At 40.2% G+C, this 112,607-nt stretch overlaps 4 protein-coding genes across 4 annotated transcripts; 2 read left to right on the forward strand and 2 right to left on the reverse strand.

Moving 5' to 3' along the window:
* Positions 1-15,081: 15,081 nt before the first annotated feature.
* On the forward strand, positions 15,082-31,044 carry spopla (speckle type BTB/POZ protein like a). The gene is made up of 12 exons (XM_046845131.1): positions 15,082-15,248; positions 16,704-16,788; positions 17,547-17,703; positions 17,885-18,006; positions 19,227-19,378; positions 19,874-20,001; positions 24,928-25,105; positions 26,106-26,161; positions 26,236-26,358; positions 27,055-27,197; positions 27,367-27,420; positions 29,094-31,044. Exons 3-12 carry the CDS (start codon positions 17,605-17,607, stop codon positions 29,236-29,238), a joined length of 1,200 nt encoding a protein of 399 aa, XP_046701087.1. The 5' UTR covers positions 15,082-15,248; positions 16,704-16,788; positions 17,547-17,604; the 3' UTR covers positions 29,239-31,044.
* An 8,265-nt stretch (positions 31,045-39,309) lies between these two features.
* On the reverse strand, positions 39,310-70,021 carry nxph2a (neurexophilin 2a). The gene is made up of 3 exons (XM_046845927.1): positions 69,657-70,021; positions 67,617-67,756; positions 39,310-41,907 (listed from the first exon to the last, which is right to left on the reverse strand). Exons 2-3 carry the CDS (start codon positions 67,659-67,661, stop codon positions 41,161-41,163), a joined length of 792 nt encoding a protein of 263 aa, XP_046701883.1. The 5' UTR covers positions 67,662-67,756; positions 69,657-70,021; the 3' UTR covers positions 39,310-41,160.
* Positions 70,022-74,071: 4,050 nt separating this feature from the next.
* LOC124383304 (UDP-glucuronosyltransferase-like) lies at positions 74,072-84,239 on the forward strand. The gene is given in 6 exon segments (XM_046845838.1): positions 74,072-74,307; positions 74,310-75,085; positions 79,375-79,506; positions 79,647-79,734; positions 82,268-82,487; positions 82,829-84,239. Coding segments are annotated over 6 exon segments (1,737 nt in total). The 5' UTR covers positions 74,072-74,228; the 3' UTR covers positions 83,271-84,239.
* Positions 84,240-97,282: 13,043 nt separating this feature from the next.
* On the reverse strand, positions 97,283-99,962 carry LOC124383318 (CD209 antigen-like protein E). Its single transcript, XM_046845858.1, has 5 exons — positions 99,780-99,962; positions 99,422-99,673; positions 99,013-99,152; positions 97,605-97,711; positions 97,283-97,473 (listed from the first exon to the last, which is right to left on the reverse strand). The coding sequence occupies exons 1-5, from the start codon at positions 99,925-99,927 to the stop codon at positions 97,344-97,346; spliced, it is 777 nt and encodes a 258-aa protein (XP_046701814.1). The 5' UTR covers positions 99,928-99,962; the 3' UTR covers positions 97,283-97,343.
* Positions 99,963-112,607: the final 12,645 nt, after the last annotated feature.

Here is a 112,607-nt window from a genome sequence, read left to right on the forward strand (position 1 = left end):
CTGCTCCACTCATCCCTCCATCCTCTACCACTGCTCCACTCATCCCTCCATCCTCTACCACTGCTCCTCATCCCTCCATCCTCACCACTGCTCCATCATCCCTCCATCCTCCACCACTCATCCTCCATCCTCCACCACTTCTCCACTCATCCCTCCATCCTCCACCACTGATCCATTCATCCTCCATCCTCCACCACAGCTCCATTCATCCCTTCATCCACCACTACAGTTCCATTCATCCTCCATCCTTTACCACTGCTCCACTCATCCCTTTATCCTCTACCACTGCTCATTCATCCCTCCATCCTCTATCACTGCTCCACTTATCTCTCCATCCTCTACCACTGCTCCACTCATCCCTCCATCCTCTACCACTGCTCCATTCATCCCTCCATCCTCTATCACTGCTCCACTTAATTTTCCATCCTCTACCACTGCTCAATTCATCCCTTCATCCTCCACCACTTCTCCACTCATCCTCCATCCTCTACCACTGCTCCACTCACCCCTCCATCCTGTACCACAGCTCCATTCATCCCTCCTCCTTCACCACTGATCCCTCCATCCTCTAACACTGCTCCACTTATCTCTCCATCCTCTACCACTGATCCATTCATCCTCCATCCTCTATCACTGCTCCACTTATTTTTCCATCCTCTACCACTGCTCAATTCATCCCTCCATCGTCTAAAACTGCTCCACTCATCCCTCCATCCTCTACCACTGCTCCATTCATCCTTCATCCTCCACCACAGCTCCATTCATCCCTCCATCCTCCACCACAGTTCCATTCATCCGTCTGTCCTTTACCACTGCTCCACTCATCCCTCTATCCTCTACCACTGCATCACTCATCCCTCCATCCTCTATCACTGCTCCACTTATCCTCTATCTACTACCCCACTCCACTCATCCTCCATCCTCCACCACAGCTCCATTCATCCCTTCATCCTTCACCACAGCTCCATTCTCCTCCATTCCCCACCACTCATTCCTCCATCCTCTACCACAGCTCCATTCTCCTCCATTCTCCACCACTCATCCTCCATCCTCTACCACTGCTCCACTCATCCCTCCATCCTCTACCACTGCTCCATTTATCCTCCATCCTCCACCACTGCTCCACTCATCCCTCCATCCTCCACCACAGCTCCATTTATCCCTCCATCCTCCACCACTGCTCCTCATCCCTCCATCCTCTACCACTGCTCCACTCATCCTCCATCCTCTACCACTGCTCCACTTATCCCTCCATCCTCTAACACTGCTCCATTTATCCTCTATCCTCCATCACTGCTCCACTGCTCCACTCATCCCTTCATCCTCTACCACTGCTCCATTTATCTTTCAATCCTCCACCACTGCTCCACTCATCCCTTCATCCTTCACCACAACTCCATTTATCCCTCCATCCTCCACCACTGCTCCACTTATCCCTCCATCCTCTACCACTGCTCTACTTATCCCTCCATCCTCTACCACTGCTCCATTTATCCCTCTATCCTCCACCACTGCTCCACTCATCCCTCCATCCTCTACCACAGCTCCATTCTCCCTCCATTCTCCACCACTCATCTCTCCATCCTCCATCCCTCCATCATATCAGGATGTATGTATTGCTTGAGTATTTTGCCTGACAAATGCACTGTATGTAAATATAAATGTACATTAACTCTCTAGTTCACTATTCAAGGCACTGATCAGGGAGTCGGTAATTTAAAGCGTTCTGTTCTCATTCACGTTCTTATCTTGCCCTGTTCACGTTGTTCGCCCAGCCTGTACCGCTTTTACGTTTACTCCCTCGGATTATGTTTGGAATTGTTTGCCTTGGATATTTATATTCTAATAAACCATTGTCTACTCAGCACTTATTTTCACCTCTGCTACCGTGCAGTAGGCACTAACGCCCTTCCTTACAGTAGAAGAAGAAAACAAGATGGAAGGTATTACGAAACAAATAAGGAGCAAAGTACATAAAAAAATGAGAATCACTGTGAGAGAAAAAAAAGCTGAATGTCCAGAAGAAAAAGAAAGAAAGTCGGTTTAAATAGAGTTAGAACTCATCAAATTCTTGTTGTTTTGATCAAATTGTGAACGCTTTTGTACATCATTTAACTGATTGTATTCGAGTGTCTGCTGTTTCCTACAGTATCAGATGTTTATGTTCATGTTGATCAAAATATATTCTACTGGTTTCACCTGAATAGTTTTAACCCCCAAAACATCTCAGCATCAGTTCATTGCAAAATTTCTATTAAACTTTTAGTAAATGTGTTGAAGTGATGAAATGTGCAGATGAATGTTGAAGGTCACTAATGAAGGCGAGTGAACGACATCAGATCAACCAATCATCAACCAGTTCTCTAAAACAGGTGGAAGGTGAATGTGGTGAAGCTTCAGTTGGAGACTGAATACAGACGGAGTAAAACACAGAATTCTACATTCTGAAAATGGATGAAGTAAGAAACAAACGAACACTAATACAGTACAGTAAAAGTCTGAATCCTGTTCATCTCCTACAATCAGTATAAATCACATATCCAATCAAATCAATACATTTGTGCTGCTGAAACTCATAAATAACAAACAGAAGGAAGTCAAATGTTGTGCATTTTCAGTCTCTGTGATCCAAAAACACTGTTTCTATCAGGAAACACTGAACCTGTGCATCATACTGAGAAGATGAATGAACATTATGACCATCGTGTTTGTGAACGATGATGAAGAGACTTTTCATTCTGATGGGAATGAGATGTTCATTCACACAAATACTCACTTTTGAGAGATGAACTGAGGATTTTGGAGAAAAGTTGAGACTTTTGAAGGAAATCCAGTGTGTTGTGCTGTTTGTACACGTTGTTTTGAGAAATGCACTTTTACTGATTTGCGAATATTAAGGATGATTCGAGAAACGCTGCAAAGCAACTGAGAAAAACTGTAAAGACTCGTGCACTGAACTGCTGCTGAGATGTCTATTCAGGTGAGAACTACAGTGGTGTTGTATATTTTGATCTACAACAGATAACATTTGAAAAAGCAGACACTTGTACACGATCGATTGAATGAACGTACCAAAGTGCTCGTAATTTGAAAGTGACAAGAAATTAGCTTTTTTTTGATACGCAGAAGTGACGCCATGACGTGGAGGTTGAACAAGTGTGTTTATTTCTTATCTGAAAAACGTTCGAAAGCAACCGAGAAAAACCAGAACACACCCTATATGAGTCTTACATTTCATGACGGTTGTCTTCTCAGGGTCTTGTTCACTATAAATTCCGCCCTCGTGTTCGCTTCCCTTGTTTACATGACGACTAGCCGTCTAGCCGAACTAGCCGACGTTAGCTAGAAGCTCGGTCGGCGTGGAAACACAAGTTCAGAGTGCAGTGCACGCCGTGTGTAAAGTCAAGTTTACACTTAAAACTTCGAAAGAATGAAATCAAAGCCGAGCCCTGAGGATTCCCATGTAAGCGTATAATCACATGATACAGAACGACAGCACGAGCTTCATCACACTCTGCCTCCAACCCGACACTTGCACGGGATTGTGGGTAAACAGCTTGCGAGTCGGAACATACCATTCTTGTGATACACATTAAATAAAGGACAAGTGTGTGTGTGTGTGTGTGTGTGTGTGTGTGTGTGTGTGTGTGTGTGTGAGGCTTCTGATCCTCATGCAGTGGATTAAGTGAGGACACACACTTGGCACAGCAGTTAAAGCGATTAGACGTGTGTGTGTGTGTGTGTGTGTGTGTGTGTGTGTGTGTGTGTGTGTGTGTGTGTGTGTGAGAGAGAGAAATCTGCAGTGATGAGCTTAGCCAATTCAAACTCATTATACATGCAACTACTTACACAGCTGTCAGCCCTGTGTGTGTGTGTGTGTGTGTGTGTGTGTGTGTGTAATGGCAGCATTTTTTTAACTACAAATGCTCCTGAGATACTAGTGATCCTGACCCTATTCTGCTCTCTAGACCTGGATGCAGTTCTCCTCAGCTGGAGCTCCAAATGAAGATGTTCTCGACATGAACAGATTAAAGATCCATGAGGTTCCTGTGGAGGGTCAAACTCAAGAACCCTGAAGATGGATTTGGACTGTAATTAATGTAAATAGCTTGCTACAATGGCCTACAATCACCATGAAGAGTTTCGCGTTCAAGCGTCCATCAGTGATCAGTTGATGACCTCAAAAATGATGGAACTGTAATGAGGTGATGAGGATGAGGGTCTATTTTGAGTCTGGTTCATCTAAGGTTTCTTCCTCATGAAGTCTCAGGGAGTTTTTTCCTCACCATCAGCTGATTTTGGACAATGTGCACTTTTAAAAGTGCTCCACAAATAACATTAAAATGTGCATTTTGTGCCTTTATTCTGTGCGTTACAGTTTTCCTGGGGATTTGAATTGAAGACAAGTTGTGTGTTTTTTCTACAGCAAAGAAAACGCAAAAGATCTATGAAATAAACGATTCGTGAAAAAAAACTGTTTTAATCTGTTTCGGTCGAAAAGTACAGGATGTGTGGTGCTGTTTGTACAAATAGTTTTGAAAACGCGCATTTACTGGTTTTCAATTATTAAGGATGATTCGAGAAACGCTTCAAAGCAACTGAGAAAAACTGTGTTATCGTGGAAAAACTTTGAGCAAATTATGCATTAATTCATATATGTTTAAGATGAATTTTATGCTAATTGCATTAGATTATAATATACTTAGTTGTGTTAAAAGCACATCTGAGCACATTAGTGTAAGTGAATGTAATAAAATGCTAAACTTGAAGTATACAGTATATACAGTATACAGTTGAAGTATATTTCAAGCTTCACATTGTTGTTTAAAGGGACATATGAAGTATTTTACTATGTTCTTACACAAATTCAACATAAAAATTCTTTACGTAACAGTAAAATAAGTATATTTTCTGAAAACATACTAATTTTACTGTTACGTAAAGAATTTTTATGTTGAATTTGTGTAAGAACATAGTAAAATACTTCATATGTTAGAGATTATATTAGTTTCTGATGTAAATTTTGTTAATAAATATATTCTCAATTGTACTTTTAGCATATTACTGAAAAGTACAATTGAGAATATATTTATTAACAACATTTACATCTCTAACCTTTTTCTTTAGATGAAACCTGTTATCTGTACTTATTTTACATTTATGTAAATGTGCATATCAATTCAATTATAACTGTCAACACTAAAAGAAATTGAAAAAGACAAAAATATAAAAGGGTCATCTGGACCTGCTCTTCTTCTTCTACTTATAATTATTATTCCATGGCCATTAGTTTAAAACACATAATGTCATTAGCTACACTGTAAAATCATCATTTGTTTTGATTATATTTTTCTCATTACTTTAAAATGCTAAAAGTTTCAGGTTATCATTTTATTAGAAATGACTCACATAGACACAGTGATTTAATCCCCCAGGACTCTTAGGAATTTGTTCAGTAATTTATTTGCTGTAATTCATACTAAACCAATATCAAGTATATATATATATATATATATATATATATATATATATATATATATATATATATATATATAATATAATTTATTGCACTTTCAAACTACTGTTAGTAGTGAAATTATCATAGCTCATCGCTGTTTTTTATTTACAAGTTTACTTTTTCTTCAGTATTTTTTAAATCGGCACGTCGCCTTGCGCTGTTTTAAATAAACCGGCTGCGGCCGGTCCCTCTTCAATATGGCTCCGTTTATAATACATCAAAAATACATGTAGACAGATCACATTGATGCGTCCCGAGCTGCGTTTTTTTTTTCGTTTAGCTCCTCATTTAGCAAACTGGGGATGCATTCGTTTCATTTAAACGCTAATATTAACTGGTTCCACTTCAGGTGAGTGACAGTTATTGATTGGTGAACTAGTGTATAGGTTTGTTAGAGTTCTGGAGGCCACCGTATCCAAGACCTAGGAAATGACCTGCTCCGCCTCTAGCTGGCGCTGTTCCTGAATATACTTTATAAAAATATCTAAAAATGCAATACAGTACTTTTGAATGCACTTGAAGAAAAGCATAAATATACTATCCGAATTTCAAGTCCATTTCAAATACATACACAAGTTCTTCTTAATCATCTGGGAAACGCTATGAAATGAAGAGAATAGACTATTAGATTAATTTAATGCATATTCATGGACAAAAATTTATTACAATGTAAGTCAGTGATAAAGTTTAAGCCATCATTCAAGGTCTTACTGACCCTGATGGCCTTCCACGAACGTATTAAACTAAGTGTATAGCATGCTCGGTGCCGAACCCTAGAGCGCTGATGAAACATCTGTCCTAGTCTCTTTTTCATCAGCTGCAGTCCCTCAGCGCTCTGATTGGGTCACACCGGGGTCAGCGGTTCATGTCGGCTTTCACCATTTCCCCGTCGTCATCAGGTGTTGCTTTCCCTTCTCTTCTCTCCCCGGGCCATTCTCTGGATGTCATAAATAATATCTCCTGCGCTGTGATAACCCTCACGCCGCCACGGCTGTCAGGGAGTTTCACGCGCTCCTCCGATTTGTGCCGCGTCGCTGTCAAAACCTGACGTGGGAAATATTATGGGAGAATATGAGCTGTGTTTGGTGGAGGTAATATCAGACGTATTAGTGCTATTACTTTCCTTTCAGATCATTTCATCAGAGCACAAATAAAGCTCAGGGAATGTCAGCTGGACCAAACAGGAGCTGCGGAGGAGCGGAATTAAAGAAGCCGACGTCTGGTTATGGGTTAGAAATGACATCACGGCCTCAGACTTTTCGGCTGCGATTTGATGTCCTGATCCGAATCACACGCTCTGATTTGAGTCAGTGTTATTGTTGTAGCAGGTTTAACACCAAGCAGCTTTCTACAAATACATACGTTCTGAATACATTTCTCCCTAATAAACTCCCTGAGATGATATGTTTAGGAAACCTTGTGAGGAACCAGACTCTCAAGGAAATCCATAATCATCTGGGTGAATCCTGGAGGCCTGAATACAGAGTATAATAGATATACTTGATATTATAATAGAGTAGTGCAGAGAGTATAGTTGTGTATACAGTAGTATAGTAGAGAGTAGTATAGAGAGTATAGAAGAAAGTAGTGTAGAGCAGAGTTTCCCATTAACCGGTTCATGGACCGGTACCAGGCCATGAAGATACCGAGCAACACAGAAAGAAATTAAAAAGTTTTCCTGTTTTATTACTATTATTATTATTATTAACTTTATTTATTCTAAAAAAAACATTTCTATCTGTGCTAAATTGCCACACATGTTTCAGCATTATGGTGAGGTTTAATTTCATTATATACTGTATGTAGTTCAATTAATAATGAAGTCATGTAATGTGTATAATTGTAATAAAACCTACACGTTATCGCTCATGACGTTATCGCTCATAACTTTATTGCTTATGAAGTTATTGCTCGTGACGTTATCGCTCCCCCAGAGCACTGGGAACACAGAGCTCCTGCCCTGGTCCGTGTTTTAATTGCTGGTGTAGAGCAGTGTAAAGTATTTTAAATCGATTGTATAGTGGTGTATTTATATTAGGGGTGTAACGGTACACAACATTCACGGGTCGGTACGTACTTCAGGTTTTAGGTCATGGTTCAGCAGAATTTCGGTCCAGTTAGAGCGGGGAGAGAAATGCAAAACATAAAATTGCTTGTCGTTTTTTATTAACGCAGTTTTTTATAATCAACGTTTGTGAAGAGTTTACATTAAAAACAATTTAAAAAAGAAAATGCCTGCTTGTTGAAATAATATATTAAATAATACAATTGTATAGAATTTGATTAAAATAAATTAAAATCGAATAAATCAAATCAATGCAATACACTTTATTATATGGATTAAATAAAACAATCGAATAAATTGACACAAATTTAATTGATTTAATAAAATATACAAAATTATATGAAATAGTTTGTTTGAGTAACACAGATGTGTATATTTCTGTGTGTGTGTGTGTGTGTGTGTGTGTGTGTGTATTTTACATTTAATATTTAATTTTCTAAAGATATGATCTACTTCACTGTTCTACTCATTTCTTTAACATTTCTTACACTTTAACAAATATATATAAATAACTGTCAGGATTTTCTCCTTTTAATAGAAATTGATGAAGCTGGACATAAAACGCTAAAGAATTAGCAGATGACAGGAAGTGGCAGCGATTTAACGCATGTACGGATCGAGTAGCTACAAGCGGCACCGAGACGAAAGCGCGAGGCAGAGACTAAACAAACTTGCAGGATTGTAACTATGTACCTGTACGTGTACGTTTCACTCCTAATTTATACTTCAACTTATTTAAATATTTAAAGAGACATTGAAGAAAGTAAAAATGTGGTGTAAAGCAAATATTTCAATTTTACAAGTAAATGAAGTTTGATACAGTAAAATGAAGGATAAGCTGCACACTGCTACTCTTCCATCCGATCCTCAAATATTCAGTCGAGTTTATTTCTATGGCGCTTTTCACAACAGACACAAAGCAGCTTCACAGAATTTAAGAGTTAAGGTGAATGATGTGTATTTATAAGAAACATTTGCTTAAGTACAAGATTTTAGGGAAACTCCACCCACTTTTATGTGACGCTCAGGTAACTTCTGAACAGTTCTGTCTGGGGACTGAACACTGATTTATGCTTGAAATCCCAACCTATTACATCATAATCACTATAAGGCTCTGGGTTCCTGATCAGAAGGTCCGAGGTTCAAGCCTCTGTATCACCAAGCTGCCTCTCTTGGGCCCTTGAGAAAGGCCCTTAACTCTTTGTGCTCCGGGGGCGCTGTATCAGGGCTGAGCTGACGCTCTGACCCCAGCTTCCTAACATCACCGGGACATGTGAAGAAAGATTTTCCTGACCCCGGAGGAGATTCCCGTCTGGGCTGCATGTGCACTATCATGCTGGACTGAATGGGAATGGCTTATCACAAGCCTTTAGCGTGTAATCAAAAACACAGCTGTGTATCAGCGTAGCGTCGCCAAAACCTCCGTTAGCTTTTACATCAGAACAAAGCACAAGACAGCGAGGAAGCTGCAGGAGGCAGAGTGTGGGAGAGAAACACTGTGTGTACGACTCGTACTGATAAACTGCACGCCTCAGACCACTGTACAGCCATATCACTATCATACACCATACCCTTCTCCCAGTGTGTGTGTGTGTGTGTGTGTGTGTGTGTGTGTGTGTGTGTGTGTGTGATCTGAGAGAGGATGTATGTAAATGTGTGTTCTTGAGAAAGAGTGTGTATATGAGTGTGTGTTTGTGTGTGTGTGAGAGAGTTTGTAGGAATGTATATGTGTGTGTGTGTGTGTGTGTGTGTGTGTGTGTGTGTGTGTGTGTGTGTAAGAGAGAGATCAGAGAGAGAATGTATGTAAATGTGTTTTCATGAGAAAGAGTGTGTATATATGAGTGTGTGTGTGTGTAAGAGAGAGAATGTATGTGAATGTGTTTTTCTGAGAGTGTATATATATATATATATATGTGTGTGTGTGTGTGTGTGTGTGTGTGTGTGTGTGTGTGTGTGTGTGTGTGTGTGTATGTGTGTGTGTGTGTGTGTGTGTGTGTGTGTAGGAACAGTATTGTACTTTTTATGTCACTTTGTTTTAATATTTATTACTTAATTATTAATTTAGACAGACAGACAGACAGACAGACAGACAGACAGACAGACAGACAGACAGACAGACAGACAGACAAACAGACAGACAGACAGACAGACAGACAGACAGACAGACAGATAGATAGATAGATAGATAGATAGATAGATAGATAGATATTTACTATTATCTAACATTTAATTGCTCATAGATCGACTCTGATTTGTTAATAATTTGACTGTATCTTGATTTCCACACTGATGCTCCCACCACCCTGCTTTACATGTGGATGATCTTCTCAATATAATCAAGTGTGTGTGTGGCAGCTGTATGTTTTTTCTCCTCTCAGGGAAACATGGCTGCTGTGATGTCAGTGAAGCCAAAGGGCAGGAGTTTTACCAGGTTTTTACCTCATTATAACAGAATGACAAACATTATGACAAAGAACATTTCAGAAATTTGATATGTTTTAATTGTAATAATAAGAATTTATGGAGATTCTTGTGCTTTTGTGGTATTTAATCACTTATTCGAGGCAGGATCTTGGTAAAGGTTCAGAAGTGTGAGGAGAATCATTATGCACACTGATGTATCTCTGGAGATCCAGCTGACCGTCTAAATAAGAGAATTTCTAGCCCTCAAGGAGGTTTTGACTTGTCATCGTGGTGCAGCTTGTTTTCACACCTGCGAGCCGGAGTGGAGATGAAAATGAAACAGAAATGGCCCGAGATTCGGACCTAGAGGCGTCGAGGAGCTGAAATGAGATCCTGAGCTTTGGGCTGATTGATCTCCTGGAGAGGTGAGCGAGAGACCTGACGACTGCTTTGAAGTAAAGTTTGGCACAAAGTCCACGATGTCACATTTTATCAGAACCTTCTTTGATTTCAGGGGGCTGTGGTGCACACTGCGGGCATTTCTGGGTTTTGAAAACATCAGGGGCTAATGGGTGGTGGGGGTGAGGGACTGAATGGGGTGGGGGGGGGGTTATTCTCAAGGGAACATGATTTGAGAGCTCAATTTTTAAATAGCTTATAAGTAAGACAAAATAATTTTAAGTAATTTTTATTTTAAACCCCTTAAAAATATCCTGTTTATAAAAAGGAGATAAAATTATGCCCATCCCTTCCTCTATTCCTCTCTTTATGTTAGTACCAATGCATGTCCTATTCTTTCTTCCTTTCTACACTCCCTTCTCTCTTCTCTCACTTTGTCCAGCCTCTTGTGCCTTGTCTCCTCCATGCTCTGGATAACTTTTCTATCCTTCTGTAGGATTCTTTGTAGGATGTTTATCTTTCTGTCTTTTCCTATTTCTTTGGTGGTGGAATTATTAGAGTGTCTCTGAGACTCGACTTGTGCAAAACATGGACAGTTATCATGTCTATAGTGCAAATGCGTGGCATTTCGTTTATGGAGCGTGAATACCACTTTACTAAAGCAAACTCCAAACCTCTACACTACAACCGCAACTGTGCACCAACATCGTCTGGAGCAGTTCAGAATCAATATTTGTCTAATAACATGACAAAAACATAAAAATATAAATAAAACACAACCTACTCACCAGAGATGCAGAATAATAATGTGCAGCGCCCCTCAGAGGCTGTAATCCAGTGGTACCGCTGAGACCAAATCAATTTCTCTTCCTCTGTAGGCATAAAAAAGTCTAACTCTGATGTATTAATGTGTGCAGAGCTACACACGTGTTTTACCAGTCCAACTTGGCTTTTGTTGAGACTGTGGTAAAAAGTCCAGCAGTACTGAGTGTGAAGGCTCTGGGCAGATTAGATTCACATGGCAGCACATAGAGGCTGAAATCTGATTGGACAAAAAATCTAACATCCACATACACGTACTGGAAGCAGTGCAGCCGAGAGAAACGCTACGACATGAAGAGAAGAAACTGTTGGGAATAAATTAATACAATTTCATGGAACAAATATTACAATTTAGGTTGTAAATGTAAGTCAGCGCTTCTGATAGTGTTTGGGCCAGCAGAGAAGACTTTGCTGACCCTCACCACCCAACACTGATATCAGTTATATATAGTTAAGTTATATATATATAACCAACAGCAAGTTTCAGATTATCTCAACAAACCGGGGGAATCCAAAGCTTAAATCCGACTTGCTTAAAAAGTGATGTAATGTCTAGATAAATTCACTAAGGTACCATAGGGGCTGCAGAGGTGCGTCCAAATTTTGTGGAATTTCAGAACTAGTGGGGGGTCTTAGAACGTAACCCCTGTGAGTTGTGGGGGGCCACTGTATTTATATATATTTATTTCTACTCTACTTTATTCTACTCTACTTTTAACTACTCTGCTCTGCTCTATTCTATTCTATTCTATTCTATTCTATTCTATTCTATTCTATTCTATTCTATTCTATTCTATTCTGCTCCATTCTATTCTATTCTATACTATTCTATTCTATTCTATTCTATTCATTCTGTTCTGTTCTATTCTGCTCCATTCTATTCTATCTATTCTATTCTATTCTGTCTATTCTATTCTATCTCTATTCTATTCTCTATTCTATTCTATTCTATCTATTCTATTCTATTCTATCTGTTCTATTCTATTCTGTTCTATTCTATTCTGTTCTATTCTATCTGTTCTATTCTATTCTGTTCTGTTCTATTCTGTTCTATTCTGTTCTATTCTATTCTGTTCTGTTCTATCTATTCTATTCTGTTCTGTTCTGTTCTATTCTATTCTGTTCTGTTCTGTTCTATTCTGTTCTGCTCCATTCTATTCTGTTCTATCTGTTCTATTCTATTCTGTTCTGTTCTGTTCTGTTCTATTCTGTTCTATCTGTTCTGTTCTGTTCTAAACTATTCTGTTCTGCTCCATTCTGTTCTGTTCTATTCTGTTCTGTTCTGTTCTATTCTGTTCTGTTCTATTCTGTTCTGTTCTGTTCTATTCTATTCTATTCTGTTCTATTCTGTTCTGTTCTGTTCTGTTCTATTCTGTTCTGTTCTGTTCTGTTCTGTTCTATTCTATTCTGTTCTATTCTCTGTTCTGTTCTGTTCTGTTCTGTTCTGTTCCATTCTATTCTGTTCTGTTCTATTCTATTCTGTTCTGTTCTGTTCTGTTCTGGTTCTGTTCTGTTCTGTTCTGTTCTGTTCTGTTCTGTTCTGTCTATTCTGTTCTGTTCTGTTCTGTTCTATTCTGTTCTGTTCTGTTCTGTTCTATGTTCTGTTCTGTTCTATTCTGTTCTATTCTGTTCTATTCTATCTATTCTATCTATTCTGTTCTATTCTATTCTATACTATTCTGTTCTGTTCTATTCTGTTCTGCTCCATTCTATTCTGTTCTGTTCTGTTCTATGCTATTCTATTCTGTATTCTGTTCTGTTCTATGCTGTTCTGTTCTGTTCTATTCTATTCTATTCTGTTCTGTTCTGTTCTGTTCTATTCTGTTCTGTTCTGTTCTGTTCTGTTCTATTCTGTTCTATCTGTTCTATTCTGTTCTATTCTGTTCTGTTCTGTTCTGTTCTGTTCTGTTCTGTTCTGTTCTATTCTGTTCTCTGTTCTGTTCTGTTCTATTCTGTTCTGTTCTGTTCTGTTCTGTTCTGTTCTTCTGTTCTATTCTGTTCTGTTCTGTTCTGGTTCTGTTCTGTTCTGTTCTGTTCTGTTCTGTTCTGTTCTGTACTGTTCTGTTCTGTTCTGTTCTGTTCTGTTCTATTCTGTTCTGTTCTGTTCTGTTATTCTGTTCTGTTATATTCTGTTCTGTTCTAAACTATTCTGTTCTGCTCCATTCTGTTCTGTTCTGTTCTGTATTCTATTCTATTCTATTCTGTTCTGTTCTGTTCTGTTCTGTTCTGCTATTCTGTTCTGTTCTGTCTATTCTGTTCTATTCTGTTCTGTTCTGTTCTGTTCTGTTCTGTACTGTTCTGTTCTATTCTGTTCTGTCTATTCTGTTCTGTTCTATACTGTTCTGTTCTGTTCTCTATTCTGTTCTGTCCATTCTGTTCTGTTCTGTTCTGTTCTGTTCTGTTCTGTTCTGTTCTCATTCTATTCTGTTCTCATTCTGTTCTATTCTGTTCTGTTCTGTTCTGTTCTGTTCTGTTCTGTTCTGTTCTGTTCTGTTCTGTTCTCTATTCTGTTCTGTTCTGTTCTGTTCTGTTCTGTTCTGTTCTGTTCTGTTCTATTCTGTTCTGTTCTGTTCTAAACTATTCTGTTCTGTCCATTCTATTCTGTTCTGTTCTATTCTATTCTGTTCTGTTCTGTTCTGTTCTGTTCTGTCCATTCTGTTCTGTTCTATACTATTCTGTTCTGTTCTGTTCTGTACTATTCTGTTCTGTTCTCTGTTCTGTTCTGTTCTGTTCTGTTCTATTCTGTTCTGTTCTGTCTGTTCTGTTCTGTTCTGTTCTATTCTGTTCTATACTGTTCTGTTATATTCTGTTCTGTTCTAAACTATTCTGTTCTGCTCCATTCTGTTCTGTTCTGTTCTGTATTCTATTCTGTTCTGTTCTATTCTATTCTATTCTGTTCTGTTCTGTTCTATTCTGTTCTGCTCCATTCTGTTCTGTTCTATTCTGTTCTGTTCTGTTCTGTTCTGTTCTGTTCTATTCTGTTCTGTTCTGTTCTGTTCTGCTCCATTCTATTCTGTTCTTCTGTTCTGTTCTGTTCTATTCTGTTCTATCTGTTCTATTCTGTTCATTCTATTCTATCTATTCTATTCTGTTCTGTTCTATTCTATTCTGTTCTGTTCTGTTCATTCTGTTCTGTTCTATTCTGTCCATTCTGTTCTGTTCTGTTCTATTCTGTTCTGTTCTGTTCTGTTCTATTCTCTGTTCTGTTCTGTTCATTCTGTTCTATTCTATTCTGTTCTATTCTGTTCTATTCTATCTCTATTCTATTCTGTTCATTCTGTTCTGTTCTATTCTATCTCTGTTCTGTTCTGTTCTGTTCATTCTATTCTATCTGTTCTATTCTATTCTGTTCTGTTCTGTTCTCTATTCTGTTCTATTCTGTTCTGTTCTTCTATTCTGTTCTATTCTATTCTATTCTGTTCTGTTCTGTTCTGCACTGTTCTGTTCTGTTCTTCTATTCTGTTCTGTTCATTCTATTCTGTTCTGTTCTGTTCTATACTATTCTGTTCTATTCTGTTCTGTTCTGTTCTGTTCTATTCTGTTCTATTCTATTCTGTTCTACACTATTCTATTCTATTCTATTCTATTCTATTCTATACTATTCTATACTATTCTATTCTATTCTACACTATTCTATTCTATTCTATTCTATTCTATTCTATTCTATTCTACACTATTCTATTCTATTCTATTCTGTGTAATTTACTATACCACACTTTTCGACTCTTATTGATATCTGTTTTCATGATTGTAAATTATAAAATGTACATGATATTGGGGGAAAAAAACTAAAATCCTAAGAGTGAACGTCTAGTAAATGTGTTTCGAGTGCGCATGCGCCGGTTTCCTCCAGCTCCCTCGTCACTGCGCATGCTCCGCACTTCTCCGCTTCCCTCTCAGTGTGTTTGGGATGATAGCAGCTAACCTGCTAACTGTCTGAGTAACGGATCTAAAGACGCGGATTTCCCGCACGGAAAGTTGTGACAGCTCGGGGAGTTTTCGGACGTGTGTGCGCTGAGATGGTGGGCCAGGTGAAGAAAGGTCAGCCGCCCTCCTGTAGATGTTTCTTTCACGCTAATAGTTTAAGGATGTGGTGTTAGCCTAGCCTAGCCTAGCCTAGCCTAGCTAACTACTTAGCTTGTTTAGGTACTGCTAGTTACTCTATTTCTTACTTATTTAAAGTCATTTATTTACATTAAAATCCTGTTATTTTACATTTATATCATTAATTTATAACAAGGAAGTGCTTTTTTAGACCTGATCATTTTAACCATCTAAACTGCATATATATAATTATTTATTTTCTTTTTAATTATGAGGGTCAAATCTTTTTATTTTATTATTTGTTATTATAAGATTTTCTTGGTTTGTGTATGGAAATAAAAATCCACTTATTACTTAATGAACTCATTCCATGTAAATTCTGATTAAATTGAGTTGTGAAATAAATAATTAAACTAATTAAAATATTAAATCTGTATAATTGCATAATTTTTGCATTAGAATATGAAAGAAAAAAGAATATTGCATGTGATTGTGTATAATAGGGTTCTCTTGTCAGGGTTCATTGGACAGAACGAGGTTCCGATTGTTTATGGAATCAATTTTAATCAAATTATATATTTAACAAAAAAATTATATTTTTGATTTCATGCTGTTTTCCAGTTTTGATTGTACTGTAAAATAACAACAACAACAACAACAACAACAACAGCAGCAGGCCAGAGGAAGATTTTCTCTGGTGTTTGTTGTTAATGCAGTAGGGACGGGTAGGGACATGTAGGGGCGGGTGGGGACATGTAGGGACGGGTAGAGAGGTGTAGGGACATGTAGGGACGGGTAGAGAGGTGTAGGGACGGGTAGGGACATGTAGGGACAGGGACAGGGACAGGAGTGTGCTGCTAATACTCAGAAACACACTTTATCTCCTGATGTTTCTCTTTCATGTGCTTGTCTTCTGAATGGGACCTTAGACTTTAAGAATCAGGTTTAATAATTAATATATATACAAATTAAACAGTATCAGTCTTATCATCTGAATTTGTTATATCATGTCTGTACTTCTCCTGCACTGGAAGCTCAAAGTCAAATTTCTTGTATGTGTGAACATGGATTATACTTGGTAATAAAGTGATGTCTGATGGCACATTTAGGCCACAGATTAGAGTTAATATATTATTAAATATTTTTACAAACACGTATATTCAAACATTTACAGACACGAGATACTCCCGACTCAAAGCCCCCGAGATACTACTGACTCGAATACCCAAAATAATACTTACTCGAGATTCCCACGCCTCAAATCCCCCAAGATAATACTGACTCGAATCCCCAAAATACTACTGACTCAAGCACCCCATCCCCCAAGATACTCCCGACTCGAGTCCCCCGAGATACTCTCGACTCGAGTCCCCCGAGATACTCCCGACTCTAACTCTCGACTCTAACTTGAACCTCATGGTGTGTTTGTTTTGTCTTTGTGTGCACTTCCAGGCTGGGATAAAGGTCGAATTCCAGGGCTCATCCTGTAATCCTGGTCCTCATTAGCATGAGAGAAAAGCGTTTTCATCAACTCAGGGTGAGTCTTTACCTTAAATCAACATACACCACATAAACATGGAGCTGCCAGATGATGGCTGCTGGACTAGAAGGGGTGTTAATGCTCCTTCATGCCATGTGACTGTCCTGTCACATCACGGTTAAACAAAACAGGGCGGAGCTATGACTTCAAACGACTTAATTTAAATATGCATATGTATTTTGTATTATGTTTGTATCCTCATTCGTTTGAAACTTACCTGCACTGATGTTAGGCCTGTGTTGGACCATGTGTTGGACCTGCGTTAGTCCCTGCGTTAGTCCCTGCGTTAGTCCCTGCGTTAGTCAGTACGGGAAACGAATCCTGATAATTGCACTGATCGGAGTCTTGTGTTGTTAATAAATGTTTAATCAGTTGTCTGCATTCCGTCTCAGCAACTATTAGATTGTATGAGATGAAGGGAAAAAGTAAAATCGGCCTTAGCTTCCTCGATTTGTGAATATCGTATCAGCCAGAGCAAAGCCCATATCAGTCCACCTGTAGTTAGAAGCAGAAAAAAAACGAGGGAGCGTAAGGATTTGAGGGAGTTTGATAAATCGTGACGTCTAGACGTCTGGGTGAGAGCATCTCCAAAACTGCAGCTGGTATCATCTTGCGACTCGAGCCCTGTTCTGACTCGATAAAGAAACCGTTGCTGGGATAATGCTAAGGTTTCCACCGTGACATTATCTAGAGGATGTGCAGGAACGAGAGGGGCTCACTAAACCCTGACTTTGCTCCCTCTGTCCACGTAAAAGGTCAAGTGGTGAGTTTCCGGTGGCCGTCGGACTTCGTGTCCAGACAGAGGAAGGTCAAATGTCACGTGTCCTTACTCCTCCTCCTCCTCCTCCTCCCCCTCCCTCTCAGGGAGAGATGAGCAGCGGTCCAGTGGCCGAGAGCTGGTGCTACACGCAAGTATGTTCCATTACACACAGCACTCACCATGTCACACTGTAGTCATAGATCACTATATATTAGATTAGATATTAGATTCAGGTGTCCCAATACTTTTGAACACACAGTGTATAACAGCCACAGAAAAGTGATTTATTAAGTGCCTTTGTGGTGATAGTTATTATTTTTTTCTTTACTGCAGGTAAAAGTAGTGAAATTCTCCTACATGTGGACCATTAACAACTTCAGCTTCTGCCGAGAGGAGATGGGTGAAGTACTGAAAAGCTCCACCTTCTCTTCAGGGCCCACTGACAAGATGAAATGGTGAGACTATTTATATAGAAGTAATAATCCAGGTGTAGGTGTGAGGTGTTACAGGATGTTGGTGCACGATGTGGAGGTCACACCCTGCTCACCTCCAGCACTGAGGAGTTCAAGCTGTCATTGATGTTTGCAGAGCAAAACTGCCCCGTTTTCATTACGCATTTCATAAACACCTCGTTACATCTACAATACTGCTGCTCCGAATCGCACCCAGAGATAAAGTAGTGCCAGAGGATTCACATGCAGCTGTAGCGTGTCTCTAATAATGAAGCTGTTGGAGTGAACTTCTGGTGCTGGTTTTCTCCTACGGTTCATCTACAATGTTCACCTTGTGTCTCAAACCGTTTATCAAAATCCACCACATGCAGAAATCCTCCATGGAGCTCAGGAAGGTAATTAGGAAACATCTACAATCGCTGCCTCACTCTGTGTATGGAACTGGGACTGGACTGAATTTCCAGCCAATCACAAGCCACTATTCACACCTGATCTTCCAGCCAATCACAAGCCACTATTCACACCTGATCCTCCAGCCAATCACAAGCCACTATTCACACCTGAACTTCCAGCCAATCACAAGCCACTATTCACACCTGAACTTCCAGCCAATCACAATCCACTATTCACACCTGAACTTCCAGCCAATCACAAGCCACTATTCACACCTGATCCTCCAGCCAATCACAAGCCACTATTCACACCTGAACTTCCAGCCAATCACAAGCCACTATTCACACCTGATCCTCCAGCCAATCACAAGCCACTATTCACACCTGAACTTCCAGCCAATCACAAGCCACTATTCACCTGATCCTCCAGCCAATCACAAGCCACTATTCACACCTGAACTTCCAGCCAATCACAAGCCACTATTCACACCTGATCCTCCAGCCAATCACAAGCCACTATTCACACCTGAACTTCCAGCCAATCACAAGCCACTATTCATACCTGAACTTCCAGCCAATCACAAGCCACTATTCACACCTGATCTTCCAGCCAATCACAAGCCACTATTCACACCTGATCTTCCAGCCAATCACAATCCACTATTTAAATTTGCCATGGGATAAAGTGACTTGCAGTTTATGTTATCTCATAATTTATTCTCTTAAGTTCCTCATATTCAGAGTTGGGTTATGCATGCCCTTGAATGAACTGGTTTAAAAAGTTGTGCGCACACGTGTGTGTTTGTGTGTGTGTGTGTTTATATGTTCCAGGTGCCTCAGAGTAAACCCAAAAGGTCTGGATGATGAAAGCAAAGACTACCTGTCACTGTATCTTCTCCTGGTTAGCTGTCCAAAAAGTGAAGTGCGTGCAAAGTTTAAGTTTTCTTTACTCAACGCTAAGCGAGAGGAGACTAAAGCTATGGGTACGAACTTCTCCTGCAAGAAACCACCACGTTTCTCTTATCCCTCGTCCTGATTATATATCCACACGTTTCACTCCACTCGTTTAGTCTGCGTATTTACACGATGTATTATTCAATTGTTCCTCACCAGAACCAATGTTTCTGCTCTCCAGCAGGTGCTGTAACCTGTACAGGAAAGCAATATTTCTGTTCTAATTCCTGCATATGTTTATTAATGTGTTGAGTTTGTAATTAGTGTGTTAATGCAGGGATGAGACGCTGCTGTAGGCTGCAGTCTGTGTGAACGTCTAAAACTTATCATTTAGCTGGAAAAGGCTTCCAAATAGTCCTGATGTGAATCAGTATGTAAGACTCAGGTTGACCAAAGTGCTGAACAAGAAATAAGACATAAAAAAGCAGCTTTAATAGCAGTGTTTATGATCTTTGTGCTTTGTAAAAGACATTTAATCTAAAGGGTCTCGTTAAAATGTAAATGATTTTTTTTCCTCTTTACAGAAAGCCAAAGAGCCTATCGATTCGTCCAGGGCAAAGACTGGGGCTTCAAGAAGTTTATCCGAAGAGATTTTCTTCTCGATGAAACAAACGGCCTTCTTCCAGATGACAAGCTCACCCTGTTCTGTGAGGTACAGTGCTGAAACCTCTTCATATGGTGTTCTGTGTGCTGTCTGTGTTACCCATAATGCACTTAAAGCAACCTTCATCTTGTGTGATTTTTTTTATTTTTATTTGAGTATCTGTGGGGATTGAGTATCTGTGGGGTTTGAGTCTGGAGTATCTGTGGGGTTTGAGTCTGGAGGGTTTGAGTCTGGAGTATCTGTGGGTTTTGAGTATGGAGTATCTGTGGGGTTTGAGTCTGAGTATCTGTGGGTTTTGAGTATGGAGTATCTGTGGGGTTTGAGTATGGAGTATCTGTGTGGTTTGAGTCTGGAGTATCTGTGGGGTTTGAGTCTGGAGGGTTTGAGTCTGGAGTATCTGTGGGTTTTGAGTATGGAGTATCTGTGGGGTTTGAGTCTGGAGTATCTGTGGGGTTTGAGTCTGGAGGGTTTGAGTCTGGAGTATCTGTGGGTTTTGAGTATGGAGTATCTGTGGGGTTTGAGTCTGGAGTATCTGTGGGTTTTGAGTATGGAGTATCTGTGGGGTTTGAGTCTGGAGTATCTGTGGGGTTTGAGTCTGGAGTATCTGTGGGGTTTGAGTCTGGAGGGTTTGAGTCTGGAGTATCTGTGGGTTTTGAGTATGGAGTATCTGTGGGGTTTGAGTCTGGAGTATCTGTGGGGTTTGAGTCTGGAGGGTTTGAGTCTGGAGTATCTGTGGGTTTTGAGTATGGAGTATCTGTGGGTTTGAGTCTGGAGTATCTGGGGATTGAGTATCTGTGGGTTTTGAGTATGGAGTATCTGTGGGGATTGAGTCTGGAGTATCTGTGGGTTTTGAGTATGGAGTATCTGTGGGGTTTGAGTATGGAGTATCTGTGGGTTTTGAGTATGGAGTATCTGTGGGGTTTGAGTATGGAGTATCTGTGGGGTTTGAGTCAGGAGTATCTCTAAGGTTTGAGTCTGGAGTATCTGTGGGGATTGAGTATCTGTGGGTTTGAGTCTGGAGTATCTGTGGGTTTGAGTCTGGAGTATCTGTGGGTTTTAAGTCTGGAGTATCTGTGGGTTTGAGTCTGGAGTATCTGTGGGTTTGAGTCTGGAGTATCTGTGGGTTTGAGTCTGGAGTATCTGTGGGTTTGAGTCTGGAGTATCTGTGGGTTTGAGTCTGGGTATCTGTGGGTTTGAGTCTGGAGTATCTGTGGGGATTGAGTATCTGTGGGTTTGAGTCTGGAGTATCTGTGGGTTTGAGTCTGGAGTATCTGTGGGTTTTGAGTCTGGAGTATCTGTGGGTTTTGAGTCTGGAGTATCTGTGGGTTTTGAGTCTGGAGTATCTGTGGGTTTTGAGTCTGGAGTATCTGTGGGTTTTGAGTCTGGAGTATCTGGAGTATCTGTGGGTTTTGAGTCTGAGTATCTGTGGGTTTGAGTCTGGAGTATCTGTGGGTTTTAAGTCTGGAGTATCTGTGGGTTTGAGTCTGGAGTATCTGTGGGGATTGAGTATCTTTGGGTTTTGAGTCTGGAGTATCTGTGGGGATTGAGTATCTGTGGGTTTGAGTCTGGAGTATCTGTGGGGATTAAGTATCTGTGGGGATTGAGTATCTGTGGGTTTTGAGTATGGAGTATCTGTGGGTTTGAGTCTGGAGTATCTGTGGGTTTTGAGTCTGGAGTATCTGTGGGTTTTGAGTCTGGAGTATCTGTGGGGATTGAGTATCTGTGGGTTTTGAGTCTGGAGTATCTGTGGGTTTTGAGTCTGGAGTATCTGTGGGGATTGAGTATCTGTGGGTTTTGAGTCTGGAGTATCTGTGGGGATTGAGTATCTGTGGGTTTTGAGTCTGGAGTATCTGTGGGGATTGAGTATCTGTGGGTTTTGAGTCTGGAGTATCTATGAAAATGTGGTCTTTATGGTTTGAAATGGAAGACTTTGAGTTGCCTGCTTTAGACCTCTGACCCCAACCGCACTAAACAGTCCAGGCCTTCTCACTTCAGCTCACCTGTATCAGTACCTGAATTTACTAAAGCCCTTCTGGCTGAATGATCAGAAATCCCCACAAGGACTCTCCACAATTTAGTGGAACATCTTCCCAGAAGAATGGAGCCTCTTCTAGCAGCAATCTGGGGACTTAATGTGGAATGTGATGTTCAAAAACACATGGAAATCATATGGACAGGACACAAACTCGTGTCTCATTTCTTACACAAGTTGTGAAGTTCAGAGAGAATCTCTGGCCGTAGCTGAAGTTCGCCATCATCCATAATATCAGTACCTTCTTAATAAAACAGTTTGCTACATACTAACTTCCTACCAATCTACTTAAAAATAACAAGCTCTGTGTCTATTCTATGTCTTTTTGAGCGACGGCTGAATTTCCGAGTAAACGTTCAGGTGTCAGTGGGCGTCGTATACGTTCTTGTTCTTCTTACTGAGTGACTGGCGTCCGCCCACTTTCTAGCAACGCTATCGAGGAGAGAAGGAAAAAAGACGAGCAGTGCATTCTGCAGATAATTAAGAGGGTATTGTCTGAGAGAGAGAGAGAGAGAGAGAGAGAGACTGACTGCAAGTCCCAGAGAGATCTACAACAAGTTTTAACGTTTGCTGGGAAATTGGCAATTTAATAAAGCAAATTAGGTGCAGATTGCAGATCGGCTGTTTCCCACCATTAATTGGCGCTCTCTAGACGAGGAAGAGAGAAACACCGCGCTCTCTGTGCTTCCTGCGTTATGGTTCAGGTGCAATAAGCTGAATATCATCATAATTATCTGTACAAATAAATACGACTGTAAATCTAATAACTCGTTAATTCCCAAACCGGGGACCAGGCAGAAGAGACGCAACAAATTACTAGGTTTCCGACATTTATAAGCAATAAATAAAGATATAAAAAGATTGTTTTCTAGTATATGGACACAACCTTAACGTTACCTCGTTCCCAGATTGCTTTCCTTGTCCCTACTTATGCTCTCTATGGACGTCTGGACGTACAGGACGTCTCTGGGTGCAGCATGAATTTTCCCCTTTACTTGAACCAGGAGACACAAACGTGTTCCAGCATGACGATGCCCCTGTGCAAAAGGCCAGCTCCATGAAGATCTGCTTTCCAAGGGTTGGCGTGGACGATTTCCTGCTATAGAGCTCCAACACTATTGAGATGAATGTGAATGCTGACTGCACTCCAAACCTCCTCACATTCTCACCTACACCTATACCTGACTTTACTAACACCCCTGTGGCTAAATTAATCTCCACAAATCTCCACAAGCACACTCCAACATCTAGTGGAAGAGTGGTGGTTATTAGACGTGTAAATTTGGAGTGGAATGGGAAGGTCACAAAAAAAAAAGCTCATTGCAAACTTTGGGTCCACAAACATGTTCATAAAGTGTACAACCACTACAGTATTAATTTGGGCCTCAACCACTGGACAAAATGTTACATGGCAGAAGAGCGTAACAAGGAAACGGTATGAACTTGAGTAAACGAGATGTTCAGTTTTCAGCACCAATTTCAACTCTCTGTAGATTATAGTGAGTGTGAATAGTGGATTGTGATTGGCTGGAAGGAGTTCAGGTGTGAATACTGGATTGTGATTGGCTGAAAGGAGTTCAGGTGTGAATAGTGGATTGTGATTGGCTGGAAGAAGTTCAGGTGTGAATAGAGGATTGTGATTGGCAGGAAGAAGTTCAGGTGTGAATAGTGGATTGTGATTGGCTGGAAGAAGTTCAGGTGTGAATAGTGGATTGTGATTGGCTGGAAGAAGTTCAGGTGTGAATACTGGATTGTGATTGGCTGGAAGGAGTTCAGGTGTGAATAGTGGGTTGTGATTGGCAGGAAGAAGTTCAGGTGTGAATAGTGGATTGTGATAGGCTGGAAGAAGTTCAGGTGTGAATACTGGATTGTGATTGGCTGGAAGGAGTTCAGGTGTGAATAGTGGGTTGTGATTGGCTGGAAGAAGTTCAGGTGTGAATAGTGGATTGTGATTGGCTGGAAGAAGTTCAGGTGTGAATACTGGATTGTGATTGGCTGGAAGGAGTTCAGGTGTGAATAGTGGGTTGTGATTGGCTGGAAGGAGTTCAGGTGTGAACACTGGATTGTGATTGGCTGGAATGAGTTCAGGTGTGAACACTGGATTGTGATTGGCTGGAATGAGTTGAGGTGTGAATAGTGGATTGTGATTGGCTGGAAGGAGTTCAGGTGTGAATAGTGGATTGTGATTGGCTGGAAGGAGTTCAGGTGTGAATAGTGGATTGTGATTGGCCAGAAGTTGTTCAGATGTGAGTTCAGAGCGTTGGTAGTTTGCGTTTGTCAGTTGAATCTAAACAAATGCACCAATTATAAACCCCTGTAACCATAGCAACATCCGGTTCCAGTGCTGTCCAGAGTGAGGCAGTGATTGTAGATGTTTCTTAATGACCTTCCTGAGCTCCATGGAGGATTTCTGCATGTGGTAGAACTTTATATAGTGTTTACAGAGATTTTCATAAACGGCTCGAGACACAAGGTGAACTTGTAGATGAACCAGAGAAGAAAAAGGTTTAAATGAGAACCAGAATGAAAAGCAGCACCAGAAGTTCACTCCAACAGCTTCAGTATAAGTAGCGGTGTAGCACGGCTGCATGCCAGTCTTCTGGCACTACTTTATCTGTGGGTGTGATTCGGAGCAGCAGAATTTCGAGGTGTTGAATCACTGGCTGTCTGCCCAGTCGAGCTCTAATGGTTTGTATCTTTATAAATGATTAATGAAAATGTCGCCTGCGGTGTTTGAATGTGTGCTGTTGTGTTATTTTAGTGAATGTGTGCTGTTGTGTTATTTTAGTGAATGTGTGCTGTTGTGTTATTTTAGTGAATGTGTGCTGTTGTGTTATTTTAGTGAATGTGTGCTGTTGTGTTATTTTAGTGAATGTGTGCCACTCGTTTGTGTTTGAGTTCCACTTCTGATCTGCTCTTTGTGATTCTCCCCCCTGATCCAGGTGAGTGTAGTGCAGGACTCTGTAAATATCTCAGGTCAGTCGAACACAAACATGCTGAAAGTTCCTGAGTGCCAACTCTCAGATGATCTGGGGAATCTGTGGGAGTGTTCACGCTTCACTGACTGCACACTGTGTGTGGGGGGGCAGGAGTTCCAGGCCCACAAATCCATTCTCGCAGGTAAAGACTTACAGACATACTCAAGTTAGTCTGCAGCAGGAAGCAGGGCTTTAATGTTTTAGATCTCAGGCACTTCGTTCCATCACATCTCCAGGCTTATTTCAGATGGTTTCATCTTCCAGATTGGTTTTGTGTTAGTCCATGGGCAGTTTTGAGTATGAGTTTCTGGGCCGATCACTCTCTTAAGATCTTGGGTTGTTCATCAGGTCACATGTAGCTTGGTCTCGTGTGACTTCAGAAGGGTTGGTCCACCATTTTTTTGGATAATTCGATCCTAAAGATCCTGGTTTCAATTGTCCCCAGAGCTCAGGGTGATCACAACATCTCAGGTGGAAAGATTTACACTGAATTTGTCCTTAAAAATTTATGGTGGATCGGTTCTCCAAGATCTCGGGTGGATCGGTTCTCCAAGATCTCGGGTGGATCGGTTCTCCAAGATCTCGGGTGGATCAGTTTGGTATTGTACTTTTAAGATTAAGACTATTTGCAGATGAATTAGTTCCAAGAGATTTAATGGATTGGTGGATTGGTCCTTCAAAATCTCAAACATTCTGCTGCCTCGGTATCTTGGGCACGTCAGGCTCATTAGAGTCCAAGACTTTGGGCTGATTGGACCTTTAAGATCTCTGGTGGTTTGGTCCATCAGTTTAGTCTTTGAGTATCGTGTATGTTTCAGATGTTTCGGTTTCCCAGAGCTCCTTAAACAGTTAAAGTAAACATCAGATACAAAAATACTGAATGATACAAAAAAGTTACAAAAATAAAGCAGGGCAGGAGGAATAAAGGAACGAAAGCAGAGATTCTGAATCGAACTCTAATTAATAAAAGGAGGAGTGATCTGAAGCTCTTTTCTCCCTGCTGCTATCAGACTTTAGAATCAGAGTTTTTTTTATATTTGCACATTTTTCTTGCTGCTGTAACATGAAAATCTCCCCACGCGGGACGAATGAAGGTTTATATGATCTTTTTTTGACCAATGGACTTCTTGCTTTCTCGACAGCGAGATCTCCGGTTTTTAACGCCATGTTTGAGCACGAGATGGAGGAGAGCAAGAAGGTACGCCGCGTCTCCCTGAGATTACCAGACGCTCGCGGCCGCCGTTTTATCTCCTCTCGTTTTCTCTCATTTAGAACCGGGTGGACATCAGGGACATCGAGCCGGACGTGTTTAAAGAAATGATGGGGTTTATATACACGGGGAAAGCGCCGAATCTGGAGAAAATGGCCGACAGTTTGTTGGCAGCGGCTGATAAAGTAAGCGGAAAAGTCTTGTAATGAAGATTCCAAGTGTTTATTATTATTTATTCTGTATGTAGTTACTGGACCTGTGACACTCATTCTTCAGATGATGATGATTCTTCATTTTAGATTTATAAATCAAAATAAAACCAAAAAGATCAAAGGAAATGTTCCGGTTGTGCATAAAAATTTCTCTTTTTTCCCCCAGAATAAAGTTATGCTTTTCTAAAATTCATATTTTATAAAATATAAATCATATTTATATACTCAAATCTTCTGTAATATTTTGTAGTAAAAAGGAGCGAATAGTATTGTTTTTTTTTTATTTACTAAAAATTTTTTTTTACATTCAATTTCATTTAAATTAACCTGCATGATATTAATAATTTTTTATTATTGATGCATAGTTTTGTTTATTTTTTTCCAAAAATTTAAAAAGTATTAAAGATGAATAGAATCACATTATTTAAAAAAAAAAAAGAAAACATTTTAAATCAGCGCATTTTGATCAAAACGTTCAGACAATAAATAAAAAAAATGACGTGTGAAAGTGTGCATCTCACGTTTTCATCCATGTCCACGTCATTGAACTTCTTGCATCTACGTTGGGCAGAAATTCATCTGTGTTTGGATGAAAAGTCTCGACAGGTCTGTAAATTGCGTGTGTTCGTGTGTGTGTGTGTGTGTGTGTGTGTGTGTGTGTGCGTGCAGTACGCTCTGGAGCGTTTAAAGGTGATGTGTGAGGAGTCCCTGTGCAGCAGCCTGTGCGTGGAGAACGTCGCCGACACGCTCATCCTTGCCGACCTGCACAGCGCCGAGCAGCTCAAAGCTCAAGCCATCGATTTTATCAACAGGCAAGTGCAGCTTCGAGAGAAAACGCCTGCACTCGATGATAAATCACTGCTGCCTTCACTGTTCACACACACACACACACACACACACACACACACACACACACACACACACACACACACACACAGTGTTAGCCAGCTCTGTTTCTTTACCTTCTTATCTTCTCTGTAGGTGCAGCGTCCTCAGACAGCTGGGCTGCAAGGATGGAAAATACTCGAATAGCAAGTATGTAATTAGCCCTGTGTGTGTGTGTGTGTGTGTGTGTGTGTGTGTGTGTGTGTGTCAGAGATGGAGGAAGAGTGAGATGGAGAGAGAAACAAAGAAGGAGACAAAGAGACAGATGAACTTGAGACAGAGAGAGATGTACAGAAAGGGGAACGTGAAACGGAGAAAATGAGAGACAGAGAGAGAGAGAGAAAGTGAGAAATTGAGAAAGAGGAAGACAAAATTAATGATTAAAAGTGAGACCGAGAAAGAGACATTGAAAGTGAGACAGACAGAGTGAAAGTGAGAGAGAAAGAGGGAGATGTTGGGAGAGATATAGAGACAGACGTTGAAAGTGACACATAGAGAGAGACAGAAAGTGAAAGTGAGACGTTGAGAGATATATAGACATTGAAAGTGAGACAGAGAGGGACAGATAGTAAGTGAAAGTGAGATGAGAGATATAGCGAGAGACGGACAGTGAAAGTGAGACGAGAAATATAGTGAGATATAGACAGTGAAAGTGAGATGTTAAGAGATATATAAAGAAACCGTGAAAGTGAAACTTTAAGAGATATATAAAGAGAGAGACCATGAAAGTGAGACGTTGCGTGATACAGAGAGACATACAGTAAAAGTAAGACATTGAGAGATATAGAGACACAGACAGAGTGAAAGTGAGATGTTAAGAGAAATAGAAAGAGACCGTGAAAGTGAGATGTTGAGTGATAGAGACAAGACAGTGAAAGTGAGATATAGAGAGACCAAGAAAGTAAGGCGATGAGAGATATAGAGACATACAGTGAAAGTAAGACATTGAGAGACATAGAGAGAGACAGGGTGAAAGTGAGATGTTAAGAGAAATAGAGAGACTGTGAAAGTGAGATGTTGAGTGATAGAGACAAGACAGTGAAAGTGAGATATAGAGAGACCAAGAAAGTAAGACGATGAGAGATATAGAGAGACATACAGTGAAAGTAAGACATTGAGAGACATAGAGTGAGAGACAGGGTGAAAGTGAGATGTTAAGAGAAATAGAGAGACTGTGAAAGTGAGATGTTGAGTGATACAGAGACAGTGAAAGTGAGATGTTGAGAGAGAGACAGACAGACAGACAGACAGAGAGAAAGTTAGTGAATGTGAGACACACAGAAGATTAATAAGGTGCTGTTATCAGCAGCAGCACACTGCATTAGGATTCATTGTTTGGAGGTTTTAGCTGCTAAACCCTCCTCAGTCTCGGCTGGTTCTCCCTGTGTCTCACAGTTTATGGTGTTAATAGAGTTTCAGAAACAGTGTAGGAAGAGTAAAAACACCCACATTACGCCGTCAGCTTTATTTCTCCTCCCTCCGGTCGGGTCGTAACGCTCACGTTATTACTCATTCATCTGCGCTCACTCTCCAGAATCAACACTCGGATCTCCCTCTGTTTTTACTCCTCCAGCGTGTCTGCAGAATGAAATGATACTAAATCCTTTCTTTTTTTTTAAACTGGGACCAATCAGGTGTCCCAATACTTTTGGGCATATAGTGTGTGGGGTTGAGTGGTAGATTAAAGCACTCCATTGTGTGTGTGTGTGTGTGTGTGTGTGTGTGTGTGTGTGTGTGTGTGTGTGTGTGTGTGTGTGTGTGTGTGTGTGTGTGTGTGTGTCTGAGTGATTAATTCTGCGATGTCTGTGCTCTTTGTGTCTCAGCCACGCTGCAGATATAATGGAGACTTCGGGCTGGAAGGCAATGATCCAGTCTCATCCTCACTTAGTGGCCGAGGCTTTCCGAGCTCTCGCCTCGGCTCAGTGCCCTCCGTTCGGCCTGCCCAGGAAGAGGCTCAAGCAGTCCTGATCTCTCTCTCCCTCTCTCTCTTTATCTCTCCCTCTATCTCTTTCAGCTTGGGGGAGGAACGAAGACGCCGAGGAACAACATAAACTCGTTCACCGAGACATCGCTCTCAGCCTTCTCATTATTCCTTTCTTTTTCCCCCCATCATCCTCTCTCTCTCTTTCTCTCTCTCTCTCGCTTGCTCGCTCCGTCTGTCATTCCCCTTTTGGTCTCATTTTCGTTTCTTCTCCTCCATCTTATCAGTCTCGTTTTCATTTTTGTCCTTCCCACTTTTTCTGCCTCTCTTCCTCCTCCCCTCCTTCTTCTCGTATCTCTCAATCGTTCATCTGTCCCTGTCATTCCTCGCTCTCTTTCTCATGCCCGCGCATACACTTTCTTTTCGCTATTATTCTATTCTCCTTTCTTTTCTTTCATCCAGAATCACTTTCTTCTGACTCTCTCTCTCTCTCTCTCTCTCTCTCAATAGTTTAACTTTTGTTCTTTCCTTCTTTCTCTCGCATGACACCTTTTCCTTTCTTCTCTCATCCTTTCTCTCTCTCGCACATGCAGATGCACATTCCTTCCTACTTTTTTATGTGAACACATATTCTCTCTCTCTCTCTCTCTCTCTCTCTCTCTCTCTCTCTCTCTCTTCTCTCTCTCTGTCCTGCTGTGTGTCTCTTTGGCACTTGGTCTAAATCCAGAGACAGTAACGTGTGTGTGAAATTCCTTCTCCTCCTTTTCGGCGAGAGGAAACGAGTGTAACAGCAGCCTTTCTCATACAATATGTTCAGTTTCTGAGCTTTCTTTCTTTCTTCTCCTGCCCTGTATGTTCTCTCTCTCTTTCTCTCTTCTGGGACATCATCTCTCTCACCCACTGTCTATCACTTTTATATATATATATATATATATATATATAGTGTGTGTGTGTGTGAATGAGTGATGGACTGGATGGACTTTTTTGTTCTTTCGTCTCTGATGGGCGTAAAACAGATCCGTCCCAGAACTCGTCCCAAAGGGACCGGAGCGTTCCTCCTCCTTTTCCTGTTCCTCTTCCTCCTCATCTTTTGCACTAGTTCCCTTCGCCCAGCCGTGGGTTTCGATACGACGTAAAAAGGTTCGTTTAAAGGAAAAAAGTTCCGGCGTTCTAGAAAAGTTCGGCCCCGTGTTCATGAATAGACATGAGTGAAACCGATCATGCCCCATATTGATGGCACTATTTCTATGTAAAGGACTTACTTGACTTATATTTGAAAGAGAAATACTTTAGTGTGCGTGTGTTTTGCGTAAAAAAAAAAAAGAGGTATCGCTCGCTTGTTTCTACACTCGCGTTACTCAGACGTTACACTGTGAGAGAAACGAGGGCTAAAAGTCGTCCACTTTTTCTCAAATCCATATAAAATACGCACACCGCTCCAAATCTCCAGGTTCGGTTCATCCGGCGAGTCTTAAAACACGCGTTCCACAACAGAGCATTAATCTGTACCCCAACACACAGTGTCACGTTTTCCAGAAATAATGCAAGGAAACGTGAGTCGTGAGAGAAGTTCTGGCACCATTTTTCACACTAAGCACAAAAACACAAATCCACACCCCAGATATGCCTCGGATAGGTAGCGGATTTATTGTTGCTTGTGGGCGTGGCCTGTTCAGCATTGTTACGATGTTCAGATTGCAAAATTAGTAGTTATTATATAAACACACCCTAAAGCAGGGGTCACCAACCTTTTAGAAACGGAGAGCTACTTCTTGGGTACTGATTAATTTGAAGGGCTGCCAGTTTGATACACACAGTTTCCAGTTTGATCTGAAATAACTGCTCAATTTATCTTTTATTATGTTATTATAAATAATGAATGATATTCATCTATGAAAAGACACAGATCATGTTAATGATTTCTCACAATTATCAACAATGATTTAACAAAGTAGGAAACAGATATTTTTAGAAAATGTTGAGAGACAGAGTGAAAGTGAGATGAGAGAAATAGAGACAGTGAAAGTGAGACCATGTTGGTGACCCCTGCCCTAAACTATTCATTGTTTTCCCACACGTCAGTTGACATGCTTAGCTTTGGTGCTTCTAGCTACTCCGAAAAACGTACCTGCTAGCTACCTTCACTCGTCAGAGGCACCGGCGTTCACAAAAGCGTATCGTTGTTAGCAGAAATGCGACGTTCTGCATACATGGAGTCAAATCTCTGATCATTCTTCATCGTTTACTGAAGAACCATAGTTTTCGAAATAGCAGCGTGTAGAATCCGAGTGACCGGGTCATCTATCAGCCAATCAGAACACAGCGTTGTTTTATAGGGGTTTTTTTGTTTGTAATTAGGAAACTTTGTGAAAGTAGATCGTGTGGAAAACCAACATTTCAGTTCGTTATTCGTCCCCCCCACCGCCCATCACGTATATGAGCTCCGATACGTTGATCTGCGAAGTTTTCAGTGGTTTATTGGCTAAATATTGTGTTCTGATTCATCACCACCATTCATGTGGCACTGCACTGGACATTATTGTATAATAATTCATACGAATAATGTGAAAGTAGGCCATTGTATACTTTTCATATCTTCCCGAAACATCTCCTAGATATTCACCCCTCTGCCAGAACTTCCTCTCAGACTCAATTAATCACCCCGTGGGGGAGGTGGGGGGGTGTTTACCGGGGGCTTGGAGCTCACACGGCCATCTCGGTCCACTGACTCAGCGAGACGCTGGTGCTGAGTGTGGAACATCAGCGTTATTGCACTGTGTGTTGGGAAATTCACGCCATATTGTTTTTGGTATATTTCACTAATCCTGGTGTTCCGATCGCATCGGATGCGCCTGTGCCATGTTTCATGTTACGTTGTTTGAATTTGTTCTGTTAATGAATGCGTGTTGACATTAAATAATGTTTTTTTCAGCATTAAGTGTAGTGTTTGCAAATAATTTTCATTCAAATCCCTTGGGTCCATCTGAGTGATGGAAGGTTTTCAAATATCTCTTTCTGTACAAGTCGAGTTTAGGAGCCTCATCTGACTTGATTACATCTCTGCAGACTCGTCCAGACTCTTGCATCCAGCATCATATGGTTCACTTACATCTCAGTCACCTCTATGAGAAACTCTCATCTGACTCACTCACGTCTCCGAGAGACTCTTCTCATCCTGCTGACTAATATTGTCTTATACAGCAAGATCTTGTCTTTTGTAATCAGACTGATTTACAATTATACTTTCATGTAGTCAGACGTGTCGTACACGTGAGAAGTGGATTAACTGAACACGTGCAGTACGACACGTCTGACTGCACGTTCCTTCAAATTAAGAAAAAATTAATCCCTCCAGCGGGAATTTTCTAAAACACAAAGTGTGTATCAGAAACAGCTCAAAGCAGCAATTTAAATATTTTTTTTAACTCAGTGTTTAATTCCAAAGTGAAAATATTGATATTGAAGGAAAATTCAAGCTCATGACCAGGAATCTTTTGATTTAATTTATTTTAGTCTGGTATCAGACCCTTCATTTCATCTATAATTCATTAATATAGCAGTCGATGTAAATGTTTGTCTACCTGAAAATCAGTTCAGTTTAGTTAAGAAGGTGGTTCTAATGCGATTTGCTGCATTCTGAGTTCCTGAAACTGCTCGAGTGGGATTCTTGTGCTAAACATGGCCAAAGTTGAAAAAAAAAAAAAAACAATGTAAATTCACTCCTTTCAGGCTCGTATAAGTTTTGGGAAGAAATCCTTGTATGGACACTTCTCCTGGGCAAGAGCACACCCACCACCGTGCTTCATTCGGCACTGTACAGGAGTCACTCGAGAAGAGCAAAGCACTCTCCAAAGCAGTGCGTTAGTGGATGTGAGGGAAGGAGAACCTTGTTCTTGCTATATAGACTCTGGATCAGATGTGTATGGCTGTAATCAGAGGTGAAAAGAGTAATAAAATATTCTAAAAGTAGCTGCTACTTTAATGAAATTTTACTTACATATGAGTAAAGTTACTGATCTAAAAATCTACTTAAGTAAAAAGTAGCTATATAAAATGTACAAATTTACCAAATTACCTTTTTATTTTAAACGGTGGGGTGAGGTGGGGGATTCTGGTGTAGTTAAAAAAGGACCAGCACTTAAAAATCTCAAGCGAGTTTTTAACTGAGCACCTTTACAAGTTATAGCTCAATAACAACCGAAAAAAATCTCAAGAATGGAATTTATTATAAAAAGTGAAATCAAAATGCAGATAACTAATTCAGAGAGAAAAGCGAGTGCACATGTTGAAGAAGTAGATGCCGAACTCGCAAACATTCCGAACCATCTAGAGACGTACCAGTGCCAATTGGACCCCACTACATGTGTGGAGTTTTGACATTGGACCTCCTGGAGTGTTTAAATTCTCTGGCATGGAGAAGCTGATGCTGGATCTGTGATGATCACAAATGTTGAGCTCAGTAGCTCCTACTTTTATACCAAAGACTAGAAAAAACATGAAAGTTCTGTATTGTTGAAAGATTTATGATCAAACTCTTGATGTCACCCAGATGAGGATGGGTTCCCCTTTTGAGTCTGGTTCCTCTCAAGGTTTCTTCCTCATAACATCTAAGGGAGTTTGTCCTTGCCACAGTCACCACGGCTGCTCATCAGGGATAAATACACACCATTCACCTTCACTGTTGATTTCTGTAAAGCTGCTTTGAGACAATGTCTGTTGTGAAAAGCGCTATACAAATAAACTTGACTTGTTGAACAAGTATCGATCCAACAGTATTTCGCTTTCAGCTGAGGTCTCCATCGTCTGTCCATCTTTCTTTCCTGATTTTAATGCATTTATTCTCAATCAGTGCAGTAGTTTCCGGGGCATGATTTTGATATTTTTTCTTGATTTCTTTTTTACTGAGTAAAGGAGGTGATTTAATAAGTATTTATGTACAATTCTAAATTACAGTAACGAGTAAATGTGATTTATTAATATACGTATCTGATTGTTACTCAGAGTTTATTTACGACTATAAAGTTTCTGCTTTATTTATAGCGATGTCTCAGCTCACAGACGATTTTTACACTCAAGTCGTGTGTGCTCGCGACTCTTTAGCGCCGCCTATGCCAGTGCCTCCAGGAGCTTTTGGAGAAAAGCGTAAAAAAAGCTGTATCTTTCTTTTATAAGTCTGAAGACCCTTCGGAGATATGAAGGACACAAGTCTACTTATAGGTGTGTGTGTGTGTGTGTCCGGGTCCTTTTCAACACAAAATATTAGCTTTTTATATAACTGAATGTATAAAGACGAAGAACTGTACTGTATTCTCATGAATATAAGTTTGTGTGTGTGTGTGTGTGTGTGTGTGTGTGTGTGTGAGAGAAGCCTGATTTGGTCCTGAATTAGCACTACAGCTGTGGCACTTTGCTCTATTAAAGTACGCTGCTTTCATGTGCTCCCTAATGCCAGGGCTGATTAAAGTGAACAGCAGGCACTAATCCCAGATATGAGACACTCGTTTACCTCGGAGCGTCTCCGTATCGGCTCTCTCCTCTTTTAGAGCGAGGGAGAGAATACAGCCTCATGAGAAAATGCTGCTATAAACCTGAGCTGCCTTTTTAAAGGCCTACGGGTTTTAGTGTGAAGACCAGAGTGTGAATGTAATGAAAGAAATGTGAACACACTGCTGCACATCTCTACAGCTCGGCTTCTGGAATGTACAGCTTTTTCCTGCATGTCCTGTAGATCCAAAATCGATTCATAAAATTTGATTCTTTAATGACGCTTTCATCATCCATGACGTCTTTTCAGAGATACACTGCCTGTGACACCAGTGGGTGGAAACTGCACAGATTTGTACAGGACGTTTTTTTTTTGGTAGAATGGTATTTTCTCTTCACTTGAGCTTGGAGACCCAAACCTGTTCCAGCATGACACAAAGTGCACAAAGGCAGCTCCATGAAGATCTAAAGATGAAGGGGAAGATCTCCTGCTATAGACCTCCAACGCAAATGTATGTGAACGCTGACTGCACCCCAGGCCTCCTCACCTTTTCACCTTCTCCAGCACCTGACTTATAGAAGAAGAATAGAATTGCCTTTATTTGTCATTACAGCACAGTGAAATTCTGGGTTCAGCCATGATACAGCACCCCTGGAGCACAGAGCGTTGAGGGCATTGTTCAAGGCAGTTTGGCAATACAGGGACTTGAACCCCAGACCTTTCGATCAGTAACCCAGAGCCTTAACCACTGAGCTTCCACCTCCACATGAATATCCACAGAATCTCCAAAGAATCTATTGGATCTTCTTCCCAGAAGAGTTCACCTTATTATAACAGCAAATTGGGACTAAATGTGGAATTGGATGTTCAATAAGCACAAATCAATCTTATGAATATAAGACCACTCTTCTGGGAAGATGTTTCACTAAATTTGTGGAGATTTATTTAACCATAAGTGTGTTAGTAAAGTCAGGTAGTGATGTAGGTGAGAAGGTGAGGAAGCCTGGGGTGCAGTCAGCATTCACATTCATCCCAAAGCTGTTCGATACAATTGGAGGTCTTCCACTCCAACCCATGTGGAGCAGATCTTTAAGCTGGATTTCTACAAAGGTGTATATTGTCATGCTTCAACAAGTTTGGATCTCCTAATTTCATTCAGGTTTGGGAAAATTTCATGCTACAGAATCCAAAGACGTTCTAAACAATTGAGTGCCTCCATGTTTGTGGGAACAGTTTGGGGAAGAAGAACATATGACTGGAAAAGTCGGGTGTCCCAATACTTTTAGCAGCTAATGTATTTCTATATCAGCTTGCAACCAAAATCCACGGCTGTGTGATGTTCCAGAGAAATCACGAGGCATCAACAATCCTGAAGCTTTTCCTCGGAATGTTATAAAGCGCCGACACTGGAGACTCCTTCCTTAAATTATCTCCTGCCTTAAAATAAATAAATAAATAAATCATAACAGTTTTATACTTTTTCTTAAAATATATTTATGTGGAGTATCTGCTGTGACTGAGCTGTTGCTATAGAAACCGTTAGCATTAGTATTAAAGCAGGGAATTAAACTGTCAGGGAATAAAGCAACTTCTGACCAATCAGAATCCAGGATTTAACAGAACTTTTTTTTTTTTTTTTAAATATATATATATTTTTTTATATTCTGGTGATGAAAAGTGGAAAAAGAAAATGTCATGCCGATGGTCCTGAGCGTCGCCGACTCAGTTTGTGTCTTTGTCTTAAGATATTTCGGAAATTTGTTTACCTGAAAACGATTTGTTCAGCAATAACGCAGAAACGCCGAGACGAGCAAAAGCAGTGTGCATACAGAGGAAGAAATTATTTTCTTTAGCTCATTGAGGAGCCTGTGGAGTGAATCATCATCATCATCATCATCACTGTCCTTACAAAACGTTTGCCATCGTGATCTCTATCTGTAGGTAATGCGATTAACAGCAAACACAGCGTCTGATTGGAGTCAGTCATGACACCACCTGCTACATAAACATCTGGGTTATTTTCCAGAGGAATCCGACAGTACGGGAGGAACGTGTTGAAAAAGAACAACAAGAAGCCTTTTAGTGAGACAATTTAATGTACAGTTCACATCGAAATCAGGTAAATATCCATTTTCTATTTATACTGGGAAAAGGAATAGAAATTCGAGTACAGATTCATTATAACTTACTCACGGGGGGGAAAAACGCAGCTTTGGGAAACATTGCATTTCTACGTGGTTTGATTCACAGTTTTCACAACAAAATGTAAATTACAACGCGTTCGTTCCTTTTTTTTGGTTCAATATTAAGAAAAAAAGAAGAAAATGTTGTTTATTGTTTCTCTGTCACACACACAGAAGAAATAAACAAAAAAACCCTCCAAAAAACAGTAAAATGGCATTTATTTATTTTCTCGATTTGTATAATCACACAGAATGTAGTAGTATTGTGATCGTATTCATCATATACGGTGAATTTCCTTTTCACATTTTGACCCAAAACAAAATAGTAATTTCATGTTTTTTTGGGGTGACATAGATCTTAACGCAAAGATCCAAACAACGTGTAAAGGTCATGTTTGTTTTATGAGTCATGAAAACGGAACACAATCAAAGCTTATAAATGATCCAGACCATGTAGATTATTATACTGTTCTCACACAAAGTGTAGTAATACAAACCTCACAATAGCAAATCCGATCAATGGCCAACACCCCGATCCAACATCCAATCCAACATCCAATCCAACACCTTCTTCTAACCTGGACATCAATGGAAATTTCATTGGACATTTTTTTTTTATAGGAAGAACTGTTCCACCAGCCATTTTCAATAAAAGGGTAATTATTTGATACAAATTAGAGTCAAATATTTGGAAATCATGGTGCAGGGTGTGGCAAGATGGGGCAGGGTGGGGCAGGGCAGGGCAGGGCAGGGCAAGTGGTTTATGAAAATCCTGTAAATAGTATAACATTAAGAAGAGGACATGTGTGTGACTCCCATTTCCTGTCCCTCTCTAGTTGCTTTTAAAAAGCACCTAGTGATCCATATGAACTTTTTAGAGCGAAACCAGAACATTAGATGAAGCTACTGATGGATTCTGCATTGATGGTTGATCAGTTTTTTTTCCATTCATGGTCTCACAAGAGTTCTGCAAACCCAAAATAAAATAAAATTAAATAAATAAATAAATAAATAAATAAAAGTTCAGTTGTTTTTTCTTTTGTTTTTGAATAAAATGGAATGAAGGCGTTGTAATTCACATTTAGTTTTTCAGTTTTTCAAATTTAATATAAACATTTAAAGCAAAGATCCAACCAATGTGTAAATGTCATGTTTGATCATTTGTCATAAAGAAATCTCACAAAAGTGAGTGCACCCCTTAGATTTCAGCAAACAGTTAGTATATTCTCAAGGGACAAAACTATATAAATGAAACGTTGATAGAATTTAGAGTATCAATGTGCAGCTTGTATACAGTACAGGTTTACTGTCCTCTGAAAATAACAACATGCAGCCATTATTGTCTAAAAAACTGGCAACAAAAGTAAGTCCACCCTCAGTGAACGTGTCAAAACTGTGTCCAAAGTGTGAATATTTTGTGTGAGCACCATTGTTATGTAGCACTGCTTTAATCCGCCTGGGTATGGAATTCACCAGAGCTGCACAGGAGCTGCTGAATGTCAGACACTTAGAGCTTCTCCACCTTCCGCTTGATGATTCCTCACAGGTGCTCAATAGGGTTTAGGTCTGGAGACAAACTTGGCCAGTCCATCACCTTCAGCTTTCTAAGCAAGGCAGTCGACATCTTAGCGGTGTGTTTGGGGTCGTTGTTATGTTGGAAAACTCTCGTTCGGCCCAGTTTCTGAAGGAAAGAGTTTCATGTTCTGCTTCAGAATCTCACAGTACATGTTGGAATCCATGTTTGCCCTAATAAACCGCAGCTCCCCAGTACCAGCAGCACTCATGCAGCCCCAGACCATGATGCTACCACCACCATGCTTGACTGTAGACAAGACACAGTTTTCTTGGTTCTCCTCACCAGGGCATCACCGCACATGCTGGACACCCTCACAAGTTTATCTGAGTCTCATCAGACCACAGGATATTATTCCAGTAATTCATGCTCTTGGAAAGGTCATCTTCAGCAAACTGTTTTCTGGCTTTCTTGTGAGCAGCTTCAGAAGAGGCTCCTTCTGGGACGACGGTCTGCAAACTGACTTGTTGTGGTGTGTGGTGAACGGTCTGAGCACTGACGAGTGGACCTTACAGTTCTGCTTCCTCCAAAGTAATCCTGCAGCACTCATGTGTCTACAGCTTCTGCACCTGACACACAGCATGAGGACTCGACTTCTTTGATTAACCCTTGTGAGGTCTGTTCTGAGTGGAACCCGTCTTGGTAAGCCTCTGTATGACCCTGACCACTGTAATGTAACTCAGTTACAGGATGTTACTGATCTTCTTGCATCCTCTGCATCTTCGTAGAGAGCAACAATTCAAATTCTCAAATCCTCAGAGACTCTTTACCATGAGGTGCATGTAGAACATTCAGTGGTCAGTATGAGAGAATTGTACTTAAAGCACCAAATTTGAACTGCTCTTATACAAGATACACACATTTGTATGGTTCTGTGAAGCAGACAAAAACATGAACATGATGAACAGGACATGTGGCTTTGCATCGTTACACCACGTACAGCTGTTATCACTGAGGGTGTACTTACTTTTTTTGCCTGTTATTTAGAAAATAATGGCTGTGTATTGAGTTATTGTTAGAGGACAGTAAATCTGTACTGCTATACAAACTGCACATTGATAGTCTAAAATATATCCACATTTCAGGTCTATAGATTTGTTACTTGAGAAGATACTAAAATGGTTGCTGAAATGTGAGGGGTGCACTTACTTTTGTTAGATACTTCTAAAAATGCACCAGATGATTCTACCGATTCTGCGGTAATCTGACAGAGTAGATCTCCACCGTTCACCTATGTTTTTAAAGGATTTACGAAGCACCAATTTCATTTGAGAACTTCATGATGACTCCGTTATCTCTGGAATAAGGTTTTAGCAATACAATATAAAGGACCTACATTGCAAGTAAATAACATTTAATTATTCAGGATATCTACTTCAAATAAATCCCGATAACTCAACGTGATGTGTAACTACGAAACATATCTCCAGTTGATTTTTTTTCTTCTTTTCTGCGAGACTGCTGCCATGACTGACAGTTTAAATTTCATTTTTTGGCTTCAGTCCCTTCATTTAGCGTGTGCAACTGAAATTTCCCACTGTAATTAATGTTAATTAAAGCCTGGAAATGCGGAGCACTGTGGCAAGACCATGACAAAGTGTCGTTAATTGGCTGCCAGATTCACTAAACCCACCTGTCCGATGAATAGAGCTCTCGAGGGGCAATCTGAAGTTTCATATTTTTTACTTTTTCTTATTTCGCCTGAACGATGATTTAAAAAAGATCACAATGTTAATCAGGGCAACTTTGCCAACAACATCTAATGTTTCTTTGTGATTTACGACATCACTGTGCACAATGAGCAGATTTACTGATGGGGTTAACACACTTACACAGATACATACACACCAAAGGTATTCAACTTATTTTCCCCGTTTGGTCCTTGCTAGCTGGTTTGCCCATTGTTGTCTGAGCAAACGGCAGTCCGAATTTGTCCTCAAACGGTGACCGTTTCTTCGAGCTTCTGGTCCAGCCTCGGCGTAGAGTTCGGCGCCTTCGATATAAACAAACACTGAACTCTTCTGTCTTAATTAGAACTCGCAATGTGCCCTCCATTGCACTCACATGATAAGCAGATGTTTGTCCAAAGCACATGCTAATGGTCTTGCCTGATTTGGAACATCTGGACTGATCCTTAATTGTGCCTGATATACGCAGAACATGCGGTACAGTTGAGGAGCTCAGTGCTGCGGGGGGAGTCCGAGTGGACCAAATCGGGAAGAAATTCTGGGAGGAGTTCAGGCCCAGTTTGCCCTCTCAGATATTTAAATAGTTTGGTTTCGGACTAAGTCAGCCCATGGGTTTGAGACTGATTAGATCTTTGACAAATTGGGCTGGGGCTGGAACAAGTCAGCCAGTGAGCTCAAGCCAAGTTTGGTCTCTGCGAAATATTTTGGGTGACTAGGTGGTGCCTGTGATTTGGAGCTGAAAGACTGAGGTTTGGAGTTAGTCATTCCATGTTTGACCAACCATAAATACAGTATGGCCCAGGGTTAGGAGCAAGTTAGCCCATGATCTTGGGCCATGTCTGTGGGTTTGGGCTACGAGTCAACCCACAATATTAGGAGAGATTTTGGACCTTGAGTTCAGGCCACATTTGGAGTGAGAGCTTACTTGATGGAGAAGATATAGCAGTGAGATTAGGAGATGGTTTCATTGAAGAGTAATGGGCCTGGTTTGGGCTGCATATTTGGCCCAGGTTGGTTTGAGTCAAGTCCAGGTGGTGAGATTATCCCGTGGAGGAATACGGTGTGTCACTGTGGTAATTATAATCGGGGCAAATTTTCTGCACCAGTTTATAATCAGTGCTGTAAAAAGAGATGTAGATGCATATGACCTTAAACGGTTTGGAGCACAGCCATGAGACGTGGCTCTGTGTCTGCTCCTGGTAGCACGTTTTCGAGACGTCGAAGCCGCACATCCCCGACTTTTTGTTCCGGTCTGTTTTTTCGTACTCCACTCGGCAGTTGAAGGATTTGGTGTCCTTGGTTTCCACTGTGCTCTGTTGTGCCATTTCAAACTCCACCACTTTGGACGGAGGCACCAAACTCACCGAGACATTCCCTAAGCCGGTGGAGTTGTGCCGGAAGTAGACGCTGAAAGTTCCATTTCCATGATCCACTATCTTCCCTGTGATCAGGAGGTTCAGCTTCACTGTCTTGATGTTGGAGTTGAAATCTCCCCAGCCGAACATTTTCTTGAACTTGCCCGTCTTCACTATGGGTCTGCGTTTAGTCCTGCTTTGCGCCTCCCCAACAGCTGTCTGGTTAGATAACCAGTCCCATGAGTCGTCCATTTTTTCCAAATATGTCATCTGCCTCATGCTGCTCTTGAGAGTGCGATATGCTCTAGAGAACAAGCGCAGAGGGTTAGGCATGCGGTTGCTTAGTCCTTTGGGGGAATCATTGCCCTCATTATCACTCTCTCCCCAGTCCACAATGCCCAGCTCGGGAATCTGCAGACGCCTGCATGTGACCTTCACAAAAAGAGAGGGAAAAAAAAACAAGACACAGTAAGCGTTAGAGCATGAACTCCCAGTAGAAGCTATTTATTTTTGAATCAGCCATGAAATGTACATAATAAAGGGTATGGCACAACAAAATCCAGCGTTCAGGTTTTCTACTAGAAAAAAACAGCTACAAAAAAAATCATTAAAAAAGTAATGAATTAGGCGAATGCTGCTTTCAAACGTTTCCTGTCTTGGTCATAATGGAGAGATGTCCAGTGGTGGACAGTAACAAAGTAAATGTGATTCACTATTGTACTTAAATAGCTTTTTCATGTATCTGTTCTTTACTGAAGTGTTTCCATTTGGTGAGATTTTTACTGTAACTTCACTACATTTCAAAGTCAAATCTTTTACTTTTTTACTCAACTACATTTAGTGAAATCAGTCGTTTCTTTTTATTCATTTGAGGATAAAATCGTAACTGGTGAAACGCAGCGAGTCACCAATCAGGATCGAGCGCACGCTCTGTTTTACACGTGTTCTGATCGGCGCTCGGTGCATCTACTGATCACCAACATACAGTTCAGCATCAGTTCAACATCAAGCAGAACATTTAGAGAGGAATAAATGATGAAGAAACTGCAGACTCGAACTCACCACAACACACGTGACCTCATTTACGTGATTTTTTTGAAGTATTTGAAAAGAAGGTTTTGTGTTCATGATCATTATAATAGAAATCAATCAGTGTTTGAGTCATTAATATCATTCTATTAATAGATCAGTGTGCTGAGAGTCACATTCGAGTCTTTACACATAAACTGAGGTGATTAAAGAATCTTGTGATAAAAATGATAACAGGAACATTATAGTTATAATAAATCACTACTTTGGATACTTAAGTTCATTTGAAGGTAAAACATTTGTAATTTTACTCAAGTGAAAGTTTAAAGAGACACTTTCACTTTTACTGGAATCACATTTTACTGAGTGTCGCTACTTTTACTCAAATACATGGTTTGTTTTCTTCAGTATCAGTACACGCTGTACATCAACATTATAGCATTACACCCCGTTGTTATCGGTACTTTTGTTCTTTTAATTAACACGTTTCCATACACAGGAGCCTAGAACTCATTCTTCTCTGCATAAAATCATTAGGAGCTCGGAGGTAATGAGTTGCTACTCTACGCTAAAGACTTTCCACCAGAATCGAGAGTCAGAGCTTACAGCGCACAAATGAACGTGCAAAAACGAAAACGCTACTACCGTTGGAAAGGAATAATGTTGCTAACAAATAAATATTTTGAGAGTAGTAGTGGAAGCTCATTGGTTTAGATGTCGGACTAGCTCAGAAGGTCGTAAATTCAAATCAAACCACCACTATGCTGCCACTGTTGGGCCCTTGAGCAAGGCCCTTAACGCACTTAAGTTGTTATAGATAAGGGTGTCTGCTAAATGCTGGAAATGAAAATGCTGTTATAATAAGCTCCACTTTTCTGTGAAGATGTTCCACTGGGTTTTGTGGACGTTTAAGGTTTCATTCAACCAAAAGGGTTGGAGCTCTAAAGCAGGAGATCTTAATGGATCGAGCATGAATTGGGTCTCCTAATTCAAGTAAAGGGAAAATTTCATGCAACAGCATCTAAAGACATTCTATACAAATGTGTATTGCGCTTGTTGTGCTTGTGGGTATTGTTTGGAGAAAAACCTCATATGAGTGAAAAGGAAAAAAAAAAAAGTTGTGGAAAATGGGGTAACAAAGGTTAAGCCTCTGGATTACCAATCAGAAAATTGGGGGTTTAACCCCAGCACCACTACTTAGTCAATGTTGGGCCCTTGAGCATGGCCCTTAATGCTCCATAATATGAATGACCCTGTGCTCTGAGCTGTGCTTCATAACAAGCTGGGATATGTGATTCCCAATCCGATTCTCAAATATATATATATATGGAATGTTACGGTACACATATTCATACCGAACCGTTTCAGAACAAGACCTTCAGTACGGTGCACATACAATCTGAGTTCCCTCACAAACATAGTGTATCAAGCAGACTGGAAGTTACTTTAGTCTCCGCCACATACTGTAAGCGCGGTGTGGCTACTCAATCGGTACCGGAACCACAATTTGTGTGTGAAATCTCTGTCACTTCCTGTCATCCCCAAAGTTTTTTACGACAATGTAGCGATACAAATCCTTTCGCGTTTTATGTACAGCTCCCAGTATTTATGTTAATCCGGGATGCGCTTTGGGAAGAAAAGAGCAGCCGTTGAGAGAGTGACGGTGGGAAGGCATGTACCGGAATACGCATGAGCGATAACAACGACCGCCGTGAACCAACATATACCAACAATAACGGACAGTGAGAGTGTGGAAGTTTAAATAGGAGCTGGTGATGATGATAAACGAGCACCATATGTGCGCGATTGAAGCCAGAGCTTCAGAGAAAGCGGCCGAGAAAGCACCTGACACGCTGAAGGGGGCCGAAGGGGGTGTGGCAGGTGGATTCCTGACAGATAAACATGTACTGTATGTATTTTTAAAGCATGCCTTCATCAAACAAACCGCGGCAACGCTGTTGTGTAAAAACCCCTTCAAATACACGTGCATGCACATTCTCATTTATTAACGCACATCATGTACATAAAGAAATTTCAAGCACGTTAATATACTGCCGCCATTTTGATTTTCGTTTATCTCGATCATCGGTTACCTCGATGCTTTTTGGCGACCCCCTAGGACATCGACATAACCGGGTTCCACTGTATATATTATACACAATATATATTGAGAATCTTCACTTCTGGTTTATCGCTGGATTTCTTTTCCCTCTAAAGTGAACCATTGAAGTATCATGTGCCTGAACATGTGCCTCACTTTCTTTGTTAATAACTGCCTCTAAACTCATTACAGAAAGTCTGCAAACCACAAAAAAATCTAATCTGTAAGCCGTAGTGCTGCAACCATCCTCCATCCGCCATCCCACACACCAAATCACCATTTTTTAGCTCTGGGACGTCAAGTTCTGGTCCACTTAAGATAAAGTCTTAATAATTTGTAGAAATAATCCAAACTTAGTTTTATTGGTAATTAGCAGTGGCTGCCGTCCCAAGGCAGAGCGGAGGGGATCATTTGCTGCGGCAGATGTGAAAGCCTTAAGTAGGGCTGTTTGAAATCACACACACACACACACACACACACACACACACACACACACAAACAGAGCTGTGCTAATTACACATTTTGCTGAAAGCTTAATTGAGTCATATGCGAACTCATTCTGCAGAGCCGTACGCTCGTTGCAAACATTACCCTGTAAAATCATTGGAACAGGGACAGAGCCCTGCAAAAGCAAGATAACAAAACGTTAGCATATATCGTCTGGTGTGTGTGTGTGTGTGTGTGTGTGTGTGTGTGTGTGTGTGTGTGTGCGCCTATAGTTGCTTATACGTTGTGGTTTTATCACAGAAAGCCTTGTTCACCTCACACACACTGCTGTGCAGGCGGTGCAAACACACCATAATGAGCCAGCAAATTGAGAGCTCTGTGTTTAATGTGAAATCGATGAACTGAAGGGTCGCATCATTTCTCAGTCCTCGCACGGCCTAATTAACACACCGTACCCGTGGAAATAAGCACAGAGACAAGATCAGGGAAATGGTAACTGGTTTTTACCCGGAAAAGAAAAAAAAAACATTTTCAACATTATGTTTAGTTCCTATGAAATGGGAAATGATCCTTTTGAAACAGGAAGCCGGTGTGTTAAAACTCGTAGCTGATTTACAGAATAGGAAATAATCACCTGAGATATCCAGCACCACTACTGCCTTTTTTCTTTCTTTCTTTCTTTCTTTCTTTCTTTCTTTCTTTCTTTCTTTCTTTCTTTCTTTCTTTCTCACAATCGTCTAGACGCCTTACAGGGTCACCACTGGGAGACGTCTGACACGTCTGATGGCAGACAAAATAATATCACAGCCAAAACAACACTGATACCAATCAGCCGCTCCTGTAGAGCACAGCATAGAGTATTGCCAAGCTGCCTTTCTTGGGCCCTTGAGCAAGGCCCTAAACCTTTAACATGTGACAAATAAAAAGCTCCCTTTTTTTTACCTTTAGATAGATCGATCCAAAAGTATTGGAAAAGCAAGGTTTTGGTTTTGAGATCAATGATTATGCATATTTCTTGGCTGCAGGAACCGACAGACATCGAAGAACTGTTGATGGAAAGTGGTAGCACATTAGATAAGCTGCTGGAATTCTGATTGGAAGGTCATGGGTTTTAATTCAAGCATCACCATGCTGCCACTGCTGGGTCCTTGAACAAGACCCTTAACCCTCAACTGCTTTTCTGTATTACTGTAGTTGAGATGATTTTCCAGGCTTTTAGCAGAACTTCTTTCAGTTATTATGTGTTTCTTTAGGAGCATTTTGAGATGTTGCTCAGTTTTGTGATTTTTTTTTTCCACTTTTCCCCCTGATGAAGTCCATTTTTTTATATTCTTGCTGCATGATAAAGTTCCAGTGGTGGACAATAATGAAGTAAATGTAATTTGTTACTGTATTTAAGTAGATTTTTCGCATATCTCTTCTGAAGTGTTTCTTTTTGGTCAGATTTTGACTGTAACTTCACTACATTTCAAAGTCAAATATTTCACTTTTTACTCGACTACATTTAGTGAAAACGTAACTGGTGAAACACGCAGCGAGTCACCAATCAGGATCGAGCGCACGCTCTGTTTTACACGTGTTCTGATCGGTGCTCGGTGTATCTACTGATCACCAACATACAGTTCAGCATCAGTTCAACATCAAGCAGAACATTTAGAGAGGAATAAATGATAAAGAAACTCCAGACTCGAACTCACCACAACACACGTGACCTCATTTACACGTTTTATTAAAGAAGTAGAAAAGAAGGTTTTGGGTTCATGATCATTATAATAGAAATCAATCAGTGTTTGAGTCATTAATATCATTCTATTAATAGATCAGTGTGCTGAGAGTCACATTCGAGTCTTTACACAGAAACTGAGGTGATTAAGTAAAGAGTCTTGTGATAAAAATGATCATAGGAACATTATAGTTATAATAAATCAGTTCTTTGGATACTTAACTACATTTGAAGGCAAAAACATTTGTATTTTTACTGGAATCACATTTGACCTACTGTATCTCTACTTTAACTCAAATACATGGTTTGTGTTCGTCCACCACTATAAAGTTCCTCCCTCAAAGTTTTTGATGCATTTCTGGGCAAATTGTCAGACAGAATGTTTCATCAATTCCATCATCAATAAAGATTAGTGAGTTCCTGAAGAAGCCACACATTAAAACATTCAAGCCTAAGCAGCATTTCACCACCATGATTAATCCAACAGCTTGTATGTTTTAGGATCATGAGCAGATCCTTTCTTTATCCTTTAAGCTCGTGAGCTTTTGTGGCTCGTCTCAGTATTTCTCTGAGAATCTGGTCATTTTACTGCAGATGAGATGTTTACATCTAGTGGTATGGAGCTTTATTTTTCTGCTCTATTTAGAATTTGGGATCATGAAACAGTCAGTGTGGAGGTTGTTGGTGATGTTGGTCCCTGAGTGTTATTCTTGGGGTTTTCTTAACAGCTTTCAGCTCTTCAGCAGATCTGTTTGTTAGTACACCGTTTTCAGATATTCCAACTTGCTGTTGATTTGTTCTATACCGAATACTCGTGCAATGGCTGTGATTAAATCTCTCTTTTATCATGACATGCTTTCCTCCATGGACATCTTTCTGGTCTTAATGTTGTTTTTTTCTTTTTTTAAAAAGAAATGTAGTCTAGGTGAAAGCCAGCAGACAAACCGAGAGCAGAAATTCAGAGCTCTGCATTAGTGATGTTAAAATCGGATCATTTCAGTGACTCGGTTCTTTGAATCTCGTTCATCCAAACGAATCTTTTTGTTGAGTCAGTTACTTCATTCCGTTCCTTCGATCAGAAATAAAATGTTACATGTTCAATAATCAGATCCTCCAACACGCCAACATACACCAACTTTAACTACAGTTCCAATAATGAAAATATCACAAAGGACAAATGATGATAAACAGAATGTGGAGCTTTACCTCTCATATCCTCTGGTTCGTGTCTTTAGTTCTTTTTCACGTAACTCCCATAATTACTGTAACAATGAAGTTAACAAAAACTGATCTATTGCATTGTGTAGCACTTTTGGAAGTCAAAGGATAAAAGAACTAACGACTCGGACCAGAGGACTCATGAGATGAACTGCTCAATTCTGTCCTGTACATAACCTATGGAGATTTTGCGATGCTTTGCTCGTGCGCGTTCAGTAAAAAATTACCATCTATCGTCATTCAAAGGAATCGACTCCTCACTACTATACATTGTTTACATAATTTTACAGGACACATCTAAGAAAAAAAACTCAAATGTTCCACTATTTTTGATCACCTAAAAACTGGGAGTGCTGCTGTTTGCAGTGAGGTCTGGGATTTTGACTAGAAGCTTCAGCATAGAGATGAGGTGTGATGTCGCTCTCCGGCACACGCCTGGAATTTGTGAAACGTCCCGTCAAACACCACAGAATCCCCCGAGTCTCGGCGTGAGTCTTTAGCTCCCAGTCGTCACAGCGTGAGACAAGATTCAAGGTGAGACACGAGGGGAAATAAAACTCTCTCAGCCTGTCACATGAGCAGCTCCTTCATCTAACATGGCATATGTGTGGGTGCGAGCGAGAGAATAATAGAGAGAGAGAGAACAATCAGTGGAAAATTCCAAAGTTTTGGTTATCTCTGTAACACGTGTGTGTGTGTGTGTGTGTGTGTGTGCACTCAGTGGGGTGTATGAGGAAGGTTAGAGACTGATGCAGCTTGTTTGGATATGAAAGGTAAAGCTGGGCAAGGTCTGTTAGAGGAGAGCGGCGAGAAAGATTAATTAAGACGGCTTTAGTTAATCTGCAGCTCTGGGCTGCGGGCGAATTCCACTTTCCTCAACACAGAGAACATTTCAACAATAACCTTGAAATTTTCTACGAAAAAAAAATAACAGGCGATGACATTTCCACCGCGCAAGCACGATCACGAGCAAACTAACGACGGGAGGGAAAACGAATTGCTGTAAAAGTGCAGATGTAAAGGACGATATCACACACAGGTGTGTTGGGTTTTCATTTCTTTTTTTTTTTTATAAGTTCTTCTCTAAATGAAAAAACTCCAGCAGAGCAAAACTTAATTAACAACCTCAAAATATTGACTTCAATATACATAATATAGTTTTGTGGAACTGTATCATTTTTTTGTTGATAATTTGACTTTTGCTCATCACAGATATCACATGTGTATCTGTTACTAATTTAATCTGTTAAATTAAATTAGATATACTTGTTACGGCACTGTTTGGAGACACAGAGGTTCAGGTTTTATTTCTATGTGACACACCTGGTTATTTAAATGACTCCATTTTCATCATACTTTTACCTCAGGCAGGTCAAGTCTTGGATGAAATCCATGTAACATTCCACTTGACATGTTTCTGTATGTATTTGGAGAACATGGAAACTCATATACATGTAGGTTACATGGTGAAAGGAATCCTGAACCAACACGGCTCCCATTCTTCACCACCATGTGATTCCGTCTGGACTGCGACTCGTTGGAAGCGACTTCACCGTACAACAAGACGACGAGACGAAGTTCTGCAAGTGTTATTGAGAGAGTCGTCTGGAGTGATATCTATCATCCCTCCCAGTTACCGCACCTGAATCCTATTGAACTGCTCTGGGATGAACAAGAAATCTGCATCTAGTGAAGAACATATCTAAAGAGTTTTACAAGCGACACGGCAAAGTGCTTCAGCTGAACGATTGGAGAAACGAACCTCGAGAGTGTGTAAACTGTTCTTTACGCTAAGGCAGGATTTTTTTGTTTTTGAAACATCTGGACATACCGAGTTTGCTGCTTGGACTGGATAGATGACTGGGGCAGAGCTTTTGCAAAACAGCAGGTCTTCTGGAGTATTCCTGGAATGCAGGGGGTTAGTACCTCTCTAATAGGCTCCAAGGATGGACAACTTAGACAACAAACTCCTTGACGTGTGTCAGGGGTGATGGCTAACCCATCTGGTCCCACAGAAGAACTAGAGTAGCAGAAACTACTTCAAACGTTCATGCTGGCTCTGATAGAAAGGAGTCAGAACATACAAAGCATCACAGCTTGCTGTGTAGGGAACTGTAGCTGCAGCATGTTCAGAAAGCCCATACTCAACCCTGTACACCACTCAAAGCTGTTTCTATGCACACATAAGCATCATTTTTGTCTTGGACATCACTTACATGGGGAGGTGATGTTCTCCTGGAAAACCTTGGGTCTTGGCCTTATGTGGATTATTGTAATGTACCACCTACCTAAACATTATTCCATTCCAGGTTCCACCCCATCATGGTAACATTGTTGTAACATTGTTCCCAATGTCACTGTTCAGCAAAAGTGTTCAAAAAGTTCAAGGTGTTGATTTGGCCTTCAGATTCTTTAGGACTGCAAGACTGCAAGAACAAAGACATCCATCCTGTCCTTAACATGATCACTTGGAAAGTCTGTCCAATCAGAGATCAGAGTATTATTATATCACTGTACATGTAAACACACTCGTTGGGTTGCCAGATTGGTTTCATTTGGTTCTGGATATCTGTAAATTGGAGTGGCATTTTTTTTTTCACCTTCACATTGATTGTCAAATGAAACAAATGGGGTCAAATGCATAATCTGGCAACCTTGTCTCTTATTTTATATATATATATATATATATATATATATATATATATATATATATATATATATATATATATATATATATTTTTTTTATCAAACTCTGCAGGACGGAGCTCTCTGTCTGTCTGTCTGTCTGTCTGTCTGTCTGTCTGTCTCTCGAACGGACAGGTTATTTTACAGCCTGGCAGTGAGAGGTCATCACCATGGCGACCTGCCCAAGCCCAGGATATGGTAATTAAAGCTAGTTCAATCCCGCAGATGGAGAAAAGGATGATGCAGCCGCAGGAATGTTTTTTTTTTTTATGCAGTCGTTTCATTTCAGCCATGAGCTTCAATTTCTGTTAAGTGATCAAATCAGCACCATTTCTCTCAAACACTCTCTTTTCCTGTCGTTCTCTTTTCACTCTGGGTCGTCAATCATCACGTCTTTTGTGAGCTACGATGCTAATGTAGCTAGGGAGCAGTTTACCAGTGTTGTGGTTCAGGACACCAGAAAATTTCTCGCACAAGTTTATTTGTTTCTGAATCTGAAGCTCAATCCAATTGTCATGTCTTTTTGTCCTATTTTTTCTTATCTGTCCCATCTTTCTGTCCCATCTTTCTCTCCCGTCTTTACAGCTGTCCCATATCTCTGTCCCATCTCTTTCTGCCATCGGCTCTCCAGTTGCCCTGTCTTTCTGTTCCATCACTTCATCCACACACATTTTTTGTCCCATCTCATTGTCCTTACTCTCTCCAGCTGTTTCATCTTTCTGCCTCATTGCTTTGTCCTATCTCTCTCTCCAACTGTCCCATCTTTCTCTCACATCTTTTTGTCCCCACTCTCTTCAGCTGTCCAATCTTTCTGCCCATCTCTCTCTCCTCACTCTCTCCATCTCTTCTGTCTTTCTGGCTTATCACTTTGTCCCCACTCTCTCCAGCTGCCTTATCTCTCTGTTCCGTCTCTCTAGTTTTGCCGTCTCTGCTGTTCAGTAATGGACTCTTAAATCCTGATAGACTTCAGATTCCACATGTTTTTGTTCAAATTTTAATTTTAAATGTTTAAGAAGTTACATTTTACATTTATCCTGAATTATTAAAAAATAATGTTATGACGCTGCAGAAAGAAATGCAATATTGATAAAAATAAATAAATAGAAATGATCAATTCTTGAAATGAAAATGTCGTCGCTGCAGATCTCAGCGTTTAACTCACTTTTTTGTTGTAGACTCATATTCCTCTCATTGTCTCCCCCCCATGTGTGGTGTGTACTGGTGTGTACTGGTGTGTACTGGTGTGTTTGAGGTGGTGCACTGGATGTGAGATGAGGTTCAGGTGTAGAGCAGGAACACGAGGCATCAGTAATTAACTGGAGCTCTGACAGCTGAGAGCAGGATCACGCACCGAAACCATCACCATCACTCTTCATCAGCGCTCTGACACGCAGACTGAGCTCAGTGGACTGCAGCGCTCATGAGCTGAGTGTGTGTGTGTGTGTGTGTGTGTGTGTGTGTGTGTGTGTGTGATCCCAGCCATCGTTAGCACTGCTAACACACCGCGCCATTAAGCCTCATGTAGCTTTTCCCACTTAACACTGATTATTGTGTCCCATGTCTCTGGCTGTCCTCTCTGTTTAACTGTCCTGTTTTTCTGTCTCTTCTCTTCAGGTGTCCCAACTCTCTGTCTTTTTTCAGTCTAGTTTTTCTGCCCCTTTGCTCTGTTCCATCTTTTTCCGGCTGTCCCGTCTTTCCATCCCATCCCTCAGTCCTGTTTCTCTCTGGTTGTCCAGTCTTTCTGTCTCATCTGTGTCCTGTCTTTCCAACAATCGTTCCTTTATTGTCCAATCTTTCTGTTCTGTCTAATCTTTCTATTCTGTCTCTTTGCCTTGTCTCTCTGGCTGTCCTGTCTTACTGTCCTGTTTCTCTGTCCCATTACTCCAGCTGTCTTTCTGTCCTGTCTTTTTTCCTCATCGCTCCGGTTGTCTCATCTTTCTGTCCTGTTTATCTGTCTCATCTCTCATCTTTCAACTTTAAGATTCTTCATCTATAAAAACTTCACTATAAACAATATTGAGCAATTATTCTGCACTGAAACACTGAAACTTGTGTTTAATCTCACCCATAAATGTTTAATCTCACACTTGTGTTTAATCTCACACCAGTGTTTAGTCTCAAACCTGAATGTTTAATCTTACATCTGAGTGTTTACACTCGCACCAGTGTATAATTTTATACCTTAGTGTTTAGTCTCACAGCTCAGTGTTTAATCGCATGTCCGAGTGTTTAATCTCACACCTTAGTGTTAAAATGTACACCTCAGTGTTTAATCTCAGGTCTGAGTGTTTAATATCACATCAGAGTGTTTAATCTCATACCTTAGTGTTTTATCTCACACCTAAATCTTTAATCTAATGTATAAGTGTTTAATCTGTTGCCCGAGTGTTTATCACATCTGAGTATTTAATTTCACACCTGAGTGTTTAATCTCAAATCAGAGTGTTTTATTTTACACAAAAGTGTTTAATCTCAGACCTGACTACTTAATCTCACACAAAAGTGTTTAATCTCAGACCTGACTACTTAATCTCACACCAGTGTTCAACCTCACACTTGAGTGTTTAATCTCACAAAAATGTTTCATCTAACACAAGTGTTTAATCTCGCACAAGTGTTTAATCTCATACCTGTGTTTAATCACACACTAGAATGTTTAATCTCACACCAGTGTTTAATCTCGCACACAAGTGTTTAACCCCACACCTGACTTCTTAATATTACACCAGGATTCAATCTCACACCAAAGTGTTTAATCTCACAAAGAATGTGTTAAATCTCACACCTGACTACTTAATCTCACACTAGAGTGTTTAATTGACACAACGTTATGATGATGATGATGCTGATGATGTTGATGATGATGATGATGCTGCTATAATGACAATTGGCATGAAGAGTTTTGCTTTCAAGTCTCTTTTAGTTGAAAACAGACCTCATGATGAAACTATAATGAACACATCCAGGGTCAGGATGAGGTTCCCTTTTGAGCCTGGTTCCTCTCAAGGTTTCTTCCTCCTCTCATCTCAGGAGGTTTTTCTCTCATCCCTGACTCCTCTGGTTTGCTCATTATGGACTAAATTGATTGATTTTGTGTTTTATAAATGTTACAATTACCCTCCTTTTTTATTTCTGTAAATCAGCTATGTGACAATATCCACTGTTTAAAGCTTGATTCAAAAAATCAATTAATAGATAATGATAATGATGATGATGATGATCTCCATATCTAATTTCACCGTTTATCCTGAACACCATTTCTCCACTCTCAGTGCAGTGTGTCTTTACATTCTGATTCAAACTCCCTCCGTCTGCCTTAACACAGTGCGATGGCATCAATTTTAGTCGTTTTTTTACTCATGTCGTGTCAGAGATGTTTTTTTCCTGATTTAATCACAAGAGATACACACTCCTGGGCAATAGAAAAAAATGTGCCAAGCCCCAAATGACAAAATCTTAAGCTTCATCTTTTTATAACCAAAGTGAAAAGCCTAGGTGTGTAAAGCTTTCCAAAAATATCTATGTTTTGAGTGATTGCCATTATTTGTTTATGTGCCACACCCAGTGGAGCTCATCGAGGTCCTGAGAACAAGCCAGGACATGGAACCAGGAGAGATCTACAGAGTTTGCTTAATTCCTGCAAATTTCCTGACTAAATTGTTTTTTTGTTAAGGACATTAAACCATACTATACTTTATTATACTATAATACAGTGCATCCGGAAAGTATTCACAGCGCTTCACTTTTTCTACATTCTGCTATGTTTTTTGCAGCTTTATTCCAAAATGCATTAAATGTATTATTTTCCTCAAAATTCTACAACTCCATAATGACAACGTGAAGGAATTTTGTTTGAAATCTTTGCAAATGTATTAAAAATAAAAAGTAAAAAAATATCCCATGTACATAAGTTTTCACATCCTTTGCCATGACACTCAAAATTGAGCTCAGGTGCCTCCTGCATCTTGCCTACGTTAGGCGCCGCCCGAGTGGCAGCCTGTTGCAGCAGCTCTCGTTTAATTTTCCGCCACTTTGCATTTTTCTTTTTGAGTGTTATGTGCGTGTGAATGTGAACTGCACTACGGACATCAACTAAGACACTGACTATTGTTTACACATTCCGCAACATGCTAAGAAGGAAGAGACGGGAAAACCGAGCTGGTGCTTTTTGTCGGACCATAAGGAGACTCTACAGACCAACTCTCCCACCCATCGTCATGGGGAATGTGAGCTCTTTATCCAACAAGATGAACAAGCTAGCAGCTCTTACCCGGCATGAGATTGAATTCCGGGAGGGTAGCATCATGCTGTTCACGGAGTCATGGCTCTGTAACGATGGAAAACGGTAAGAGAAAGTGAGGAGGGCTGGCAGCTTTTGTGAATAATAGATGGTGTTAACCTGGTCACATCACGATTGAAGAGCAAATCTGCTGTAAGGATATTGAGCTGTTAGCCACTAGCATGAGGTTGTACTATCTGCCCAGGGGATTCTCGAATGTTATTGCGATAGCTGCGTATATAATATGATCAGCATGCGATGTCCTGCATTCTGTTGTTAACAGACTGTTAAAACAGAGCCCAAATGCCTTCTCATTATCTCTGGAGATTTTAATCATGCCCCTCCATCCTCCACTCTGCCCACGTTTACCCAATATGTTTCATGCCACACCAGAGACAATAAAACACTGGATTTATTTTATGCCAATTGAAATGAGGCTTACACTTTGGCACCCCTCCCCCCGCTGGGAAGATTGGATCATAACCTGGTTTATCTCCTACCTGTGTACAAACTCCTTGTATGCAGGCAACCAGCTGCCTTCCGCACAGTGACGACATGGTCTGATGAGACCAGTGAGGCTCTGAAAGACTGACACAACTATGTGGAAGGAATTGTGCAATCCACATGGGGAGGATATTGACAATCTAACAGACTGTATTACTGACTACATCAACTTCCGTGTGGAGAACACTGTACCCGCCAGGACTGTACAGTGTTTTCCCAACAACAAGCCATGGATCAACCCTGATAAAAATACTCTCCTTAAAGAGAAGAGGGTTTTTAAATCAGGAAACAAGGAAGAGATGAAAACTGTCCAGTGAGAACTGAGAAAGAAGATCAGGGAAGGAAAAGCATGCTATAGGAGAAAGATGGAATATTAGCTGCAGCAGAACAACGTCAGCAATGTGTGGAAGGGGCTCCCCACCACTGCCCCCACTCAGTCCCCCTGCTGCAACCCCCCTTCTCTGCTCCCACACATGCTCCAGCCCCACCTCCCTCTGCCCTGCTATCAGCTCACACCCTACCCATAACACACCTAACCTTTCACCCCTACCAATTCCCTCCAGCCCCCACTCCAACCACTACATACTGCCCCTCACAGAAGCCCACATGAGAATGGAGCTCAGGAAAAACAAAGCGAGGAATTCTGCGGGCCCAGACAGCATCAGCTCCAGGCTCCTTAAGACCTGTGCAGACCAGCTGTGCGGCAATGTTGTTGTACATGTTTGGTCTAAACCTGAAGCTGGGAAAGTGCCACAGCTGTGAAGGCATCCTGCATGGTACCTGCACCAAAAGGTTTAGGGGAATACAGACCAGTAGCATTGATGTTGCATCTGATGAAGACATTGGAGAGGCTGGTCTCTCCAACCTCTGGTGAGCCCATCAATGGATCCACTTCAGTTTGCGTACCAGCCTGGCATTGGAGTGAAAGATGTCTTTATTTTCCTCCTTAATAGGGCTCTTTTACACATAAAAAAGGCTGGGAGCACAGTGAGAGTCATGTTTTTTTACTTCTCTAGTGCTTTTAACAACATCCAACCTGCAATTCTGAAGGATAAGCTGGTGTACATGGGAGTGGAGCATCATCTACAGTATATGCCTGGATACTGGATTACATAACCACCCAAACACAGTCCGACATGGTTGTCTGCAACACTGGAGCCCCACAGGGAACAGTTTGGGCCCCGTTCATCTTCATCATCTACACTGCAGACTTCATGTTTAGCTCAGCAACCTGTCACCTGCAGAAGTTCTCTGATGACTCTGCCATCGTCGGCCTGATTACGGATGATGATGACAGGGAGTACAGAGGACTGATCCATAACTTTGTGGACTGGTGCCAACGGAGCTGCCTCCAGATAAATGCGGGTAAAACCAAAGAACTGGTGGTGGATTTCCATGGCACAAACAAACTTTATTATCAGCAGTGAACATTCAGGAGAAGAACATTGTGAGAGTGGACTTTTACAACTACCAGACTCTTTCTGCTGAGGAGACTAGGGTCTTTGAGTGCAGGAAGGGCTACTGAAGACCTTTTTTGACTCTGTGTTGGACTCAGCCATCTTCTATAGGGTGGTCTTCTGGTGCAGCAGAATCTCTATTGCAGACAGGAAGAGACTGGACAAGCTGATCAGGAAGGCCAGCTCAGTCCTGGGGATTGCCCTGGACACTGTACAGGAGGTGGGAGAAGGAGGATGGTGACTAAACTATCATCATTGCTGGAGAACATCTCTCACCCACCGTATGAAACAGTTTCCTCTCTGAGCAGCTCCTTCAGTGACACACTGTTACATCCCAAGTGTCTGAAGGAGCGATACAGACTTTTCTCCCTGCTGCTATTCGACTTTACAATCAGAGCTGCTCCCAGTGAACCAGTATAATACTAATAATACACATTGTTATTGTGTTTTTAACTGGGCAATAATAACAATAACAAAGTTTTGTGCAATAACTACAATAACAAATGTAAACCGTGCATTATTACCAATGTGCAATATGTTTGAAAACGTAATTACTTGATTGGTGGTCTCTTTTTTTTGTATGTATACACTGTGATGTATAAACTTGTATTATGTCTCTACTTTTTATATATTTACACATTTCTTTTCTTTGCTGCTGTAACAGAAATTTCCCCACTGTGAGACAAATAAATCTGATCTAATCTTATCCTGTTTCCACTGATCATCCCTGAGATGTTTCTACAACTTGATTGGAGTCCACCTGTGGTACACTCAGTTTAGTAAACATGATTTGAAAAAGCACACACCTGTCTATATGAGTTCTCACAGTTAACAGTGCATCAGAGCACAAACCAAGCCATGTAGTCCAAGTCATTGTCTGTAGACCTCTGAGACAGGATTGTATCGAGGCACAGATCTGGGGAAGGAGACAGAAACATTTCTGCAGCATGCAAGGTCCAGCACTGTGGACTCCATCATCTGTAAATGGAAGAAGTTTGGAATCACCAGGACTCTTCCTAGAGTGGAGCTGCCTGGCCAAACTGAGCGACCGGGAGAGAGGAGCCTTAACCGGGGAGGTGACCAAGAACCTGATGGTCACTCTGAAAGAGCTCCAGTGTTTCTCTGTTGTGAGAGGAGAACCTGCCTAAAGAAAAACATCTCTGCTGCACTGCACCAATCACTCCGTCCAGACAGAAGCCACTCCTCAGTAAAAAGGCACATGACGACCCACCTGGAGTTTGCAAAAAGGCACCTTAAGGAGAAACAAAATTCTTGAATTTACCTGAATGCCAAGCGTCATGTCTGGAGGAAACCACGCTTATCACCTGATGATGCATCTTCCAACAGGACAACGACACTAAGCACACCGACAAGATAACAAAGGAGTGGCTACAGGACTCTGGGAATGTCTCTGATTAGCCCAAGAAAAGAGCAGACATGAACCTGTTGAACAGCTCTGGAGGGATGTTCATGTGATTTATTTTTGAATAAATGTACAAAGATTTTAAACAAACTTCTTTCACGTTGTCATTGTGGGAATTAGTTTGTAGAATTTTAAGGAAAATAATGAATTTGTATCCATTTTGGAATAAAACTGTAACATTACAAAATTTGGAATAAGTAAATCCATGTAAATATTTTCCGGATGCACTGTGTATATTATATATATTTAAATCTCATGCTTATTTATGCAGATATTCATATTTCATGTTGTTTTTTTTCTCCTCAGTCCCTGCTTTTGAGGGCCATTAATTGGACGAGTTTATCATATGGCTGTGTAAATGTCAGGTACAGTGATAGTGATGAATCATGAGCGGGGTGTCTCAGAATCGTGTCTCCTGATACGCTAACAATCACAATGAGAAGCTGCTGAGGAGGACATTAAATAAGTTCATGTTAAAGTGTTGAGCTGAGAAAGATGTGACATGATTATACAGAGTGTGTTAACGAGTTAATGAAGGCAGCTGTATGCTGAAGGCTTAGGTGTGTGTGTGTGTGTGTGTGTGTGATGTTCCAGCGCTATCCTCACTCAGCAGGTGGAAGCTATCAGCACGTCAACACCTCCATAATCCCATTACAAAGATGTGGCTTGTGCTGAGGCTGAGGTGTTGGAAGAACAGCCGCCAGAAATGTGACGAAAGAGAACAAAAGCGTTCGCTCTGACTTTCAGGACTTTCAGGATTGTGTCAAGGAGCTGAATTCTGGAATCTGATTGTTTAGAAGGTATTGGTTCCTTTACGATTCACAAAACACAGCCTTATATTAATACGTTTTGATTTCTACTTCTGGAGGAATCAAAGCAACGTCCGTTAGATGGCACATCAGAATGGGAAAAAAACCTCAGGTTTCCATGACGACCAGTAAAGTGTTTTACAATTTCCATGGCAGCAGAAGGAACGTGAGCTCTGTTAGCATCTCAGATGCCGGTTTGCAGGTATTGTGTTTTTTGTCCTTCGCTTCGTTTCAGATTATAAACTTCGTCCTTACGTTTAAAAGCGTTCGCTCTGGATCTTTTGGTATTTTTGGTTGGTTTGAAAGCTACACAAGAGTTTTTTTTTTGCAGTTCATTAGTGCTGAATGAACATAGGATGCTCACAGCAGCCATTTGGATTTAGCAGAACGTACAGTATCCCCTCTGTCCTCAGTGCTTTCACGTCTTCACTTTGACAGTATGTTAACACAGATCTAAACCTGAGTTTTGAAGCACCAGATATGAGCTCGATGGAGAATGATGGGCTGGGAATGGTCTTTTGAAGGTTTGGTATTGAATTCTAGTTTTTGAGATCAGTTGGAAGAATAGTGTGATGCCCATAATCTTTCTTTTTAAAACCAATCTGTAATGCTGAAAGTCCCGAAAAATACAAATCTGTTATGTTGGGTCATGAGGATAATATTGGTATGAGGATTAGACCTTCTACACAATCACAAACACATAAAGCTCAGGATTACACAACAATATAAAGTCAGATGAAGATCTCAAATATGATGAAGCCACTGATACAATCTTGATTAATACAAACCCATTTTACATTCAGGTCTCCATCAGTGAACCCTGAATCATGAAGATGGATTTTGGACTGTAATTAATATAAACAGTTTTCTGTAATGGTTTGATATTAGATGGACAGTTATACACTCAACTCTTCAACATTATACAGTTTATAACCTCAAAATATAATGCTACTATAGTGAACAAACATTCAGTGTCACCCAGATGGGGATCAGGTTCCATTTTGAGTCTGGTTCCTCTCAGGGTTCTTCCCTCACTACACTGTCACCACTGGCTCGCTCATTACTGATACATTTATAGGGACAAAAAAATTTATATTTGTAATCTATTTATTTCTGTAAAGCTTTAATTTTAACAGTTGATTACAGACTTCATGATGAAACTATAATAAATCTATTCTTATTGCACTTTTTTTGACCCCACAATGCAAAGTTGTAGAAGGGAGACGTTTAAAATCACAATGTTCTGGTTGGTCTTTTCCTTTATTTAATTTTTCCTTTTTTTGTGCACAATTTAATTCAATTTAATTCTCTAAGTACAATTAAATAAACTCTAAGTTTAACCCTAATAACAACAACAACAATAATAATAATAATAATAATAATAATAATAATAATAATAATAATAATAATAATAATAATAATAATAATAATAATAATAATAATAATAATAATAATAATAATAATAATATTAATAATAATAAAACAGTTGCAACAATGGCAAGAAAAAGACTCCCCAAGGTAGTATAAGGATGAGGAAGAAACATTGAGAGATTCGAAAGGGTCTTCATCTGGGTGACACCAAATATCCGTTCATTACAGTTCCATCATTGTCGAGGATCACCGTTCATTCAAAATGTAATTTTACAGATGAATTTCTTTCTCCATTGTTAAATTTATACAAATAAAGTTTCATTCTTAAGCATCAACAAAGGTACACTTTATTCCCAAAAGTATTGGGACACCTGGTCATAAGTACGGTATGTGATTTTTGAGCATCGCATTCCACATTTAGTCACTTCTAATCCCTCCACTCTTCTGGGAAGATGTTCCACTAGATTTTGGAGTGTGTTTATGGATATTTGTGTTCATCAGCCACAAGTGTATTATGAAAGGCAGGTACTGATGTAGGTGAGGAGACCTGGGGTGCAGTCAGCGTTCACATTCATCCCAAAGGTGTTCAGTAGGGATGAGATCAGAGCTCTATAGCAGGAGATCTTCCTCCATCCTGCAGAATCATTTGTAAAACATAAAGAAATTGGTGCCGTGTAAAAGTCTAAACAAAGAAAACCTTTGAGATGATTTTCACTGATGACTGATGATTATTCGCATCACAGTTTGAACTTTTCTTCAATACAAAAGCGTAAATAAACACAACAATGCAATATAAACAGTGATAGTATTAAAGTGTCAGATGATGTGAAATATACAGTATGTGTGTGTGTGTGTGTGTGTGTGTGTGTGTGTGTGTGTGTGTGTGTGTTTTGATGAAACATCAGGCGAAAGAAGAAACATTTTCTAATCTGAGAACCGGAGCTTGGAGACTGAGACATGAGTGAGAGTGTGTGAGAGTGTGTAAAGAAGGTGTGAATAGAAGAGATGTGGCGAAAGGAATGATAATGATGACGAGGATGATGATGATGGTGTGCAGAAGACAGCAGATGATTAAAAAGAGCGTATCGAGTTTATTCCTCTGTTATCTTCATTCCTGCTTTTCCAGTTACACAGGGGTTGGAGATCTAATTAAGGAGGTAAGATATTTTGGTCTTATCAGCTTATCAGTTTTCACACACACACACACACACACACACACTAAGGATGAGCTGAGTGCTACAGAAATATTGCTCTTAATAAAACGGGAGTGCAAAAGCCGCTCTGCTATTTCATTGAATTAATAAACATGTTTTTGGGTTGCCATATTGGTATGTTTTGCTCCCACCAACGCTCAGGACATTTACTATTAAACACTATTAAGCTCTTATTTTTATTATGATTTCATTCAGAGCTTACCCCTAATGGATTGACCCCGCCCACTTCCCCTAACATTAGCCCCGCCCCTATTCTGATGCAATTCTTCTAGCTTTTAAATTTAACCCATCACATTGTCTCAATATCCAGCTGTATTAGAATGCTAATCGTTCCCACAATGCTCTCTGCTCGATCACATGACCTGCCTGACATGACACACACACACACACACACACACACACACACACACACTAGCTGTATTTATGCAGATTTATAGCACTTCTGTGTCCACTGCAGCTCCTCGGACACCTTTGCAGCCCGTCAATCGCACGTTATTGATTTTATATGAACGTAGATGGAAGTCATTGACATCGACACGTTTTTAGACACCGGGATCAATGCAATGAGGAATATTTCCCACAGTGTGTGATTTATAGAACAAATCCCATTTATGCACTGAAAAGGAAAATGGAGAACACTCCTGATCTGCAGGCGGAGACCACGGCAGGTCATTTGTTTCTGCTTGTAGTGGAAGATCTCCTGCTATTGAGCTCTTGAACACCTTTCAACAATGCTGACTGCACCCCAGGCCTCTTCACCTTCTCACCTACATCAGTACCTGATATTACTCACACCCTTGTAGCTGAATGAACACAAATCTCTACAAAATCTAGTGGAACATCATCCCAGATTAATTATAGCAAGAAATGGGGACTAAATGTGGAATGTTCACAAAAGAAGCTGATAGAAATCTCATGGTCAGGTGTCCACACCATATAGTGTACTTTGTTTTCTTGAAGGTGAATGGGGAAGAGCAGAAGTTGTGAGATTACTGCTGGGCAAAACCTTCACAGTGCTCTATAAGTCAATTCTTGGAGCCGTAAATGTTTTCTTTCATATAAATCCTGAACCATTACATCAGAAATACATTCAATGCTGAACATATCCACACTCCAGGTGCAACAGGTGCAAATTCCATATTCAGTTGTTTGCTTGGTTGATGAATTGTGAACAAGTTCATGAGCTGTAGAAGAAAAATTTGCTTCAAATCCGCATCATCTTGAAAGCTTCTGGATGTAGCAGTGGTATAAACCCTAGGTAATTATTAGCGAGCTAATACCAGAACAAAAAATAAACCCAATGGCCTGGAAAGTCGACTGTAGGAAATGGATCCGAGTAGATTTATCGGCACACGAGTGGTGAGAATGGAATCCTGGGATGGGTTTTGGGAAAGTGGAGTGCGTTTAATGGGGAGGAAACTTTATAATATAAAGCATCACAATATGAGACAGCAACTGTCACAGTCAACATTGTTTATCTGGGATTATCGAAGCCTCTGGCAACACGAAATGACCTCAATATAGCAACAGATACGCATCAGGGGTGCACAAAGCCGTGTGCTGATAATGCCACTGTAGACCAGAACACACACGCTCATGTATACACGCTCGCTTCAGTGTGTATCCGTGTGTAATCTTTCCGAGAGAAGTGTGTGGGCTCCTGAGATCTCTTTGAAACAATTTCACTCTTTTCCTGTTTCCTCTATTTTGTACTTTGTCCTGTTTCGGTCTGTAGGTTTGCGAGTTTGTTTCACAAAACAAAAAAAAGAAAGGCAAATCCAGCAAGAGTGCTTATTTTTTTGATGGAAACGCTCCGAGTCTGAAGAATACACACAAGCGTCCCATTGTCCGGCGGGACGAGTGTGTGAAAAGCGGTGAGCCTCTTATCGTCGCCCAGCAGCTCTGGAATCCAGCGCCATGATAAAGTGCCATGGCAGAAAAACCTTACAAGGCTGGCATGCTCCGAAGAAGGATTAGGTTTATTTTTTTCCCCCTTGTTGACATAAGCTTCCTGGGAAAAAAAACCTAATCAATCAGACCGGCGTTATGAGAGCCGTGAGATTAAAGCACTCCTTTTAATCCTGACACTGGACCATTTATTACGCTGGAGAAATGCACAACATCTGTGTGTGTGTGTTTGTGTGTGTGTGTGTGTGTTGGGGTGAGTGGGGGGTGTAGGTGTGGGTGTGGGTGTGTATGAGCATCAAAGGTGGACCTTCATATACTAATAAAAGAGAACATGCAGAAATTATACAGGGTCACGTGATCACATGTAGATTGAATAAATAAATAAATAAATAAATAAATATCTGTGCATCGATTTTTAAAAAAGAGTGCATCAGATACAAGCCGGGATTTGTATCGCGATGCATCGTTTTGAACGTATTTGCATATGTAAACAAAAAATATTTATTGATCAATAATTATTATATATGAAGAGATGCATCGTACTTATTTTAGAAAGTGAGTGATAATTAGCGATTTCTCTCAGCACCGCTTCTGCTACGTGAATTTGACGTACCGCAGCGCTACGGAGACCGAGGCGTGTCCTGAGACTCATACAGGATACAGATTAACATGGCAGAGGCAGAGCTGTATCTCCCTGCACACACAACAGGAAAAAAGCATCCGGTTCTATTTCATCTTTTTTTTCCACTACGAAGGCGTGTTTGTGAAAGGGGCCACGCGTTAGAAGTCGGTAAAGTCAATTGATGATTTGCTGTCTGTCTGAACCAAAGAGATAAAAGCGAACTCTTTGTGCCATATTGAATTGCAGAGCATCAGATTTTTCCTTTGCATCGCATCGCATTGTGATGAGCGGAAATCGGACCGCAGTGTGCTGAATCGTACTGCACCGCACAAGGAGCTGCTTCATATGCATCTTTAATGCATCGTATAATCGGCTATGCATCGAGATGCCAATCACATTAGTCTCGATTTTGTATTTATCTTTTTACCTTTCTTTATAATCGGAATGATTTAGATTCAATTTCGATAACTGCAAATCACAGGTTTGTATAAATGCACCCTGGACACAGTGGCATTTTCTTGAAGTAAAGACATGTTTACGTAGCATCTGGGGAAGGAATCTGAAGTTTCAGTGCTCTGTAACAGCAGGAGGAAATGCTGCACCTTTAGGTTTTTCTGAAATCTTCAGGATGAAGGAGTTTAGAGAGCTTTTCTCTGTAACATGACTTCATACGAGTGAGGTTTCTATAGAGTGTTTTATGCTTTTACACATGTGACTGACATACTAAGTGTGTGTGTGTGTGTGTGTGTGTGTGTGTGTGTGTGTGTGTGTGTGCGTGCAGTAATGTCTCTCAGCAGATGTGAGTGTGTCCCCTTGAGAATCTCTACAGAATGAATGGCCAGCTGGATGCCCCCTCTGGAGAATTAGAGGTATAAAAAAGGACAGTGGTCTCTTCGGGGTGTGGAGGAGTCCCCTGTGAGGAGCTCTGAGGAAAGTAAATTGTAAAGAAGGGATAAGGATGGTCTGTGTGAACCGTGGTGGATAGAAGACGGATGAGGATGTATTATTTGAGTGTGGAAAAGGACATCTTACAAGTCTTGAAGAACATGAGAATGGTTGGTTTCTTCAGTGAGGGACAATGATGTCCTGTTTGAGTTTGAAGTAAGAATAAGAAAGACAGTGGAGTCTGAGGGAGGGCTAAAGGTGGTCTGTTGTTGGTTTAAAGGAAAGAATGCGATGGAAGGACAATGCCATCTATAAAGCTGGTATTGAAATAAAAGGATGATAGTTTGTTAAGAGAGCTGATGATGGAAGAGGACAGTCCCTTTAAGGGTGATGAAACCTTTGGGACGAAGCACCTTTAAAGAGTCTGGTTCATGAGGATGGACTGTTTGTAGTTAAACTAGGGGGATGCACACTTCAGTTTGAGGACAATGAACCTGATCCCGCTGGTGTCTATTAGGTCCTATTAGAGTTTGAGCAGTGGATGTAGCCTAAGAACAATACAGAAGAATGCCTTTAGTGAGTGTGGGAGGGAAATAAAATGAGGATGTTCTCTTAAGAGTGAGGAAGAGGGATGAGGAGTGTCCCAACAAGGGGGAAAGGGGGATGAGGATGGTCTTTTAAAGGGAGCATCCCGAAAGAGTTTTGTGCATGAAAAAGAATGAGAAACCCTTCAGTTTGTACAAAGCATATGTGGAGAGAGCCTTTATATTGTGAGAAAGAGAGGAGCATAAACCCCTCAGATTGCAGGGAAGAGATAAGGATGGACCACTAAAACAGAAAATGAGGGATGAGGGCGACCTTCATACTGTGACCAAAAGATAATAATGCACCATTTAATTAGTGAGAAAGGTTAGAAGATGGTCTTTAAGTTTGGAAACTTAGGTAGAGATGGACCATTCAATGTCCAAGAGATAAAATCTTTAAAGAATTTAAGGGTTAAAGATGGACCCTTCATAATGGAAATGGAATTTGAAGATGGACCTGCCACAGTGAAAGTGAGAGATAAAAAACCTTGTAGATGTCAGAAGGAATGACTATAAATGGAGGCATGAAGATTGACCACCCTCAGTATGAAAGAGGAATATAGATGTTCTTGTTAAAGTATAATAGATTGTATTAGAAGGTCATCCCAGTAGAGTCTGAGACAAGATGATCTGACATCTGTTTATCTGAGATGGTCTGAAGGATGACTGTTTAAGATGTGACATTAGGCTGGACTTCTTGGATTATGAAGAAGAAATAATGATACCTTCAGATTGTGAGAAAGGAACCATGATGGAACCTTCACTTTGTGAGTGAGGACTGAATAAGGATTTCCTTTAGAAGGTGGAGAAATAAGAAGGATGATGGTGATGATGAAAGAAAATTAAAGATGAATAAGGAAGTTCTTTAGATGTAAGAAAGGGCAACATTTCTTTTTAGAAGATTAAGTCCAACACTATATAGAAAAGAATTTTGCGACACCACATGTGGTTCTTTCTGAAACTGTTAATTTGAAGGAACACAATTGTGTAGTATGATGTTGAAACATGAAACATGAAACATGAACCCCTGCAGGTAAACTTTGAGATCCAAAAGTGTTCCAGCATGGCAATGGCTCTATCCATGAAGATCTGCTTTACCAGGGGTTCGAGTGAAAGATCTTGAGTGGCCTGCTATTGAGCTCCATCCTTAAGGCTATTAAACAGCTTTGGGATGAATGTGAACACTGAGTGCACCACAGGCCTCATCACCTTCTCACCTACCTGACTTTACTAACACTCATGTGGTGAATGAATCTCCAATGGCACACTCCAAAATCTAGTGGAACATCATCCCAGAAGAGTGGAGGACATTATAACTGGAAATAGGGACTCCGTGTGGAATGGGACGTTCAGACGTAATCTTAACAATCTTACCTTACAAACTTTTGTGAATGAATTTTTGAGGACAAAAAAAAAAGATAATAAATTTAAGCAAATCAAAAAGTAAATACGTTTTAGTTTTGCTTTTTAAACAGCTGCTAAGTTAAAAAAAAAACAGACATTTTGCTGTGTGATAAACGACTCTTTGTAACTCTGTCACCGTAAAACTCAGTACGACACGCTTCATTTAGATACAATTAAGAAATTTAATTGCATTCTGCGTGTTCATTTAGACTCCGTGCATCGTCCTCGCTGCACGCTCCAATAAAACCAAGGTCTTTCAACTGGACTGAGACTACGATCCACCGTGACTGTCCGCCTAATTACACGCTAATCATCATTAGTATCTGTAAAGTGATATTTCCCATATATTTCATATTTTTCAACTAATTATCACTGTTACGTTACAAGCCATTAATGAATTTAAAAAAATGTGTGGTATTAAACATGGAGGCAGAGAAGGAACTCGGGTAATGCAGAGAACTTGTCCGGATGATCTCACCTTGTGCAAACACAGCAGCAGCAAGATGGTCTGGATTTTTCGCATCGTGGACGCTTTCGTCTTTCTGCTGAGTCTCAGACGAGGAGGAGAAAATCCAGATCTTTTACACGCTCATTAGGAAACGCCATTCCTGGGAAAACCTGGATGGAAAAATGCACATGAATTTCGAGTGAATGTAGGAAAAAAGAAATGTACACAAATTTACACGGTCATTTACTACGATTAACTATAATCATTTACCCGATTCTGAAATACACACATTTCTAACACATTCACTTCCTGGAAAAATTATATAAATAAATACTGTAGTTTCTGTAAATGTGTAGAAAAAGTGCCGATTTTTATGATGAGCGTAAAAACAGTGTGAGGATGTAAATGGTAAAGCACTGACTACACACACACACACACACACACACACACACACACACACACCAAAGTACCGCTGCTTTTTTACGGTAATGTTTCCAAGTCAATCATTAATAAAAAGCTAAATCATATTAACAATGCAGGACGCAAAGATCCTGAACAATACAGCCATATACAATTCTGTTCATCCGTAACACTGCAGCACACACACACACACACACACACACACACACACACACACACACAGAGAAAACATTATCATTCTCCTAAAATGTGTATGATTTTCACAGGAAAAACTATTCTAATTTTGTGGGAAAAAAAATCAACGTATTTAAAATTTTTCAATAAACATCAATGAAGAATATGACATTAATGCTTCTCTGCACTCGTTAAATATTTGTACATTTTCTTGAATGCTCCGTAGCTTAAAAATTAAAAAGCCTAAAAATAAAAAAACTAAGAAAAGCCATTTTTTAACCATTTTATTTTATTTAGAACGACCTCCATAATAACCCGGAAATAGTACATTAAACACAAATAATACAAATGATTTTCATTTACACAAAATATACAATTGTATTAAAATCGATCATTATTAAAAAGTGATTTAAAACCGACAAATAAAAGTTTATGGTACAAAACCAAACCAAAACAATTGTAATGAACGCCATGAAAAGTAAATCGTAAATAAAATTGAAACAGTTGCAGTAATGATTTTGTTTTTCAGATCTTCACATCTGGAAGCTTCTCAGGAGAACGATTTTACGTTCGAAATGAATAAATTAAATCATCGGGGTTCACCGAGTGAGACGGATTTCAGCATCACGGTAAAAATAACAGACCGTGAAAACAAACAAACAAACAAACAAACAAACAAACAAACAAACCCTGAAGCATCATAGGATACAAATGTCCACCTTTCAGGAATAAAAGGATCTGAATGCATCTTTTCTCTCATTCTCAAAGGAAATGAATGGTTCTGGTCAGAATAATGTAACACACAAATACAAGTACGGCAGAAACCTGTACATCTGAGTGCACATTATGGAAGAATCTCGTATTTAATGCTTTAAAAAAAAATATATATATATATATATATATATATATATATATATATATATATGGTTTTTTTTCCGGCAATCTCGAATTGCTTTCAGTAAAATAAGATACACAAATGAAATAGATCCTATTCACAGGATTATAAGATGAACGTGATATTGCGAGTGCGAATGTGAGAACTGGGGAACATTTACACACCTGTCAGGCACCTGGAACATCTGTCCATGCTGAGACTAATGCAATTATTTCTAATCAAATCGAACAAAATGAAATATTTGAATTTAAAGATTTAGGATTGTTTGGAATGTATAAAAAAATATATATAAATTCTTAATCCTGAGTTTCTTATATTAACTGAATGAAATGGTTAATTGACTGATTCATTAATCAACTTAATATCTTCACATTTTTTAATTTTATAATTATATAGAAATATAAAAAAATTATCAATAATTAACATCAAAATACAAAGTATACAAATGTATATAAAATTAAATATATATAATAAAATACTGTTTTTTTATTGCTCAAGTAAAATGCCACCCACTTCCTAAAGAGATGGTGAAGATCTTGTCCTGTACATGCACACGAGATGTAATGTAAAGCAGAACTCACCTTCAGAGCAGTGGAAGATGTTCAGAAAGTGGTCCTGATCCCTCACACAGGTTCCTCTGGGGAAATGAATATTGGAATCAGTGATGAGCAGGATTAAAGCCCCGTGGTGGTGACTTTCAGCGTGGTGGCATGTTGCAGAAGTCAGCTGCTGATGTTGCAGGAGCTCTGGAGGTGCTGTGAGGAGATGATGAGACGTGGTACAGTGTGAGTTCTATTCACTGCTCCGGAACGAATCCTTGGTGCAAAAGAGCCATGATCTGCAGTTAGAGCTCCGGTGGCGCTGGCTGGTGTGCTGCGAGCTTCTCTCTGTAAAGTCTTCTCACTCACATGGTTCATGTAGAGCTCAGCAGCACCGTTCAAACCTTTAACTCTTTACAATCCTGTAGTCTGGGTTGCCAGATTGGACCTGATGCCTCTGTCCTCATTGACTTTATATAGTTTATTTACTCTGTATGATGAGGGAACAACATTAACCCTTTGTGTGTTACAGAAAAACAATCTGGAACACGGGGATGTAATGACGCAGAGTTGTGGTCATCACCCTGAAGTTTATTTATCTATATCAGCATGTCCCCAAGATATCTAATCCTCTTATTGAACACACTTTTGCTAGATTTTATCCATTTTTAGTCACATTAAATGATGTAGATTCGATCGAAGATTCGAGTCGAAGTTCGATCTTTAATCGTGTAGATGATCATAAGCCTTAATGTTACAGCTTCACCTCTGACACTGGAGACTCCTTCCATAGATGTTAACCTTAAACAAACATCTTCATCCTGAAAACCATCACAACTATAACCTCATTTTCTCGCTTAACATTTTTTAATTGTTAAATTATGTTATTAATACTTTGTTTATTACTACGTTTTGATGATGTGGAGCATCTGACCTACACGACCCTTTTGAATGAGGGGTACTGTTGTTGTGGTTAGAACTGATCTGTTGAACTTGAGGTGTAAAATGTATTTATAAAAATCGATTTCAAGTAAAGAAAGTTGGCGATCTCTCGAAAACACCTGTGTAAAGTTTTATTCTTTTAAAATGCTTTTCATCACACTTGAGTGGAGTTGACAGCAGCCGTCACATTTACCATGTGCGTGAAGAGCACCACCGTGTGGCTGAAGCAGATACTACACCGAAATTCCCCTCTATTAACACTTCTACTATTAATACGACTACTACAACTAGAACTCCTACTATTACTTCTTTTACTGCCACTATTATTACTACTACTACTATATACCACTGATCGACCTCAATCCCGATGAACCTCCAGCTCCACCTCCTGTCTTTTACTCAATGCCACTGTCTCTAAACCATAAAACATCTCAGGTCTCACCACAGTCCTATAAACTTTCCCTTTCACTCTCAAGTCAAGATAGATCACAGATACTCTTTTATCACAAATCACTCCTGCTATCACTCTTCTCCACCCACTCCACCTGCCTGCACTCTTTTCTTCACTTCTCTAACACACTCTCCATTACTCTGCACTGTTGACCCCAGGTACCTGAACTCCTCCACCTTCTCCACCTCTTCTCCCTGCAACCGCACCCCTCCACTGCCCTTCCTCTCATTCACACACATGTACTCTGTCTTACTCCTACTGACTTTCATTCCCCTTCTCTCCAGCATGTACCTCCACCTCTCCAGGCTCTTCACCACCTGCTCTCTACTCTCACCACTAATCACAATATCATCCACAAACATCATAGTCCAGGGAGACTCCTGTCTGACCTCGTCTGTCAACCTGTTTAGCACCAGTGTAAACAGGAAAGGGCTCAGGGCCGATCCTTGATGCAGTCCGACCTTCACCTTGAACCAGTCTGTCGTACCTACTGCACACTTCACTGCTGTCACACTGTCTCATACATGTCCTGCACCACCCTCACATGCTTCTCTGTCACACCAGACGTCCTAATACAATACCACAACTCCTCTCTTCACCCTGTCGTACGCTTTCTCTAAATCCACAAACACACAATGCAGCTCCTTCTGACCTTCTCTATACTTCTCCATCAACATTCTCAAAGCAAATAATGCATCTGTGGTGCTCTTCCTTGGCATGAAACCATACTGTTGCTCACAGATGGTCACCTCTTCTCTCAGCCTGGCTTCCACTACTCTTTCCCATAACTTCATGCTGTGACTGATCAAATTAATTCCCCTGTAGTTACTGCAGGTCTGCACATCTCCCTTATTCTTAAAGATCAGTACCAGCACACTCCTTCTCCATTCCTCAGGCATTTTCTTACCTTCCAGAATCTTGTTGACCATCCTGGTTAAAAACTCCACTGCATTTTTCCTAAACATCTCCATGCTTCTACCGGTATGTCACCTGGGCCATCTTTCAGTTTTCTCCCTGTCTGAGTGCTTTTTTTTTTTTTTTAATGATTTATGCGTGTGGCTGTTTCCACAATCCCAACTCCATGTCTCTATTTCAGTCTACTGTCAATATTTTGTCACTAGGGGGCGGTACATGACATCTGGAGTTACTGCAGTCAATCTCCAAATTGCAGATGTACAATAATTTATGTCACAGCCTTTTCCATAATGTTTACTATTTTTTTTATATATTTTTTAATAATTAATAATAATTTAATATATTTTTAGATTGTATATATATATATATATATATATATAAAAAATTACCTCCGATTTATAATCCCTAACCCTAGTATATAAGATCAAATATTTGAGATACTCTCATACAGCTCCATTATTAATCAGGATTTTAAGATAAATAGTTACAATTACTATTCGAATAATTCAAAATATTCAGACATTTATAATATTTTGGATGTAAAACCTTTTCAGGTTGACGTTGATGATTGATAGTAAATAGAATTAAATCAAATATTCATCACAGAATTGCAAATTATTACAAACAACAAATGTTTTGTATATATAAATTAATGAAATAAAATACTTTTTATATTTATTTTCTACTTCCCGCTGCTCCCGTTAGGGGGCGCCACAGCGGATCATTAGTCTCCAAAAATATTTTTCATAATTATGCTATTTTAATTATTGCACTGTTCTTGATTTGACTGTTTCTATATACAATTTATTATTTTTAATTGTTATTTTAATTGTAGCAAGTGGAGATATTTTACATTTAAATTAATATTGATTGTTTGATTGATTGTTTGATTGATTGTTTGATTGATTGATTGATTGATTGTTTGATTGATTGATGTAGCTCTACTGAATTCAGCTTCTCGCTAATGATCAATAAAGTTGATAATGAAGCAAAGCCTGAAAATGTAAACCATTTTTCTGAACGATCCGCATTTTTCTTTAATTAATCTTTAACTTCTTAGTTTTATTTATTTTTTTTACCTTTTAATATATTTCACTGAAAATAAAGAAAAATATCACTGGACTCTGGGTCACACCCATAAATGGTATGAGAATCCACACAACCCAAAAGCACAGTAGCAGTTATTTCCCACCTACAAGAGATAAAAATACAGGAAACAAAGGGTGATGGGGAGGAGAAGAGAGCAAGAAAGAAAGAGAGATAAAGAAACTCCTTTCTATCACTTTAACTTCACTCCTTTTCTAGTACACGTGTTCCTTGTACATTATAACCTTTAATACGTACATTCAATCCTGTCGAATATTTGTGCGATGTTACATTACAGCAGCTATAAACGCTTTTCCTCACCAGCCTGTGTCTTTCTTCTCACATCATCTCTCCACTCATCCGTCCTGAAGAACGTAATGATTTAATTGTAAAACTGGAGACTTCCTTCCTTCATTGCACCTTTTCCTCGGTTACTTTTTAACCACAAATTTATTTGCATATAAGTTTGATTTTATTATTGAATAAATGATCACATTTGTGTCCTGTTATACATCTGATCATTAGTTTGATCTTTTGGTATGGATTTATTTAGATTTTATGGCTGATAATGTTATTGTGAATGTTTTCTTCATTCCTTCAAAACTTTGCACCTCCTGTTCCTTTCCTCAACCTTTCCGTTCCACTCTGCCAGCAGGAAACGTGAGGCAACGCTGTTTCTGGGCCGAATGGAGAAAAGTTTTTCTGAGCCAGATTTCTGTTTACTCAAAAAGATTTGGAGACGTTTGCTCAGACGTGAAGTGAATGAGGAGAAGAAGTGTAAGGATTAGCATGAGGATTAAAGTGAGTCTCTTCAAGTCTTACTTCCAGAATCTTAAACCCAGTGTGTGGACTTTGTAATGTTAGACCACTGGTTTACACACTCACGTGATTGGTGCTTGAGGCAGCCCACACGCACACACACACACACACACACACACACACACACACACACACGCACACCCCACACCCTCTCTGCACGCAACCTCATACACAAACACACTCAGTCACGCAACCACGTACACCCCCACAATGCCCCAAGGCCCCTCCCTCAGCCCAGAGTCTCATATTTCCTGTTGTTCCTGAGAAAAAGCTCAGTAGCAATGCGAAGAGCTTGAGTTCTTTTTCTTCTTACATTCCTGTTCCTTGTTTTACATTCTTCTACACTTTTTTCTCTCAAACCCATTTCCTCTAGATTCCATTTGAAACCTCTGAAGTGCACTATGGTAAAAATGCCTGCTCTGCTTGCAGCTCTCTGGCTGCATCTGTATCTCTGCAGCTTTTCAGGACCAGTGGAAGGAGGAAGGTTCTGGTGATGCCCGTGGATGGCAGCCACTGGCTCAGTATGAAGATCCTGGTGGAAGAGTTGTCTCTGAGAGGACACGAAATGGTGGTTCTGGTTCCAGAGACCAGTGTGTTGATCAAGGGTTCTGATCAGTACACGGCTCAGAGCTTTAAGGTTCCGTACACCAATGAAGAGCTGCATGGGAGCATGAAAGACCTGCAGAGGAGAATTACGAAAGCACCGGAGTTCTCGGACTTGTTGGAGAACATCGGCAGTCTGCTCAGCTTTTTGAACATGCAGGTGAAAGGATGCGAGGCTCTGCTGTATAACGAGGCTCTGATGCAGAACCTGCGTGAGAAACAGTTCGACCTCATGCTCACCGATCCCTTCTTACCATGTGGCCCCATCATCGCTGAGGCTTTCTCGCTTCCTGTCGTTTACTTCTTGCGTGGACTTCCCTGCAGACTGGACCTTCAAGCCTCTCAGTGCCCGTCGCCTCCATCCTATGTCCCGCGTTATTTCGCAGACAACACCGACGTCATGACGTTCCATCAGAGAGTCAAGAACGTGATAATGACGGGAATTGATTCGATCCTCTGCAAAATCATCTTCAGAAGCTTTGACGAACTCACCAGCAGATATCTCCAGAAGGATATTTCATTCAGAGATGTTCTCGGACATGCTGCCATTTGGCTTAACCGCTACGATTTTACCTTTGAGTACCCGAGACCTGTGATGCCCAATATGGTGAGAATTGGAGGCATCAACTGTGCCAAGAGGAATCCTCTGCCTGCGGTGAGTTATCTTCATGATGTTCATAAAAGTGGCAGATTTGTTTAGTAGCCTGCAGTGGTATTTTTTTTTTATTTCTCCATTCTGGTCTTTCCTATTCATGTGTTTTATCTGAATCAGTTTGGAATCACATTCATTTTTATTTGTTTTACACCACACAAACTGCACAATGTAAGGCCAAAAGTATTGGGACACCCCACTTATCCAGCAATAACCCAAAATTTTCCCTTCACTAGAACTAGGACACTTTGACCTTTTCCAGCATGGCGATACCCCTGTACACCAAGCCTGCTCCATGAAGATATGCTTCACATGGTTTAGAGTGGAAGATCCTGAGTGGCCTGCTATAAAGCTATTAACATTATTGAACAGCTTTCGGCTGAATTAGAACCGTGACTGCACCCCGGGTCTTCTCACCTACATCAGTACCTGATATTTAATTCATTTCATTTGTATTTGTAGACCACTTCTTACAAGGAAAAACTCCTGGAGATAAAATAAGGAAGAAACCTTGAGAGGAACCAGACCAGAACCCTAAATGAGCGCAAAATTTTCAAAATCTAGTGGAACATCTTCCCATAAATTTGCAGTGGCACGTTCAAAAGAAGCACATACCAATCTTATGTTCAGGTGTCCACAAACTTTTGCCCAAATACTCTATTTATTAAGAAAAGTATATGATAATTTTTGACCCTTTAATAGTTACATTTAACGTTATGGGAAATCTGTGTACCATGTGACATTTCTCAGCTCTTCTCACTAACTGTACCTTATAGCAGCTCTACACAGTCGTTCCCTCACCAGTTCCTCTCTACTCCTTTCTTCTGAAGCTTGTCATGTTACTGAGAAACCGTAAAGAAGACGCCGTAAAACACTGCTGCAGTTGTAACTCTGACTGTTAGAAAGCACTTCTTCACTAATTGTTAAATAAATGGCTGGTGATCAAAACCTCTTATTCTGGAAAGCTGTTCACGTATGAGTCCCTGTGTGAGCAGTTACTACATGAAGTTTTAGAAGATCATTGATTTTTGACTTTTATTGAAAAGTAATAAACTTCTGACCAATCAGGGCCCAGAACTCAACAGCTCCAAAGTGTAAAAGCTCGTTTACTGTTTATATTTAAACTCAATATGCAGCATGATTTCAGAGCACTGTGTATGTTTATATGCAGTATATTGGCAATAGCAGCCCATGGTGCAGTCAGCGTTCACATTCATCCCCATTCATGGAGAGCAGATCTTCAAGGAGCTGGCTTTGTGCACAGGGGCATTGTCATGCTGGAACAGATTTTGGGTCTCCTAATTCCAGTGAAGGGTAAATTTCATTTTACAGCACCAAAAGACATTAATTACAAACATGTGCCTTTTGTCTATATAGTGTAGATCAGTACCAGGTCATGCATTTCACACCTTGGCCTTGTCCTACCTAAATCAATCCACTTTTTACTAGCATCATTATGAGAACATGGCTGGAGAAAGCGTCAATATTATACAGACAGTTTACAAGCTCTGAATTCTCTGGTGTAAAAAAAAGGATGAGGACAACGATGATCGTAATGAAGAAGAAGTTTATACCAGTGTAGCAGTGACAAAATACATGAAGCACTTTCTCAGAGTCAGAAAGAACCCAGAACAAACTCTGCCCAGATATTTTATATTGTTCTTCCCTTTAAAGTGTACACACGATTTAGCTTTTAAATGTATATTAAATGGAAATGAGTAAAGAAACACATGTCTGGGTGATACCATTATTAAATTGGAGGTCAGCAGGTGGTATTTACACTTTTGCTGGTGCCGGCTCCCCCAGCAGGTTGGGTTAAGGTATTGTTTAAATCATAATCCTGGTCTCAGACACCTTTTGGTTAGAGAAGGTCCTTGATGGCTTGCTGCTTCTCCCAGACTGATTCAATAAAAACTATGATTAAGATTGATCCAACTGAAATTCTATCTTAAACCACATAACTACTTTTGTGAAATTTAAGCCGTTTTGTGGATGAGTTTAATTTGATATTGCGTGGTGTGGAATCTGGGTTGTTATTGTACACAAATGCGAGACGTCCCCGGAGTCGCCAACTCGAAACTTGATTGGTTTAAGCAACAGTTTTCATTCATTCTAAACTACCTGCACCCACTTTGTTGATTCTAAAGGCATTAACTCAGATCTCTCTGGCAACATGGGAGGGCTGAAATCTGATTGGATAGAATCTCTGACAGAAACATACACTTCTGTGAGCAGTGCAACTGAGAGAAAATATGTGAAATGAAGAAAACAGGCTACTGGGAATAATTTCAAAAATATATTTTAAAACAAAAATAGTGATTCTGATAGTGTGTAGGACCACTGACGCAGATACATGAATGAATGAATGAATGAATGTCTTACTCAAAATTCATGATTTATTTCAGCACTTCTAGTTGGGAAAAACATGAACATCCTTCTTGAGAACATTTTTTCCACTTGATATAAATACATTAATACAGTAACATATATATATATATATATATATATATATATATATATATATATATATATATATATACATGTTTATATTATTATTATTATTATAAAATGATTATACAAATTTATATTTTATATATATGTATATTCCAACTGCATCCCCCGCTTTGTCCATTGTTGAAAGCACTATATAACTAAAACTAAATTGAAATTAATTGATTTAGTAGTTTTAGTATCTAAACTTTGTCCATTTAAAAGGAAACAACACTATTGAAATTGTAGAAGTGTGTGTGCGTGTGTGTGTTTGTGTGTGTGTGTGCGTGTGTGTGGAGATTAGTGATGGGGTTAATTAGTGATGGGGTTAATGTCTACACAAAGCACAAGATAATCCCACTATTACAGGGTCACTGTGAGCTAAAACTCTCATGCTTAAGATTTTGGGTGAAGGTTAAATCCTCACGATAATCTCTGTGTGTGTGTGTGTGTGTGTGTGTGTGTGTGTGTGTGTGTGTGTGGGCGGGGGGGATGGGTGTGTTGTAAACATAGAAACGCTCCACACACTCTAATTACAGGTAATTCATGCTGTTGTTAGAGGAAAATAATTAGATGGAAATTAACAGCATGACGGCTCTGTTACAAACTGTGATGTTTGATATAATTTGGATTTTTAAGAACTGCTATATATATATATTCAGGAAATCTCAATTTATTTGCCACTCGCATGAAAAAACCTGATTATCTCTCAGTATATATTTAGACTGAGCTCTCTCTAGTTCTGTTCAGTAAGTCTGAGTGAAGGTGAGTTTGATTAGTCGCCGTTACACAGCGTTTTCCTCCTGACCTTTACACGCTTAATCAGGACATGCTCTCGTGTTCTTATCGGCTGTCGCAATCTTTAAACAAACAAAATGTTCGATCTGTTTGCTTCAGACCTGCTCATCTATTAAGTGCTGCTGTGAAAAAAATACAATGCCCCTGTGCACCAAGGCAGCTCCATGAAGATCTGCTTTGCATGAGTTAGTGTGGAGAATCTCCTGCTATAGAGCTCTGGAAACCCGTTTGGGATGAATGTGAACGCTGACTGTAACATGAAAAAAATGTGCTGTAAATACTTTCCGGATACTGTATGTAAGAAAATACCCCATCAAAGCCATCTCATGGAGATCAGACTCTGGAGTCTTCTGAGAAGATTCCACAGATAGAGATGACATAAAATCGCTACTGGATCTAAAAAAAATCTGATTGAATATTTATTTATTTATAGTCAAGGTATATTTCTGTTTAACTAACTAGTTTTGCTAACACACACACACACACACACACACACACACACACACACACACACTCATCACTCATACCTTTGACATGCTCACCTACACACACACACACACACACACACACACACACTCATCACTCATACCTTTGACATGCTCACCTACACACACACACACACACACACACACACACACACACACACACACATTTATCACTCATACCTCTGACCTGCTCACCTACACACACACACACACACACACAACCACACACACACACATATTGCACACAGACCTATCTCACACACACACACACACACACACACACACACAGAGCCCCTATCTTAACAACACACAGGTACACACACGCCTATCACATACAGATCTATCACTTTGACATGCTTAATTACAGACACACATCCAACACACACACACACACACACACACACACACACACACACACACACACACACACACACACACACACACACACCTGTATACACATACAGACCTATCTCAAGCTGATTGTGATAAACAGTTTACTGATGTCCGTTTCCTTTGCAGGACCTGGAGGAGTTTGTGGAAGGTTCTGGAGATCACGGCTTCATCGTGTTCACTCTGGGATCCTTTGTGTCTGAGCTTCCGGAGTACAAAGCACTAGAGTTTATCAAGGTTTTCAGGCAGATTCCTCAGAGGGTGAGGAGAACCTACATGTCTGATACCTGACCAGGCATACAGCTATTATGGAGTAATTTGTCTCAAGTGAAGAGACTCAGAGTGAAGAGCTGTAGTGTTTGTTACTGAAGCAAAGTCTTCGCTGCTGGTTTGTGTTTCAGGTCCTGTGGCGATACACCGGTGTCCTTCCCAAAGACATTCCTGAAAATGTCAAAGTGTCCAAGTGGCTTCCGCAAAACGACCTGCTAGGTTTGTGTAAACGTTTAAACTGAGGAGAAACACACACACACACACACACACACACACACACACACACACACACAGATCACATACAGTACAGACCTAAAGTTTGAAAACACCTTCTCATTCAAAGAGTTTTCTTTATTTTCATGACTATGAAAATTGTAGATTCACGCTGAAGGCATCAAAACTATGAATTAACACATGTGGAATTATATATGGAATTATATACATAACAAAAAAGTGTGAAACAACTGAAAAATGTCATATTCTAGGTTCTTCAAAGTAGCCACCTTTTGCTTTGATTACTGCTTTGCACACTCTTGGCATTCTCTTGATGCCTACTTTGAAGAACCTACAATATGACATATTTTCAGTTCAGTTTTTTGTTATGTATATAATTCCACATGTGTTAATTCATAGCTTTGATGCCTTCAGTGTGAATCTACAATTGTCATAGTCATGAAAATAAAGAAAACTCTTTGAATGAGCAGGTGTGTCCAAACCTTTGGTCTGTACTGTACAGTTGTGTTCAAAATTATTCAACCCCCAATGCTGTAAATGGTTTTAGGGAATTTAGTGTACATTTGTAATTGTATTCAGAATGAAATCCTACAAGGACTTCTTAAAGAACCATATGCAACTAAAATGACATCAATTAGTTTTGTAATACAGTAGTAAATGTTTCTTTTGTGAATTCTTCATTGACATAATTATTCAACCCCTTAAAGACTACCACTCTGAAGAACAGAGGTTCAATGAAGTGTTTTCAATCAGGTATTGAAAACACCTGTGGATATCAGGGAGCAGCAATAAAGCCTAATAAGCACCAATTAGGCAGCTTTAAAATGACTGTGATACTCAGCTCCTTCTAGACATTTACTGGTGTGGTTACAAACATGGTGAGGTCAAGAGAATGGTCCAGGAAGACAAGAGAACAGGTGATTACTCTTCACAGGAAGGGCAATGGCTATAAGAAGATTGCAAAGATGTTAAACATACCAAGAGACACCATAGGAAGCATCATTCGCAAATTCAAGGCAAAGGGCACTGTTGAAACGCTACCTGGTCGTGGCAGAAAGAAGATGCTGACTTCGACTGCTGTGCGCTACCTGAAGCGTAGAGTGGAGAAAAGTCCCCGTGTGACTGCTGAGGAACTGAGAAAAGATTTGTCAGATGTGGGTACTGAAGTTTCTGCTCAGACAATACGGCACACCCTGCGTAATGAAGGCCTCCATGCCAGAACTCCCAGGCGCACCCCCTTGCTGTCCCCAAAGAATAAGAAGAGTCGACTGCAGTATGCCAAAAGTCATGTGGACAAACCACAGAAGTTTTGGGATAGTGTTCTGTGGACTGATGAAACAAAATTAGAACTGTTTGGGCCCATGGATCAACGCTATGTTTGGAGGAGGAAGAACAAGGCCTATGAAGAAAAGAACACCTTGCCTACTGTGAAGCATGGCGGGGGGTCAATCATGCTTTGGGGCTGTTTTGCTTCTGCAGGTACTGGGAAGCTTCAGCGTGTGCAAGGTACCATGAATTCTCTTCAGTACCAGGAGATATTGGATGACAATGTGATGCAGTCCGTCACAAACCTGAGGCTTGGAAGGCGTTGGACCTTTCAACAGGACAATGATCCCAAGCATACCTCCAAGTCCACTAGAGCATGGTTGCAGATTAAAGGCTGGAACATTTTGAAGTGGCCATCGCAGTCACCAGACTTAAATCCGATTGAGAACCTCTGGTGGGACTTAAAGAAAGCAGTTGCAGTGCGCAAGCCTAAGAATGTGACTGAACTGGAGGCTTTTGCCCATGATGAATGGGCGAAGATACCCGTAGATCGCTGCAAGACACTTGTGTCAAGCTATGCTTCACGTTTAAAAGCTGTTATAACTGTAAAAGGATGTTGTACTAAGTACTAAGATTGAATGTCACTTGGGGGTTGAATAAAACTGATAATGATGTGAGCTCAGAAAAGACATTTGTGGTTATTTCATTATAAATGTTATGTTATATTTGTCTGACCTACACGTGCCTCTTTGATTTAATTGTAAGCAGGATGACTGAATGATCATAATCAATGTCAAACCGACCAAAACAATCAATTTCAGTGGGGGTTGAATAATTTTGAACACAACTGTATATACACACACACAGGCACACACACACCTATCACACATATACACACACACACACACAGGCATACACACACCTATCACACAGATACCAGTCTCTCTTTCACACACACACACACACACACACACACACACACACACATATACACACATAAACTAATCACACAAACGTCTCACGCACAGATCTTTTTATAACCGAATCAATAAAAGCAGTTTTTTTTTATTTTTTTATTACTGTGATTTTTTTATTAATTATTAACAAATAAACTGTGGAAAAATCTTATGTGAATCACAGAATCATGCAGTTTGATTTACTCCAACATAATTCCCAGCTCCTCCTGTATCACACTTTTTGAAAGATTTGAATGACATTCGATGCATTTCTTTAAATCCTGTGCTCTCTAAAGCTCACCCCAAGGCCAAAGTGTTCATCACACACGGAGGAACCCACGGGATCTACGAGGGAATCTGTAATGCCGTTCCCATGGTGATGATCCCTCTGTTCGGAGATCAGCGAGACAACGTTCTCCGCATGGTGGTGCGCGGAGTCGCTGAGAGTCTCACCATGTATGATCTGACCTCGGAGCACCTGCTGGGGGCGCTCAAGAAAATCCTCAACGACAAGAGGTAAAGACTGAAGACACGCCAATCAGCATCGGTCATTACTACAGTAACGACTGGCTCACATATTGAAGTGTTAGAAAGCGTGTGATCGTTCCTGTGGTTCTCTAACAGTTTGGAGATGTTTTGTTTAAAATTTATGGAAGGAGTCTCCAAAGTCAGTACATTGTAATTTCTTCAGGACAAGACTTTTTTTTTTTTATTAATGGGGGATGTGGTACCCAACACCACCAAGCTTTCACTGCGTGGCCCTTGAGCAAGGCCCTTAACCCTGCAAAGCTGGATCCCTCACAGTCATTGATTCATTTCTTCTGAGTGTTTTCTATTAAATGTTCTTCTATTCACAGCTACAAGCAGAAGATCACGGAGCTGTCTGCAATCCATAAAGACCGTCCGATCGAACCTCTGGACTTGGCCGTGTTCTGGACCGAGTTTGTGATGAGACACGGAGGAGCCGAGCACCTGAGACCGGCCGCTCATCATCTCAACTGGGTTCAGTACCACAGTCTGGATGTCTTTGGCTTCCTCCTGCTTGTAATGGTCACTGTTGTGTTTATTACCGTCAAATCCTGCACGTTCTGTTGCAGGAGGTGCTTCAAGAACTCCGAAGACCAAAAAGGAGTGAAGGATCTAGAAGTGAATGAATTCACTGATAACACAGTTATCATCACCATGTCCATTGTAATATTTCCAACATTTGTGCTTTCACCCATGGAAACATTCATTTACGGTTTCTCTCTGCCTTGTATTTCAGCCGATTCCCAGAAATGGAAAGGACACAGAATGTGAAATATGCGTTCATTTTTTCCAGGTTAACGTTAACCTGTGCATTAATGAGCCATCATCAAACTGATTATCACAATTAAATCGTACTTCTTTTCTTGAAGATCCACCCTACAGCTCATTATACACACCACCTGACTCTATCACATGCTACCAACCAACAGGATCTGATAATCAGACTTGTTTCTTATAATAATGATTAAAATATAGATGTTCAATTTCTTTAGCTAATGTCTGCAATGCAAACGTTTCTTTTCAGCAAATAAGCAACCTTGAATATGCTACAAGTAAAAAAATATATAATAATTTACATTTAAAAAAGTGTTAGATAAATTGCTAATGGGTTGACAGAGGCAGATGTAGAGGACAGAGGGAGTATGGAGACAGATGATCCGTTGTGGCGCCCCCTAATGGGAGAAGCCGAAAGAAGAAAAAAAGGAGGCGTTATGATAAATTACTAACATCTCTCCACTTCATACATTCGTCAACTTTCTAATTTTCGCTTTGTTCGAATAGGTCGACATATTGGATTGGAGGATTATCACACAATGAATTCATGATGCTGTTCTACCTCTTTAATGTCGCTACCTCCAGCTGGGCATCACATGCTACACTAGATTCAGGCAAATGAACCGGGACAAAAAAGAAAAGTAGATGTATGTGACCATGGGTGCATGTCGTTTCAAAGTGTTGGCTATTTTAGTTGTCTATGGTCATGTCCACTCATATGTTTTTGTTTGAATATGCATATTTTTCTCTCGTTTTGGCCTTCCATCCACACTGAGATGGCATTTTCAGTCAACAAAAATGGAGCTTTTTAAAAATTCTTTCCAAAGCAGATCAATTTAAAAACGAAATTTTTCCATTGCAGGACTGTGAAAATGGAGGCTTTCGGAAACAATGACACATTTTTACTTATTGCTGTGATGTTTTAAAGAACCAGAAAGTAAAAAAAAGGCTTGATTGAAAATGAAAGTGCAGACGCAAAATGTTTTTTAGATTAAATGTATTCAAATTAATGTGGATGTAGCCTCAGACATAAGCTAGCATTAATATACGTGTTAATGTCAAGGTTAAACGTCAGTTTGCCTGCAAGCACTAACTATTTTAGATGACAAGCTAAATGCCCAGCTTTACTTGTATGAATGAACTTACAGATGCACTTGAACAAAATGTTACTACAGTAAATAATCTTACATTTCTTCTTCTAGTTTTTTTTTCCTTTTTCTGCTTTCGGCTTCTACCATTAGGGGTCGCCACAGCGGATCCTTTGTCTCCATATCCCCGACCCCCCCGCCCTGTCCTCTACATCTGCCTCTTTCACACCAACCTCTACATCTGCCTCTTTCACACCACGTCTTCCTTCACCACATCCATAAACCTCCTCCTTGGTCTTCCTCTTTTCCTCCTTCCTGGTGGCTCCATCCTCAGCATTCTCCTACTGATATACCCCATGTCCCTCCTCTGCACATGTCCAAACCATCTCAATCTCACCTCCCTCACCTTGTCTCCAAAACGTCCTACATGCACTGTCCCTCTAATAAACTCATTTCTAATCCTGTCCATTGTAATCACTCCCAACGAACATCTCAACATCTTCAGCTCTGCTACCTCCAGCTCCACCTCCTGTCTTTTACTCAATGCCGCTGTCTCCAATCCATACAACATCTCAGGTCTCACCACAGTCCTATAAACTTTCCCTTTCACTCTCACAGATACTCTTCTATCACAAATCACTCCTGCTATCACTCTTCTCCACCCACTCCACCCTGCCTGCACTCTTTTCTTCACTGCTCTAACACTCTCCATTACTCTGCACTGTTGACCCCAGGTACCTGAACTCCTCCACCTTCTCCACCTCTTCTCCCTGCAACCGCACCCCTCCACTGCCCTCCCTCTCATTCACACACATGTACTCTGTCTTACTCCTACTGACTTTCATTCTCCTTCATGGATCTTCAGTTTGTTCATGTGGAACTTTTCTAAGCTATAGTCAGTGGTTTTTACTTGAAGAGAACTCCATCCATAATTATGGCTTTAAGATAGTTCAGGCAGAGCTGGAAAGAAGATACCACAGCGCTCTTTATTCCTCTAATCTGATTGGCCAGTTTGTATTGATTAAGTTTTTATACCAGCCGCTTTGACGAAAGATGAATGTCCATTCATTCTACCCTCCACCGTGTAAAAAAAAAAAAAAAAAAGACAACGTAACAACACCAGCTAACAATATTAATAGTAACACTTTCACTTTTAACTTGGCTAGTCTTATACAAAGCTCTGAGAACTTCAGTAACCTGATCATATGTTTCTCATTGTTGCTGAAATCTAGTTTTTTAATTAATCATTATGAGCTGAATTTAGCTTGTCTGCACTTTTTTTATCATGTGAATGCTTTTGCTTGGAAGAAATCAGCCTGGCTTCCACTACTCTTTCCCATAACTTCATGGTGTGACTGAACATCTTAATTCCCCTGTAGTTACTGCAGGTCTGCACATCTCCCTTATTCTTAAAGATCAGTGCCAGCACACTCCTTCTCCATTCCTCAGGCATCTTCTCACCTTCCAGAATCTTGTTAAACAATCTGTTTAAAAACTCCACTGAAATCTCTTCTAAACATCTCCATGCTTCTACCGGTATGTCATCTGGTCCAACCGACTTTCCACTCTTCATCCTCGCTGCTCTCACTTCCTCATTACTAATCCTATCCACTTCCTGCTTCACATCTCCACACCATCGTACCTTCTCTCGCTCTCATTTTCCTCATTCATCAGCTGTTAAAAATACTCCCTCCACCTTTTCAACACACTCTCCTCACTAGTCAACACATTTCCATCTCCATCCTTTATTGCTCTAACTTGCAGCACATCCTTCCCAGCTCGGTTCCTCTGCCTGGCCAATCGCTACAAATCCTTTTCTCCTTCCTTAGTGTCCAACTTCTCATACAGCTCCTCATATGCCTTTTCCTTGGCTTTCACCACATCCCTCTTAACCTGCTGCCGCATCTCCTTGTACTCCTGCCTACTTTTCTAATCACTCTGTCGATCCAAATTCTGTTTCTCCAACCTCTTTCTCCTTCTGCTCTCCTGCACTTCCTCATTCCACCACCACGTCTCTTTGTCTTTCTTTCTATTTCCAGATGTCACACCAAGTACCTTTTTAGCTGCCACCCTCATCACTCCTGCAGTAGTTTCCCAATCATCCAGCACCTTTTCACCACCACCGAGCTCCTGTCTGACCTCTTCCCTGAACCTCACACCACAGACTTCCTCCTTCAGTTTCCACCATCTTATTTTTCTTTCAGTAAAATACCTGTTCACCACTGCAATTTGCATCCTTTTTGCAAATACCATCTGCCCTTTCACATTCCTCTCCTCAATCACCTCCTCATCACCTCTGTTTCATTCACCAACATGCTCATGAAAGTCTGCTTCAATCACCAAGCTTTATTTCCTAGGTTCACCCTCCACCACTTCATCTAACTAACTACAGAATTTTTCTTTTTCCTCCATCTCACAACCTACTTGCAGAACGAAGGCACTGATAACATTTATCTCTCCTTAAACTTCCATCTTTACGTTCATCACCCTATTTGAAATTAATATCCACTGGTACCTTGTTAGTTAACAATACCCATGGTAGACATTGGTAGCCCAGGCTTCAACCAATCTGGTTTGGAATTCAAGTTTTTAAAGATGAAGGACAGATATAGGAAATGGATGAGGAAAGTAAGCAGAGAAACTCTGTCTGTGTCTCCAATAGTAAAGGAGGAAACAGAGTCTCGTTCAGAAAGGGATGAAATGATGCAAAAAGCTACAAAGGCAGAAAAGATAGAATGGAGATTTAGAGAAGTTAGAATGTATTATATTCCAGTATATGTTTATCTGTATGAAATTGAAATAATGGAGGGTAGACAAGGTTACTGTAGTTCAGTCTCTGGTTTGTGTTTTGGAGCTTCTAGATGAGTGGGATGTGTTTACAGAGATAGGCTGAGTTTCTGACTGCTACAAATAGTGGATGACCTTCATCAAAATAATATTTTAATATTGCGGTCAGGGCCAGGGCTCAAACCTAGGTTGACTGTATGAGAGGCAGAAGCTCTAGACGTCTGCCATGAGGAGACATGTGGACCCAAGTGCAGAGTCAGACTCGGAAACAGCAGTAAATCAGCCCAGTCTCGATTTCAGTAATGAAATATAATCTATTGATTCGTGTTCATAGACACAGATTTCCCTCTTTTTTTTGTTTCTCTGAGGACGACTTTCTATGTGATGTATTTCATTAGAAAGCATTTTTGGTGGCTCCGCTAAAGTTTTCTTTCTGCCACTGGATACCACAGACGCTGTACTGTTTTTTTTTCTTATTTGTTATAGATTTTTTAATCTTCAAGTGCCATTACACAACATTTAAACAGGAGATTTTACTGCTTTATAATCGGTAAGAGACTTGCTAGTATTAACCATCGTCAGCGGTTCCTTCCAGTCAAAATACAGTAAATATATTCTCCCGGTTATTCAAAGAGACTGTGTTGATTAGAGACACACACACATTAAATACAGTACAACCCCAACCGTATATGTTCTGCCTTATTCTCTGATAAAAATGGGGAAAAAGATCACCTTTGGTATTTCTGTCAGCATTACCCATCATCCTCTGCCTCCGGCGCTATTGCAGTCGTGCTGAGTGACAGGAAGAAAAGAGGGAAATTTGTGGCCATGAACACGAATCAATAGATTAAAGTTAGTGACTAAATCACCAAAACGCTGGGAGACTGTGTTTGGTAAATTAATAGCTTATTTTAAAATGTCAAAGAAACAAAGAAACACCAAAATTATAAATACAAATAATCAGGACCAAAAAATTCCCACACAAAATCAGGGCAGAAGAAAGTCCACAATTCATCAGGGAAAAAAACTTCTCAGAAACTCAGGAAAAATAATCTTAAAGTCTCTCAGGAAAAAGAATACAAATATTTAAAGTCTTACCAAAAAAACCAAGGCAAAAAAACAAATAAGAACATACACTGGAAATCTGTGAAAAGGCAAAAAGTTAAAGAACCACGTGAGATCGATCATTATCCCTCACAGGGACCCAACAAGGGAATTTAAATACCACAGTTCTAACAGGACTCAGGTAGGAACTATTAGAATTTATTGAGGACACGGGGACATCTGGTGGGGAAACAGAAAAACACATGGGTAGGAAAAATAAAATAAATAAATAAAAGGTAAAAACCTAACAGAATTCCTCGGATCCTGACAATTGCTGGTTGGCTGGACAGTAATGATGGTGGTTACATTGCATTGTATGAGGTTTTGTTATTAAGTTTTTAAAAAGTAAGAGACTAACTGGCATGTAAAGGCATTTAGGGACAAGAGAGAACAGCACAGTGACTGGGAAAGTAGAATACGTAGGCAGGAGAACATGGACAGTGTCATGGGATTAAACTGTCTGCACATTTAAAGGTGTGTGATTCACTTGAGAATAACCACTGGCTTAAATCTCTCATTTGCACCAATCGAAGCATTTCTACCTATTTATTACGCATTAACATTAGACATTATAGTCAACCATTTCTCTCTCTCTCTCTCTCTCTCTCTCTCTCTCTCTCAGTCAAGTTCAAAATGCTCCTGAGGTACCTGTAATCACTGTTCCTGTTTCTCTTCTCTCCTGGGATCTGCCCACTTTGCCCAGGCCTGCCTCTGGATGATGTTCTCTTCAATTGGACTCTGTGCAGCTGGAGAGGTTTTTATCAATGCCCTGGGGTTCCATGAAATTCCAGAGTAAGAATGGGAGCTTTGAGGATGGATTGGACTGTAGTTAATGTCAACAGACTGCTACATTGACTCAGGACTACAGTTCGCTTCTGATCATCATCACTGTACCCCGCAACATCGTTTATCTGTAATAATAATAATCCTTACGCAATCTCAGGGAGTTTTTTCCTTCAACACACCGGCTCCCTTATTATTGATAAACTTACACTTATAAAAAACATTTTATAAATTTTTATCACCACATTATCTGTGTAAAGCCACTTTGAGACAATGTTTATTGTTAAAAGTGCAATACAAATAAACATAAATTGAATGTAATATATAATTCAAGATAATAATAGATAACTTACCACTTTCAGAAATAGACTCCAATGTTAGATATTTGTGCAGTAGAAATCAGATTCAACATGTTGTCCAGTATGAATTGGAGGGTCCAAACAGTAAATTCTTCTATGTAGTCCTTTAATTCTTCTATGTAGTTAAGAGTTCAAATCCCAGCCCCGAAATGCCACCACTGAGCAAAGCCCTTTAACCCATAGTTGCTCAGCTGTATGAATAAAATAAATGTAAGGTGCTCTGGTTAATGGTGTAGCACTAGACCACACTGTTTAAAGCCATTATTCTCACTAACACATGAGAAAAACAGCTTCCTAATTATTATTATACTTAAAGAAAACACCATTTAGCTTAGATTTTTTTCACTGATAATTTAGGTGAAATCCCAATCAAATAAATGTAGTTATCTAAGAGTTTGCATTACTAAGAGTTTAGAGTTAGTTAGATAAGTCTATAAATGTACATTGCCACATTTACTTTGACATTAAAAGTTAATGATGGTGTTCCACAAAGCCGTTTTCAAGGCCCATTGCTGTTTCCTTTACACATGCTTTCTCTCTGTACAATTATTTATATGCATGATATTATCTTCCACTGTTCTGTTGATGACATGCAGTATGTATGTTTCAGCAAATCCAGGTGACAGACACAAGCTTTGTACAGAAAATTGAGGAAAGTCAATGGACATCAATTGAATTAATTTTTACTTGTATATCTTTTAAAAAAAAGGACCACGTCATCACAAAGGGGTAATGAGATGCTTGTGATACTGACTCCTTCAGCCCTTCAGACCATACTGATCCTTCTTGAAGCTCTACTCCTGATTAAAGTCTTGTGCACTCACTGCTGCTGAGAATGGCACCATGGGGACAACTTAAGGACTGCCATGAGATTGCTGTAGATGGTCTCATCTGAATAGCCCTCATGTGAAATTGATTTGGCTACTTTAGGCATAAAACGTAAAAACTAATGCACTCATTAAAGGGCCCTCTTGCATTTACTAAGGATCCTTTGGATTTAGTGCACTGGTTTTAGAGTTGTGGATCAGAACTGACTCGTAGTGATACTACCTGGTGATACCCAGATGATTCTAGCACCTATCAAGGTTTCTTATTCAGGTTCTTTTACCCTGCTTGCACATTAGAAAGGATCAGGCATAACATTATAACCACCAGACTAATATGGTGTTGGCCCCCTTGTGCTGCCAAAACAGTCGTGACCCGTTGATTATTAACAGCATGAACTTCTTCAGCAGTTTGAGCTACAGGAGGCTTTACACAGCTAGGGTACGAAGTTTGCCTTAGGGGTATATGTTGATATCCCAGCTATAAAAATGTTTTTACAAAACAAAAACTACAGACATATTACCGATACACACTGGAACACACATGCACACTTCAACACACACACACAATAAGAAACTAAGATTGTGTGCTATGGATTTCTTTCTTTCTCATCTTGCATTCCTGACCTTCATCTTCAAATAAAGAATAAATCCCCCAAGCTGACAAAGAACCAATTTTGTTAAAGAGCAATAAAGTCTCCTTTACCATATGGCAATAAGGGAAGGATGGCAGCAGAAAATGTCATAAAGATGACCCCTGGGCCAAAAAGATGTTTCCCATGCCGATTGTTTTAACATTTTTTATATTCATTACACCATCATTCTATAAATGACCAATCTACATGCTTTTTAGAAATATGGAGACGAGTGGAACATTGTGGATGACCTGCATGCCAACATACAGTGCATATAAAAAGTATTCACAGCACTTCACTTTTTCCACATTTGTTATTCAATTTAAATTAAATTGTTTATTTGTATTCCACTTTTAACAATGAACATTGTCTCAAAGTGTAAATTGTCTCTTTACACAGATATTGTGGTGATTAAAAGTGAAGATGTTCTTTATAAGTGTAAGTTTGTCCCTGATGAACAAACCGGTGGCGACTGTGGTGAAGGAAAAACTCCCCGAGATGTCATAATGAAAAATCCTTGAGAGGAACCAGACTCAAGAGGGAACCTCATCCTCATCTGGGTTGCACCGAATGTCCATTTATAACAGATAATTGATGTTGAGGTGCTGTGATTGTGATGAGAAACCTGAGTCGGTGTAGCAGACTGTTAACATTAACTACAGTCCAAATCCAAATCCTCAGAGTTCCTGTTCTTACTTCGTAATTTCTTGGATACCCAGAGCGGCACAGAGTGGCCTCCAATCGAAGAGAATGCCATCCAGAGGCAGGCTGGGATGAAGTGGGAAGATCCAAGGAGAGGAGAGGAGCAGGAACAGTGGTCACTGGAACCTCAGGATCATGTTTAACTCGAATGAGGGAGAGAGAGAGAGACCAAGAGAGAGAGAGAGAGAGAGAGAGAGAGAGAGAGCGATGACAGGAAGAGAAGAAAATGGATTATTATGTGTCCTTATTGTTATTGTTATTATATTAGAGCAAAAGACATGTGTGGGCTGCACACCGGTGATGTGGAGGGAGAACATACCTTTCGCTTTCATCTCATAAAACATCGTGCAATTCCGTAAATATGACCTCGTCCTCATCTACATCATTCTCTGCTTCATCATCAGCTTGAAACATTCTGAACGCTTTTACAAAGTTCACGCTATTATCAGTGACCGTGGCAGTTTATCTTCCCACAAAGAGCAAATGAGCTGTTAATTTGCTCTCTATCTCCGCTGTGATGGCATCGTACATGTGTCTCCCACGGAAAACTTTTATTCTGAGCAGTCCATAGAGCTGCAGTGGTGGAAAGTCGGCAAATGTTTTCTATATTCCTGTCTCCATTTCCATATATGCAACATTGCATAATGTTGCATATATCCTTGTTGCATTATCCTTTTCCTCGACTTCTTCTTCTTCTTCTTCTTTGGCTGCTCCCATTAGGGGTCGCCACAGCGGATCATCCATCTTCATACCACCTTGTCCTCTACATCTGCCTCTTTCACACCAACTACCTGCATGTCTTCCCTCACCACATCCATGAACCTCCTCCTTGGCCTTCCTCTTTTCCTCCTACCTGGTGGCTCCATCTTCAGCATTCTTCTACCAATATAATTCATGTCCCTTCTCTGCACATGTACCTGAACTCCTCCACCTTCTCCACCTCTTCTCCCTGCAACCGCATCACTCCACTGCCCTCCCTCTCATTCACACACATGTACTCTGTCTTACTCCTACTGACTTTCATTCCCTTCTCTCCAGCGCATATCTCCACCTCTCCAGGCTCTTCTCAACCTGCTCTCTACTCTCACCACAAATCACAATATCATCTGCAAACATCATAGTCCAGGAGACTCCTGTCTGACCTCGTCCGTCAACCTGTCCATCACCACTGCAAACAGGAAAGGGCTCAGGGCCGATCCTTGATGCAGTCCAACCTTCACTCTGAACCAGTCTGTCGTACCTACTGCACACTTCACTGCCGTTACACTGTCCTCATACATGTCCTGCACCACCCTTACATACTTCTCTGACACACCTGACTTCCTCATACAATACCACAACTCCTCTCTTGGCACTCTGTCGACGCTTTCTAAATCCACAAATACACAATGCAATTCCTTCTGTCCTTCTCTATACTTCTCCATCAACATCCTCAAAGCAAATAAGGCATCTGTGGTGCTCTTCCTCGGCATGAAACCATACTGTTGCTCACAGATGGTCACCTCTTCTCTCAGCCTGGCTTCCACTACTCTTTCCCATAACTTCATGGTGTGACTGATCAACTTAATTCCCCTGTAGTTACTGCAGGTCTGCACATCTCCTTATGCTTAAAGATCGGTACCAGCACACTCCTTCTCCATTCCTCAGGCATCCTCTCCCTTCCAGAATCCTGTTAAACAATCTGGTTAAAAACTCCACTGCCATCTCTCCTAAACATCTCACGCCTCTACCGGTATGTCATCTGGTCCAACCGACTTTCCATTCTTCATCCTCTTAATCGCTGCTCTCACTTCCTCCTTACTAATCCTATCTACATCCTGCTTCACCAACTCCACATCCTCCAACCTTCTCTCTGTGATTTTCCTCATTCATCAGCTGCTCAAAATACTCCTCCACCTTCTCAACACACTCTCCTCACTAGTCAACACATTTCCTCTCCATCCTTTATTGCTCTAACTTGCAGTACATCCTTCCCAGCTCGGTCCCTCTGCCTGGCCAATCGGTATAACTCCTTTTCTCCTTCCTTAGTGTCCAACCTCTTATACAGCTCCTCATATGCCTTTTCCTTGGCTTTCACCACATCCCTTTTACCTGCTGCCGCATCTCCTTGTACTCCTGCCTACTTTTCTCATCACTCTGTCGATCCCACTTCTGTTTTGCCAACCTCTTTCCCTAATGCTCTCCTGCACTTCCTCATTCCACCACCACGTCTCCTTGTCTTGCTTTCTATTTCCAGATGTCACACCAAGTACTTTTCTAGCTGCCTCCTCATCACTCCTGCAGTAGTTCCCCAATCATCCGGCACCTCTTCACCACCACCGAGCCCCTGTCTGACCTCTTCCCTGAACCTCACACTACACTCTTCCTCCTTCAGTTTCCACCATCTTATTCTTCTTTCAATCCTTACATTCCTCCTCTTCTTCTTCGCCTCCAAAACCATCCTACAGACCACCATCCGATGCTGTCTAGCTACACTGTCCCCGCCAACACCTTACAGTCTCCAATCTCCTTCAGGTTGCATCTCCTGCATAGCACATAGTCCACCTGTGTGCACCTTCCTCCACTCCTATACGTCACCCTATGATCCTCCTTCTTCTTAAAATACGTGTTCACCACTGCCATTTCCATCCTTTTAGCAAAATCTACCACCATCTGCCCTTCCACATTCCTCTCCTTAAAACCATACCTACCCATCACCTCCTCATCACCTCTGTTCCTTCACCTACATGCCCATTAAAGTCTGCCCCAATCACCAATCGTTCTTTCCTAGGTACACCATCTACCACTTCATCTAATTCACTCCAGAATCTTTCCTTTTCCTCCATCTCACAGCCAACTTGTGGAGCATAGGCACTGATGACATTTATCATCATCCCTTCAACTTCCACCTTCACGATCATCACCCTATCAGAAACTCTCTTCACCTCCACTACACTCTTACTGTACTCTTCCTTCAGAATCACCCCTACACCATTTCTCTTCCCATCCACACCATGATAAAACAGTTTAAATCCACCTCCAATGTTCCTGGCCTTACTCCCTTTCCACTTGGTCTCCTGAACACACAGCATATCTACCTTTCTCCTCTCCATCATATCAGCTATCTCTCTCCCTTTACCCGTCATAGTACCAACATTTAAAGTACCAACCTGAACCTCTACTCTCCTACACTGCTCCTTTTCCTGCCGTCTCTGTAGACATCTTCCTCCTCTCCTTCTCCTCCTTCGGCCAACAGTAGCCCAATTTCCACCGGTACACTGTCGGCTAACGATACCTGTGGCGGTCGTTGTTAACCCGGGCCTCGACTGATCCGGTATGAAATTCTCCTTTGTGATCCGCATATTTGATTTGGCACATGTTTTACGCTGGATGCCCTTCCTAACGCAACCCTCCCCATTTACCCGGGCTTGGGACCGGCACTAAGAGTGCACTGGCTTGTGCCCCCAATGGCTGGGTTATCCTTTTCCTCGACTATTTCAAAATAATAAGAACACTTCCATCACAGTGATGTAATGCTCTGGTTTGCCATCTCTGCTTCTGACCAGCTTCTGTTCCCACGGCTCGCACGTATGAGTGCGCAATTCTACGTGACTACGTTCATTTTAATTCAGTATTAAGTTTTTTTTATACAAAATAATTTAACTGAAAAGTAACTCGCATTACTTTTTTTAAAAAGTAACTCAGATATTAATGTGTAAATTTATAAAGTAACGCACTACTTTACTCGTTACTCCAGAAAAGTAATATTATTACGTAACGCACGTTACTTGTAACGCGTTACCTCCAACACTGACCCTACTGAACTGGCGTCAGGGCTTGAATTCCTGCAAAGGGATGTAAAGACACCTCGGAGAGGAGGTTCACTTAATATTTACAGAGGTTCAATGTTTTTTCTTTCTTTTCAAGGTGTTTTTTCATCATCAATCACGAAAAGGGCACAAAAGAAGAACAAAGAGCGACTCCCAGTGAACCCAAGAGCCTTCACCTTAATCTCTGCCCTTTCTGATCATGAGTGGCGAGAGACTTTGTAAAGGTCTTTGCAAATGGTTTCCGAGTTTAAACTTTATAAACATTGAAATGTTAATGACTTGAGTTGTAACCACGTGTTTAGTAGTAACAATATACTATGTTCTGTAAGCACTTGTGCCTTCTTCTAGGTTTTCAATTCTGAGTCTAAATTTTTAAATGAATGATCTTAATCTGATCTTAAGCCACTGTACACTTCTGTTAAAACACGTGAACAGAAAAATACATCATTGTTGTTTTAAATGCCTGCCAGTCTTTAATAAAAAAAAATACATGGGACCACACTGATGTCCAAGTCTATTAATAGATTTTGATGAGTTTTGATGATTTGATTTAGGTTTGTGTTTAATTAGATCGAAAGTACTCTTAATAGTTTCTAAAAGATGAAATCTGAATGTTGAGAAATGTAACTTCTATCTCTTCTAGCTCCCAGCTAGTGTCATTTAAATGATGCTTTGAATTCACTGTGGTTATTTATAATAAAAAATAGTTCAACAGCATTTAAATATCTAATGTTTTTTCCTTAGTTTAAATAGTTTCCTATCTGCTTTGTGAAACAATTATAGGTTTATCTGTAATTAATACAAAATAAACAGTTTTAAGAGAACTAAATTAAACAGTTCTAAACTGTAAAAAAGATAGTTATGAACCGTAATTATTACAATGTAAACCCTGTATTTTGACAGGTATAAACTGCATTTTATAACAACATAAACATTGATTAGACAGTTATAAACCATAAAAAAAAAATTTAATCTTTAAAAATATACAGTACAATGGGTGCAATCCTGTAAAATGAATAACGTTCCTACCGCCGTTTTTTTTTTAACTTAAATTATACGGTTTATTTTTTACAGTGTAGGATTTATTACATGTATACATTATACAGTATTCATAAAGCTGGAAGTGGATTGATTTTATGGATTAAAAGAATCATGTTAAAGGAATTTTGCAGGTGACTAGAACATACTAGAAGGGTTTTCCTAACAATAACATTTTTAGTGTTGAACTCTCCTAGAAATATTATTTTTTTGATAAAAATAAATTGTACCACAAAACTCATTCACTGATAGCTAACGTTTATTTCGTTTCTAGACTCTTAACAAATTCATACATTGAGCCCAAACACAAATTCTACACAAAATGCATCTTCAGCTCTGCTACCTCCAGCGCCACCTCCTGTCTTTTACTCAATGCCACTGTCTCTAATCCACACAACATCTCAGGTCTCACCACAGTCCTATAAACTTTCCCTTTCACTCTCACAGATACTCTTCTATCACAAATCACTCCTGCTATCACTCTTCTCCACCCACTCCACCCTGCCTGCACTCTTTTCTTTACTGCTCTAACACACTCTCCATTACTTTGCACTGCTGACCCCAGGTACCTGAACTCCTCCACCTTCTCCACCTCTCACACACATGTACACTGTCTTACTCCTACTTTTTTACAACTTTCATTCCCCTTCTCTCCAGCGTGTACCTCCACCTCTCCAGGCTCTACTCAACCTGCTCGCTACTCTTACCACTAATCACAATAATAATAATAATAATAATAATAATAATAATAATAATAATAATCATTATTATAATTATATATATATATATATATATATATATATATATATATATATATATATATATATATATATATATATATAGTGTCTCTTAATAATATAATATAATATAATAGTGTCTCTATAATTTCTATAATAATATAATCCTAAATCAGTTTGTGATTTTCACTCATATGCAACATTTCAGATGTTAATCTTCCTCTCACAGATCCAAGCATACTGCTTTCCACAGGAAACATCATGCCAAGCCACATGGTCAGACACAACACAGTCCTCATCCCCCAAATTGTCAGGCTCACCTCCATAAAAGAACCTGAAAGAAGAGAATTGGTCTACAATTTATTTTTGTTGGTAGTATGGTTTTATTTAATGTAGTTTTACACATGGTGGCCTCTGAAATGTGAAATTCACTTAAGAGCAACCACTGATCAAATTCATTCTTACTTATTTTTGAGCGCAGAACCGTCTACCCATTTCCAGACTCCCTCAGTGTCTCTGTCACTGGCACCAATCCAAGCACCTTCACTTATTTTCCACCCAACAACCAATTCCTGTGAGGAATAACAATCGATTAGACATTCTAGTAAATTCACTCATTTTAGAATAAGCCGCCAGTATTAAAGATGAGTACAGGGGAAAGTGCTAATTCAAAAATGTCCAGCATGAACTGGAGGTTGGCAGAGGAAAATATTTTATGTGGTCTATTTTATGAATCAAGAAACAATGCAATTAAAAAAAATCTCTGGTTGTTAATGTAAATAAAATTGACCATTTATTTCAAATTAAATATGCAATCATTCATCAGGTTAGTTAGCTAAGTTTATTATGTTCACTGGAACAAATGTAACTGTGTTCCAAACGATCTTTTATGATCTCTTTTATCAGTGGACCACATCACAAAGCATCTTCAGAGGAAAATCAGATATAGATTTAAACTATTTAGCTAAAACATTACTGAGTATTACTTTATTTAATCAGGATGTATTGCTTCTTGGTTGGACTACTGTAATGCCGTACTGGTTGGATGCTTTAGTAGATGCATAAACAAGCTCCAGTTACTCAACAATCCAGCAGATGAGGTCTTATAAAAACAAGGAGAAATTACCACATTACTCCTATCTTATATACACTATTTTGCATCTATGAGAAAAATTACTGAATGAATGATCTCCTGCCACAGTACATAAGCAAAGATATTTCTTCATGGTCCACTGAGCCTCATTCTATCAACACATGCAAGTTCACTGTGATTAGTGTCTGGGACTCAGGTACAGTCTAAGTATATAAGTCTAGTTTCAGTTTGTTTACTGAAGCCTTTAATAACTTTTGTTAGATAAAAGGGGAGACCATGAAAGTTCCTGGGTATCAGATGTTTTGGTAAACTTGAATGTTTGGATGATCTTCTCTGAATAGCTTTCAGTTCATTACATACCTGCATTTAAACTGAAAACAAATCAACACATAAATGGGCATAATGCTTTTACTGAAGGTTCTTTTAGCACATTTGGCAGTGTTTAATTTTAGAGTGCTTTGTTGTGAGTGAGAAATGACTCATGACTGTTCTGTTCTGGTTTGATCAAGATGAGTCTGGTTCCTTTAAAGGTTTCTCCTTTATGCCATATTGGGAAGTTTTTCTATTATTCTTTGGGACTGCCACATCTGTTTTATACATTGGGGATCAAAATGTATAAAATGATTTTGACCTGTTTTGTTGTGAAATTTGTCGTTCTAGCTGAGTTATGATAATTGTAATAATGTACATGATAATATGATTATTATTGTCGAAAAAAAAGACATGCAACATTATAAAAGAAAGTAGAAAAAATATAAACATTTGTTTTTTTTATATGACCTGTTTCTTTTTGTTGTTTATGATCATCAGGTCTGCACCTTTTCCCTTGCAGTCCTGTCTGCTCTCACTCCAGTTCTTCTTCTCAGTAGAGATGTAGTAAAAACTGACGAATCTCCATCCTGGTGTGTTTAAGTCTTTCTCTGTACAGAGCACAGATTAAAATCATGAGCACTTTAAGAACAACACTGCAAACTGCACCCCTGCTATTAATATTCACTGCATTTCATCATATCCTAAACAGCAACTTTAATTCTATAACAAATGGTATTTTATGTAAAAGAAATAAACTTATAGGGTGATGTCATAAACTCTTATGAAGCATCTGCAGAATCCAGGAAGGGACAATGTGAATGAATTTGTGCGTTAATTACTTAATTATACTGAATATTCGGAACAAATAATCACATACTGAGTTCAGAAAGCTTTTTCTGGAGTTCATCTGTTTTCCTCTGCTGCTGGTCTCTTTCTTCATTAACACTTTTGCAATTGGTCTTTAACTGTTCCTCCTCAGCAGCCAGGTTGTTGTAACTGGTCTGTAACTGGTCTTTCTCTTTTGTCAGCTTGAACCACAGTATCACGATGGCAACAAGCAAGAGAACCACCAGCATCATCAGATAATACACAGCCAGTTTGTAACATCTGTATCCTGAGCTGTTTGGGTCTAAAGAAAGTTATTTTTACTGTATGTAATATCTACACAAGATAAAGTAGTATTTTGAGTTGCATCAAGTCAAATTGTATATGTGTAAATGTGAGCGTGAAAGTACCTGAAGTCATTTTTTTTCTTGTGGTCATTTGCATTTTTGTTGCATCTTCATTCATGTAGATCTCTTCATATGATATTGTGCCATTCTTTAGATCAGCCGACCTTCTCTCTGCTAAGAATCCTGAGTTTCCATAAACTGATTGACTCATTTCTTTCTAAAGACACTTGAGCTACAGCAATGCTGTCGTTCCCTGTAATATAACTACAATCTGTTTAATATAAAGCTCTTTACACTCCCCACTGCAGCCTCCAGCTCAGATATAAAGTTTGTTGTAAAAAAAAACTCTTCTCACGACAGGAAATTTAAGTGTGATCCTGTGGTACATTTACACCTTAAACATTCTAACCTTGTACAGAAGCACTGTGTTTACTGGCCCATAAGTGTGACTTCATTCTTCAGTATCAGTAGACACTTCTATTGGTTTGCATATACATTAATTATAAAGATGATCTTTTTTTTTTCCGAGAGCAGCATACAGACGGAAGTACTTTATAGCATCCACTATAAACTGCCTCAGACCAGTAATTATACCTTGATTTTTTATACACTTAAACTTTTTATTTATGAATTTCTACTTTACTGGTGTATTATTGAAATTCAGTGCTTGTATTCCTATTGTACTGCACCACTATTTACATTTATGAACTCACAATACAATCAGAAGCCCCATATGATCGTAAAGGTGCCTGCACTACTAAAAGCTAGAGACTCCGCCTTTAGAGCAGAGACAGCCTTAAAAACAGCAAGGGCCAAACTGTCCCAAACCATCAGAGATGCAAAGCCCACACAAGCAAAGAGAATCCATGGCCACTTCCAGGACATGGGAGACACTCGGTGCATGTGGCAGGGCATCCAGGCACAAATTACAAGACAACTTCACCTGCCTGTGACCTTGACACGTTCCTCACAGCGATCAGCTGCTCTTTCTAACCAAGGCTGAAGTGAGTAATTGTCTCTTTATTCTTATCAACTGTTTGCCCCTGATGGTTAAGGGGAGGTGAAAATCTTTTAATGTATATCACTGTGGTTCTAATAACCCAGACAAAATCAATACATTATTATTTGTATTGCACTTTTAACAATGGAAATTGTCTCAAAGCAGCTTTACACAGATAATGTGATAAGCAAGAATTAATAAGGTTGTTCTTTATAAGTGTAAATTTGTCCCTAATGAACATGCTGGTGGTGACTATGGCAACGAAAATTCCCTGAGATGGCATTAGGAAGAAACCTTGGGAGGAACCAGCCTCAAGAGGAAATCCATCCTCATCTGGGTGGCACTGAATGTCCATTTACTACAGCTAAACCATGCTGATGTGCAGTGATGATCAAATACAAACTGTTGTCCTGAGTCAGTGTAGCAGACTGTTAACTTTAAGTCTTCCTCAAAGCTCCTGTGTTACATCGTAATTTCATCACGGCCGTAGGTGAGAAACATCCCCAGCTGCACAGAGTCACCTCCAATCAAAGAGAACACCATCCAAAGGCAGAAAACGAAGTGGGAGGATCCAAGGAGAGGAAAGGGGCAGGAACAGTGGTCACTGGTACCTCTGGAGCATGTTTAAACTGACAGAGAGAGAGAGAAGACAGAGAGAGAGAAAAAGATATGGATTATTAAATCTCCTTATTGATGTATAAAAGTTAAGGACACTGTGCAGTTGTGGACTCCAGCAAGATTCACTCGGGCAGCAGAACAAAAAAGAAGAACCAGAAGGTAACTGTCAGGGATCCACCAGCCACACCCTCGCCAAACCCTCCAATCACTCCAAGCAGCTCACCAACTTACTAATCATCCACACCTGGTCCAAATCAGTCACCACACTATAAAGACCCCGTTTATCCACATGCGCATCGTCCGTTCTACAGCTTAGGCTAATGAACATTCCGGACTACCCAAGCGACTCCGTTTGGTTTCACTTAGCGTGCAAGATTCTGTGTGTTGTTTGTTCTCACTCTGCCACAGTTTTCTCCAGGTTTAGTTTACCCTTGTGTGGTGCTAATTCTCGTGTTTCTGCCTTGCCCTTTTGTTTTGCATTAAAAGGCCATCGTTGAATTCACTTTGGTTCACGACGTTCTTTGCGCCTGACAGTAACATAGACATGAGGGATCTCTGGGATAAGAGACGACCTACCACACCACCGTCAACAAACCTGAGTGAACGTGTGAGAGTGAGGGGACGACAGCATACAAATATACCAGTTCACCAAACACTCTATATCCATGATCCCTCCAGATCTGCTCCTTTACCTCATCAATAAATGGCTTAATTAAATAAAAAAGACAGTAAAGAATTACAGTAGTGTTATCTAGATGTAACAAAAGCATGAACTAGTTTTTCTGCATCCTATAACGACATAATTTTTCTAATTTTATCAATATTTCTAAGGTTGTAAGGTTTATGTATAATTTATACATAACAGCAGCGGGCCTAAGACAGATCCTTGCGGAACACCAAACTTTACCTCAGAGAGTGTGGAGAACTCACCATTTACATCAACAAACTAATAGCGATCAGTCAAATAAGACCTGAGCCAGGAGAGAGCTGTTCCCTTTATTCCAACAACATTTTCTAGTCTAGCAAGCAGGAAGTTTGAGTCTGAGTGAACTTCTGTACCAGTATGATCCTCCACGCCTACTTAGATCAAAAGGTGCTGGCTATCTGTTGGTTCCTCAAATAATGAAGACTACAGCAGGGGGCAGATCTTTCTCTTATAAAGCCCCACAGTTATGGAACAGCCTTCCAATCAGTGTTCGGGACTCAGACACAGTCTCAGTGTTCAAGTCGAGGTTGAAAACGTATTTATTTAGTCAAGCCTTTTATCAGTAGATTTCTCTTAGGTAAAGGCACAGATCTGGAGGGAACATGGATATAGAGTGTTTGGTGAACTGGTATATTTGTATGCTGTCGTCCCCTCACATTCACACGTTCACTCAGGTTTGTTGACGGTGGTGTGGTGGGTCGTCTCTTATCCCAGAGATCCCTCATGTCTGTGTTACCTTCTGGTTCTCCCTTTTAGTTATGCTGCCATAGCGAGTCTTGCCGGAGTCCAAACTGCACAGTGACATTAACTATCGTACACCAATAGTTACACTTAATAATCCATATCCTTCTCTTCCCGTCACCCTCTCTCTCTCTCTCTCTCTCTCTCTCTCTTCGGTCGAGTTAAACATGCTCCTGAGGCTCCAGTGACCAGTGTTCCTGCCCCTCTCCCCTCCTTGGATCTTCACACTTCTGTGCAGCTCGGGACGGTCTCTTAATTCCGGAGTAGAACGGGTGCTTTGAGGACGGATTGGACTGTAGTTGGTGTCGGCGGTCTGCTGCACTGACTCGGGAGTGCAGTTTGCTTCTGATCATCATCACTGTACCCCACAACATTGTATATCTGCTTCAAATGGACATTTGGTGCAACCCAGATGAGGATGGGTTCCCTCTTGAGTCTGGTTCCTCTCAAGGTTTCCTCCTTATGCCATCTCGGGGAGTTTTTCCTTGCCACAGTTGCTCATCAGGGACAAACATACTTACAAAGAACATATTTATGTTTAATCACCACATTATCTGTGTAAAGCTGCTTTGAGACAATGTTCATTGTTAAAAGCGCTATACAAATAAAAATGAATTGAATTAAATTGAAGTTATGATCAATGGTGTGAAAAGCTGCATTGAGGTCAAGCACAACAAGTAAAGAGACAAAACCCTGATCAGAGGCCAATAACAGGTCATTTACCACTTTAACTAGTGCCGTCACTGTGCTATGATGAGGCCGAAATCCTGACTGATACATTTTGAACATTTTATTCCTAAGTAGATTTGAGCAGAACTGTTGTGCCAGACACTTTTAGAATCTTGGAAATAAAGGCGAGGTTTGATATTGGCCTGTAATTGGACATCTGACAGGGTCAAGGTCAGGTTTCTTAATTAGGGGGTTGATACTGTAACTGCAGTTTGAAAGATTTAGGTACATAAAAAGTGCTGATGGAAGAGATTATTTTTAGAACAGGTTCAATAACTTCTGGAATTATCTGTTTGAAGAAACTTGTAGGCAAGGATCAAGAATTCAAGATAATCTTGAATATATCTACAGGGTTATTTATAAAAAAGTTTAGATTTATGATAATATTCTGGAATTTTTTTCCTGATATTTTACATTTTATTATTAAAAAAGTTAATGAAATCAATCAATACTTATTGACAGTGTGCATGTTAGTGCGGTGCTTTTATTCTCTGTTAATTTTGCTACGGTACTGAATAAAACTCTAGGAACCCAGCCATTAGGGGGGCACAAGCCAGTGCACTCTTAGTGCCGGTCCCAAGCCCGGGTAAATGGGGAGGGTTGCGTTAGGAAGGGCATCCAGCGTAAAACATGTGCCAAATCAAATATGCGGATCACAAAGGAGAATTTCATACCGGATCGGTCGAGGCCCGGGTTAACAACGACTGCCACAGGTATCGTTAGCCGACAGGGTACCGGTGGAAATTAAGCTACTGTTGGCCGAAGGAGGAGAAGGAGAGGAGGAAGACGTCTACAGAGACGGCAGGAAAAGGAGCAGTGTAGGAGAGTAGAGGTTCGGGTTGGTACTTTAAATGTTGGTACTATGACGGGTAAAGGGAGAGAGATAGCTGATATGATGGAGAGGAGAAAGGTAGATATGCTGTGTGTTCAGGAGACTAAGTGGAAAGGGAGTAAGGCCAGGAACATTGGAGGTGGGTTTAAACTGTTTTATCATGGTGTGGATGGAAGAGAAATGGTGTAGGGGTGATTCTGAAGGAAGAGTACAGTAAGAGTGTAGTGGAGGTGAAGAGAGTTTCTGATAGGGTGATGATCGTGAAGGTGGAAGTTGAAGGATGATGATAAATGTCATCAGTGCCTATGCTCCACAAGTTGGCTGTGAGATGGAGGAAAAGGAAAGATTCTGGAGTGAATTAGATGAAGTGGTAGATGGTGTACCTAGGAAAGAACGATTGGTGATTGGGGCAGACTTTAATGGGCATGTAGGTGAAGGGAACAGAGGTGATGAGGAGGTGATGGGTAGGTATGGTTTTAAGGAGAGGAATGTGGAAGGGCAGATGGTGGTAGATTTTGCTAAAAGGATGGAAATGGCAGTGGTGAACACGTATTTTAAGAAGAAGGAGGATCATAGGGTGACGATAAGAGTGGAGGAAGGTGCACACAGGTGGACTATGTGCTATGCAGGAGATGCAACCTGAAGGAGATTGGAGACTGTAAGGTGTTGGCGGGGACAGTGTAGCTAGACAGCATCGGATGGTGGTCTGTAGGATGGTTTTGGAGGCGAAGAAGAAGAGGAGGAAAGTAAGGATTGAAAGAAGAATAAGATGGTGGAAACTGAAGGAGGAAGAGTGTAGTGTGAGGTTCAGGGAAGAGGTCAGACAGGGGCTTGGTGGTGGTGAAGAGGTGCCGGATGATTGGGCAACTACTGCAGGAGTGATGAGGGAGGCAGCTAGAAAAGTACTTGGTGTGACATCTGGAAATAGAAAGCAAGACAAGGAGACGTGGTGGTGGAATGAGGAAGTGCAGGAGAGCATTAGGGGAAAGAGGTTGGCAAAACAGAAGTGGGATCGACAGAGTGATGAGAAAAGTAGGCAGGAGTACAAGGAGATGCGGCAGCAGGTAAAAAGGGATGTGGCGAAAGCCAAGGAAAAGGCATATGAGGAGCTGTATAAGAGGTTGGACACTAAGGAAGGAGAAAAGGATTTATACCGATTGGCCAGGCAGAGGGACCGAGCTGGAAGGATGTACTGCAAGTTAGAGCAATAAAGGATGGAGAGGGAAATGTGTTGACTAGTGAGGAGAGTGTGTTGAGAAGGTGGAGGGAGTATTTTGAGCAGCTGATGAATGAGGAAAATCACAGAGAGAAGGTTGGATGATGTGGAGTTGGTGAAGCAGGATGTAGATAGGATTAGTAAGGAGGAAGTGAGAGCAGCGATTAAGAGGATGAAGAATGGAAAGTCGGTTGGACCAGATGACATACCGGTAGAAGCGTGAGATGTTTAGGAGAGATGGCAGTGGAGTTTTTAACCAGATTGTTTAACAGGATTCTGGAAGGGGAGAGGATGCCTGAGGAATGGAGAAGGAGTGTGCTGGTACCGATCTTTAAGCATAAGGGAGATGTGCAGACCTGCAGTAACTACAGGGGAATTAAGTTGATCAGTCACACCATGAAGTTATGGGAAAGAGTAGTGGAAGCCAGGCTGAGAGAAGAGGTGACCATCTGTGAGCAACAGTATGGTTTCATGCCGAGGAAGAGCACCACAGATGCCTTATTTGCTTTGAGGATGTTGATGGAGAAGTATAGAGAAGGACAGAAGGAATTGCATTGTGTATTTGTGGATTTAGAGAAAGCGTACGACAGAGTGCCAAGAGAGGAGTTGTGGTATTGTATGAGGAAGTCAGGTGTGTCAGAGAAGTATGTGAGGGTGGTGCAGGACATGTATGAGGACAGTGTGACGGCAGTGAAGTGTGCAGTAGGTACGACAGACTGGTTCAGGGTGAAGGTTGGACTGCATCAAGGATCGGCCCTGAGCCCTTTCCTGTTTGCAGTGGTGATGGACAGGTTGACGGACGAGGTCAGACAGGAGTCTCCTGGACTATGATGTTTGCAGATGATATTGTGATTTGTGGTGAGAGTAGAGAGCAGGTTGAGAAGAGCCTGGAGAGGTGGAGATATGCGCTGGAGAGAAGGGGAATGAAAGTCAGTAGGAGTAAGACAGAGTACATGTGTGTGAATGAGAGGGGGCAGTGGAGTGATGCGGTTGCAGGAAAAGAGGTGAAGAAGGTGGAGGAGTTCAGGTACCTGGGGTCAACAGTGCAAAGTAATGGAGAGTGTGTTAGAGAAGTAAAGAAAAGAGTGCAGGCAGGGTGGAGTGGGTGGAGAAGAGTGACAGGAGTGATTTGTGATAGTAGGGTATCTGCAAGAATGAAAGGGAAAGTTTATAGGACTGTGGTGAGACCTGCGATGTTGTATGGATTAGAGACAGTGGCATTGAGTAAAAGTCAGGAGGCAGAGCTGGAGGTAGCAGAACTGAAGATGTTAAGGTTTTCGTTGGGAGTGACGAGGATGGACAAGATTAGAAATGAGTTTATTAGAGGGACAGCGCATGTAGGATATTTTGGTGACAAGGTGAGGGAGGCGAGATTGAGATGGTTTGGACATGTGCAGAGAAGGGACATGAATTATATTGGTAGAAGAATGCTGAAGATGGAGCCACCAGGTAGGAGGAAAAGAGGAAGGCCAAGGAGGAGGTTTATGGATGTGGTGAGGGAAGACATGCAGGTAGTTGGTGTGAAAGAGGCAGATGTAGAGGACAGGGTGGTATGGAGACGGATGATCCGCTGTGGCGACCCCTAATGGGAGCAGCCGAAAGAAGAAGAAGAAGACTGAATAAAACTCTAGGCTTATGTTTATTCTTTTTTTTATGATATGCTAAACTAGCAGCACTAATAGCTTTTCTAGAACTCAGGACATTCTCCTTCCATGCTATTTAAAATATTAACAATTTCGTTTGATACCAATTACGTTCTGACTACCGAGTGGCCTGTTATAAGGTGCATGTATGATCATTATACCACAATAAATCTTTTCTCCCTGATCATTTTGGATTTAAGGGGATCTACATCATCTAGAGAGTAACGAAACATTGATTTTAGACATTCAGTGGCGCAGTCAAGCTCTGCGGGGTCAGACGGAGATCCATATAATGTTGATAACTCCGGACGATTATTGATTAAACTCGCTGCTGTATGTACTTAACATGGTAACATGGTGAGGTACTTACAGTATGACTATGGCAAATTTTAAAAAGAGTTAATGATCTGAAATAGCTTCAGACTGTATGTGTGTGTGTGGGGGGTGTATATAAATAATACCTATATGGAAATATTATATATAATGATTTATGTAAAACACATACAGTACAGACCAAAAGTTTGGACACACCTTGTGTGTCCAAACTTTTGGTCTGTACTGTATGTATATATAATGTGTGACACACACACACACACACACACACACACACACACACACACATATATATACAGTACAGACCAAAAGTTTGGACACACCTTCTCATTCAAAGAGTTTTCTTTATTTTCATGACTATGAAAATTGTAGATTCACACTGAAGGCATTAAAACTATGAATGAACACATGTGGAATTATATATGGAATTATATACATAACAAAAAAGTGTGAAACAACTGAAAAATGTCATATTCTAGGTTCTTCAAAGTAGCCACCTTTTGCTTTGATTACTGCTTTGCACACTCTTGGCATTCTCTTGATGAGCTTCAAGAGGTAGTCACCTGAAATGGTCTTCCAACAGTCTTGAAGGAGTTCCCCGAGAGATGCTTGGCACTTGTTGGCCCTTTTGCCTTCACTCTGCGGTCCAGCTCACCCCTAAACCATCTCGATTGGGTTCAGGTCCGGTGACTGTGGAGGCCAGGTCATCTGGCGCAGCACCCCATCACTCTCCTTCTTGGTCAAATAGCCCTTGATGCCTTCAGTGTGACTCTACAATTTTCATAGTCATGAAAATAAAGAAAACTCTTTGAATGAGAAGGTGTGTCCAAACTTTTGGTCTGTACTGTATATATGTGACACATATGCATATAGGATACATGTTTATTTATATAAATGGTCAACACGTTTCATTTTCAAACATTTATTGTTGAATTACAATTGCTTCCAGAGTCAAAAGACCAAGCAGCAGGATATAATGCAGTACTCAAATTAAAGCAATTGTTCAAAACCTGTGTGCCATCAAGTAACAGGGACCAACAAGGAACCAAATCTAACATTTCACATACTGTAACAAAACTGTAACATTGCAACATTAAACATTATTTTCAGATTTTTTTTAAGTAACATTGTGATATCATTGCATAGTCTAGTGATACATTTGCACTTTCTCCTGATCTGGAACTTGAAACACTACATTTGCTTGATTGTCTCAAACTGGAGTAAAAAATGATAGAATAATGTCACTTCTAAAACTGTAAAGCAAATGTTAACAGAGCAAAAGGATAAATATGAAAACAAAAAAGAACAATCACATACGTAGTTAATAATGCCTCCCCTGGAGTTCACGTGTCTTCTTCTGGAGTTCATCTGCCTTCTTCTGGAGTTCATCTGTCTTCCTCTGAAATTCATCTGTCTTCCTATGGAGTTCACTATTCATTCTCACAAATTCATCAGTCTTACTCTCGAGTTCATCTGTCTTCTTCTGGAGTTCATCTGTCTTCTTCTGGAGTTCATCTGTCTTCTTTTGGAGTTCATTTGTCTTCTTTTGAAATTCATCTGTCTTCTTCTGAAATTCCTCTGTCTTCCTCTGTAGTTCACCATTCATTCTCTGGAGTTCATCTGTCTTCCTCTGGAATTCTTCTGTCAAATTGTTGTATCTGGTCTGTAACTGGTCTATCTGTGTAGTCATGTTGTTATACCCGATCTGTATCTGGTCTCCCTCTGTAATCAGCTTGAACCAAAGCATTGCGATGGCAGCCAGCATGAGAAGCACCAGAGTCAGTAGATTTGCCACAGCCAGTCTGTAACATCTGCATCCTGAGCTGTTCGGCTCTACAGAGAGTAAATTATAATGTATGTAATATCTACACAGGATGTAGTAAGATTTTAAGTTACAGTATATCAGGTAGGTTAGTGTGTATGTAAATGTGAGTGTGTGACCAAACCTGAAATCATAGTCTCTTTGTTGCTTGTAGTCACTTGCATTTCTGTTGTTTCTTCATTCATGTAGATCTCTTCATATGAGTTTGTGCTGTCCTCTAATTCAGCCGACCTTCTGTCTGCTGAAAATCCTACGTTTCCAAAAACTGAAATACTCATCTCTTTGTTAAGACACTGGAACTACAACAGTGCTGGAAATTCTATTACTCTATTCTATTCTATTCTATTCTATTCTATTCTATTCTATTCTATTCTATTCTATTCTCTAGCTAACAACTACGTTTAGGACAGGAAGTTGAAGTCTGAACCTGCTCTATACAGACACCTAATATAAACAAATATGGTTTGTTTTATAACCAATAAATGTAACTTCTCTTTTCAGTCTCAGTGTACTCTCCTCCTGGTTTGCATAAATTATTTGTCAAAGCTTTTACATTGATATTTTGTGTAGATGTTTTTTTTCCCCTAAGAGCAGCTTTTTACAATAATTAAGGTAATAATGGGTACATTCTGGTACCAAAAGTGTTGTACTTTTCAAGGGCAAATGTGTAAAGTGTTTAGTGTAGCACCAGGGTCCTGGAGGAACGTTTTCTTGTTTTTACTGTGTACTGTGTATAGTAGAAATGACAATAAAAGCCTCTTGACTTGACTTGACTTGACTTGATGTACCTTTGGTGACTAAATTGGACATCAGTGCCATAATATATTATCACATTTAAATTTGTCCTTTTAAGCTAATTCCAAAGTGACAAATGTGGGAATGAAAATTTGTCAGGAAAAAGAACATAACACAGGATAAGGTAACAATTGAGTTAAGACACAGGGTAAAGGGTACAGTAAGAATGTTTATTGGATATATGTCATAAGGTATGATTGATCAGTAGATATGATTCGTTAAATTGTAATAAGTAGGGCTAGTGGGGTCATAGTTAAAGTCCTTGCTGAAGCCAGGGATAGTGAGAGAACCGGTGGGATTCGATTATAATAAGGGTGAAAGATGAAAGTCAGCTGAGAAAAGATGGGAGTTGAGGATTAACCATCAAATCCACAGCCAAATGCATGGCCTGATAATGCAGGTGAGGCCAAAATGTCCTGACAGCTGAAAGGAAAAAAGAGATCTCAGTTAAAGTCATCAGGAAAGAATAGCAAAGACAAATGTATGAGGTCACATATGCGTAGGCCATTACATAGTTAAAGAAGTTCAATAGTTTCAGTAATAAAAGGTAGTAATGAAGCACATAAACATTAGAAGTAACAGAATCAGAAATAGCTTTATTACCAAGCAAGTTTACACTCAAAAGGAATTTGACTTGGCGTCAGGAGCTTCCAGTGCAGGAGAAAGTACAGACATAATGTAACAGAATAATAAAGCAGACAATTAAATAATGAACTATATACAGAAGTAAAACTATTGTTTTAATAAATGTACATATGTTATTTACAAGTGTGCAGTTTACAAATGGACCATTGGATTCCATGTATAAATGTCAGTTATGATGAACAATGTGTAATTATTATTATTTTAATTGTTCACTCTAAGTATAGCCCAGACATGGGCACACTACGGCCCACGGGCCACACACGGGCTGTTGGGCTTATTAATCCAGCCCACGGAACGTGACCATTTTATGAGCCCTTTTGCAAAAATGAGCTTATCAAAGAAAAGAAAAGTGGATAGTGAGCGCTGAGTGTTTAATACGGAGTGGATAACAAAATATTTTTTTCACTGAAGTCTAATCAAAGGCTGTATGCTTAATATGCCAATAAACTGTTGCGGTTTTCAAAGAGTACAATATCAGCCGTCACTTTGCTACGAAGCATGCCAACTACGCTAGCAATCAGTCAACGCATGAACGGGCGGCTACGACTCAGAAGCCAAAGCAAGTTTGAAAAAAATCAGTTTGTCACACAGAACTGTGACTCGCCGTGTGGAACTGATTGACGAAGATATAGCCAGCCAAATAAACAAAAACGCTGAGTCCTTCAGGTTATATTCACTAGCACTGGATGAAAGCAACGACTTAAAAGACACTGCTCAGATCCTGATTTTCATCCGAGGGTTTAATAATAGTTTTGAGATAACAGAAGAGTTTTTGAGCATGGAGTCCCTGAAGGGAACCACTCGGGGAGAGGATTTATATAACATGGTGTCTGCTGCCATCGAGAGACATAAGATACCTTGAAGTAAACTTGCCAATGTCACGACGGATGGATCACCAAATTTAACTGGAAATACGTTGGGCTGCTGAAAAGAATCCAGGATAAAGTGAAAGAGGAATACCCTAAACACCTTTGGAATCGCTTTGCAAGTCTATATTGCAGCTTAATCATGCCATGAATCCAGTCATAAATCTTGTCAACTTTATACGTGCACTGGGACTTCAGCATCGTCAGTTCATCAAAACAATTTGTACAATGAGCCTTGCATATTCATGCTTTGCTACATGTTACAGGCCAAATATCTAATGTAATTTATATATATCAAATCAAATCAAATTTTATTTGTCACATACACATACATACAGGGTACAACATGCAGTGAAATGCTTTTTAAGATGGTCCGGCATGAGGGAATAAAATGGGGTTATATATATATATATATATCCTGGCCCAGCCCCTCTGTCAAATTTTATAACCCATTGTGGCCCGTGAGTCAAAAAGTTTGCCCATCCATGGTATAGCCTGTGGGGGAAAAAAAAACATTCTGGTAGTTGGTGCTCTGTTGTGCTGACCAGAAGGTAACAGTTTGAAGAGAGAGTGGGCTGGGTGTTTGGGGTCCAACGAGATTTTCTTATACTAAAAGATCTTGGAGATTGGGTAGTAGTTTTGTGTCTTCTGATGACTCGTTTCACATCCTCTACATATAGCAGGGGGAGGCAGGAAGGGTGGTTGCAGGGGGGAAGGTGAATGTGTGAAGTTCAGATCAGAGGGGGAGGGTGGTAGACTAGGCTGTTGAAACCGACAGTAGAACACATTTTGATTTTCAGCCAGTTGTTGTTTCTTCACCGACGTGTTGCGGGTGGTGTCTTGTACTTGGTAACAGAAGATTATTCTGTTAGTAATATAATTATTTAAATAAAGAAAGTTACCAATAATTCCCATTAGATCCACAAAGAAGTCGGATCAATTCAA

This window comes from Silurus meridionalis, chromosome 3 (assembly GCF_014805685.1).
Source record: "Silurus meridionalis isolate SWU-2019-XX chromosome 3, ASM1480568v1, whole genome shotgun sequence".
In the NCBI taxonomy this organism is placed as follows: domain Eukaryota; kingdom Metazoa; phylum Chordata; class Actinopteri; order Siluriformes; family Siluridae; genus Silurus; species Silurus meridionalis.

Coding starts and splice junctions, on each gene's coding strand:
- spopla (XM_046845131.1), top strand. CDS start 17,605: ATGTCACGTGTCCTTACTCCTCCTCCTCCTCCTCCTCCCCCTCCCTCT. Junction 20,002..24,927: donor AGCTCACCCTGTTCTGTGAG/GTACAGTGCTGA, acceptor CCCCTGATCCAG/GTGAGTGTAGTGCAGGACTC. Junction 25,106..26,105: donor CCACAAATCCATTCTCGCAG/GTAAAGACTTAC, acceptor CTTTCTCGACAG/CGAGATCTCCGGTTTTTAAC.
- nxph2a (XM_046845927.1), bottom strand. CDS start 67,661: ATGCGAAAAATCCAGACCATCTTGCTGCTGCTGTGTTTGCACAAG. Junction 41,908..67,616: donor TGCTGCTGTGTTTGCACAAG/GTGAGATCATCC, acceptor CTTTTTGTGAAG/GTCACATGCAGGCGTCTGCA.
- LOC124383318 (XM_046845858.1), bottom strand. CDS start 99,927: ATGAGTCAATCAGTTTATGGAAACTCAGGATTCTTAGCAGAGAGAAGG. Junction 99,674..99,779: donor AAGAAAAAAAATGACTTCAG/GTACTTTCACGC, acceptor AACTTTCTTTAG/ACCCAAACAGCTCAGGATAC. Junction 99,153..99,421: donor GAAAAAGCTTTCTGAACTCA/GTATGTGATTAT, acceptor TGCTCTGTACAG/AGAAAGACTTAAACACACCA.